The 144179-nt window shown below is 41.1% G+C and overlaps 3 protein-coding genes across 12 annotated transcripts; 1 reads left to right on the top strand and 2 right to left on the bottom strand.

Moving 5' to 3' along the window:
- Window positions 1-7716: 7716 nt before the first annotated feature.
- GFM1 (G elongation factor mitochondrial 1) lies at window positions 7717-78677 on the top strand. Of its 9 annotated transcripts, none has more exons than XR_010116482.1 (19): window positions 7795-8012; window positions 8905-9057; window positions 9437-9569; window positions 10012-10216; window positions 12297-12413; window positions 15766-15916; window positions 16978-17135; window positions 18237-18321; window positions 22587-22724; window positions 24540-24641; window positions 26243-26299; window positions 28929-29066; window positions 29889-29971; window positions 45695-45857; window positions 48235-48379; window positions 53806-53966; window positions 54782-54835; window positions 54978-55287; window positions 78221-78677. XR_010116482.1 is itself a non-coding variant. In XM_063620334.1 (19 exons), the coding sequence occupies exons 1-19, from the start codon at window positions 7932-7934 to the stop codon at window positions 55107-55109; spliced, it is 2313 nt and encodes a 770-aa protein (XP_063476404.1). In that variant the 5' UTR covers window positions 7795-7931; the 3' UTR covers window positions 55110-56207. The 9 variants fall into 9 exon arrangements, 8 of the variants coding, with proteins under 8 accessions (XP_063476405.1, XP_063476404.1, XP_063476408.1 ...); XM_063620334.1 differs by lacking the exon at window positions 78221-78677 and adding an exon at window positions 13697-13753 and having other exon boundaries at window positions 54978-56207; XM_063620335.1 differs by lacking the exon at window positions 78221-78677 and having other exon boundaries at window positions 7717-8012; window positions 54978-56207.
- Window positions 29989-36251, bottom strand: LXN (latexin). The gene is made up of 6 exons (XM_063620344.1): window positions 35887-36251; window positions 34493-34555; window positions 32965-33142; window positions 32529-32665; window positions 30595-30657; window positions 29989-30332 (listed from the first exon to the last, which is right to left on the bottom strand). Exons 1-6 carry the CDS (start codon window positions 36013-36015, stop codon window positions 30234-30236), a joined length of 669 nt encoding a protein of 222 aa, XP_063476414.1. The 5' UTR covers window positions 36016-36251; the 3' UTR covers window positions 29989-30233.
- Window positions 60957-96273, bottom strand: RARRES1 (retinoic acid receptor responder 1). Of its 2 annotated transcripts, none has more exons than XM_063620342.1 (6): window positions 95932-96248; window positions 77697-77759; window positions 74652-74847; window positions 68837-68973; window positions 61972-62034; window positions 60957-61891 (listed from the first exon to the last, which is right to left on the bottom strand). In XM_063620342.1, exons 1-6 carry the CDS (start codon window positions 96205-96207, stop codon window positions 61742-61744), a joined length of 885 nt encoding a protein of 294 aa, XP_063476412.1. In that variant the 5' UTR covers window positions 96208-96248; the 3' UTR covers window positions 60957-61741. The 2 variants fall into 2 exon arrangements, with proteins under 2 accessions (XP_063476412.1, XP_063476413.1); XM_063620343.1 differs by having other exon boundaries at window positions 61175-61891; window positions 74652-74835; window positions 95932-96273.
- Window positions 96274-144179: the final 47906 nt, after the last annotated feature.

Consider the following 144179-nt stretch of genomic DNA (forward strand, 5'->3'; position numbering starts at 1 on the left):
TTGGCTGTGTTATCTTAGGTAAAATGCAGATTCCCCACATTTTTCCTCTCCCCCTTTTGTTTATGTGAAAACTGTGTGTTTCTCCATATCCTGCCCTTTCCCCTTTAAATTTGAAACCCTCAAAATCATCTTCAAAGAAAGGCATAGATCTGTCTCTTGGGTGCGTTGTTAACTTTGGCAAATAAATCTCCTAAAATGATTGAGACTCGTCATTTTCCTTGATTGATAATGTCGAAGAAAAGACTCAAACTCTGTAAAATATTTGGAGAGATTTATTCTCAGCCAAATATGAGTGACCGTGGCCCATGACACAGCCCTCAGGAGGTCCTGAGAACATGTTCCCAAGGTGGTCGGGGCGCAGCTTGGTTTTATACATTTTAGAGAGGCATGAGACATCAATCAAATACATTTATGAAATACATTGGTGTGGTCCAGAAAGGTGGGACAACTCAAAGCGGGTTGGAGGGGGGGCGCTTCCAGGCTGTAGGTGAATTTAAACATTTTCTGGTTGACAATTGGTTGAGTTTGTCTGAAGACCTTGGATTGATAGAAAGGGAATGTTCAGGTTAAAATAAAGATTGTGGAGACCAAAGTTCTTTTGAAGTCTTATAGTGGCTGCCCTTAGAGAAAATAGATGACAAGTGTTTCTTATTCAGATATTAGTTAATATCTTAAGGATTGGGAGGGTCTGGAAGAAAAAGATCTAGCTATTTAATACAGATTCTTTACAGATGCACATTTTCCCCCACAAAGAACAGCTTTGCAGGGCTATTTCAAAATATGGCAAATAAACATGTTGTGGGGTAAAATATTTTTATTTTCTTCCTTGTCTCGTAATGTTATGGCAGGGTCAGGTTGGAAAATAAGTCATGATATACAGGGTTAAATAAAACTCATCTGATGAGAATTTATGGTTTGTAGGGCATAGGGTATTACGCCCCAGACCCCTTAGATAAGAATTTGGGCAAGATAAAAATAATCAGAGTTTAGTCCTCAACAGTTTCAAGAGTCCAGAAGCTGAAGAACTTGGAGTCCTATGTTTGAAGGCAGGAAGCATCCAGGATGAGAGAAAGATGGAGGCCAGAAGACTTAGCCAGTCTAGTCCTCCCATGTTCTTCTGCCTGCTTTTATTCTAGCCACGGTGGCAGCTGATTAGATTGTGCCCACCCAGATTGACGGTGGGTCTGCCTCTCCAAGTCCACTGATTCAAATGTTAATCTCCTTTGGCAGCACCCTCACAGACACACCCAGGAACAATACTTTGCATCCTTCAATCCAATCAAGTTGACACTCAATACTAACCATCACAGAGGCCAATGTGGCTGGAGCAAAAGGGGCAGGGAAGTAGGAATTCCTTGCGATAAGAGCAACAATAAATTCACTGGATAGCGTGTCTTTAGCAGACAAAGGACCTGGTCTGACTTAAAAGGATCCCTTTAGTTACTGTGTTGTGAATTTGAGGCAGGATAAATAAGGTTAGGAGGCCATGCTAAGCAGTTGTACAGGATACCAGCCCACTGTCCGATGGTTACAAGTTCCTGACACCCAATACAGCTGGGAAAGAGAACAAAAGCCTTTATTCATATTGTGGCTTCCCCAATTTCCAGCCAATTAGCATCAAAACCCAAAAAGCTATTAGCTACAAATTCCGGCCTTGAGTGAGTGGCAGGGGGAGGGGGACTGGGTGGCTAGAAACTTTTTCAGGTTCCTGCATGTGTAGCTAGGCTCAAAGTTTAGCTTATAATAGTTTTTTCCTTATTTTAATAGTAAAAATCACACTGCCAGGAAGAGATTTTATATGCAAATGATACATGCAATGCCTGTTAGAGCAGTGGTCACCAACCTTTTTGGCACGAAGGACTGGTTTCTTGGAAGACAATTTTTCCACTGTTAGAGGGTGGGGGGATGGTTTCAAGATGATTCAAGCACATTTGTTGTGCGCTTTATTTCTACAATTTTATCATTTTCATTATATATTACATTGTGATATATAATAAAATAATTATACAACTCACCATAACATAGAATCAGTGGGAGCCCTGAGCTTGTCTTCCTGCAACTAGACATCCCATCTAGGGGTGATAGGAGACGGTGACACTCAAAGTGTGTTGCTTATGTCCAGTCTACTCCATAATCTCATTTTGGTTGCTGTCACCGCAGAAAATGCTACTTCACAAAGATAGGATGTTGGAAATGAAAGCAGGCTTTTCAGTGCTTTTTAGGCAATCTCAGGATATTCTGCCTTGACTTTAATCCAGAATGTATGGAGACTTGAAGTTGTCTCAAACATACTTTTAAGGCCACTGTTATTTGTGATCTCAAAGCTTTGATCCTCTTCTAACAAGGACAAAGTTGATTCACAAATAATTTATTCACAAACGCATCAGGGGAACCAGCCCCCAATATTTCAATGTAGGTTCTTTCTATTTTCCCTAAGTGTTGGCCAGTCTGAGAAATAAAAAGAAAGAGCATAAAGAGAGAAATTTTACAGCTGGGCCTCTGGGGGTGTCATCACATATTGGTAGTACCATGATGGCGACCTCGAGCCACAAAACCAGCAAGTTTTTGTTAGGGATTTTAAAAGGGAAGGGGGTGTACGAACAGGGAGTAGGTCACAGGGATCACATGCTTCAAAGGGCCATAAAGATCACAAGGCAAGGCAAAATTAGAATAACTGATGAGGTTCTATTTCCCGCTGTGCATACATTGTCTTGATAAACATCTTAACAGAAAACAGGGTTGGAGAGCAGACAACCGGTCTGACTAGAATTTACCAGGCTGGAATTTCCCAATCCTAGTAAGCCTAAGGGTACTGCAGGAGACCAGGGTGTATTTCAGTCCTTATCTCAACCGCATAAGACAGATACTCCCAGAGAAGCCATCTATAGACCTACCCCCAGGAATGCATTCCTTTCCTAGGGTTTCAATTATTAATATTCCTTGCTGGGAAAAGAATTCAGTGATATTTCTCCTACTCACACGTCTGTCTATAGGCTGTCTGCAAGAAGAAAAATATGGCTCTGTTCTGCCAGACCCCGCAGGCAGTCAGACCTTATTGTTATCTTTCCTTGTTCCCTGAAAATCGCTGTTATTCTCTTCTTTTCAGGGTGCACTGATTTCATATTGTTCAAATCCATGTTTTAGAAATAATTCGTACAGTTAAAGCAATCATCACAGGGTCCTGAGGTGACATACATCCTCAGCTTAAGAAGATGATGGGATTAAAAGATTAAAGTAAGACAGACGTAAGAAATTATAAAAGTATTAATTTTAGGAACTGATAAATGTCCATGAAATCTTCACAATTTATGTTCAGAGATTTCAGTAAAGATAAGCTCAAGAAATTATACAAGTATTAATTTTGGAAACTGATAAATGTCCATGAAATCTTCACAATTTATGTTCTTCTGCCTCGGCTCCAGCTGGTCCCTCTGTTTGGGGGGACCGTAACACAAATGGGTCACAGATCCATTACTTCCCAGTTCACGGGTCTTTTGTGGTTGGGAAGTAATGCTCAAACTCTTTTGAAAGCTAAGATAGGTGATCATGCACTAGCTGGGAGAGAGAAGGCCCTGGCCTAGTCTCTTTCAAAATCTCTGCTAATGTTCAAAACATGTTAAAAATCCCAGTGTTAACTCATCACCCCCATAATTCCAGTTTGGTTTTGAATGCAGCCACTTTATCTGCCAACTTGAACGCAGTTGTCATTCTCCCCTGACGTGACAGATGAGTTAGTTCATTGAGCAGGTTAAATATGTCACATGACTGCACAAGTTTTGTGACCCATTCTGTGTCACTGAAATGTGCTGCCAGTGGTGACTGTTTTTCTAAAAGAAATCTGTGGAATGACTCTCATAACTCAGAAACTGGCCAGTGATCCACCTTCAAAAAGCCATCTCATTTCTGTGTATAAGAAGGTGTGTGTGTTCTGTGTGCATCTCCTCACAGAGCTGCATGAACAGACATGAGTTAAGGGCATGTGCTTTAATGTGGTTGATAATTTTAATCACATCCTGCAAAATGTTAAGTTCATTTGATACTTTTTGGCTAGCTGGCATTTCTCTATGGACGACTCAGTGTGTAGACTCACATTCAGAAACAACCTCTTTGACCCAAGTAGTGAAACCAGAAAGCCATCCAGTCATGGCAGCTGCTCTGTCCGTGCATATACTGACACAAAATAACCAATTCAGTTTTGCTGTGTAATCATTCAAAGACTTGACTAGTTCTGCCGCTGTGGTGTTGGTCGGCAACAAAAGTGCACATAACATATCCTCATGCACATCCTCCTGAAAAATCACTCAAAAGCAAGCATTGTTGCCTTGTTGTCAACCTCGGTAAATTTGTCAACCTGGATTTTGTACCAGAGTGACCCATTAATCCTTTCTTTTCTTTTCTTTTTATTTTTCTTTTCTTTTCTTTTTTTTGAGATGGAGTCTTGCTCTGTCTTCCAGGCTGGAATGCAGTGGCATGATCTCCGCTCACTGCAACCTCCACCTCCCGGGTTCAAGTGATTCTCCTGCCTCAGCCTCCTGAGTAGCTGGGATTACAGATACATGCCACCATGCCTGGCAAATTTTTGTATTTTTAGTAGAGATGGGGTTTTACCATGTTGGTCAGGCTGGTCTTGAACTCCTGACCTTGTGATGCACCCGCCTTGGCTTCCCAAAGTGCTAGGATTATAGGCATGAGCCACTGCGTCCAGCCCCATTAATCCTTTCTAACAATTGTGCCTCAATATCCTCTGCTATTTCATCATTTCCTCTAATTATGGTGCTAGCCCAAAGAGGCACACGTGCCACCTTTTGAACTGCAGCATCTCCTAAAAGTTCATGACAAATGTCCTTAGCAGCAGGCAGATTCAATTCTTCTCCAATAGTAAAGGGCTTCTTAGCTTTAGCAATGCTGTTAGCCACTAAGAATGATGCTGTCAATGCAGACACATTTGATGCAAGTGGCGGCCTTCAATAATTGCTTCTGTTCTTCATGTTCATGTTTTTTCTTTTGAAAAACTCCAAAGGCTTCTCTTTCAATGTAAGGTGCTTGGTCTCCACGTGGTGAAGCAGTTTTGAAGGTTTTCATGGGTTTGTTGGATAGCTGCTTGCCACATATTATACAAAGCAGGCTTGGAGAATGTGAATCACCTGTTGCAGTCAACCTGCAATTTAAGTAGGACTCTAGGTATGTTCTTTCACATGCAGCTTTCCTTTTATTGGCAGTCTTAGAGTTTTCCATTGTCTCATCATTGGGTCTTTCCCCATTTTCAAAGAAGCTCTCCAGTGACATTTATTTTTTACTCATTTTGGCTAGAGCTAGCTTGTGGGCTTACCAAAACTGTGACTGAGACAAGTGCTCAGTGTGGGAAGGAAGCGCGGACAGAAGTGGTAAATAAAATAATGGGCGGGCCATGCAAGACTTTAAAGCCTGCCATCAGATGCAGCGGTACAATTGAAATACATCAACCCACTTGCCACTATAAAGCTTGCCACCAGTGCAGCTTTTGTCACTTGGCTACTCACTGATAGGGTTTTGATATGAATCTGCAAGCAATTGATTTATTATGGTCTCTGTGCAGTCACACCTCTTTGCTAATGTTAATCTGTATTTGCAGCTGTTCCCCAGCACCAGCAGCCCCACCTTAGCTCCACCTCAGGTCATCAGGCATTAGATTCTCATAAGGAGTGAGTAACCCAGATCCCTTGAATGGATAGTTCACAAGAGGGTTCACACTCCCATGAGAATCTAATGCCACTGCTAATCTGACAGGAGGCAGAGCTCAGGTGGTAATACAAGTGATAAGGAGAGGGTGTAAATACAGATGAAGCTTCACTCGTTCACCCACTGCTTACCTCCTACTGTGTGGCCTGGTTCCTAACAGGCCATGGACTCGTACTGAACATGTAGATGCTGAGTACATGTGCCAACCACAGGTCCACCTTTGCATACTTGACCTTACCAGTATTTTATGAATATATATGTACAGCTCCCATGTTACCAGTGAAGGGTCTTGAATATAAGTCATACAGGTTCTTGGCGTTTGAACAAAGAATTGAACAAAACACACAAGCAAAGCAATGAAAGAATGGAGCAATGAAGGCACAGATGTATTGAAACAAGAGTACACTCCACAGCTCAAGAGCACCTGCTACAGAATTTTCTGGGATTTAAATATCCTCTAGAGCGTTGCCATAGGTTACTTGGTTACACCCTATGTAAATGAAGGAGTGGCCCACAACCAGCCTGCTTGGTTGCAGGAGGTGGCCAATCAGAGGCTGAAGTGAAGTTACAAAGTTACACATGAGGACTTGACCTGCTACCCCTCTGATTATTTGCCAGAGGGGACCAGTCAGAGGTACTTTCCATTTTTTCATCTGCAATGCAGTGCATTGGGAGTAGCCTCTGATCCTTTTGTTACTTGGGCGTGTAGAGGTGGGGTTTTCCTTTTGATTCAGCTCTAGGAAGTCAGCAGGACCTTCGGTTCCCTGCCTCCAGACCCTGTTCTCCTGCCTCATCCATAAAGGGAACTCCCTAGAGACACTAAAGGCTGTCTGTCTCTCTGTCTCTGAGCAGCCCACTCTGCCTCTCAGAGTGTACTTTTGGTTTACAATAAACTTTTTCGCCTACTCTTACTTTGTACTTGCTTTCAAATTATTTTGTGTGGTGAAGTCAAGCACCTGAACAGGCCCACTGACAACAGCAAGGATAGAAGCAGTGCGATCGGTTACAAGGCTATTACGATAGTTCCCTCCAGAAATGGCAGTACTGAGAGGTGGGGAGAAGTAAGTTCTGGATTTTTTTTTTTTTTTTTTGAGACAGAGTGTCGCTCTGTCGCCCAGGCTGGAGTGCAGTGGCCCAATCTCGGCTCACTGCAAGCTCCACCTCCCGGGTTCACGCCATTCTCCTGCCTCAGCCTCCCGAGTAACTGGGACTACAGGCGCCCGCCACCACGCTCGGCTAATTTTTTGTATTTTTAGTAGAGACGGGGTTTCACCGTGTTAGCCAGGATGGTCTCGATCTCCTGACCTCGTGATCCGCCCACTTTGGCCTCCCAAAGTGCTGGGATTACAGATGTGAGCCACCGCGCCTGACCCTAGATTTTTTTTTGAAAGTAGAGCTTACAGGATATGCTGACTATTTAGACTGGAGATGTCACAGCATGGTGTCAAAGTGACTAATATATTTGGCTAGAGTCACTAAAGTTTACATTTATGAGATGCAGAAGACTGTAGAAGGTTTGGGGAAGAAGATCCGAAGCTCAGTTTTGGACCTGTTAAGTTTAGCATGCCTCTTAACACATCCAAGCAGAACGGTCAAGGATGCAGTCTTCCATATGGACTGGACATGAAATGTCTGACATCAAACAGTAACAAAGAACATTTTGAAATGAGGAAAAGTATTTGTAATTGTAATTGATAGCTCATGCACTATAATTTGTCCACGTTCTTTTTCAGGCCATGTCATATATATACATATATATATAAATATTTATAATAGACAATTTTGCTTTTTTTCTACTTAGATTCTGTTATATACATTTCTCCACATTGCTTTATAGGCCTAACAACCATGTTTAAAGGCTGTATCTTCATACAGAGGTAATATTTAAAAAAGAAGACGAAGACCAAAGAAGGACTCCCTTCCCTCACCTATACACCTGTGTCGTCTTACTGGGCGCAAACACTTTTTTAGCTCCGCAAAGCGATTGCACTTTCTCTTCCAAGTCGGCAGACGGCGCGCGAGCAGCGTAGGCATTGCTCCGCCTCCAGTCCAGTTGCTCTTCTTTCTTTTCCTCTCTTTTTCCTCGCGTCCTTTGCCCCGGAAGTGCTCTTACAACATTGGCTGCCGGCGTGACTTTGACCGCTTCCCGGTGCGTTACCGGCAGCTGAACCCACTCGGAGCCGCGGGACTTTGACGCGTGCTCTGCGCTTGCCATGAGACTCCTGGGAGCCGCAGCCGTCGCGGCTCTGGGGCGCGGAAGGGCCCACGCCTCTCTAGGTTGGCAGAGGAAGCAGGTACCGGAGCACAGAGAGGCCGAATCGGGACCATTCCCGGAACCTTGTGATCCCTTCTGGGCAATGGAAGGCAGTGACACCCCTGGGTCCTCCTGACTGACAGCTCCGAATACTGGTGGTCGCGCGTCAGTGCTGAAAAGCACCTCGGTGCCTGCACATTAGCTAGTTAACTCGTTTGTTTTGCTCTCTGGTACCCTGGGATTTAATCAACTAAAAGTGCCTGTCACTTAGATACTTTGATATTTTATCCACCTTTTCTAAGGTGTTTTTTTTTTTTTGGCCTCTCTTTTCCCATGAATAATTGTGTATTTTGGATGTGCAGTCCTATGGGGAAAGGTTTATATTGTATCTTAATTCCATCTAATAGGGATCCCCATCCCCTGCCACCAGAGTAAAGTTAAAACAAACTTCATGAATTGTTTTTGTTTCGAGGGAATTGGAAATCTTTGGGGGCTGTCTTGGAGCTATTAGCATCACTGCATAGAGCATATACGTTCTCAAACATATTTGTCATCTGTGAACTACAATAAAGGAGAAAGAGGAAAAAATTAAGTTAAATTTAAGCTAAAATTTATATTTTCTGTTAGTTTTTGGAGCTGTCTTTGTGATTTTATCTGCCCCGGTGTGTATTTTCAAATCTGTGTAAAAAGTACCTCCCATTTAAATTAAATTTATTCATTAATTAAAAAAATACGTCTTTTCTGTCTTGTTTTGTAGTCTGTCCTCTGATTACAAGAGTTCCAGGCTTAAACGTTTCCCCTGGTGCCTAACTCCAGCTATCTCGTATCCAGTGAGATTTCTTGGAGGAATAATGTCCACCACACTCGTTTTAATTGTCTGTTGTTCTCTCTTATAAAAGGTGCATAGAATTGAGCTCTCGTATTTTTTTCAGGTTAATTGGAAGGCCTGCCGATGGTCTTCATCAGGGGTGATTCCTAATGAAAAAATAAGAAATATTGGAATCTCAGCTCACATTGATTCTGGGAAAACTACATTAACAGAACGAGTCCTTTACTACACTGGCAGAATTGCAAAGATGCATGAGGTGTGTATTCATGGTTGATTCTGGATTAATTAGAACGTGATTTTAACTGTTTTGTTGCTATTATTTAATAAAGCTTATAAACCTGAAAGATTAAAACAGTGGTAACAGCAGACTTTTGACAGTTAGGCTTATCTGAAAGTAGCTTAAGTATCTGTGTTCTGGTTTTCTTTTTTATTTTTTATAGATGACGTCTCACTTTGTTGCTCAGGCTGGTCTCAAACTCCTGGGCTCAAATTATCCCCCTGCCTCAGTCTCCCACAGTGCTGGGGTTATAGGCATGAGCCACTGCACTTGGCAACTGTGTCCATTTCAGTTAAGATTTCTTTCCTTCTTGGAATGCAGGGACAGCGAAAGTCTGAATTGCTGTGCTTGTGTTTAGGTGAAAGGTAAAGATGGAGTTGGTGCTGTCATGGATTCCATGGAACTAGAGAGACAAAGAGGAATCACTATTCAGTCAGCAGCCACTTACACCATGTGGAAAGATGTCAATATTAACATTATAGATACTCCTGGTGAGTTGGATTCTTGGTTTTATTGCAGCTTCTTTTGGCAAAAGCACATTTGGTTCTTTTACTATGACCCAATTAGTTTTTGAGTGTCAAATACTCAAAAGTATAACACTGAATTCCTATTAGAGAAGACTAACTTAGGACCTAGAGCACTTCATCCTTATGTAGTTTTCTTGAAAATTTGTGCAAGTAAATTGTGAGTAGGCAGATTCTTGCCTTTCACATATTCTAGCTGATTCTAAAGCTGCCTGTGCCCTAGTATTTTCTTGAAGTGATCTTGCCAGGCCCTGCACCTAAGGGTTGGTGAATAGTATTGGTGTGCTCAGTGATCTACATTCTAATTAGAAGACTTATGTGATGAGCAGAGATACAAAAACTTCTAATAGTGCATATATTAAAAATTCAGATTGCTCTTTAAGACCCTCTCATACTTCATCTTATTCAGGGCATGTGGACTTCACAATAGAAGTTGAAAGGGCCCTGAGAGTGTTGGATGGTGCAGTCCTTGTTCTCTGTGCTGTTGGAGGGGTACAGTGCCAGACCATGACTGTCAATCGTCAGATGAAGCGCTACAACGTTCCGTTTCTAACTTTTATTAACAAATTGGACCGAATGGGCTCCAACCCAGCCAGGGCTCTGCAGCAAATGAGGTAATGAGCCTTAGAATGAACAAAGAGGATGTGATGATCTCGACAGCAAACCTTATATCCAGAAGGATGATTAATTCACTGTCATTAAACTTTATTCTTAAGTTTAGTTTTTTAAATGTATTTATGTGAGTTACTTAGTAAGTGAAACACTGATTTTAGTAAATTGGCCTGTGGTATGATCTCATCAACTACCTTCTCTGTAAAATGGGGACAATATTACTTAAATTCTAGGGAGGTTGCAGATGAATTCAGAAAACAGTCTGACCGTTTATACTGTTTTGCTGTTCTTAGAGAAGTTATAATCTAGATTCTAAAAATACCTTGTGTTTTATTTAGACAAAAGATCATCTTTGGTTTTAATTTTTCCTTGAAGCATTTTAATTAATGCCCTTAAGTAGTTTGCCATAGAGATGAGATTTTCTTGTTTTCGGACGGAAACATATTTTCTAGGACGACAGTAACACTTCCTTTCTGTACCAGATAGAACCAGTAGTATTTATAGCATTTTAAATTTTACATAATACTATATATTTCACAAAGCCTTTAAAAAGAGTCAGAATTTCACTTTTCACCTTTTGTAGATGTGCACGTGTAGCTCTAGAGCTCATACTTCTGTTTCACATTGCATAGTTGATGGATATGTAGGTGTAAAGTTTATGGTAGTGGACAGGCTGAGAATGGTGTGTCTGATGACAAAAAATCTGATGGAAGTGATATATTTGATGTGAAAGTAAACATTTTCTTAGTTGGGTGTTTGTATCTTTTTTTTGGTAAAATGTTTTTAGTTTTTGTCCTTGTTTTACTTGTGCTTGGCAATAGATGGACTTTTTTCCCCAAATCTTCTTCTGAATTCCAAGGAAACACTGTTTTAGCATTTATTTGATTACTTTGGTTCATTGTTTTCTCCACTGCCATTTATTTGTTTTCCATTTTGTAACTTCTATAAAGCAGATGAAAATCCGAAACTTCTAGATCTGACCTTCATGTCTTATCTTTTCTGTGGTACTTATTCTTTCTGTCTCCTCTCATTTTGGATTGGGCTTATGAGAGAATTCTTGGAGTTGATCTTCCAGCTCACTAATTTGGTATTCATTTGTGTCTCTTCAGTTATTTAGCTTGCCTTAAAACTTTTTTTTTCAGCAATTATGTACTTAATTTTCATAAACTTTCATTGCAGCATTTTTATCAGTAGAGGTAATCGTTTCTCAAATGTTTACATTTTATTTTCTTTTCTCTAGTAACTCTTCTTGGAGGTAAGTGCTATTAAGTTCACATTTCTCTTTCAAGCTTTTGGTTTCCTTCAAATATTTGGTGATTCTTAGATCTTTAACCATAGTTATAGATGGGAGTCTAGAGTCTAGACTAAACAGTGGTAGCTAGAGCATATTCTTTTCCAGTGAGGATTCTTGCCAGTGAATGCAGTTTCTATTCAGTTTTGAGCCTGGGCCGGGCGTAGTGGCTCATGCCTGTAATCCCAGCACTTTTGGAGGCCGAGGCCGGTGGATCACCAGGTCAGGAGTTCAAGACCTGGCCAACATAGTGAAACCCCGTCTCTATTGAAAATACAAAAAATTAGCCAGGCATGGTGGCGGGCGCCTGTAATCCCAGCTACTCAGGAGGCTGAGGCAGGAGAATCGCTTGAACCCAGGAGGCGGAGGTTGCAGTGAGCGGAAATCGCGCCATCACACTTCAGCCTTGGCGACAGAGCGAGACTCTGTCTCAAAAAAAAAAAAAAAAAAAGAGGTGGGCTCAGCTATCCTACTATTTAATTTCCTGGCTAGCTCCCCATTATCTGTTCTTCCCCTTTCTGCTTTTGATCCAGTGTATCTGGGGATCTGATGGTAAAACAGTTATTTTGGAGTTCTTTTTGTTGCCTAAATGGGGTTGTGGCTTCCTGAGCTCCTTGAGTTATGTTGTCAGTCTGTTCCCAACTGCTTTATATTTTCTGTTCTGACCTGATGGTAACACCCTTCTCAGTTATCCAGTGTCTGCCACTGATTTTTTAAAATATTCATTTTTGTCATTTCAAAGGGATTAGGGGAGAAGAAAAAAGGTAAACAAGTGTATTTTTATTTTTCAGGTCTAAACTAAATCATAATGCAGCGTTTATGCAGATACCCATTGGTTTGGAGGGTAATTTTAAAGGTATTATAGATCTTATTGAGGAACGAGCCATCTATTTTGATGGAGACTTTGGGTAAGTGCTAAAAATACATTATTAAAATTTTAAATTTTAAAAAGCATTAAAAAGAAGGGATAAGTTCGTCAAACTCAGAGTAACTATCTTTTTGAAATGCGACTGGAAGAATACTCTGAGATGGTTTTGTTTTAATACGTGTAATCCTAGTTGCTCCCCATTTTATTTAGTATTTATTCTGCGAGAGACTGTGTTACTTTTTGGGTAGTATACTCATATCACATTATGGCATGCATGGTGTGGTGGAAGGAGCCTTCAGTTTGGGTTAGTAAATTTGGGTTAGTAAATGTATTATATCTTTTTGCACTTCTTCATTTATTCATTCATTCTGTGGACTTTTATAGAGCAACTGCCAGGTCTGGGGTATTGAGATAAAAATTAGGAAGAAAATAGGGATCATAAATATTTGCTCTTCCTGCTTTATAATTACATGGACAAAAAAGATTAATTAAAACAGTTAAAGTTGTACAAATGTGGTTTGGGAAATGCAAGAAATAAATTGGTTAACTTTTTGATGTGGTATTTGGTCCATCAGCTTTTGAGTGACCTTTACCTACAAAGTACTGTAATTGCCTGGTGGTTATCAAACCTTAGCATTCATAACAATCCCCTGGAGACTTTTTTTTTTTTTTTCCTTCCTTTTTTTTTTTTTTTATTATACTTTAGGGTTTTAGGGTACATGTGCACAATGTGCAGGTTTGTTACATATGTATCCATGTGCCATGTTGATTTCCTGCACCCATTAACTCGTCATTTAGCATTAGATGTATCTCCTAATGCTGTCCCTCCCCCCTCCCCCCACCCCCCAACAGTCCCTGGAGCGTGATGTTCCCCTTCCTGTGTCCATGAGTTCTCATTGTTCAATTCCCACCTATGAGTGAGAACATGCGGTGTTTGGTTTTTTGTCCCAAATGTCCAACAACGATAGACTGGATTAAGAAAATGTGGCACATATACACCATGGAATACTATGCAGCCATAAAAAATGATGAGTTCGTGTCCTTTGTAGGGACATGGATGAAACTGGAAAACATCATTCTCAGTAAACTATCGCAAGGAGACTTTTTGTTAAAAGACATAGTCCTGGCTCTACCTCCAGAGATTCTGATCAGTAGATTGGGGTGGGGGCCCGTAGTTTGTGTTTCTGGAAGGTTTCCAGTTGATGCTGCTCTTACAGGTCTGCAGACCACACTTTGAGTGACACTGATCTAGACAATGTGAGGAGTCATAAATGATCCTTTGTTCTGAGGAGTGACTTCTGTAGCCTGGTAGTTTGTCCACAGGCACTTCCTGAGGGGTTTCCTTCCTCTGCTATGGAATTGGGATTGCACGTCTGGCAGGTGGGCGATTGGCATTGTGATCAGTGAACTATAGAATTTATCTTCATCAGCCATCTTGTAAGCAGGAAAAGGATGGAGTCTGTCTGGTGGATAAGGTGTTTCTCTCACTTTTTATGTGACAACTGAGTAATGACAACAAAGTTTACCTACTACTCCTTAGGATATAAGGCCCAATAAGGCAGAGTTTTTATTTTTTCCTACTTTATTCACTGCTATGTCCCAGCCCCTAGGACAACTAGTTACAACTAGTTAGTTTTAACTGCCTAGTACATAATAGGGACTCAAAAATATTTGTAAATGAATGAATAAATCCACTTTCCCAGAATTACCAAGGCACATATTTCTGTTGTCAGAAGTAGAGACTCTTAAACTTTGTTGTACATCAGAACCACAGATGCAGCTTCTTAATGTACATGTATCCTTCTCCAGCCCTAGTTTACTGTATGTTTATTTGGAAAGGAATCCACAGATGATTCTGACACGTGAAAGGCTAAGAAGCAGGGAGCTTGCCAGGAAGGTTGAAATTAAGATCTGAAAGCTGTGGAGTCTTAGAATATTAAGTGTTACTTTTTGTTTCCTTGGAAATGGCTTCTTTTGTCTTTATTAAAGTTAGGAATATGTTTTCTGAAAAGCTTATTTTTTGATATTAATTTCTATTTTTAAAGAAATACCTTGAGGCCGGGTGCGGTAGCTCACGCCTGTAATCCCAGCACTTTGGGAGGCCGAGGTGGGCGGATCATGAGGTCAGGAGATCGAGACTTCCTGGCTAACACAGTGAAACCCTGTCTCTACTAAAAATACAAAAAATTAGCCGAGCATGGTGGCAGGCGCCTGTAGTCCCAGCTACTCGGGAGGCTGAGGCAGGAGAATCACTTGAACCTGGGAGGCAGAGCTTGCAGTGAGCTGAGATGGCGCCACTGCACTCCAGCCTGGGCGACAGAGTGAGACTCTGTCTCAAAAAAAAAAAAAAACAAAAAACACCTTGAAAAATTTTCAGACTGCTTTTAAATATCATATCAAGTATGTCCATTTTAGCTTTGAACATTTTATTTTACCCATTCAACCTCTGGAGGAATGGAGAACTGATGTCACAGATTGAAGAGTCTGTCATATTTAGTCACCCTTTTTTTAAACTACAAATTGGGATATTCTTTGTTAAAAAGTGTATGATCAGGTCTGTTATTAATGGAAAGGAATAGAGTAAGGTCTTCCTAGTACTGCTTACTAGAGATTGTTATGTTGTGATTAATAAGAATATGATTAATAGCATTTTCAAGAACTCAGATGGGCCCCAGACAGGTTGGCTTTGAATCTTACCTCTTCTGTTTACTAGTAGGACAGCCTTCGGCAAATTACTTTGCCTGTGTAAGTTAGTTTCCTGATCTGAAAATGCAGATAATAGAAGCTACTTCATATGTGAAGATCAAATAAATAACTTGTCAGATATTTAGTTTAGCGCTTACTGCATTGTAAGTATTCAGTAAATGGATGCTGTTATTACTTTGCATGCTTGCCAGTTTTAAAATAATTAGAATACAGTAAAGACTACACTGAAGAGTTTAAACTTTGATTTAGGTGATACTTTGTCAAGTCATTGTTTTGAACTTGTATTTTACTGTATATTGAGTAAGGATAAACCAGGTTGCATTAAATTGGGAAGATTTTGTATTATATATTTTATCATTATCTTCTGTAAAACTTGATATGCAGAAAAGTAGAATGTGATGTCTATTATAAAACCAGAGACTTTTTTTTCTCATTATAGTGGATTGTTTTAGCTCTTCCAGTTACTGGTAGTACAACCTTGACCTTAAACTTGCCTGTTTCAGTATATTTATCTACTATTCTGTGTACATTTTAAACGTATACATTAGTCTTGCCATTTGAATGCAAATGTATCAGAGCTCTTTCTTACCTAAAAAAATGTTTTAACCATTAATCATATATTTTTCATTAGTCCTTCATATATCAAGTTGAATATCCTTAAAGCACCAAAATATTTGTTTTCTTAGTCAGATTGTTCGATATGGTGAGATTCCAGCTGAATTAAGGGCGGCGGCCGCTGACCACCGGCAGGAGCTAATTGAATGTGTTGCCAATTCAGATGAGCAGCTTGGTGAGATGTTTCTGGAAGAAAAAATCCCCTCGATTTCTGATTTAAAGGCAAGTGCTTTCAAAATAAGTCTTATATTAACAACAAAAAGAAGTTTTTTGTTTTTTGTAGGGAGGGGACATGATGCTTTTATGTATGGGCTTTATTAATGAAATCTCAGTACATTTATTTAACATAATTGGCTTCCTCAAAAAATACTTCACATGGTATATTTTTTTTAAGTGAGGTATGTAATAACTTCAAATGAGAAAAGTTATTGAGGACCCTTAAATTATTGGGGACCTGATTTTAGTCTCTATTAGAGCCAGCACTCCAAAGAGTGTCAGTTCATTTTATTCATTTGTTGGTTGTGGCCACAGCATTATTGTTGGCCTCTTCCAGCTGCTAGAGCTAAAGCTCCACTATGTATTCTGTAAGGCCTGCTCAGCCAGCAGGACACATTGATGGTGTTTGCACTAAGGGTTGGGGCAGGACCTGGAGCTGCTACTGTCATGACCTATAATTTATGAGAGATTTGTACCGTTTGGTTTCCTGTGTATATGTTCTTTACAAAAAGAAAAAGATAAGTTAAATGTTTCTTAATAGAGCATATGTTCATATGGTTTAAATATTTAAAAGGTATACAGAGGTAAACAGTAAACACCCTTTTATTTTTTTCTCCATCTGCCCAGTTCTCTTCCCTGTCCCTGAAACAGGTTAGCAGTTAATAGCTTCTGGTGTACCTTTCCATAGGCTTTTGGTTTTGCATATATATTACTTTTTCCTCTATTTTATACAATTGTAGTGTACTGTTTGCAGTGTTTTATTAGTGTGTCTATTTTCTATGTGTATATGTATTTTTTTTTAGCAAATTGAAAATTAGTGAGAATTAGTGATTACAAGAGTGTCGAAAGCAGTTGTATAGTAAATCACTTCCTAGCCCTGAAGAAGAAAGTGATTTTTTTCTTTGTATTTTGACCTTGAGTTCATTGGAGACCTGATTTTAGTCTCTAATAGAGTCAGCACTCCAAAGAGTAGAGTATCAGTTCATTTTATTCGTTTGTTTGTAATTGACTTGAAGCACAACATGTAATTTTAACATTAACTGCCATTAAATTGTTTTCTTTTGTAGCTAGCAATTCGAAGAGCTACTCTGAAAAGATCATTTACTCCTGTATTTTTGGGAAGCGCCTTGAAGAACAAAGGAGTTCAGCCTCTTTTAGATGCTGTTTTAGAATACCTCCCAAATCCGTCTGAAGTCCAGAACTATGCTATTCTCAATAAGGAGGAGTAAGTCTTGAAAATTGAATCTTAGTTTATGCAGAAATACTTTCGTATTTATGCACTGTGAAGGAATTTAAGGATAGTCCTTCTAGTTATGTCTGTGATTTTTTTTTCATAATTTACAAACAATCACGGTTTTTATTTGGGTAACATTTTTGACATATAGAAAAATATTTATTTTACCAGTTCCTATATCATATTCTGTTTTGACTTAAAAGTATGATTTGTTTTACTATCTCTCAAGGTTTACATCATTAGAAAATTTTCTCATTTGGGACTAGCTGTTTTCAGACATACTGTTAAAAAAAAAAAAAAAAAGGTTTAAGAAACAAACTTCTGCCAGGTGCAGTGGCTCACGCTTGTAATCCCAGCACTTTGGGAGGCCAAGGCGGGTGGATCACCTGAGGTTGGGAGTTTGAGACAAGCCTGACCAACATGGAGAAACCCCGTCTCTACTAAATATACAAAAATTAGCTGGGTGTGGTGGTGTGCGCCTGTAATCCCAGCTACTCAGGAGGCTGAGGCAGGAGAATCACTGGAACCCGGGGGGCAGAGGCTGCAGTGAGCCGAGATTGTGCCACTTCACTCCAGCCTGCCTAGGCGACAGAATAAGACTCCAAAAAAAAGAAACAAACTTCAAAAAAAAGCTCATTGGTTATTTCTTTTCTTTCCCTATGAGACCATTTCTGTGTTTTTTAGTGTACTCTTGTCCTATCACTATGTAGTAACTAAGCTAAGCTCTAAAGACCGTTTTTTTTTTTTTTGTTTGTTTTTTTTTTTTTTTTTTTTTTTTTTGAGACAAAGTCTTGCTCGGTTGTCTAGGCTGGAGTGCAGTGGTGCAATAAAAGCTCACCACAGCCTCGAACTCCTGAGCTCAAGTGATCCTCTCACTTCAGTTTCCCAAAGTGTGGGGATTATAGGCATGAGCCGCTATGCCCAGCTGAGAACTTACTTCTATTGATCTCTTTCAGTGAAATTTTACTTATGTGTGACACCAGTAATATCCCACACACGTGCTTTTTCTCAGATAATACTTCATGATGAAATAAATTGATATAAAAAAATCAAATATTACATCTCATAGATTTATATTTCTTTTATTTTAAGTGACTCAAAAGAGAAAACCAAAATCCTGATGAACTCCAATAGAGACAATTCCCACCCATTTGTTGGCCTGGCTTTTAAACTGGAGGTAAGTTGCTTTCTAATGTATTTAACTGCTATCTGTAGAATGTTTTTACTTCTAGGCTTTTTTCCTATTACAGAATGACTCTGACCTTTATGAAAGATTTGGAAAATAGGGAAAGTAGAAAGAGCAGGTAGAGAATTTCCAAAGCTCTGACATGACAGTTCTTTTGTTATTAGGTGCATTTCTTTCTAGCTCTTCTCTTTGCCTGAAGAGTGTAAATTCTTACCTAAATCATACTACCTGTATAGTTTTGTTTTGCTTTTTTTTATTTAATGTCACAGTAGGTAATGGTCCATGTTTCTATAAATAGTTTAAGCATTTTAAGTAGTAGCATGACAGTGCATCAAGTAGATACACCAAAATTTGCTTAAAATTTCCTAATTGTTAGATGTTTATATTGTTTCCAGGTTTCCACTGTTATCAATAACATTGGGTCCATTTCTAGAAATATGTCCTAAGGAACTAATGAAGGGTAGTGAGTTAATGTTAGCTTCAGCTCACCTTATAAAACCAAAATCTCACAAACAATTGAAAATGCCCAGCCAGTCGCGGTGGTTCACACCTGTAATCCCAGCACTTTGGGAGGCCGAGGTGGGCAGATCAGAAGGTCAGGAGTGGGAGGCCGAGGTGGGCGGATCACAAGATCAGGAGTTCGAGACCAGCCTAGCCAACATGGTAAAACCCTGTCTATAATAAAAATACAAAAATTAGCCAAGTGTGGTGGTGGACACCTGTAATCCCAGCTACTCAGGAGGCTGAGGCAGGAGAATTGCTTGAACCTGGGAGGCGGAGGTTGCAGTGAGCCCAGATCGCACCACTGCACTCCAGCCTGGCCGACAGAGTAAGACTCCATCTTGGAAAAAAAAAAAAAGAAAATGCCCAGTAATTACAATTTGATAAATAAACTGAGGTACATTCTTATAGTACAACATTATTCAGACTTTAAAAATTATATTGAAATGCCTATTTTTGACACGAAAAGATGTTTGTGATTTAAAAAGAAACAAACTTACTTATTTTAGAATATTTTAAAGAAAAGTTATGAAGATAGTCCAGAGAATTCCTGTATATCCTGCACCCAGTTTCCTCTATTATTAATACAAACTGTCACAACTAATGGGCCAATACTGATATATTATTATTAACTAAAATCTGCACTCCATTTGCATTTCTTTAGTTTTTGTCTAGGTCCTTTTTCCGTCTCACTAGACAGAAGGACCACAGAAGGCCCATCCAGAGGACCACGTTATATTTGATTGTCATGTCTCCTTACGCTCTGCTAGGCTGTAATAGTTTCTTAGACTTTCCTTGTTTCTCACGAGATTGACATTTTTGAGAAGTATTGGTCAGCTCTTTTGTAGTGTCCCTCAATTTGGGTTTGATGCTTTTCACATGATTAGATTGGAGTCATGTGTTTTTAGGAGGACTACCATCGAGGTGAAGTGTTATTATTGTCACATCATATCCAAGGTACAGACTTGCAGCATGATTTATCATTGTTTTTGTTTTTATTTATTTTTTTTTGAGATGGAATTTCGCTCTTGTTGCCCAGGCTGGAGTGCAATGGCGCAATCTTGGCTCACTGCAACCTCTGCCTCCCAGGTTCAAGCGAGTCTTCTGCCTCAGCCTCCCGAGTAGCTGGGATTACAGGCATGCGCCACCACGCCTGGCTAATTTTGTATTTTTAGTAGAGACGTGGTTTCTCCCTGTTGGTCATGCCGGTCTCAAACTCCCGACCTCAGGTGATCCGCGCATCTCGGCCTCCCAAAGTGCTGGGATTACAGGCGTGAGCCACTGTGCCCAGCTGATTTATCGTTGTTAATGCTAACCTCAATCACCACACCTGGCTGAGATAGTGTTTGACAGGTTTCTCTGCTATAAAGTTACTGTACTCTTTTTATTCCCCTTTTCATAGTGTACTTTTTAAAAGGAAGTCACTTGGCTCAGCCAACACTTAAGGGGTGGGGAATTATGTTCCACCCTCTTGAGGGGGCACTGTCTACATAAGTTATTTGGAATTCTTCTGAAAGGGAGATTTGTCTTTCTTCCCTGCTTGTTTATTTATTTGGACAATCATTTAATATCAGTATAGACTCATGTATATGTATTTTGAACTTTGAGTTATAATCATGACTATGACTTTGAGTATGTCATTTGTTGTTCAGATTGGCTGGGTTTGGCGATTGGCAACTCTCAGTTGGCTCCTGTGTTCCTTTAACAACTTCCAGTGTTTTGCCTTTTTGAATACTTCCTTACTTGCCGGCACTACAAGACGCCCCAGGCTTATCTTGTGTATTCCATGCCCTAACCCTAGAATCAGCCGTCCTCCAAGGAGCACTGGTTCCTTTTTAAGTAAAATGGTATTAGAAACCAAGATTTGGGGACTGGATGGGCTTTTTGTTGAAATGCTGTTGCTTCTGTACATAATATTTTAAGTGGGGAAAAATGGTAGATAAGTTGGAAGTGTTAAGAGTGGTTATTTCTGGGATGGGATTATATTTTGGGGGCTTTTTCTTTAAAAATATTTTACAGTATATTTATTACCTCCAAAATGAGGGGAAAATTTTTTAAATTAAAAAGTAGAAATAACATTACAGTAAAAATTTTCACACATAAAGCTTTTAAAAATACATATATAAGAATATTTTCTTAAGATTCCCAGAATAGTGATTATTGAGTTAAAGGCATAGAATGTTTTCATAGTTAATGGTTTATATTGCCAGATTGCATTCATACTCTCCAAATGAATGTATTGGATTATTTCAATGAATATCATCGAGTATTATTTAAAAATCATTACTGATTTAACAAATGAAAAATTTTATTGTAATCTTTCATCTTGATGAAATAAATTTTGATTTTTAAAAGCAATCAGTGCTTTGAAGTTTGTATAGTCAAATATGTCAGTCTTTCTGTTTAGTCATTCTTTAATTTTTAACCTTAGCAACCTTTTATTTGTATATATTTTGTTAATATTTACTTTTGTACCTTCTACTTTTTTATGTTGTTTTTCTTTCCCCATCATTAATTCAACTGGAATTTGTTTTGGTGGGTAGGACCTAAATGTATCTCCTCTGTCTCCAAATAGAGTATCAATTGTCCAGTTAGTACTTTATGCACAATCCTTTCTTCCTTTTCCGTTGATTTGTCATGTTTCTTTATCATCTATTGACAAGTATATTTTATACTTTAGATTTTTGTACTGTACTCTGTGGGGTGTTTAGTCTAATTTGTGCTGGTTCTGAATTTTCTGAGGTTCAAGCATTTTAATATGTTTTTATATCTGTCAGGGTTAGTTTTATCTTACCATAGTTTTTGAAAAATTTCTGTTTTTACCTATCTATTCCTCTGAATGAATTTTAAAATCACTAATCACATGTTTAAAATTTCCTGTTGGGATTTCGATTGCTATTTTGTTAAGCCTATAATTAACATGGTAAGAACTGGGAACTTTTAAATATATGTTAATTGGTCACTGCTAGTATATTCAATCACTTCACAGAACTTTTTTTTTTTTTTTTTTTTTTTTGAGACAGAGTCTCACCTACTCTGTTGCCCAGGTTGGAGTGCAGTGGTGCGATCTGGGCTCACTGCAACCTCTGCCTCCCGGTTTTAAGCAATTTTCCTGCCTCCGCTTCCCGAGTAGCTGGGATTATAGGTGCGCCACCACGCCTGGCTGATTTTTGTATTTTTAGTAGAGGTGGGGTTTTGCCATGTTGGCCAGGCTGGTCTTGAACTCCTGACCTCAGGTGATCTACCCGTCTCGACTTCCCAGAGTGCTGGGATTACAGGCCTGAGCGACCAGCCCAGCCACAGAACTCTTACTCGCATAATTTTCCATGTGATTATCAGAGATTGTGTTTTAGATGTATAGCACACACCTACTATTTCTAATGGTATCTTTGTTGTTTTTCCAATGATACCTTCTTTTTGTTTTATATCTTATTGTATTAAACTTATGAAATAATGTTAGAAAGCAAAAGATACTTCCTTATTATGTAAACAATTTAAAAATTTTGTTCTAATACTAATAGCTTATTTCAAAGGAAACAGAAATGTCTTAGATTGTGATATCAAAAAGATTGATGAATAACAGCCATTTATCTTATCTGTGTTCAAAGCTAGTATTAGTTTATGACAATAAACTGAAATATGTAAGATAGATTACTAAAATTGGTAGAGAATACTTGGAGGGAGTTATGAAACTTTCCTCAATACTTTGTTTATTATGTTTCTTTTTATTCTTCTTGTCCTTACCCAATCTTCAGGTAGGTCGATTTGGACAGTTAACTTACGTTCGCAGTTATCAGGGAGAGCTAAAGAAGGGTGACACCATCTATAACACAAGGACAAGAAAGAAAGTACGGTTGCAACGGCTGGCTCGCATGCATGCCGACATGATGGAGGCAAGTACAGAGTCATTGTGAGATTAGAAATTCCTCTAATATGGGTGAAATAGACCCTTCTTGGTATCCTGAGCCCCACTAGAAAATTAATTCTGGTTAAATGTATGTTTCTAGTTTCTTCCGTTTTACTTAAATGTGTTGCAGCTCTGATCTAGCACTTTGCTGTAAGATAAATTAGCAGATGTTAACTCATTTTTTTAATACCTCTAGTTGTGAATTAGCTATATTTTCTCAAGGGCCAAGGTTAAGGAAAAGAGACAGTTCCCTAACACTCAGAATACAAGATTCAGCACTTTCCTCAAGAACTATCATTACAAAGAATGTAATAAGCATTTAAGACCGTGGAACTGTGATTTTTAAAGATAAGAGAATAATAAATTTACACAGTTTTCCACATTGTTTTGTTTACCTTCTGAAATACGGCAGGCACAAAAGCCGTGTTTAACCCTAGAGCTTTTATTCCTGTTGTAGAACCCACTGCAGAACCATATTGGGGCCAGAATCCGCCTGAAGATTTAAAAGCTTCAAGGGCTGATCTGGGAGATAAACTTTGACTTATGCCTTGAATTCTTGAGTTGGCTCGGAATCTGCTATAGCCTTCTGTAGTCCTTATGGTTAGGCCTTGGAAGGAATACTGAGTGCATGAGTTTGTCCCCTACCCCCACCCTCTCCCAATCCAGCTATACATTCCTGGAGAAATTTATCAGTTTAAGCAAAATCTTAACGAATTTTTTGGTAGCCATAACTTTTGTTTCTTCTAGAAGAGTAATTGTCAGTCTCAAAACTCGACAGCATTGCTGTTTTGTGAGATAGGCAGCAGGGGGCAGGCTAAGTGATTGTCATAGCTGTTTCATGGACCAGAAGCTGGAAGATTTCTACAGCTGTGTCACCATTAAAGAAAGACATGCTTACTCACAGCCACAGCTGTTGTGAATGAACTGTCAATGTAAAAGGACAAAAACTAGGAAGCTTGGAGGCACCAATGCTTTGTTCTTAGATTTCCTGTGTTTTCTTGACTGCTTGCATCTGTGAGAAATTAAAATTATTTTTAGTACAGTGGGCTCCATTCTCCTACCTTTGTTTTCAAAACTTCCTTTACAGGTTTCCTGTAAAGGAAGAGTATGTATGACAGAGTAGATCTTTGCCATACACAATCTCATTGTCTAACTGCGGCAACATATATAGTACATGCCTTTTTTTTTTTTTTTTGAGACGGAGTTTTGCTGTTGTCTCCCAGGCTGGAGTGCAGTGGCGCGATCTCAGCTTACTGCAACCTCTGCCTCCTGGGTTCAAGCGATTCTCCTGCCTCAGCCTCCCTTGTAGCTGGGATTACAGGTGCCCGCCACCATGCCTGGCTAATTTTTTGTATTTTCAGTAGAGACAGGGTTTCACCGTGTTGGGCAGGTTGGTCTTGAACTCCTGACCTCAGGTGATCCACTCGCCTCGGCTTCCCAAAGTGCTGGGATTACAGGCGTGAGCCACCATGCCCTGCCAGTACATGCCTTTTAATTCCATAAAAATAACTTTAGAACTTTGAGGCACTGTGTTAGTACTGCACATCCTTCAAGTAATGAGTTTTCTGTTTAAAGTAAAATCTTGTCTATTGATATATGGTTTAAATGAAGGCCTTTTAAAAATACGTCTTAGCATGGTTGATTATTGTATTGGTTCTAGCTAATTCACTATAGAATTCAAGCTGAGAGATTCTGCCATGCTTATTTATATACAACGTGTGTACTGTACAGTTACTTTTTAGTTACCACATCTTTATTTGTATTACTTGCAAATATCATTTTGTGTTATTTGTTTTTTTAGGATGTTGAGGAAGTATATGCTGGAGACATCTGTGCGTTGTTTGGCATTGACTGTGCTAGTGGAGACACATTCACAGACAAAGCCAACAGTGGCCTTTCTATGGTAAGCCATTTAATTTCAAAGGTACTTATCACTAGAATTTTAAAAGTCTGTGTTTTTATGTAGTGCATTTAATACTTCAGAAAAACAACCACAGAAGTTTTCGTTGAGTACCACAGTCATCAAGTTAGTTGTGGCTCTTTGAATGTTGGTTATAGCTCTTTGAATGTCAGTTAGACAAGTGCTCTGTAAGCTAACTTACCTGGTTTTTCATAGTAAAAAGGAAAACTTAGAGGATCTACAATCCTCTGAAGTTTAGCAAGAAGGAAATATCTCCACCAGATGGTACTTGGACAGTGTGGCTCTGATTCCTCCACCCTGAGACCTGCTTCCACACTTGGGGTGCATTTCTAATTGTTACCACTAACATCAAGCTAGTTTCAGTGCTGTTCCCTCAATCCCTTGTGAGACCAGACTGTAACATTTAGACTAGACTTGGGATAACAGAACATAACCAGGCTCAGAAGGCAATATGCAACTACACAGTCTGACTTATATAAACAGCCTGCCCTTTGGAACTCAGAAGTCCATTTTTATCATTGAGGGATTCTGAGGGAAGAGCATGCACAGGTAGTTCCTGCCCTTGAATTCTCTTCACTCACTCACCTTTTTTGCCTCTGTAGGAGAGCAAACTCTCTTACATTATAACCATTTGTTTATGAGAGTGATCTCTTTCATGAATTCTGTAAAGAAAGCGTATGATGAGTACATAGGGTGACAGGTAATTTGCAGTGGGTCATTTACATAAGTACTGACCCAACTCTAACAGAGTAGCACTGTAATATTTCCTGCTATCTAATGATGAATTCATGATTTTATAGTTTAGTTTTTTTGTCTATAATATCCTGTAATCTGTATAGTATTACCTGTTGATTTAAGACACTACAAAAAAAAATAAATCTATACAATTTTTGTTTGACATCTAGATAAAAGGAATGTTTTCTAAGTATTATTGATAAGGCCTTCTCTAAGTACTTGTCATTAGCAACATGAAGTGATTGGTAGTTGTGGGAAGTGCTTACCAAGGCTTTGAAACAAATAGGCCTTGGTTAGAGTCTCACCTTTGCCCTGTACTACCTACTGGCCCTTAGCCAATTTGTTTTACCTTATTTCCAAGCCTTTGGTGACTGTATTCGTAAAATGGGGATAATACCTGCTTCTCAGAGTTGTAATTCATTAAATGAGGTGTCATGGGTATGAAGAATTTGGTGCCCTTTCTCTGTTTGCCTTATCAGTAATTGTATTATATTTTGATTAAATAAAATAACTTAGAAGATTGCAACAGCCACCAAGCAATAAGAATTTCACATCTCAGTATTTGGATTAATTGTGATTATGTTAAACAGATAAATAAATACATTCATTAATTTTATTTTGGGAAGGAGGAACTTATATAAGTAGATAGCTTTATTTATTTATTAATATGTTGTATTAATGTACTTATTTAATGCAAAACAGATCAAGATATATATTGTCTAGCCTAAAGACATTGGCTACTATTTATCCTTTGTTCTGTTGTAAAGTGACACATTAAAATTAATCTATCCCTGACCCATATGGGTCTGTTTTTGAATTCTTCTGTTTTCTTTTAAAAAATATTTTAGGAGTCAATTCATGTTCCTGATCCTGTCATTTCAATAGCAATGAAGCCTTCTAACAAGGTAGGAGTTTGATTTAAAGCTCAGTATATCACAGTTAAAACTTGAGCTCTTTTTCATCTATCTCTGCAATGCACTTGATATCTTGTAATAACCAGCAGTCTTATGGTCTCTATTTCCTCTGTTGGTATTGAGATCTTCTTTTGAAATTTACCAGTCTGTTCCTAATGATAACTCCTCAGTATATTTGAAGAAATGGATGGTATTAAAATATTCACCTGACTGTATTTTATAACTCTTTATTGTTGTCTTCAGAGTGTTAAGTGTAACTTCCCAGATTCAGATCATACACAATTGGAAAAGGGGAATCGGGGCATTTCTCCTAAGTTGTAGTAAAACCCCACTATAAAGTACTTTAGAATGTTGAACTGATTAATTGACTCATGGGTTATAATATAGCTCTAGGTTTTCTGGTAGTTATGAGGTAAATGTCTGAGTATTGCATGGAAAGCCTGTAAATAAGACTTTTTTCCACTTTGAAATATTTTTTAAGATAATTTTATACTTTATAGTTTTATAATTGGGTTTGATGTAATTTAGCTTTTAATAAATCCAAAATTGCATGATTAGGTTTTGCATTTTCATTCTTTGCCATGGGAATTAGTCTGATCTCAAACCATAATTTTTTAGTTCTTAAGTTGCCTTGGCATTCATAACAATCATGTTAATGTGGTATATTGAAATTCACTTATACATTGAGTGAACATTTTATGATTTGTTATACAGAACTTATTACAAAACATACTCTGATGAATTGCCATGTGTGATAATATCACTAACAGCTGCTACTACTACATCTATTTTGAGGAACCTTGAGATTTTCCAGACCTTTTCTCAATATAGAAAAGAGAAAATCGAGGTGGCAGGAAATATTAAATTATTCCATTTTCTCAGGAATTTGAGGAAAGGTGAACCTTACATCTTAACCTCAGTAGGATGCCATAGTTTATTCCAAGTACATTGTTAAAATTGCTTGCTTTTCTCTTTGGAAGTATGCAAGGTTAGAACTTACGTATTATGCTTCTTCATTCCTAAATTCAGAGTTTGTTTAAGACATTTAGCTGTTGATAATTTACAATAAGGAGGGAAATCAATGCTTCAATATCCAGAAGGCTTTTTGGTGTTTTGGGGTTGTGTATGCATTAAAAAGTTTAAAGATGGCTGCTTGCTGGAGTAAGTTAAATCAAATAATGAAGTCTCTGTGAGTCTCAATAGTGGGGGCAGGCATGATGTTTCTAATTTGAGAGTATCTGGCTTGTGCAGGAAAAAGGCAAAAGACCTAGAAAGACTAAACTGGGATTCAGTCCCAGCTTTGCCATGCAATAGCTGTGTGGGCTTGAACAAGTCACTTAACCTCTCTGTACCTCATTTCCTCACCTGTAAAATGTGGATAATTCTGCCTTGCAGCATTGTAGTTGGGATTTGAGAAAACATAGGCAAAACACATACCATAGCTCCAGGTATGTGGTAAATGATAGCTGTTAATGTTGGTTGTACTGGGCGTGTTAGTTTTCTATTGCTGACATAAGAAGTTACCACAAACGTAGTGGCTTAAAACAACACAAATATATACTTTTATAGTTCTGTGGATCATAGGCTGATAACTGTTCTCAAAGGCTAAATTAATCAAGATATTGGCAATGCTCTTTTCCTTTCTGGAGGCTCTATGGGAGAATTTCTCTCCTTCTTACTCAGGTTATTGGCAGTATTCAATTCCTTGTGGTTGTAGGATGGGGGTCCCCATTTCTTTTATGACTGTACCTGAGGGCTGTTCCTAGCTTCTAGAGGCTACCCACCTTCCTTGGCTTGTGGCCCCCTGCCTCCATCTTCAGTGCCTGCAACAGCTGGTTAAGTCCCTTTCTTGCTACAGATATCTCCTGCCACTTCTTCCTTTATGGAATCCCTCTGAACCACCCTTCTGGCTTCTTCCTCCATGTTTTAAAGGCACACATGATTATGTTGTATTCACCTAGATAATTGATAACAATCTCCCCATCTCTAGGTTTGTAACCTTAGTTACATTTGCAAAATCCCCTTTACTATGTAAGGCAGCATATTGTCAGATTTGGGAGGATTAGGTATCTTTGGAGGGCCATTACTCTGCTTACCACGCGGAATTACGTGGCATCTAGGGAGAAAAAAGGTGCATCATACCATATCCAAGCAGATTGTTTTGAAAGGGACAAGTCTCATCGTGGTATTTGCCTATTTGTTGGCCTTAAGTATCCTGCTTGGATCTACAGTAGTGTCTTGGTAAACATGCTGATTCCTTTGATTATGTATAGGATTTCTAAAATGTAATACAGATTCCAATTTCTGCTTTGTGGGCAATTTTCACAAACGGACAGTGTGTCAATGTAAGAGGAAAGGCATAGAGTTAAGTCTTGGACTCTTGTTTTCTATCTTGGTATGGAAAGAAAATTCTGTTCAGTGAGCTATTCCCTGCTCTCTTGGCTGTGCGGTATCCAAGCTCACATTGTTTTTAAAAATGGTGTGAAGTAGAACTAGATATGTATTATTTTTATTTCTTAACCGCTGATATATTTTATTTCATTCAGTAAAGTTTTTTTCTAAAATCCCATTGCTTATCATGCGCAGTAAAACATATAGTGACTTTCTTCTTCTTTTAAAGAACGATCTGGAAAAATTTTCAAAAGGCATTGGCAGGTTTACAAGAGAAGATCCCACATTTAAAGTACACTTTGACACTGAGAACAAAGAGACAGTTATATCTGGAATGGGAGAATTACACCTGGAAATCTATGCTCAGGTAATGAATAATAAGGAAGTTAAGTTGAAATCAATTTATTACTGTTTCATTAAAAGTCAATAATTCTCAATCTAATGTCTGTAACTATCTCTGGTTCCTCATGCTTCACTCTGGTTTGTATCCAGATGTGGTCTACTGCTTCCTCTACTATGTGTTACAAAATAATTATTTTTGATCTCTAAATCTTTTTAGTTGTAAAACGTTCTGGACTCCTAGAATCAAGGCTCAGGGGATTTGCAACAAGAATATCTGTCCATCCCCAGGTCTTGGGTAACTGGGTCAAGTAAATCCTGGTTCAAGCCTTAGGGAGACAACCTGTGGTTGTACCAACTCTTCAGGCCATTTCTTCTCAAGTCAATACTTGAAGATCATTATAATATAGATAAAAGAAAGGGAAGATGGGGCCTATACCTTCTCAGGAAAGGTCTTGTATGTATTGATATATAAGTAAAAACCAAAGATAATGTGATTAGAAATTTTGGTGAGATTGTATCTTTGAAGTTGAGATAGAAAATCCTGACAACAGATTTATATATTATTCCAGTGAATATGTAATAATATGCAACAATGGTGACGTTTTAGTGGGTAGATTAATTGGAGGTAAATATAAATTAACCAATGTAACTTAGAATTCATTTATATAAAATCTGTAAAAGCAGTTTGTATTAAGTATCACATACCTAATCCTTATAAGATACTAAAATGATTTAAGATTTGTTTATTATATTTAAATGAATGCTACTAAGATATATAAGATGCTTAGGAGGTTTTCTTTCAGTTTATTTTTTTAAATTTAAATAATATTTTCTCCACTCTTTTTAGAGGCTGGAAAGAGAGTATGGCTGTCCTTGTATCACAGGAAAGCCAAAAGTTGCCTTTCGAGAGACCATTACTGCCCCTGTCCCGTAAGTATGCAACGTAATTAAACATTATGAGGCTGAAATTGAAGCTTTTTATTTTGGATATACATACCACTATTACTGTTGTAAAGACATTTTTATATAGTGATACTTTGTATTATGGACTCTATAAAGTTCTATACTGTAATCAAGACATTTATATAAAGTGACACTTTGGGATTATTTGGCCTCATAAGCTAGATGCCAGTGAAATTGGCATACACATCATTAATAGACATGTTTACACTTCCAGTGTTAGGGTTTTTGTTTATTCCAGTTGTACTTCCTTTGGCAGACGGCTATTATGTTTTACTTTAGTGCCATATTGTGGATGCCAGAGAACTTGCATTTGCCAGGGAATAATCTCCTGCAAGTGAAGAAAATTAATGCCATGATAAAATTCAGAAAACATTTAGGAAAACGTAGTTGGGTTTATATTTTGTTAGAGATAAAACAGTCTTCACAAAGAATAGTACTTTTGTTAAATTGCTACAATTACACTTAAATCTGGTGCCTATCTGGATTTACATGAATTCTGATGTAGAGTCAAAATTAATAAAGCATACTGTGGCTATACAAGGAGTCTCAGTTTTCAGAATGGCATTAAATAAAGGTAAATTATACTTTACCTGAGACGCTATATTATGAAGTAGAATGGTGTAGTCTAATTCAATAAAGTCATCATTTCTTTGCTATGACAAAAAATAAAAACGTGTTGTTTAAAACTTAATATCTTTGGCAAAAATTACATTTAATTTTGAAAATCATCTTTGATTAGTAGATGAATATAATATTTCCATTTAGGTAAAAATAAAAATTGAACGTTATAATTTCAATTTAATGTGACAAAATCTATTCTCTTATACTAAATAAAGTGTTCTTTCAAGATGCATTTTAAAATCATGATCTTATATTTGTTCCCCAAAAAATGTTTACCTGTTTTTAGTTTCCAAGTTGTGGTGGCTACTTAAGAGAATTACCAAGTGTAGCTTGTTATTTAAGAACTCTTCGTGTTTCCATCGTACAGAAAAGCATAATTTATGGGATAAGCTATAGCAATGGGTGTTTACATTGAAAGAATCCAATTTTATAACAGAAATTCTCTCTTTGAAAACTGAAAATAAGGCCGAGCACAGTGGCTCACACCTATAATCCCAGCACTTTGGGAGGCTGAGGTAGGCAACTTGCCTGAGCCTAGGAGTTCAAAACCAGTCTGGACAACACAGTGAAACCATGTCTCTATGAGAATAAACAAAAAATTAGCCAGGCATGGCTGGGTGCGCCTGTACTCCCAGCCACCTGGGAGGCTGAGGTGGGAGGACCGCCTGAGCCTGGGAGGTTGAGGCTGCAGCGAGCCATGATCACACTAATGCACTCCAGCCTGGGCGACAGAGTGAAACCCTGTCTCAAAAACAGGCAAACAAACAAACCAGAAAACCTGAGAATAGTAAAATGTAGTGAGTGTAGTTGTGTGATTGTGTAATTAAAGCTTTTTTCTGTACTGTACAGTAGAGGGAAAAAACAGATAGTTTCAGTATGGCATGACTATAGTAATTTGAACACAAAACTTAGATTGCTAAGGGAAATAATCTGTACTAAGCTGAGCACAAAAGCTAAATGTTGGATTATAACTCAAGACTTCACTCTTCTGAAAGCACAGCTTTGCTTGTGACTGCCATAAAACGTGGCCCTGAGGATCTCTATAGAGCAGATTAAAGGTGAGGAGAGTCATTACAATTGTCCCTTAGTATCCATGGAGGATTGGTTCCAAGATTCCCCTCAGATACCAAAATCCACGGATGCTCAAGTCTCTGACATAAAACAGTGTAGTATTTGCATATAACCTGTGCATACCCTCTCATATACTTTAAATCATCTCTAGATTACTTATAATACCGAATACAATCTAAATGTAAGTAGTTGTTATATTACTTAGGGAATCATGACATTTTTCCCCAAATATTTTTGATTCTCGGCTGTTTGTATCCATGGATGCAGAACCCATGGAGAGGCCTGACTGTATATTGTACACCTGGGATTCTGTTTTGCTGCTACTAATAAAACTCTCTCAACCTTTTTGTTCTAGAAGAGGGTTTGAGTAAAGTATCATAGTTAAATCTGACTTGACTAACCTGAAAGATTAAGAGCTACGATTACCATGATGCTTTTTGAAAGTGCAGTCTAGATACTGTGTATTAACAGAAAGTGTTTCATTGAAATCCTTGGCTTTGCCTTGCTTTTATTATGCTTCCTAGTCTGTATGTTCCCAGAGAATGCAACTAACGAAGCACAGTTATTAGGCCAAGTTTGAGGCAAAGGAGGCCTGTGGTTTGCATCTCTCAGCCAAATCAAACAACTTTTTAGACCAGTTACTGTTGCTTTGGACTCTTGCTACAATTCTTCACCTTCTCTAATCTTGATTGTACGTGACCTCTCCTTTGAAATCCCAGGTTTGCTATTAAATACAAAATGACTATAGGGATACTGTTTATCCAATTATGAATTACAATACTTTTGATAAATATTAACCCCATTAATAGTGTATTTTATAGAAACTACTTACCACTTGCTTGACAGTTTGAATTTTTACCATTTTATACCATGTGTCTTCAGTAGAATTTTGCCATATTATATAACCACAGGCAACCCAGGCTAAATGTAGAACGAGTGTCATTTCTGGAGATACATTTCCAAAATTGTCTGGTAGGAGAAACATTTATATGATAATTATATATATAGTATTAACCTTTTAAAACAAAATCTAAATTCTAAATCATGTCTTAGTTTCCTTCAAATGTGTGCAGAAAATAATTTAATTAAGCTATGGATCTATAAAATTTCTGAGGCCTCTTTTTTGTTGGATTAGATGAGAAATTAGTATTTTTGCAAAAGCCTGTATGTTTCTAACATACTTAGCAACTAACAATTTTAAGCATAGATAATTGAGATTGATTTTAAGTTTGAAACAAACAAATGGTTTTCATGCCGTATTTATATACCTGGAATATTTTGTGCTTCTAGCGGTTCCTTCATGGACTTGAGTCTTTGATAAAATGTGTTGTCTTCTTCATCTGGATTCTTTCCAGTTTCTCCTTCAAATGTGAAGTTGACTTCTGGTGCAGTTTCTTGTCCCGTTGAAGGGTAAACTACTTCAGCTGTGCAGTTCACCTTAACTTGCTGTTTGAAATTTAGCAAAATACCCGTATATACAGAAGGCTATTCATTATTAATTATCATCTTTGAGATATGATTTAAAGCATAGGCCCCTAATGGTGTTGTTTTAGACTAGACTTCAGAGTGCTTGTTTTCAGAGGTATCTAATTGGGCCTGGCCTGTTAATATTCTAGACTTATCATGTGAATACCCTAAAATAGATAACTTTATAAATGATACGGTGTCATAATCTTATAAATTCTAGTCTTAAAACTTTCAGTATATTTCAGTATTAACGGGGTGTCCATTTGCAAGGCCAGATTTTAATCTGACTTTATATACCAACTCAAGACTCTGGTTACTTTTAAAGGTTTTCCATTACCCTTACTCTTTGCTCCTGAAATAACAGAAAGTTTTTGAAATGCAGAGGCAGCAATCTGTGTCTGGATATAAAATTAGAAGATTATGGCATTGGGTTATGCTTTGTAAAGATGGCTGTCTAGCAGCTCAGATGCCTTTTAATGAATCTCTTTATGAATTATGCTCAACAGAAAGGCAAGCTTTTTAAAATTTCAAGATGGCTGTGGTACAGATTGCAGTTCCTTTAAGTTTGTCTCATTAATAATTTGACAGTTGTGTATAATCTTTAAAATTTCCCTTCCCCATTACTGAAAGATCTTCATCTGAATGGTGGTATCAGCTGGCATTCTATTGCTTGTGAATATCTAAGAGCACGTTCTTTGTCTAAAAACCCAATGAAAAATAGAATGAGAAAAGCAGACGTAAGAAGATGATTGATTGGGGAATAAATTACTTCACTCATTTATATTAGGCATAAATTCAGACTGCCCTAAGAGTATGTAACTTCTTAAGGAAATTCATTGGAACTGAAGTGTATAGTCTTTTTCTGTGTAGTTTGGTAGAAATAATTCACATACCTAGTAATACCCAAAGATAGTAAAGAACTGATCCTTGTAAACTTTGCCCATATGGTCAGGGATTTTTTTTAGAGGCAGGGATTTCACAACAACTTTTTAAAAAGAGGTAAAACTAATCAGTCTTACGGATTTGATCAGCAAACATGATCTGGAATATTTAGAATTAAATTTGTTTAATAAGAACATTTTGGCTGGGCATGGTAGCTCATGCTTGTAATCCTAGCACTTTGGGAGGCAGAGGCAGGAGGATCGCAAAAATTAGCCAGGTGTAGTGGCATGCACCTGTGGTCCCAGCTACTTGGGGAGGCTGAGGTGGGAGGATGGCCTGAGCCCGGGAAGTTGAGGCTGCAGTGAGCCATGTTCCGCCACTGCACTTCAGCCTGGGTGATAGAGTGAGACCCTGTCTCAGAGAAAAAAAAAAAAAAATTTAACTTACTTTTTGTATAATTTCTTCAACAGCAAATTTAAGGCGATACTTATGTCCTCTTCCTGGAATATCCTAAAATTAAGAAAATGTAATGGAGACAAGAAAATATAACAACATTATACTTGCATTGTTAGAAGCATCCATCTCATTTGGTTGGAGGGGCTGGCTGAAGGGGAATGGTGAAAGCCTTAGGTCTTGAAAAAGGCATGTCGCCATGAATGTAACATCTAATTTAGCAAGTCCCCTATCAAGTTTATTTTGGATGAAAACAAAAGAGTAGGATAAAAGCATACAAATTGGGCACAACTCACTTTCAACCATCAGAAGACTTTATTTAACCTCTGGATCTGTGATCTTAAAGTCTCTACATAAGAGAGTTTGAAACTGTTTAATTCTAAAGATGACAAATAATATCACCTTTGAAAAGATTTTTTCGTAAAGTTCAGTGTACCCTCCAAATAATGTTCAATGAATGTGAATTTCATTTTGAGGCAGATTACTGCAAAGCAATTGGAGACTTAATACAATTAAGTATTGTTTTTACTTGTATATTAGTGGAAATGCAAAATGATTAACACATTTTATAAGACTAAGAAATTGTAATTCACTTTTAAATCAAGATACAGATTGAAAATTTATACCTAATTATGTTATGTGGTACAGTTTCAAAATAAGATCTACTGTCTGTCACCTCTGAAAGACTGTTAGCAGTTAAAATTCTGTCAGATAAATAAGGGATAATCTCAAAGCCAGTAGATTTTAGTAAAATGAAAACAAACCTCGTTAGTGATTGCTGAGGCCTTAAACATTTAGTTCAAGCCTTTAGCAGAGGGTGCACATCATTTAAGGCAGTCATGTGGTAGCAGTGTTTAGGTGGCTAAAGGCCAGCGTCAGCCCACAGTGCTTTTATTCTTTGACTTTGATTGTCAGTTTCTCTTGCTGTTTGTTTCCCCCTTCATTTTGGTCAAAGGATCTGATAAGGATTTGTCTTAAAATGTAGGCAGCAGAGTCGTTTGGAAGATGGGAGCTTCTGTTGGTCCAGATCAGAGTAGCAGATGAGAAACGTGGCAGCCTTAGTAGTCTTTTGAATGGTTCCTACAGGTTACACTTAAGGAAAGTGCTGCCCCTTACTTAGAGCGTGTTCCCATTTTCTTGTAACTGTGTGCGTAAAAACTGTCTCTGCCTTAAGGTGAAAACAGTCCCGGGCTGTCTCCAGAGACTGGAGTATAGACATTCCCCCAGAAACCTTAATATCTCAAGACCAGATACCAGCAGTGTGTCCTAAAACAGAAGGTGGGTAGGGGGTGGCACGGAGTGTCTGCACCCAAAGACTGAGACCGCGGGTGAGTGGAGGGAGCGCAATCCTGAAGCCTCCGCTGCCCACCACCCCCTGCTAAACTCACCTCCATGCTGGCTTGTTTGACCTTCTGCACCTCAAACACCCTGTGGGGGGTCCCCTGCTGGTAGTTGATGTAGTTCTGTGCCACCAAGGCCGCCCTGGAGGCTGGGTAGTTGGTCGGCGGGATTTCCATTCTGGATGAGCAGTGACTTCAGGGCTTGGGCTACTCAGGCTTAACGGGGCCAGTAGCAGAGCGCCGCCCGTCCTGCTTGCTGCTGGGTCCGGTTGCCGGGAAAAGTCGCAAGCTCCTTCAGTCTGTTTTCTTCCTCAGCTCCTTCCGACTCCGGAAGCTGCTGTTTGGGCCCAGGCTCCCTGCGTCCCAGCGCCCTGGGCTGACTGCTTCTGAGGCCCCGCCCCGCTACTGCTTGCAGCCGGCTTCCTTACTCCGCCTGCCGGTTCCTACTGGAGAAGAGGCCAGCATGCTGTCAGGCACCAGCAGGTGGGGGTGTGGGGAGGGCGTCAGTGGGCTAGGTTCGCTGGGATTGCATCTTTCGTTTCATTAACCTTTATAGAAGTGCAGGGTGGGGCTTTCTCGCCTTCACTTATATAGGACATCTGTGAAATCTCCAGTTTCCTGTCCATGGGAAAAAAGTCTGGTTGCTTCACTTACATACTGGAGCGAAGCAACCAGTATACACCGCACGCAGCGTCCCTGGCAGGGCAAGGTACACAGTACTCCAGGTAGTGATTCGATTCCTTCATTTCCCTTCCCCTTATGAGAGTCCAGAAGAGGCTTGCTCATCCTCAGCTTTTTGTGGGTTTGGACCAGTTCTGCCCAAATCAAAGTATGAGAATCTGCAAACTATAGTATTAAATTGGGAGATTATGTAATTTGGATCAGGAGAAATAAAAAAAATGCACCTGTACCCCTTTCCTTTACTAATCTTAAAATGATAAGTTTTGATGTAACGCCATGCTTCCAACTTGAGTCATTTTGAATATTTTACTTCAAGGTTTAAAAACTGAACTTATACAAAGCACTATCTCTGGTATGTGGTCTACCTCATTGAAATGGGCCTCTAAACCTGACTTTGTAGAAGTACAGGTTTGTCCTTGGTGGTCTTAGGTTAATTGGGCTAGGATAACTTGGAGATTCTACCAAAGTTTGGCCAAGGTCTTCGCTGCCTGGATTGAGACCTTTTTTTCTTTTCTTTTCTTTTTTTTTTTTTTTTTTTGAGACGGAGTTTCACTCTTGTTGCCTAGGCTGGAGTACAGTGGTGCAATCTCGGCTCACTGCAACATCCGCCTCCTGGGTTCAAGCAGTTCTCCTGCCTCAGCCTCCAGAGTAGCTGGGATTACAGGTGCCCACCACAATGCCCGGCTAGTTTTTTGTATTTTTAGTAGAGACGGGTTTAGGCTAGGGTGGTCTCGAACTCCTAACCTCGGGTAATCCACCCACTTTAGCCTCCCAAAGTGCTGGGATTACAGGCATGAGCCACCGTGCCTGGCCAGGACCTTTAACTTGGTAGTAATGCACACACCCAAGACTCTTGAGGTGTCTCTCTTTCTGATTATGTAGATTCTGCAGTAAATCTGGATTCTGGACTTTGGCCCCAGTTTCATGCTTATTATTGTCTCCTGGGATTTGGGGGTTCTGATTGACTTTGCCTTTAAATACCATCTGTCTGCATGCCTATCATGTTATATCAAATGTCAGTGAAACTTTTCTCAGTCTTGTCTGTGTATGAGAAATTTGCTTTGGGAGACACTATCTTTCACACATGACCTTTTTTTCTTTTTTTTTGAAGACGGAGTTTTGCTCTGTTGCCTAGGCTGGAGTGTAGTGGCGCAATCTTGGCTCACTGCAACCTCCGCCTCCCAGGTTCAAGCATTTCTTCTGCCTCCACCTCCCTAGTATCTGGGACTACAGGTGCACTCCATCACGCCTGGCTAATTTTTTTGTATTTTAGTAGCGATGGGGTTTCACCGTGTTGAGTTCGGGCAATCCTCCCTCCTCTGCCTCCCAAAGTGTTAGGATTATAGACATGAGCCACCATGCCCAGCCTCTCCGCGTTTCTTAGTTCAGCATTCGTTAAACCCTGACCCACCCATAGCAATATTTTTGCAAAGACAGAATATCAGCCAATTTTTGATGGGGTTGTCAGATACGAACTTACATTGTCTCCTGGCATAAATTTACCAAGAATTGGTGAAATTTGGGGAACTTTGACATGAAGAAGACTATTCATTTGAGAGACACTTTAGAAGAACACCAGAAATAAAAAAATAAGACTTTTGGAGAACAGTATTTGTCTTATTTGTCTAAGATCATTTTAAGTAGAAGACTGTCCATATTTTATTTCCATACTTCAAGGTTTTTTATTAATAACGTGGCTTATCGTTAAGCTTTTTCCTCTCTCCTTGAAAAGGAAAGATAATTATCATTTTACAGTGATAATTTCATATTTGTCTAAAACTGGCTTTAGCTCACCTTTTCCTGTTTCTCATTTTCTTCCATTAAAAATTTGAAAGATGATTCATGAGACTAAGTCATTCTGTAATTATATGTGCAGTCCAGGAATATCTAGTCCAAATAAACAGCTAAAAATGTCTAAGAAAAAAATCATTGTGCTTTAAAAAATGTGTAAAAATAAATGGGGTCAAATGAACTTAAATAGCCTTTATTATTATGTTTATAAGGAGCAAGTTTATGGCTGGGCGCGGTGGCTCACGCCTGTAATCCCTGCACTTTGGGAGGCCAAGGCAAGTGGGTCACGAGGTCAAGAGTTCAAGATCAGCCTGGCCAATATGGCGAAACCCCGTCTCTACTAAAAATACAAAAATTAGCCGGGCATGGCGGCGGGCGCCTGTAATCCCAGCTACTCGGGAGGCTGAGGCAGGGAACTGCTTAAACCCGGGAGGCGGAGGTTGCAGTGAGCCGAGATCACGCCACTACACTCCAGCCTGGGTGACAGAGTGAGACTCCATTTCAAAAAAAAAAAAAAAAAGCAAGTTTTCAAGATAAAAGAGGAGCTCTTAAATATGATTTAATGATTTTTGAATATAAAGTTTATAAATTATATTTTTAAAAATGTATAAAATATTTCTGATTAATAGATGAATTTGGGTGAGTGTAACAAAATAATATTTATTTAAAGTTGATTATATGTCATCCAGGTTTTATTACATAAAATTAATGCTGATAAAATATTCCAAGTTTATATAAAACTGAATTTGATCTTTTCATGATCTAAACTTTCTAAATTTTATATATTGATCAAATGGGCCAAGTAAGTTACTGATTCGATCAGTTGTATAAGATTACAAAATATAAAATGGTGTTTAAATAAAATTGTAATACAGATGTCTTTTAAAGGAGTTTTGATCTTATAAAATTATGCTTCTATTATAAAGACCAAATGTGTTAACTAAAATTATAATTTTTCAGATCTTCAGTTAACTTTCAGGCCCTTACATAATGTCAAATTAGTCCTGGGATAATTGGACAATTTCTGACTAATACATGATACAGAGCTTTGGTTACTAAAGAGAGTTTCCATTTACCTTTATTCTTATACATTATAAAATGACTATGAATTAACACAATGTGCACATACTTTGGCTGTTATATATGTGTTGTTTTGCCACCTTAAAATTATAGAAGTAATCTAAAATTTGTATTTATAAAAATTTAGCTAACCAGGTGCAGTGGCTCACACCTGTAATCCTAGCACTTTGTGAGGCTGAGGTGGGAAGATCTCTTGGGCCCAGGAGGTTGGGACTAGTCTGAGCAACATGGCGAAGCCCCGTCTGTAAACTACACAAATTAGCCAGATGTGATGGCATGTGCCTGTAGTTCCAGCTACTCGGGAGGCTGAGGTGGGTGGATCACTTGAGCTCAGGGAGGAGGTTGCAATGAGCCGGGATTGCGCCAGTGCACTCTAGCTTGGGTGAAAGAACCAGACCCTGTCTCAAAAAAAAATTTTAGCTTGACATTTCTTGGTTTTCTGTCTTCTGGTTTTCTCTTTGGGAAAGCAAAAGTTGATTACTTTGGTTAAAAGTGGTGATTAATAAGAATAGGAATATACTTGGTATAATAACTACAGACAAACATGAAAATAAATATATATTTCTATATATACACACAAGATATGAATTTTATTAGTTTGTTAGAATGGTAATTTCAATGTGATATATATGCTGTTTTATTTAATATACTGATAAAGTGAGTTGTCAGAATATTACATTAAATATAAAATTTAAAATAAAAAACCCTAATTATATTTTCCATTTACATAATTATATATTATGTATTTTTAAACAGACATACCTCATTTTATTCAACTTTATTGTGTTTCACCGATAGTATGTTTTTTAACAATTGAGGGTTTGTGATAACCCCATGTGGAACAAGTCTATCAGCTCCATATTTTTCTTTCTTTCTTTTTTTTTTTTTTTTTTGAGACAGAGTCTCACTCTTGTCACCCAGGCTGGAGTGCAGTGGCACAATCTCAGCTAACTGCAACCTCTGCCTCCTGGGTTCAAGCGATTCTCCTGCCTCAGCCTCCCAGGTAGCTAGGATTACAGGTGCCCGCCACCATGCCTGGCTAATTTTTGTATTTTTAGTAGAGACAGGGTTTCACCATATTGGCCAGGCTGGTCTCGAACTCCTGACCTCAAGTGAATCACCCGCCTTGGCTTCCCAAAGTGCTGGGATTACAGGCATGAGCTGCCACGCCCGGCCTCACCTCCATTTTTCTAATAGCATATTCTAACTTCACATCTCTGTGTCACATTTTGGTAATCCTTGTAATATTTCAAACTTTTTCATTATTATTATATCTGTTATGGTGATCTGTGATTGGTGATTTCTGATGTTATTGTAATTTATTTTGAGGTGCCATGAAACCTGCCCATATAAGATAGCAGACTTCAACCATACAATTGTATGTGTTCTGACTGCTCTACCTACCAGTTGTGCTTGCACATTCTCTCTCTCTCTGTCAAAGCTTAATCCAGAGCAAGGCTCTAACTCTGTTCAATTTTATGAAGGCCTAGAGAGGTGAGAAAGTTGCGGAAGAAAAGTTTGAAGCTAGCAGATGTTGGTTCATGAGGTTTAAGGAAAGAAGCCATCTCTAACGTAAAAGTGAAAGGTGAAGCAGCAAGTGCTGATGTGGAAGCTGCAGCAATGATCAGTGGTCTCCTAAGATTGTTGATGACGTTGGCTACAGGAAACAACAGATTTTCTTTTTTTTTTTTTTTGAGACAGAGTCTTGCTCTGTCGCCCAGGCTGGAGTGCAGTGGCGCAATCTTGGCCCACTGCAAGCTCCACCTCCTGGTGGAGGACGCCATTCTCCTGCCTCAGCCTCTGAGGGACTACAGGCGCCCGCCACCATGCCCAGCTAATTTTTTTTGTATTTTTAGTAGAGACGGGGTTTCACCGTGGTCTCGATCTCCTGACCTCGTGATCCGCCCGCCTCGGCCTCCCAAAGTGCTGGGATTACAAGCGTGAGCCACCGCGTCCGGCCATGCTTGACTAAGTTTTGTATTTTTAGTAGAAACAGAGTTTCACATGTTGGTCAGGCTGGTCTCAAACTCCTGACCTCGTGATCCACCTGCCTTGGCCTCCCAAAGTGCTGGGATTACAGGCATGAGCCACCACGCCCGGCCAAACAACAGAGATTTTCAATGTAGATGAAACATCCTTCTTTTGGAAGAAGATGCCATCTGTGACTTTCATAGCTGGGAAGAAGTCAGTGCCTGGCTTCAAATCTTCAAAGTACAGGCTGTGACTCTCTTGTTAGGGGCTAATGCAGCTGGTGACTAAGTTTGAAGACAGTGCCCCTTTCTCATTGTCAAAATCCTAGGGCCCATAATAATTATGCTAAATCTACTCTGCCTGTATTCTGCAAATGGAATAACAAAGCCTGGATGACAGCACGTCTGTTTATAGCATGGCTTACTGAATGTTTAAAATCCATTGCTTAGAAAAAAATGATTCTTTCAAAAGATTACTGCTCATTGACAATTCACCTGTCACACAAGAGCTCTGATGGAGATGTACAAAGAGATTGTTGTTTCCATGCCCGCCAGTACAACATTCATTCTGCAATCCCTGGATCAAAGAGTAATTTCGACTTTCAAGTCTTATTATTTAAGAAATACATTTTGTAAGGCAATCGCTGCCACAGGTTGATTCCTCTGATGGATCTGGGCAAAGTAAATTGAAAACCTTCTAGAAAGGGTTCACCATTCTAGATGCCATTAAGAACATTTGTGATTCCTGGGAGGAGGTCAGAATAACATTACCAGGAGTTTGGAAGAAGTTGATTCCGACCCTCATGGATGACTTTGAGGGGTTTAAGACTTCAGTGGATGAAGTAACAGTGAATGTACTGGAAATAGCCGGAGAACTAGAATTAGAAGTGGAGCCTGAAGATGTGACTGAAATCCTACAATTTCATGTTCAAACTTGAACAGATGAGGAGTTCCTTCTTCTATGGATGAGCAAAGAAAGTAGTTTCTTGAGGTGGGATTTACTCCTGTTGAAGACACTGCAAACATTGTTAAAATTACAACAAAGGGTAAACCTGGTTGATAAAGCAGTGGCAAGGTTTGAGAGGATTGACTCCAGTTTTGAAAGAAGTTCTACTGTGGATATAATGCTATCAAACAGCATCACATGCAACAGAGAAGTCTTGTGAAAGGGAAAGTCAATCGATGTGGCCAACTTCATTATTGTCTTGTCTTAAGAAATTGTCATGTGACTGAGTGAAGTGGTTCACACCTTTAATTCCAGCTACTTGGGAGGCCGAGGCAGGAAGATCACCTGAGGCCAGGATTTTGAGACCAGCCCTGGGCAACATAGTGAGACCTATCTCTAAAAAACATTTTAAAGAAATTGCCACAGCCACCTCAACCTTCAGCAGCCACCACCTTGATCAGTCAGTAGCCATCAGCATCAAGCCAAGACCCTCTAGGCTCCTAGACCTTCAGTCTCTGCTTCTAATTCTGATGCTGATGTTTCGGCTGATTGTTAGCATGTTTTAGCAGTAAAGTATTTTTTAATTAAGGTATGTATGGTGGGATTTTTGTTTAGACATAATGCTATTGCATACTTAATAGACTACAGTATCGTGTAAACATACACCTTTTATAAGCACTAGGAAAACAATTTGTGTGACTTGCTTTATTGCGACATTAGCTTCATTGCGGTGGTCTGGTACTGAACCCACAGTGCCTCCAAGATATGCCTGTGTGTTGTGATGCTTTGAAAAAGAAAATGAACAAAAATGTATTTGTAATGTACTATCTTCCTCATAAACTGTTTTAATTTATTTATAAATACAGTGTTTCTTTGGACTAAGTAGCTTTTAAAAAAAATAATAGCAATACAGCATTTCTCATCTTTTCTAGTTATATTAGCCAGCAACTATAAAGTAACTAAAGGATGAAATGGTTAGTTCTCTTAAGGCTTTTTCTAAGAAGTTGGAGGAATTTTTTTCTCTTAATTTTTTTTTTCCTTTTGATGAGTCATTTATCTGTGGGTCAGCCTCTTAGGTTGTCGTTGTGTGTGTGAGTTTTTTGAATAAGTCCTCCGTTGATAGTGTCCAGGAAAGTGGCTGAGTACATTCTGATAACTCAGAGCTTTTTGCTGATAATGAAATTTTAAGTTTCACAAGTTGCTAGTTAATATCTCCTGTGTTACCACCAGTAGTGAGAAATACGATATGTGAGCTTCCTCAAGTCACCATTTTGAAGCCTTATGAATGCAGTCACCATCTCTGTATATCAAAGCTAGTAATATAGGTTATGAGATAATAGGCATTTAAAAGTACACATACCAATTTAGGCTGTCTTAAAAACATAATTAGTAGAAATGCCCATTGCTTGCAACTTTGTTATGACTCTAAAGTCAAAACAAATCTGCAAATTTGAGGTAAACAACAGAGCCAACACAGTTCTTACATATCTATATATATATTTTTTCGTTGTTGAAAACATTGTGGCCCTGACATAATTTTTCTTTTTCAATTAAAAAAAATAGATTTAGTGGGTACAGGTGTAGTTTTGTTACATGGATATATTGGATGGTGGTGAAGTCTGGGCTTTTAGTGTAACCATCTGCCAAATAGTATTCATTGTACCCAGTAGGTAATTTCTCATCCCTCAACCCCTCCCCACCCAACAATTCTAATGAACGTTCATTTTAATGTGACAGATGTTTTGCCAAAATGAAATTGTCTTTCATAATGTGACATTTCTTTCACCTTCAGCATTTCTATTTAGCTGCCTGTCAAGCTGTCTTAGTTCTTCTACCTTTTCTTTTTCTAAACCACTGCAAAATCTGTCTTCTTGTAGCACCTTCTGTTAGCTTTTGAAGTGAATAAACTAACCCCAGCATTTGTAAGTTAGTTTATATCTTTTTTTGTATTAGCCTTCTAGAAGAGTGTTTAAGATCCTTGGTTTTAGAGCAAATCCTGACTGCCACTTAATGCTCTGTCACATTGGGCAAGTTATTTAGTCTCTCTGTCCCTCAGGTTTCTCGTCTGTAAAATGGTGATAAAAGTAATACCTGCTTCATGGGTTTGTGGTAAAGAACAAGTAAGACAATCCATATAAGGTGCTTAACATAAGCCTGGCGCATAAGTATTCTGTTGTTTGGCACTCTCTCGATTATAAATTCAGATATGGTTCCTGAAACTGTGGAATTACTCATTTGTGATTTGGTCCTTTAGAGCAGTGCTGCCCAATAGAACTTGGTGCAGTGATGGAAATCTTTTAATTTAAATGTAAACAGCCATGGTTAGTTATTACCATATAGACATCACAGATCTGGAGTACGTTTGTATAGATGTTATATTGTTGGCAAATCGAAAACACGATTTAAAATGTCTCATAGAGAACTTTGTGTATACTTGAGAATATGTCAGCGTTCCACAGTTTTGGAAATTTGCCTGTTGTAAGCTGGCATCTCCTACCAGCTTACAACAGGCAAATATTGATATTTGCTTTTTCCAAACCACTCTCAGATTTGTATGCAGGAATGTGCACTCATTAATGTCTATTTTCTTATGTGCTAATAATTTTGAAAGCAGCTGGCCTCTTCCATCTTGTGGTCTTGAGGAAGATTTCAATTTAAAGGAAGAAATCCTTGCAAACAGTAGATACTCAAATGATTTTTCCAGTGAAACAGTAGCCTGTGTTTACATATCTTTAGTATATATGTAAAGTGCTTATTCTATCATATTAATGTTGCCATTAGTGGTTTGAAGTAAACACTGAACTGTGTTTACATATCTTTCTGTGTCTTTTGAATGACTTACTTATGTTAGTCTCTACTGTTTTGCCACTGATCATTTTCAGATATTAATTATTTCACTTGGAAATCCCTTTTCTTGTATTGCCTGAGTCTATAATGCCCAAGGAATAAAATCAAATAGGAACTATCTGAATAAATTAACTGTAGCCATCAAAGGTCCTATTTTCAAGTAGCTGTCTTTGGTTACAGAGATGTAAGGAAAGAACACTGTGTTCCAGGGAAATGGGCAGGGTTTTCAGAATATAGATTATTAGAACAAGAACCGTAGACTGACCTTTTTCTTTTAATTACTCGACTTTTACTTTTTTATTTGTGAAATTTATCTGTGTATTACCTCGGGTAGTATATCCCACCCTCACTTCAAGTAAGAACAGAAAACAGAGGGTTCTTTTTAAAATAAATTCTACAATAAACTTTTATAGCAAGACCATCATATACAAATGAAAAAGTAAAAATAATCAAATGTGTTCTTTTAAATTAATAGGAGTTATTTTATTTTGTAATTACATAATGCTCCTTTTTTTTTTTTTTTTTCCTAAATCACTTTCAGGTTTGACTTTACACATAAAAAACAATCAGGTGGTGCAGGCCAGTATGGAAAAGTAATAGGTGTCCTGGAGCCTCTGGACCCAGAGGACTACACTAAATTGGAGTTTTCAGATGAAACATTCGGATCAAATATTCCAAAGCCATTTGTGCCTGCTGTAGAAAAGGTAAATTTCTAAAAAGTGTTTTTGCATTTTTACTTACTAAAAACAGTTTATCAGGTATTAAATCATACTTTATCTTCCATCATGTTGTCTATCACAGTTTGTTTTAGTTGCAGTCCTGTTTCTCTGATTGTTAAGCTTTCCATCTGATTTAGAATCTCTAATTCATTAAGTAGAAGAGCTGTAAATCCATGCTGTGACAATGATGGGAAATTATTATGTTTCTGAATCATAGTTACATTTTTCTTAATAAATTGAAACTACTATATTGATTGTAATCAGCAATTTGTAGTAGTTCTTAGGGATTTATAAGAGTTTTATGTATACTACTGTAGCAGAATGATCATTCTTTAGATTCCCACAACACCTGGGTGCTACTGTCTCATTTCTACTACTGATTAATATGCTTTGTTAAATCAGTATTCAGAACAGTTTCTTCATTTGTAAACTGAGAGAAAATACTTAAACCTGCACCCCTCACAAAACTGAGGATCAGATAAGACTATGTGATATTTCCTTGGAGAAGTGCTTTGCATATATGAGGGGTTAGTGCTTTGTTCGCTTTCCAGTCATTTGCTTTATGACTGTTGTAGGCCAGGCACGATGGTTCACGCCTGTAATCCTAACATTTTGGGAGGCTGAGGCGGGCAGATCACTTGAGCCCAGGAGTTTGAGACCAGCCTGGGCAACATGCTGAAACCCTGTCTGCACAGAAAAATAAAAATAGAAAAAAAATTAGCCCGGTGTAGTGGCACACACCTGTAGTCCCAGCTGCTCTGGAGGCTGAGATGGGAGGATTGCTTGAGCCCAGAAGATGGAGACTGTGGTGAGCTGTGCACCACTGCCCTCCAGCCTAGGCGACAGTTAAGACCCTGTCTCCAAAATGGAAAAAAAAAAAAACAAAAAAAAAAACAAACTGTTGTAAACCCTTAATTAATTCATATAGACTGTGGTTTTTGTTTTTAATGTTTTAACTTAGAAGATCTTAACAGGTTATAATTTTGGTTTCAGTGGTGGAGCATTTTTCATTAATGTATTCTATTTCAAGACAATATTTTGTCATTCACACACTTTAAATTCTTATATCCACTAATATTAATGTAGATGAAGGAGAATTTAGACATTTTACAGCATATATAACTTACAGTTTTGAAATGTCAAGAAATATTTTGTGCTATCTGTGCAGCCATGTTATTGTGTTGCCAAGAAAAACTAACTAAAGTGGTAGGAGCTCTACAAGTATTTGTTAAATGACTGAATTAATAAAAATTGCAAGCTCATCAAATGGTACTCTTTAAATATGTACAGTTTATTGTATATCAGTTATACTTCAACGAAGCTATTCCTTTTAAAATAATTAGATTTGAAAAAATGGTGAATTACTCTTTAATTCTAGTTCTTACTGACATTTTGTAACACCAGAGCTATAATGTAGTGATCTGCCAACGAGGCAAAGCAGTTAGAGGTATGCAGTAGGGGCTCAAGACACAGCTAGTGAATAAACACCAATTTTGGTGGGGATTTTCTTTTAAGGAGTTTCTTAGTTTTGCCTTTCCACTGTTTCCTCATTGTAAAATTAAGATCATGCTGTCTCTATGATGGGTTATGAGTAATTGAGTTGAGTAATTCTGAAGATGAGGTTATGAGAAAGTGATTGTTAGCACTCTAAGCATTGCTTTCAAACCAGCTTACGCCCTTAACTAATATGCTTTTCCAAGGAATTGTTCATCTAAATGCCACGATAATAACATTTAAATAGTAAAGTTGTACTATTTACAATAGCAAAGATACTGAATCAACCTAAATGCTCATCAATGATAGACTGGATAAAGAAAATGTGGTACATACACACCAATACTATGCAGCCATAAAAAAGAACAATATCATGTCCTTTGTGTGTGTGGGGGGCATGGATGGAGCTAGAGGCCGTTAGTTATCTTTAGCAAACTAACACAGAAATAAAAAACCAAATACCACGTGTTCTCACTTATAAATGAGAGCTAAATTGTGAGAACATAGGGACACATAGAGGGGAACAACACACACTGGGGCCTATTAGAGGGTGAAGGATGAGAAGGAGAGGATCAGGAAAAAATAACTAATGGGTACCAGGCTTAATACCTGAGAGGTGAAATAATCTATACAACACACCCCCACAACATAAGTTTACCTATGTAACAAAACTATACATGTACCCCTGAACTTAAAAGTTAAAAAAAAATAGTAAAGTTGTTAAACAGTTTTAAAAAGTTCTTTCTGAGCGGTGAAATACAACACACATAAAAACGTACACTTCTGAACAGAAATATTTTGGGGTTCTTGATAATGTATCTGCAAGTAAAATCCAGTCACTCCAGAAGTTGTGTTCATTCATTAACAGGGGTTTTTAGATGCCTGCGAGAAGGGCCCTCTTTCTGGTCACAAGCTCTCTGGGCTCCGGTTTGTCCTGCAAGATGGAGCGCACCACATGGTTGATTCTAATGAAATCTCTTTCATCCGAGCAGGAGAAGGTGCTCTTAAACAAGGTATGCTGGGCCCGGGCACCTTAGCGTGTCTATTTTCCTGATAGATCATCATAGCCTCAGAAGGCAACACTGTTTTCAGTCTTCTTCACCCAGAATGCTAGGCACCACAGGGAATATTGTAGGTAGTGGGCAAATCTTTATGGACTTGAGATCAAGGTAGATTATTCTCTTTCTTGCAAAACTAAAAGACTACTGTATTCTCCTACATTCTCTGGGGTTTTCTTTCATGTATTTGAATTCATAGATAATTTATCAGTTCTGTTTTTAATAGGGAGGACTGAAATGTTCAGAATTCTAAGAAATTTTTAAAAGGTATCTTAACTACAGTCTTGTTATTTCTAGTTACTTATTCAAATGTCAAGAAATCCATAAATTTGTAAGTAATCTCTTCATTATGACATTGTATGCTTTTAGGCATTTTGAGGATGGCAAAGTATTTTGAAAGAATTTGGTAAACCTTATTCACAATGCAGATTTCTTGCAAAACTGCGAAAATTGTCAACATTTCTCACAGAATAATATTTGTATTTAAATGCTGATGAACTAGAACCTTATGCAGTTGCAAACGTATCTGATTCTTTGCTTTTAAGAGAAAAAAAGCTAGTGACAATGTAGCAGTTTCACATCAGGATTATTCAAGAAAGGAACTTCAAAGCCATTTCCTGAAGTCAGAAAATTCCATTCTCTTTGTCATCTTTTCCATGTCCTTTATGTGAAAATACATTAGTAATGTCCACTGGTGTCTTTACACAGTAGAATTATGATTCACAAAACATTTCAGAAATCTCTTTATCAAAGAGGATTAAAATGGACAGTAGAAACTTTAATCCTAATATTTCCTAAACATTCTGTAGATCAGGATTTATTGATTCTGTATGAATTTGAGCTTTGTGGTGTTTTTGGTCACACTTTGCATCTGTGATCAGGTGTGGGGCAGTGGTTGGAGAGGGTTGCTGATTCTTTATTTTACTTATGTTTCAGTTTCTCAGTTATGAAAGGGAGATTTCCTTATATCAGCTGTCTATTAAAAATGCAGTTGAAATTTATGATGTAGAAATCTTGTCACAGTCTGAATATTGTGTAAATAGGAAACAGGTAAATAAAATGACAAAGAAAATGAGACTTTATTAGGCATCACTCACATTAAAATACTTGTCTTTTTACCTCTGTGTGTTTATCACTCTAGTATGTCTTAAACTGAAAAGTTAGTTATAATCACTTTATATACTTTTTAGAAGTACAGTTAAAACAAATTAGAAAGTACTGATTGTTCTATGCTGGTTCTTTACTGGAAATTGGTAGCTTTCCTGGAAATAGAGGTTACATAAAGCCAGATAATTGATATGGTTATCAATTAACAAGGAGCTTCATCCTTTTTGACTGCTCCTACATTTAAATATAAGTAAATACAGATCTATGTGGCCATATATATACATAGATAAATAAAGTGGCCACATACATTTTCCCACAGGATATATATATAATATGTTATATATTATATATGCATATATATTATATATGTGTATTATATAATATATAAGATACATAAAGTATAAAATATATGTAAACTATATATAAAGTATATATATAAATGTATAATATGTATAATATACTGTGGGAAAAATATATATATAAATATATTCTGTGGAAAAAATGTATATGGCCACTTTATATATAAAAATAAAATATGTATATATATAATATATCTTTTAGGACTTCGATGCAATGTGCCATCCAAAAATGGCAGGGTGAGTTAGGTTTGGAGCTTTGTCTCATGGTCTAGGGTTAGAGGAAGGCATGTGTAAGGGTAAGATTCATTTGGAGCTAATATATATTTCCTGTGGAAAAAATGTATATGAATATTAACTAAACAGTTGAATATGTACCATTTAGTTTTTTATTATTTAGGTATAGTATATATATTATTAAGTATGATTAATTGCCTATTAGATATACGGGGAAAAACACTAGATTATAATTGAATTGAGGTTTTTTTGGGTTTTTTTTGTTTGTTTTGAGACAGAGTCTGACTCTGTTACCCAGGCTGGAGCTGGAGTGCGGTGGTGCGATCTTGGCTTATTGCAACCACCACCTCACGGTTTCAAGCAATTCTTATGCCTCAGCCTCCCAAGTAGCTGAGATTATAGGCATGCACCACCATGCCCAGCTAATTTTTGTATTTTTAGTAGAGACAGGGTTTCACCATGTTGGCCAGAGTGGTCTTGAATTCCTGACCTCAAGTAATCCGCCCACCTTGGCCTTCCAAAGTGCTGGGATAACTTTTCTATTTTTGAGACAGGGTCTTGCTCTGTCACCGAGGCTGGAGTGCAGTGTTAGGATCTTGACTTACTGCAACCTCGAACTTCTGGGCTCAAGTGATTCTCCATTTCAGCCTCCTGAGTAGCTGGGAGTACAGGGGCATGCCACCATGCCTGGCTAATTTTTTATTATTATTATTTTTTGTAGAGATGGGGTATTGCTTTGTTGCCCAGGCTGGTCTCAAACTCCTGGGCTCAAGTGATCCTCCTGCCTCAGCTTCCCAAAGTGTTGGGATTATAGGTGTGAGCCATCATGGCTGGTTGAGTAGTTTTATTTTTTACAAAATGTACTGTGCAAACAAGCAGGATGCTAGCGTGAGAAATAAGTTATGTTGCTGTTTCTTCATCTGATTTTTATTTCTCCATGATTGAAAGACAGAAATCTTCAAAACATCACACTGTATCCCCCAAATATATACAATTATTATTATTATTATTATTATTTGAGACGGAGTCTCACTCTGTTGCCCAGGCTGGAGTGCAGTTGTGCAATCTCAGCTCACTGCAACCTCCACCTCCTGGGTTCAAGTGATTCTCCTGCCTCAGCCTCCCAAGTAGCTGAGATTACAGGTGCGTACCACCACACCCAGCTAATTTTTGTATTTTTAGTAGAGACAGGGTCTTACCATGTTGACCAAGCTGGTCTTGAACTCCTGACCTCAAATGATCCACCTGCCTCCGCCTCCCAAAGTGCTGGGATTACAGGCGTGAGCCACCACTGCGCCTGGCCTATATAATTATTATTTGTCAATTAAAAATTAAAACTTTTTAAAAAATATTAGATTTGAAGTAAAAATAAAAATTAGCTTTTTCTATGCTGATTAAAAAAAAGACAAAAATATAAAAGTCAGGTGAAAGGAAGTTCTTGCCACACTCAGCAAGAAAATCAACTTTCTTTTTTTTACATACATGTCTGTTGAATGCCACATTAGAGTTTTACAGTGAAAATGTTGGTAAATGAGCTTAGTATAAGAATAGCTTATAACTGTAAGATATTATAGTTATTATAATAGTGTACTATTATTATATATCATCAAAATTGGAAGAACAATAATTCAAATTCTCCCATATTCTTGATTTAAAAAATGAACACTAGAATTCATTTGAGCCTAATTTTAAATGTTGTTCATGATACTGATCAGTGAGGTAACCTAAAACTGAAAGGTGAAATTGATTACAGATCTGCTGGAGGAAAAATTTCTTTTAGGACTTGGATGCAATGTGGCTATTGAAAAATGACAGGCGAGTTGTCTTTGGAATCTTATCTCATGGTATAGGATTAGAGGAAGGCATATGTAAGGGTAAGATTCATTTGGAACTAAATCAGGGAGTAGATTTAGAGAGTTACAAGGAAGAGAGCAGGGTAAGGGGATGTGAAACAGAACCAGAAAGGCTGTCCTCAATAATTGAGTGATGGACACCATATACTTGCCTCTTTCCTTCCCTTTACCCTTTCACAATCTGGATGTTTTACATTACTATCCTATTGAGAACATTAGATAATGTGTAACTAAACCTAGCTATATCTGCTCACATCTCTCCTTCTGGGTACTTTTTTTCATATTAATTACATTTCTTTAGAGAGCCAAGGAAGCTCTCCTGTTGTAAAGAAGTTATGCAAGGAATAGAACTGTTTCTACACTCTAAAATTGTTAGTTTGATTTAGATGTCCATGTAGGTTTCTGCAGGGCTTAGCCAGTGAAGCATAGGAGTCTGCAGTATCTCTTTGAGTTCAGTTATTTCTCTTTCAGAACAAAATTCACTCATTAGAATTAATTAGTCGAGGGTAGGTGTGAGCTAGGATATGATTTAAATTTAAAAATATTTCCAATTACATTCCTGTTGTCATAATTATTGCACTTAAACTATACTGTCTCTAGAAGAAGCACTGAATGACTATATAAGAAAAATTGTTAGTTTTGGTTTATTATAAACAAATTGATGCTTCTGGAAAACCTGCAATTATATTTAAACAAAATATTACCCTTGTCATCATTGCTGTGTTTTGCTGAGAGCCTTTATTTGGAGATAATTTAACAAACCTGAGGCTAAAGTATTTATCACTATCACAACTTCCAAATTAAGTGTGTTTGAAGTTTTATTATATTCTTGCCATATTGTTACATTTAAACATTAGCACTTTAACAGAAAAAAGTGTTTTGGTTTTGTATTAAATGGGATAAAAATAAATACAAACACACTGAGTTTTAGTATTTAAATGGCCCAATTTAGTCCAGAATCCTTATTTTGTAGATGAAAAAATTTGAGACCTGGACAAATTGTATTTTTCCAGAAGGCATATAAGGCTTCTTTGAGGTAGAGCAAAAACTAGAAACTTGATCTTCTCATTCTCAATCAGGTGTTGAAATTGTTCAGACTAGAAAAGGAAAGACAAATCGTAGGCTTGGCTTGATTCTTGTTTCTGAGTATAGGAAGGGTACCCTCCACGTCCCCTCCTGCCCTGTGACAAAAGTTATTTTCTTATAATTAAAAATAACTGTCTGTCAGGGACCACGAGAAAGCCTGGCCAACATGTCAAAAGCCTGTGTCTACTAAAAATACAAAAATTAGTGGTAGCAGACGCTTGTAATCCCAGCTACTTGGAGGCTGAGGCAGGAGAATTGCTTGAACCTGGGAGACGGAGGTTGCAGTGAGCTGAGATTGCCCCATTGCACTCTAGCTTGGGTGACAAAAAAAAAAAAAAAAGGAAGAATGGGTTTACCTTGGTCAAATTTGGAACAGTTATTATCTTTACCCCTGACGATTTTCAGAGAGAATAAATAACTCAGCTGGATAACTTAGATGGTAAAGGACCTGATCAGATGTTGTTTTAAGACCCTTTTGTATTATTCTCTGCTATTTAATGAGTTTTAAGGATAAAAATATGATAATGGAAATACCAATATTAAAATTAAATGTTGGAATTTCCATTTAGAAGAGTGACTGTTATTACTACAGGAAAAATGAGTCTAGGTCAAATATTTTAACCTTGCCATTTGTGTTTGTACCTTTGGGAAAGCATCATCTTTCTCCCTTTTTTATATCTGGACAGAAGACTTGTAGTTTGTATGAAGACTAATGAACTTTTTTTTTTTTTTTTTAACCCAGCCTTGGCAAATGCAACATTATGTATTCTTGAACCTATTATGGCTGTAGAAGTTGTAGCTCCAAATGAATTTCAGGGACAAGTAATTGCAGGAATTAACCGACGCCATGGGGTAATCACTGGGCAAGATGGAGTTGAGGACTATTTTACACTGTATGCAGATGTAAGTACTGTTGGTCACTGACAGTCCTGCTTTTATTAACCATAGAAGGAAATCCAGATTAGCTTTTGTTTTTGCAAATGGACACATTTCCTTGCTGAATTTGTGGCTTTATACATGTGGCATTTTCTGTAATTTGCTATTAGAGCAACTCTTAAGTGCAGAAGTTAAAAATAAGATTTATTTTATCTTGACCTTTTGTGAATGTGTCATTTTCTTAGATGTATATTATCTCTCTTTCTTGGATAAGCACAGACAGACAAATTAAAAAGAAAAGGAAAAATAAAATAAGATGTATATTATATCTCTCATTTTAGCTTTATTTGCATAGTTACTTTATTGTTCTCTTTGATTTATCCCTTTTAATTACCTTGCCTATACCTTTCTTGACTTAAATCTCAAGGGAGAAGGTGTTTATTACATTTCATAAGGCCTCCTGGAAAACACTACTCTCAGCATATCATTAAGGTGTCCAAAGGAAAGTCATATTCACATTTTCTCGGAAGAAACACTTCTGAGTGCTTGAGCTGGGGCTACAGAGCAGAGTGGGGATGAGGAGGGAAGGCTGTCAATGGTGTTCACTCCATGAAATGGAAAGATTTGGTTTCTGGTTGCGACTGTCAAATGAAATAATTTTCAAATAGGATTTCCACTTGGAATAAAACAAAAATGTTTCTCTTTGGCTTTTAATTATTTTAAACTAAGAGTAGTGAGTAGAAATCTTAATCTAAAGGAATTAAATGGCTAAAATGCATCTGTATTTTTCTCAAATATTTTCCAATAAGCAATGCTAAAATATCTACTGTGTTTGTTTTCAGGTCCCTCTAAATGATATGTTTGGTTATTCCACTGAACTTAGGTCATGCACGGAGGTAGGCAAGTTTAAACTTTACTGTCATACCCTTCAAAAGACCACCCTGCAGAATGATCATACAAAATCTTGACCTTGCATGACTTTTACTTGATAGTTTAAAAAAACAAAAACAAAAACCTCTCTTTTTTTTAAATCTCTAGGGAAAGGGAGAATACACAATGGAGTACTGCAGGTATCAGCCATGTTTACCATCCACACAAGAAGACATCATTAATAAGTATTTGGAAGCTACAGGTCAACTTCCTGTTAAAAAAGGAAAAGCCAAGAACTAACTTTGCTTACTGTGATTTGACTGACTTTAATTGAATCTGCGTGGTTTCGATACTTTGATGGATTCCAGTGGAATAAACTCAGGCTGCTGAAACAAATTCTGAGCCCAGGAAGCGGGCTCTTCTTTCTTCAAAAGAAGCCCTTCTTGTTCATATTCAGGAGCTTCTGTTATAGTCAAAGGTAATTCTATGTCTATCTCAACTCTATTGATTGGTTTTATAGTTTATTGAAAATCCTCAAATAAAATATAATTATTACTGAAATATGTTTAATATTTAAGGGGAGAAGAGACTAATTTCGGTTATACTTTTAAGCTTAGAATATATGTTCATTTCCAAATTTTGTATCATAAGAGTTTTCAACATAGAGAAAAGCTGAAAAAATGCAAAGAACCACATACTTTCCATCTACCTTCCTTTGTCAACAGGTTGTTTATCATATAATAATTTGTTTTGTCATATTTGTTTTCACTGTCTATTATCTGTTTAAGTCTCATAACTCTGTATTTTTAGTTTGCTGAAGACTTGAAAGTGAATCGCATACATCATGACACTTCTTGGAGTGTTGTTAATGGGCAGGCTTTTCTGTTGAAGAGTGGATTCCGTATGATCTTCATAGAGAGTGTTTTTCAGATTCTTCATTGGGATATTAAAATATTAGCCAAATTTCTCTCTGTTTTATATATGTCTGATTATTTCAGTTTGTGGTTTCTGCAAATTTGTAACTGCCTCTGTTTTAGGAGTATAAGTATTACTTCCTTGTGGTCTATTGTGAATTAAAAAGTAGATCCTTGCATATACTATTCTTGTTTGTGTTCATCTTAATGTTTTTGTACAGCTAAATCAAATGTAATTTAGAGTTAGTTTCATCAACCTAATGAATGCTAGTTAAATTTGAATTCCTTGGAATTTATCGTATATTGTATTCACTGAGATTGTGAAGGGACAAATGTTAATCTTTTGTTTCCAGAAAAAGTTGGGCTTTCCCAAGCAGTTCTATTACCCAGTTCAGAATTGCTTCATCCAAAAACATCTGATGGTGTAGATGGATCCTAGTCCTTTCCATTACCTGATGGTAGAAATAAAATAATTGATTTTAAATTCCTTTGCTTTTCTTGACTTATAGACGTGGCTTTATACTTTAAGGTTTCTTGGGAAAAAAGATCTTTAAAAAGTATTGAGCACATGTTTTCAAGGCATTTGCTAAATACTTTTTTTTTTAAAATTTTTATTTTTTTGTGGCAGGGTCTCACTCTATCCCCCAGGCTGGAATGCAGAGGGACTATCTCTGCTTACTGCAACCTCTGCTTCCTGGGTCAAGCAGTTATCCCATCTCAGCTGCCCAAGTAGCTGGGACTACAGGTGTGCGCCACCACTCCCTACTAATTTTTGCATTTTTTGAAGAGATGGGGTTTTGCCATGTTGCCCAGGCTGGTCTCAAACTCCTGGGCTCAAGCTCTCTGCCTGCCCCAGCCTCCCAAAGTACTGGGATTATGGGCGTGACCCACCATGCCTCGCTGCTAAATACTTTAAATGCATTGTATAATTTCATTCTCACAACCCTGAGAGTAAGTACTATTATTATGTCCATTTTGTAATAGAGGAAGCACAGATAAGGTAAATAACTTTAATGAGACCACAAAACCTAAGTTTTTAAATTGATACTTTAATTACAATTATTCACCAAGTGCATTTCCCCCATGAATGTCTGTTGCTACAGTAGCATCAGGTCTGAAAAAATGTGGTTGCTTTGGCATTGCATCAGCATCTTGTGCCATTCACAGTAACTTTGCATATTGTTCCTAATGAGGAAATACATTCTGTGTACTTCATGGAATTTAGCGTGATTCCTATGGCTATTGAGAATAGTCACAACTACTGGAACTAACCTGGATAAATAAGTAAAAAATTTACTTATTTTTAATTTGTAAAACATCCTGATTATAATGTTACAGTGTTAGAAAAGGTCCTAGATATTTAATCCAACACCAGCATTTCATAGGTGATGATTCAGGCCTAGCTGGTGGGAGTAATTAGAATAGGTTCACAAATGGACAGATTAGGACTAGAACCCACATCTCTTTCTAAATCATTAGTTATAATTGGCAAAGATCACATACTGACCAAAGTCTGTAGCATGGAAAAAAATTAATGAGAATATTCATAGGTGAGGGTTGTTCATACTACTATCAAGAAGGATAATTGTTGGCTAATTCAAATATTACATACTTGTATTGGACAACAGTAGCAGCACTAGGTAGTATTGTACTGATTCCCAACCCTCACTGTACTTCAGAAATCACTGGGGGAGCCTTAAAAAGAAATACCTAGGCCTACACCCAGATATTTAGATTATTTGGCTGGATCAAGATAAAAACTTTTTTGGGTGATTCTAATATGCAGACAAAGATAAAGACTGCTGAAATATCGCCTGCACTGCGCTTAAGCCCAAGACATGAAATGAAAAATTTGTGAAATTCAGAAGTGTCATATTGTATTCTTTTGTGTGATATTAGAGTTTGGTTTTTTTGTTTAACAAATTTTTTTTTTAAGAGATGGGGTCTTCTAAGACAAAAACCATCTGACTCAGCAATACCATTACTGTATACCCAAAGGAACATAAATCATTCTGTTATAAAGACACATGCATGCACACATTCATTGCAGAACTGTTCATAATGGCAAAGATACGGAATCAACCTACATGCCTATCACTGATAGACTGGATAAAGAAAATGTGGTACATACACATTGTGGAATACTATGCAGCCATAAAAAAGAATGAGATCAAGTCCTTTCCAGGGACATAGATGGAGCTGGAAGCCATTATCCACATCAAACTAACATAGGAAAAGAAAACCAAATACTGCATGTTCTCACTTATAAGTGGGAGCTAAATAATGAGAACACACAGACACACAGAGGGGAACAACACACTCTGGGGCCTATTGGAGGGTGGAGGGTGGGTGGAGGGAGAGGATCAGGAAAAATAACTAATGGGTACTAGGCTTAATACCTCGATGATGAAATAATCTGTACAACAAACCCCCACGACACAAGTTTAGCTATGTAACAAGCCTGCACATCAACCCCTGAACTTAAAGAGATGGGGTCTCGCTATGTTGCCCAAGCTGCTCACAAATTCATGAGCTCAGGCAATCCTCTGGCCTCAGTCTCTGGAGTAGCTGGGACAACAGGCACACCACCATGCCTGGCTTGATAACTTTACCTTAAAAAAAAAAAGTGTTCTTGTTTTTTGTTATTTCTTTCCTCTGCTCACTCTTAGATTGTGTAGTTGTAAAATCACTAAAAGTTAATCAACTCCAAAGTTTAGGATTTTTCATATTTTAATGTTTTTGAAATCTGGGTGAGTCTCAAAATTGATAGCCAACCCAGCAGGAGTAAATCATGATATGTTGGAATGTATCCTTTTGCACGTGATAGCTATTTGCATTGCTAAAACTGTAAATTGTTGAACTGGAGCTCTAATTGCCACTGAAAGTGTCTTCAAATAACATTGTAGTGCATCATTGAAATAAGTTAATTGTATTCAAGGAAAATTTATTGTGAGCATTCATTCATTTATCCATTCCAGTAAGTCTTAGGCAGCATGTTAGGTGACTATAGTACTTTGAAAACTAGGAAAGATCACAGAACAGGTCAGAATTTTCTAATTTGAGAGAAATTGATGTAATAAACTAAGATGTCATGAATGACTAACATTCAAGTGCAAATATGTAAGCTTCCAACTGACTTTCAAAAGAACTTGTTTCACTTCTAAAAATTCGTAATTCAGGTAGGAAGAAAATGAAACTATGAATAAAATAAAATGGAATGTAGACAAAATCCCTGGTATTATTTTATGTCTTAAAGTTCTAAAGGGATTAGGAAAATGAATGTCATGCTGTATGTAATTGTAATTAGCTAAGAGTGATTCAGAATAATTTAGACTCTTAATGAAAAGAGGACATAGGGAATAGTTTTTCATTTTATGCCAAGTGATTTTTCTGTTGTTTATTAGCTAGTGAAACCAATGTTGGTAAAATTAAGTTAACAATTTTAGAGTTTGTGCTAGAAAAGATGTTCTGAGGCCGGGCGTGGTGGCTCACGCCTGTAATTCCAGCACTTTGGGAGGCTGAGGTGGGTGGATCACCTGAGGTCAGGAGTTCGAGACCACCCTGGCCAACATGGTGAAACTCCATCTCTGTTATAAATACAAAAATCATCTGGGCGGCGTGGCTCATGCCTGTAGCCCCAGCTGCTCAGGGATGAGGCAGGAGGGTTGCTTGAACCCGGAAGGCGGAGGCTGTAGTGAGCTGAGATGGCACTACTGCACTCCAGTACTCCAGCCTAGGCAACAGAGTGAAACTGTGTCTCAAAAAAAAGAAAAAAAAGAAAAGATGTTCTGATGGTGATACTGATAAATTTTTAGTTGGTTTAACTTTTTGGGTTTTGTAAATAAATTAGGTAATTGTGTTTGTATATTATTTGTATGTATAGAATTCCCCTTCATAATCTGTTGTACTGTAATAAATCTGCTAAAGGGTTACCTTAGAATCATTACCTGGTTGGATTATGGATGCGTTTGTGAGCCTAATCTCAGTAATGAGAAATGCCTTTAGTGGCTCATGCCTGTAATTCCAACACTTTGGGAGGCCGAGGTGGGAGGATCCCTTGAGCCTAGGAGTTTGAGACCAGCCTGGGCAACATAACCAGCTGGTGTGGACATCCTGGGATAGATAACCATTTCCTTCCAAAGTCAAGATAGCTACCCAATGAAGATCAAACAAAAAAAAAAAAAAAGGAAAAAAGAAAAATACATTTATGGGGATGAGGACTTTGAGAAAGCTCTGACTCTAGAAAGCTGAAATACCAAGTAAATGCCCTTTTCTAGTCCTTAATGTGACACTAAAAGATTGATTAAATATCATAGGACATTGAATATACTGTTGTAATGCTCTTAGGACTTTTTTTGAAGATCATTTGGGGAACTTCAGTTACAGAAACTTATCACTTGATTTTGGCATAATTTAATCATTGTGGATTATTTCTGATAATTTAGAAAAAGTATCTCTTCATTATCACATAGGTGGGAGAGCTGATGTGTCTTTTAAATGATTGTTTGCAGTACTTCCAAATACTTACAACTCTTTATTTTTTGTATATATATGTATTTTTTAAAATTAAGACTGGATTTCACTGTGCTGCCCAGGCTGATCTTGAACTCCTGGGCTTAAGTGATCCTCCTGCCTTTGGCCTCCCAAAATGCAGGAATGAGCCACCACACCCAGCCACAAATCTTTAAGTCATTAAACTTTTTTAAAGAGATGGAGTCTCACTATGTTGTCCAGGCTAGTTATGAATTCCTGGGCTCAAGTGATCCTCCTACCTCAGCCTTCCAGAGAGCTGAGATTATAGGCGTGAGCCATAAATGTAATTTTTAATTAAAAAAATTTTTTTTTAATTGTAAATCAACTGGATTTTGAGAAGATAAATGCAAAGCATAGAGTTTTAAGTAGACAAATATATAAACTAGATCAGCTTATTTTGTATGAGTTCATGCCTTCTTTAGTGTAAACTTTTCTTATTGTCTAACAGTGCACACTTAGAAGTAATATTTTGGTATATTTTAAGGCTATTTCCTAATCAGTTACTGACTACAGAACCTGGCTCAAGGTTTTTACACACCAACATGAACATTTCGTTAAGTGATACTAATTTTGAGAGGCAAATGATGACAACATTTCCTGGATCAATGTCTCCTGCCTTAAGGAGATACTCCACTGAATTTGATTATGGTACATACTGTGTTTGCTTTTATAAATTACTTAGGCCAACACTCGGTCCAAGTTGTCCTTGTAAATGAAAACTGTAAATATTTAATATACTTTCAGTTACATCAGTGTTTCTTTTGATGCATGTTTGCAGACAGCTTTATCTGGTGACACGTTCTATTATTTGTAAAATTTAAGTTAAGCAATATTACCATTTCATTTAATTCCAGTTTAGCACAAGTTTTTCCTTTGTATACAAATCTCCATGAGAACATTCAACACATTTCATTGTTTAGAAATGTAAACATTTATTTAAAAGTAGGTAGCAAGTTAAAAAGGAATACTTGCCTGAAATCATAAAACATAATCAAGTTCCTTTTAAAACAGTTAATTTTTTTCCTATAATTTACTTTCATCGAAAGTATATTATCTTTGTTTAACGTGCTAGATAGAAGCAATTTAGCAACATAAAATATATTAGCTATAGTATCTTCAAAAGAATGAGAAATGTAAATTCAGAGATGAGACCATCATTTTTTGCAGTTTAAAAAAAATGCTGATTCCGGTGCAACATACACTGATTATCCAGGTTTTACATTTTAGGGCTGAAACCCTGAGGAGCCTGCTGGTGACTGTTTAGCACTGAGCAGAGTTCAGTGTGCATGCACTTCCAGAGTTAAAAGCTAAAGCAGACTAACTGAGAAACAAACAACCAACATCTTTGCATTTCTGAGTTTTTACTTGTAATCATAGGTTTTCCCAAGTTATTAGAATGTCTATACCTTAGCTATTTTACTAGAAAAATGATTTATGCTAGTATAGTCACTTGTTTAGAAGTCGGAAAAAAATCATTTTTTATTTTTAGAAATTACTAAGCTCTGTTGGTACTACAGCTGATCCTTCTTCAGTTCCAGAGGCTTCTTCTGGTGTCTGTAGCTCTTGACAGTGGTACTTCACTTTAAGTGGTTTGCCAGGGTACCAGACCAAGTGAATGCGACAGGGTATTATTTCCTAGGAAATAGAGTTATAAAATATTATAATCGGCAAAAACTTATGGTAAAAGCAATTCTACATACAATGTTATGTTTTACCTGTGTTGATAATTCATGAAGTAGAACAGTATAATCAAAATCAATTGTATCATCATTAGTTTTCTAGAGGGAGAAAAAAGAGTTAGTGTAATAAATGTGGTATTTAGTGTAATAACTATACAATACATTCTTGTTTTGAATGGGTGCCTTGTGTCTCCTACTGCCTTTTAGATTTCAGCCTCACAGTTTTTGGTGGTATTTTGCTTCAAGATATGGAAGTCATGAATCCTCATTTTTGTCTTGTCACTGAGTTATATGAAAGTCTGGTTGAATGTCTGTCACATTTTCTGATGGAGACTGAAGTCTGTGGGAATAGGGAGATTCTTTTAACAACCTTAAGGATCTAGATACTGTATATATACCTCAAGCTGATATATTAGCCCTGATATGACTGGCAATAAGACAAGGGGAGGGGCAACCAGTAATTCTAGAAGGCCTACCATGGGCTGGGTTCTGTGCTAGGCACCTTCTACATGTTCTCATCTAATTCTCCTTTACGATCTATGTATTATGAGCCTGGTTTTACAGGAGAGGTAATTTGAGATTACAGCTAGGAAGTGACAAATGGGAATTCCAACCCAGATCTACTGACTCCAACACCCACATTCTTCATATATACCACATGAAGCTATACACGCTGTTTCTAAAACCAGCACATTGGATATTTTTCAGTAGGCAGGCAGTTGTCTTCATCTCTTTTATTCACATCGTTTCTATACATTTTACTAGTGACTAAACCAACTCCGTATTTTCCTTCTGACATTTCCTTTTTTTTTGCAAGAGTGCTTGTCTGTTCACAAGTAAAAATGGAAGAAAGAACATTTTTTTAAAATACCTTAATTTTGGTTATAATTTGAGTCTTTTCCTACTATCACTGACTACTCCATTTTTCTAAGAGAAAGAGAATGAGTTACTTAAAAAACAATTTTTTTCTTTTCTCTTTCCGCCTTTTCCCCTGTTCTCTACTTCCTGCTTAGCTCTTTAGAAATGGAATCATAACCTTTACCTTCCCTTTTACCAGACACTCCCTGCATGGCAAGCTTATGTATGTGCTCACTTCAATGCTTGAGAGCTGGAACTCTCTCCCACCAGGAGAAGGCCTTAAGAGACAACAGTCAATTTACAACCTCAGTTAGGCCCATGAGGGAACTCTGTCCAAGTGTCTTGAAACAATGGCCATTTTACAATCTAGCTCTGCCCACAATGGCGCCAGCTTGACCACCCGGTAGAGAAGGCACCCAAGAAGGCACATAGACCCTGCACCTGCTTGCTCCCTCTTCCGCATGCCATTTATGCCAAGTCCCCCTGTAAAAGCCCTTGTTTTTTGTCCCAAAAGGGAAACAGTACCTTAAAGGCAGGAGCCTATACTTAATTCCCCTAAGCTAGCTTTGGAATAAAGTCACTTTCTTCATACCAGACCTCACTCTTGTGAACTGGATTCTGCAAGCAGCAAGGGACTAAACTTGCATTTTGGTTATATTCCCAGGTTTCTATTAAGACTACTAAAGAACACAAAAAAAGCAACGCCCCCCACCCCCACCACCAAAAAAGTTTAGACTCCCCTTTGCCTACATTGATGGAGATTTTTACAAGCCGTGAAATGGCCAGTAGGTGAGGAAGTCTGGAGGGAAGATACAGGCTGGAATCCTAACATTTGTTTTAAGCTCTGCCTCTTCTTTGCCTCGCTGGAGACTGCGATGATTTCCTTCAGAAATGCCTGAAGGATAGGAGGCAGTTCCTTCCCCAGAGGGCCTGGATAAATCAGAAATCAACTGCATTTTCTATGATTCTTCTTGGCAATACTCGGTAGGTTTCCCTCCTGTCTCACAGTGTACCCACGAATGTTCAAAGCAAACATCTGAGGCACAAGCTGGAAAGTCAGAGAATTCATGAGAGAAAATTCAGTGTCTCTTTCTTAAGGGAACAGTTACTGGAGGTTCCAGTAATCAGTCTGGCATTGTCGCTTTGAGGGTGTGTTTAGCCTTGTTAGACCTTCATTTGGTGGCTGTCTTGACCTTGGAAGGACATGATTATCTATCCCAAGATGTCCCACACCAGCTGGATATTTGTCTCAGACTTTTATGCTGTCTGCACAGTCTTGACTGTTTACCATGTATTTTTATAATTTAAAAATTGGTTTTAGGCTGGACATGGTGGCTCACGCCTGTCATCCCAGCGCTTTGGGAGGCCAAAGTGGGAGGATCACTTGAGCCCAGGAGTTCGAGACCAGCATGGGCAATATCATTATTTTTTAATAGAGACCACCTCGTCTTTATTTAAAAAAATACTAATAAATAACTACATATAAATATATATATATATATAAATTGGTTTTACTTATACACTTAAAATGTTTTTTTGAGAACAATGCCTTATTCTGCTTTTGAAAACGGCATTTCTGAAGGAAATCCTGGCAGTCTTCATTGAGGCAAAAAAGAGGCAGAGCTTAAAACAAATGTTAGGATTCCAGCCCCATTTGACAGACTATTTTGGTAAAAGCACGAAGAGTGTTACCCATTTTTAAATACAAAAATGTGAGTCGTGATAATGCTGGTAAAACCCTATATCATTTGATTGAGAACTTCCTCAATAAAGTTATCAAAACATCCCCTTACATTTTTGTTTTTATAGATTCCTCCTCCTTTAGGAGGAATCACCTTTAAACCAAACCAAAAAGCACAGCTTATTAAAAAAACTGCAGAAGAGGACATTACACATCCCAGTCTGGCAAAGGATGCCAAGATCGGACTGCCCTCCCCATGTCAAGCTCTGCCAAGAAGTCGTTTTTAATATTATTCAGAAATTATCTTTTTGGCTTCAATTCAGATCATCACAAGTGCCAAATCTTGTAGCCCAAATGGATGATGATTTGTTGTTACATTTCCTGGTAACTCAGCACTTAATCTTGTTGCAGACAGACTGGAAGTGTTTTGTTTGTTCCCTTTCACTTGGTCATAACCCAACCCACCCCATGCCCCTCCACCCTGCTTCCCCCAAAAGGGAGCAAAGGATCTCTAACAGAACCAGGGTGGTTTTAGTAGAGAAGAATTAGGCTTAAGTTAGTAATAGAAGTTATCAAAAGTCTATTTCAGCATAACAGATAAGGTAGATAGGATGGTTTCTATATGTAGCTTTGGCTAATGGAGACTTCTACTTAATGTGAAGATGAGCTGACTGATAGTGATGTGCTGCCGGTTAGATAGTTTGGGGTGCTTACAAATCTGGTACTGATTGATAAGAGTTAGAACAATACTCAGCTTGACTTTTCTCAATTCATATTAAAGGCAAAAGGTAATGGGCTTATCCATTTTTTTCCCTAGCCAGCATATATCCCTTGTTCTTGGCACTGTCCTCATAGTATTGGGAATGACATCTATTCTTCAGTTCTAAGGAAAGAGTTGTGCCAGTAAGATGGGTCTTACTTTATATTTGCATTTCAGTCTTTTTTTTTTTTTTTTTTTTTGCACACTCTTCCCTCAGGCCTTGTTCATTTGGGGCTGTGAGTTTATAAGCTTGTACTTCCTTACACAGTTGCATTAAAAGGTGAAATTAGCCCTGAGTATCAAGATAGTAATTCCCAGGAAGTTTTTGGAAAAATTATAATCTTTATACTTTTTTGAGTTACCTTGGGCCAAGAACACCTCCAGTCACTTCCTGCCTCCGTGCCGTACTGGCTTTCTCAGCCCCTAGTGTCCTGTTGCTAGTCTCTCAGAACAGTATTTAGACCTTCTGCTCATAATGTCTTTTAAAAAATCATTGCTTGTTGCTTGTGTTGCTTCTTTTGATGAAGGGTCGGTCACAGGAGACCTTAGTGGCCACTGAATAGCAGAATTTGAAAATCTTTGTGGATATGTGCATACTTTTCTTTAAGAGAACTCTAAGCTGAAATGCATATTAACCTTGAAACCAAATATCCTAATTGCTCCAGGGATTTAAATTTGTATTAGTTTCGCTTCAATCCATTTGTGAGTCCTCATTTAATAGACCCTAAGAGATTAAATGATTTGCCTTGGGTGACCCAGCAAGTCAGCTGCATATTCAACTATTATTTATCTAACACCCAGACATCACAGGGGGAAAAAAAAATGTAAAACTCTTAGTCAATGACCATTCTCCCTCTGCATTTGTTTTTGTTTGTTTTGTTTTTTTGGGACAGAGTCTTGCTTTGTCACCCAGGCTGGAGTGCACTGGCACGATCTCAGCTCACTGCAACCTCCGCCTCCCGGGTTCAAGTGATTCTCCTACCTCAGCCTCCCAAGTAGCTGGGACTACAGGCGCGTGCCACCATGCCCGGCTAATTTTTTGTATTTTTGGTGGAGATGGGGTTTCACCATGTTAGCCAGGATGGTCGCCATCTCCTGACCTCATCATCCGCCTGCCTCAGCCTCCCAAAGTGCTGGGATTACAGGCGTGAGCCACTGCGCCCAGCCTGCATTTCTGCTTTTTAACTGTCTAGTTACTCGTATGTCCTTGCTTTCCTATGTGCAGTTTGGTTGAGGGATATTAGTGGACAGATGATGGACATGAAAGACTGGTTAGAATGGGAGAGAAATACACCTGCTATTTTTTGTACCCTAGTATGTCCTAGTGGTAAAAATGTGTCATATGCAACTGCGAAAGAAAGGGAAACATGTTAAAAGTCCTAGTTTTTTCTGTTATCTCAATGTGTTGCTCTATTCCTATTAAGTTTTCCTCTCACATTTACTACAATTAGTTCTATATTATCTTGACCCCATTTTCTATGCTTAAAACAACCTCTTCCCTATAACTTTAAAATCAGGTACAGTAAAAGCCTCTTGTTGAGGATGTGGTTACCTTGGTAGATGAGAGTGTATCAGAAACAGATAGAAACTTATCTAGCAAAAGAACTAGTAGTGTATCTTGACTTGTTATATGGCAACAATCAATTAGATGGTAATTTCTATTTAAAAGCACTCTATATGGGGAAAGACATGTTCATTTTGATAAGTAAAGACAAAATCTAGGTTTCTAGTCGATGTGTGTTGTACATGTGGTCTTTGGAAAGCAAACCAAACTATTTATTATTGACATTAAAATGGAGACTTAATGCTGGGTAAATCCTGTGCTCAGAAGATACTCACTGATGATCCATCCATGGGTGAACCTATGAACAAAACGCATTTTTTAAATTGGTGCTTATGATTAGTTCAGCTTGCCTCTCTAATACTCCCAACACCTTTGCTGTCATCCTGCTCTCAGCTGATTACTTTGCCTCCTTTTTCACTGAGAAGACAGAAGCAGTTAGAATAGAGCTTCCACAGGCTCCCACTTTGATATCTGCCGTCCTAGCACTGGGCCACTGTTTCCTGCTTTCCCTCTAGGTGAACTCTCTGTGTTTCTAATATCATCTGGATTAATCACATCATCTCTTGCCTACTCGAAGATAGTAACTCTAACAACTTTTCCCTCTCTTTCATGCAAGTCTTACTTTGCCTCTGTATGCCGGACTTTTCCTCGTCAACATATATACATGCTGTTATGTCTCCCAACCAAAAAAATGCAAAGAAAAAACCTTTCAGCCCTATGCTCACCCATCATCCAGCTGTAGTCCTCTTCCTTCCTTTTACTCTCCTTTATTATAGCTAAATTTCTTGAAAGGATGGAATGTCCACTTCCTCTCCACCCATCCTTTCCTGAACCTACCCCAATTAGGCTTTTGTCCCCACTGTGCCAGTGAGAGGGCTCTTGATAAGCTCTCCATTCATTGACTCGAGTTGCTCAATGAAATGGACAGTTCTCAGTCCTCATCTTACTTGACTTTCCAGCAGCATTTAGTACTACCAGCCAGTCCTCATCCTTGAAATACTTTCTTTTTCCATATCTCCAACTGCTTAAGTCAGAAGTGTTCCATGATCCAATCCTTACATAACTTACCCTCTTTGCCTACACTCATTACCTGTGATCTCATCCAGTCTTGTGGCTTTAAATACTATATGGTGACAACTACAGCCAAGATCTCTCCCCTGAACTTCAGACTCTTCTGTCCAGAAGATTATACAAATTCTCTGTTTGGTTATAGAATTTAGAATGCCCCAAATCAAGATAATTCTCCCTCAATTCTGTTCCTCCTATAAGTGTCCCCAATCGGTAAATGAAAACTGTGTCCTTCTAGTTAATCATGCCAGAATCCTAAAAATCATCCTTAACTCCTCTCATCTCTGATATCCATATCCAACCCATGAGCAAATACTGTCAGTCTGCCAGAATCCAAACATCTCTCCAGCCCCATTGCCACCACTCTGGTCCAAGCCACCACCAGGCCTTGCCTAGAATATCGCAATACCTTTTTTTTTTTTTTGAGACAGAGACGGCATCTCACTCTGTTGCCCAGGATAGAGTACAGTAGCTCAATCATAGCTTATTGCAACCTCCAACTCCTGGATCAAGCAATCCTCCCAACTCTGTGTCCCAAGTAGCTGGGACTACAGGCATGTGCCGCTACATCTGGCTAATTTTTAATTTTTTTGTAGAGATAGGGCCTTGCTATGCTACCCAGGCTGGTCTCAAACTCCTGACCTCAAATGATCCTTCCACCTTGGCTACTTAATTTTTTTCGTAGCATTTACCATCATATGATACATATTTATTTATTAGCTCACTGTCTCTTTTTATCTTCTCTCACTAGAATTAATCTCAATGAGGGCAGCAACATTGTGTCTTTGTTCACGCCTGTATCCCCAGCCCCTGAAACAATACTTGGCCCATTGCAGGAACTCAAATATTTATTGAAATAAATGTGATTAAAACTCTTGATATGAAATTAGAAGTTCACATGAATTCAGTCTAAGGAGACCGCATTGATTGTAACTCTTGTGGCACATGTTAATTTTCAGGTTTTTCTTACCCACTGCCTCACATTAGTGAGCTGTGCCAAGTAGTAGTGTGACACCTGTGTTGTCATTTCCCACATCACATAAGAGCTTCCAAGGAAAGCCAAATCCCAGATGGGTCTCAGAGAGGGATCAATATGTCCATGATTATCTGAGAGAGACAAAAAAAGCACATTTGTATTAATGCATTTTTGAGACAAAATCTCAGAAGCTGCAGAAATGAAATAGGGTTTAAACTTAGTCATACCAGTCATCTCTCTCACAGCAAGACCTTGAGCCAGATATGTGATTTGTTTGTATCTGTTTCTATGTTAGTATGTAGATTTATATTCTTCAACTTGCCAAACTGAGTAAATCTATTATAAATCAATGGTCATTTGCTGTACTGTGTACATGCAAAGTAAGAGCCGTGAAGCCTACGTTCTATCAAGCCTATGTCCACAAAGTATCTTAGACCCATCTTGTCTTCTCCAAACCCACTGCCACCACCCTTCAGGCCTGGGCTGCTTCTCCCTGAGACCACGGCCACAGTCTGCTACAAATCTCTCAGATTTCAGTCTCCTCCTTCCAGCTGTCTCGCACCTAGGAGCTAAAGTGACTTTTCCATACTCATTACTGAATACTCAAAGATGACATTCAATTTAACTTAGTCTTGTTAGTTAAGAAGCTTTTTTTAGGAGACAGGGTCTTGCTCTGTTGCCCAGGCTAGAATGCAGTTCCACAATTGTACTTCACAGTAGCCTTGAATGCCTGGGCTCAAGCGATCCTCCTGCCATGGCCTCCCAAAGTTCTGAGATTACAGGTGAGGGCCACTCTGCTGGCCAAGAAACATTTTTAATTAGGTTGAAAAGTCTATCACTGATAATCTCCACCTTACCTTCTGGTTTAGGTCTACAGTCAACGTGATGGTGGTCTTTGCTTCCAGTCTGCCAAAATATCTTTGTGCTTCTCTGATCATTGGCTTTAAAGCTAATCAATATGTTGGCAGCATCTCTCACTCTTGTTTAACACGTGAAGAAATCAAGTGGATTTTTTCTGTGGCATTGTTTTCGGACCTAAAATCTTTTAAATTTGGCAAACATCTTTCTTAAAACTTGCACAATATTAGACACTGTGAGAGGTTAGGGATACAGTGACTAATAAATTACTATTTGTGACTTTTAGGAGCTCAAATTTTATGAGATGACTGTTCATGAACCATCATTTTATGCAGTTTTGCAGAGATACTATATTAAGCCCTAATAATAGCACAATACATGAGGAATACTAACAAGCTTATTAGGAAACTAATCCTTCTGGGTGAAGTAATCCTTAGCATAAATTCTATTCTGTACTGGTAGAACTTGGCTAGTTTATACTCAGAGGTAATTCAGACAGCATTCACTGATTTCTTGGGATCTGTGTAGGATACCAAGATGGGGCCCCACCCTTCACATGTTGACATGGTGGGGTTATAGTTGATACATTCCTTAAGAGAGGGAGGATCAGAAAGCTGAGGGACAGCAGGGAAGGACCAGGTTTCTTTGGGCTGGAGAGGGTTGGGGGAAACTTCACAGAGGTGAGATTTTGGCTGGGCCTTGAATTGCTGTCACGTCTGTGGGGGTCTGAGTGAGAAAGCGAGCATGTGAAGGTAGGAAGGCACCAGGCAGGGGCAGCCTCAGTGACTGGTCTTGGTAGAGTATACAGTATACTGGCAGCAGATTTTGAAAGGCCTTGTTTGCAGAGCTGCCAGAGTGGATATGAACTGCAATTGAGTAGTAAGTGTAGAAGATGACTTTGACTGCTGGATGCAGTGGTCTCAGGGAGAAGAAGCCCAGGCATGAAGGATGGTGACAGTGGATTTGGAGATGACAAGATTAGTCCAAAATACTTTGTGAATGCAGGCTTGATAGGAAATGGCAAGTTATTAAATGTCAGGAGATTAGTTGATAATGACCAAAGTTTCTAGCCAACTCTAGGAGAATAGTAATACCATTAAATGTAGGACAGAAAGTGGGAACGTTTTGGGTGAAAACAAGTTGAGTTTGTTATTAGGTGTATTAAATACAGTGTCAAGAAAGTCATGAAGGTGGATGATGTAAAGTGCTACAGATAGGCCGGGCATGGTGGCTCATGCCTGTAATCCCAGCACTTTGGGAGGCCGAGGTGGGTGGATCACCTGAGGTCAGGAGTTGAAGACCAGCCTGGACAACATGGTGAAACCCCACCTCTATTAAAAATATAAAAATTAGCTGGGTGTGGTGGCACACTCCTGTAATCTCAGATACTGGGGAGGCTGAAGCAGGAGAATGGCTTGAACCCAGGAGACAGACGTTGCAGTGAACCAAGATTGCACCACCGCACACTGGACAGAGGGAGACTCTGTCTCAAAAAAAAAAAAAATGTGCTACAGATAAGAAGGATAAGAAGCAATGTCTGGTTAGGGTTTTTGGTGATCTGGGTGGTCTCTTTATGTACATAGAGTAGAAGCCAAATAGGAAGAGTTTGAGTTTGAGGCAATGTGTATAAAATCTACTTTTGAAAAGTAGACAGAATAAGGAAAAAGAGGGGGTGATGGGTCTATGAAGAAATTGGTCAACACAACTCTGATCTTGACGATCTTTATAGGACAAGAGAAGGAACTGGTTGCTGAAGATTCTCAAGGTGGGAAGGATACTGATGGGGCAAAATTATGAAAGAACCAGATAAACTAGAACCAAGGGTATAAATAAAAGGAGTCTTAGAATTAAAGAAAAGGTTGGGGAAGACGTAGCGACTTTGTGAGGTGGGAAGAAATGACAGAATCAAATGTCTCAATCTCAGTAAAGCAGGAGGCAAGACTGTCTCCTGAAAGTGCATGAAGCCGGGGTGTAGCCCTTGAAAAAATGGAAAAGCTTCAACACAGCTGTCATGTGGAGTGTAGTAAGATGTTAGAAATAAACAGCGAGCAGCATCGAGGGCTCAGCACTTGGAGAAATCTTTTAGAAGAAAATACCTGTTGAGAATAAAGCAAAAGCTATTTGTTGCCTTTCATTGTCATCATATCACCCTTACGTGACATATGTAAGTTTTTTGGTTCCATAATGCTTTCCTGTTAATATCGAAGTGCCTTCAAACTTGGAACTGAGGACTTTCAGTACTCTTCACTGGCTTTTCTTTGTAGTTTCTTTAACCTGGTAATGTCATTTTTTTCCTGTCACCATATGATAAGTAATCAATAGGGAGCTGTGACTATTTTTACAGATGTTATTGTAGAAAATGTGTTTTAGACTTCTACTTCCTGACAAGAATATCAGCATTTCATGAATGAATTTGTTTTTCCTCATTGCTATGAGCCGCTGAAAACTTCCTTGATCCAGCTCATCATCACGTGTTCTATCTTATGGTGCTGCTGTGAGTTCAGATTTGTGAGATCAAAACCCATCACCCTAGAAGATAAATCAGTTATACTAAATACTGTGAATAATGAGGACATTTGAAGGGGTAAGTGCTGGCAACACTGCTGTAGAATCACTTGGGCAGACACAACTTTAGCTGGTTATTCCCAGGTCTTCAGTCTTGCCCTCTGTATGTAGTATACTTAGATTCATTGCTAGGAAGTTTGCAAATTCATTAGAAGTGAAACTTTCATTCGTAAGAAACAGACAACTTAAGGGGAAAAAAACAATGTGGAGCAAGGATATTCCAAAATGGATTAGATCTTCTCACTTCTCCATTGTACTACAACAGTCCAATGCCTTGGATCCATTAAATACTGAATAGGAATCTGCTGAGATTTTTTTTTTTTTTTTTGAGATGGAGTTTCACTCTGTTGCCCAGGCTGGAGTGCAGCGGTGCAATCTTGGCTCACTGCAACCTCCACCTCCCTGGTTCAAGCGACTCTTCTGCCTCAGCCTCTCAAGTAGCTGGGACTACAGGCACATGCCACCATGCCTGGCTAATTTTTTGTAATTTTAGTAGAGATGGGGTTTCACTGTGTTAGCCAGGGTGGTCTCGATCTCCTGACCTTGTGATCTGCCCACCTTGGCCTCCCAAAGTGCTGGGATTACAGGTGTGAGCCACCACGCCTGGCCCCCCTGAGATTTGAACTGGGTAAAATTTATCTAAATCCAAACCTTTTTGGTTTTAAGTAGATAATTTTACATACACAGACAAGCTATAGATAGCACCATTAAATGTCTCTGCTGAATTTACTATGACAGCAAAACTTGTAAGTTTTTTGATGAAAAATTGCCCTCTATTAAAAAGTTTTTTGAAGTTTCACAGTAGCTACATTAAGTTAGATTATTAAAGAATGGCCCCTATGGATATACAGGACTTATTAACTAAACATAATTCAGTTAACCTGCGCTATTAAAGAGTGTCTAAAATCTCATGATCCTGTGGCAAATATTCAAAGAAAAGATCCAATACAGTTTCTAAAATTTGTGTTTTAAGGAGTATAGATAAGCCCTATTTTCCCAACTAAAGGAAAACAATACCTAAATAAGTGTAGATTTATAAGTATCAGTCATCAGCTCATTTATTTCAAGCAATACTAAATATAAACAAATTCTGCTACAACATAAGATTTTAATTGCTCCCCTTGATTCCTTGGCATAGGATTTGATCCGAGTTGTCAGAGAACTATCATGTGAGAATCATTCAGGGTTCAGAATTTTAGAAATGGAAGAAGCAGTATGCCACTTCGAGGTTTTTAAGGACATTTAGTCTCAGTAAATCCATGGGGAGCAGAGACATTCAGGAATGGAGACTACAGAGCCTCCATTGTTGACATGGGTTTGCCACAGAATCTGGGCAAATGAGTGAACTGTGGGAAAGGGTGGGACGATGAGTGCTGTAGCGGTCAGACATCAAGCTTAATACCCAAGAGATGACTTTCGTGGTTTTGAAAATTGGATTTGCCAGTAAATGTGCCGAGTCTCAACTGCTGCCCACACGTTCTGGTGAGTGCAGGAACAAATGAGCTCTGCTTCACTTCAGCTGAGTCACTTCAGAGGGCAGGGCTCCTTCGTTAGAGACAGCACTACTGCCCATTAACCACTGACCTGAAATGAGATAAACATGACTCCCCTGCAGCATCCCAGAGAGGGCTCATCTGGCCTTGGAGCATAAGGCTGTGATGAGTAGAGTAGAGGCTCTGGAGGCTGTCGTCTAAAGTTTCCAAAGCCGCTGCCAAAAATAGAGATGTCACCTCAGCTCCTGGACTCAACCCTGAAAACAGCACCCCTATATGCATATCCTGTTTCAAAATCCTGTACCTCTTACCTGGGAGTTCAATTCTTACTGTGCCCCTCATTCTGGGATGGAAAATGAGGAGTTTTTTTTTTTTTTTTGGAGATGGAGTTTCGCTCTTGTTGTCCAGGCTGGAGCGCAGTGGCACAGTCTCAGCTCACCGCAACCTCCGCTTCCTGGGTTCAAGGGATTCTCCTGCCTAGCCTCCTGAGTAGCTGGGATTACAGCCGTGCGCCACCACGCCTGGCTAACTTTTGTGTTTTTAGTAGAGTCGGGGTTTCACCATGTTGGCCAAGCTGGTCTCGAACTCCTGACCTTGTGATCCACCCGCCTCGGCCTCCCAAAGTGCTGGGATTACAGATGTGAGCCACCGTGCCCGGCTGGACAATGAGGAGATTAAAGGGATACATACTGTTGGTGGAGTTACTGCATTGGACTAGAAATGAAGAACAGAAAGATGATACCTCTGAGTTTTGTTTAAATTAAGGGGGATATCACAATCTTTAGTTGAATGAAAGTGCCACTTGAGGGATAAAAACTTAAATGATCTTTCTTTTAAAGATTTAGTTATCACATACATTCCTGAATATAGAAATTCCAAATGCTGATTCATACCAGGTATGCCGACTATCTCCAAGGGGTTTTTCAGTTGCTTCATTTGCTTGTAAAGCAGGTAATCCTCTTGTTGTCTTTTCTCTTTCTCGATGAGCCGTGTACAAGTTACATTGATGGCTGGTCTGGGTTTCTGATTCTTGAAAAACACTCGAGCAGAACATTTCCCCAAACGTCCCTCACCTTCCTGAAGTAAAGACTGTGGAGTTAAACAGGATACTTTCTTATCACCTCCCACTCACCCCAATGCACACAAGCACACATAAGATTGAGAAGAGTTCATTGTACAAGGCAGGCAGGCTCTGGCATCAATAGATGTAGTGGGTTTTGCTTTATAGAAAGTGGTTTTTGTGCTCACAGCTGAATACAACAGTCCTTCTCTCTTTGCTATCATTTAAACTCTCGTCTTCTGATTGTGACTTTATAAAATGATGTTGGGCATATTTCCAAAGAAATATCATTGACATCCATTGAGCACTGCTTGGCTCAAACCCCTAGAGTAGTGGCCACTTTACTCTCTAATGTGGACCAACATAATGCTTAGGTGGACGTCAAAGTTACTAACTTGAACTAAAAGATGAAGCTGGCTCCTATTTACAAAAATAACAACATCTTCATGCTGCCTTGTGAATTAGGTCCTCTGATTCCAGTTTGAAAGATTAAGATACTGAAGTTTAAGGAGGAACCTACTCCATGTCTCACAGCTAATAAGCCAGGGCTTGACCTCACTTCTAACACTGAAGCCCAGGCTGTCTGTACTAACTTTATCTCTCTATGCCAAGATCTAATCCAGAAGAAATGGGAGCACTGATCATCCACATGGGATTCATTCAACTGCCTGAGTGATGTTTATTTGCATTCATCTTTTTTTTTTTTTGAGACGGAGTCCTGCCTGGGTGGGAGTGCAATGGCATGATCTCGGCTTACTGCAACCTCTGCCTCCTGGGTTCATGCGATTCTCCTGCCTCAGCCTCTGAGTAGCTGGGATTATAGGCGCCCACCACCATGCCTGGCTAATTGTGTGTATTTTTAGTAGAGATGGGGTTTCACTATGTTGGCCAGACTGGTCTCGACCTCCTGACCTCGTGATCTGCCTGCCTTGGCCTCCCAAATTGCTGGGATTACAGGCATGAGCCACCACCCCTAGCCTTGCATTCATGTTTAAATGTAGATGTTTTGGATATTCTTGGATCTCCCTCACTTATTTTATAATCCAGAAACATCTGGAGCTTCAACTAGACATCAGATATATGACTCATTTCTAGCATAGTGGTTCTTCCCCCTTTTAAGGAATTCCCCAGATTCCTTAACCAGATAAGAAAAGCCAGGGAACCTATTCCCTGAAAAATGCACATATCAGCACTGGGCCTAGAATTTGAGGAAGTTCATGGGCCACTAGTCTTGGCCCTACCCAAATCCAACTCTTGTTGGCTGGTTGCGCTGTTGAGGTGATAATCTTCTTTTTACTTCTGTGGTTGTTTAAACTGGGTGAAGTCCCAGTGAAAACAACCACCAAAAATAAAAAAAAAGTCCATTGAGGAAACAAATTGTAATCAAAATTCTCTCTCTGCTTGAGCCCAGGAAGTCAAGGTTGCAGTGAGCTGTGATCATCCCACTTCCCTCCAGCCAGGAGAGCAAGACCCTGTCTCAAAAAGAAGAAATAAATAAAAATTAAAAAAATTGGATCTGCTTAATAAGCCTGTTTCTAAAACTACCTCAAAAAACTGAGAAACACTTTCCAGTGGGCAACTTTTCCTCCTGTGAGTGCCGGTTTTGCGTGAGAGGGGATTTCAGTACTGCTTTAAGATGTTAATTATTGGTGCAACATAGAAAAACAGTGAAGGAAGCATTCAGGAAGAGGCTTATGAAAGGGCAGAAGGAACCTAGTACATGGCCTCCTCTGTTGTCAAAGCCATTTCCAGAGAAGAGAAAAAGAACCAGGTACTGCCCCCTTTCATTTTCCTTTCCATTTCCCCCTCAAAACATCTCCATGGAATCAAAGCCGTTGCCTGAGGTTAAAAGAACTGCCCTTCACCCCCTGAAATGGAAAGTTTCAATTAGCTGGCTCTGCTCTTAATGCATCTGCAGGATCAAATCCAGGGAAGCATATTGTTGGTGAAAATAATCTAGTAATTGTATTCCCTCTAGCTTTAATACTTTCAGTTTGCAACACTAACAATCAAAGTCATCTTTCGTATGCTTTAAGGAAATTTTAATTCATAGGTTAATAAACAGAGTCAGAGCATACTGCTGTCATGTTGGAACTTGTTGGAACTTGAGTGTGAGCATTCTTCCAGAAGCATGGGGTTGGGGGAGTCATGCCTTCAACTCCTGAAACTCTGTCACCCTAGAACACTTTAATCCTGGATGCTGCCTGCTTCAGGCTGCTTCTCAGCACAAGACAAAGAGCATTTGGGCTGGTCTTCTCTCTGTCCATGCTCTGATTGCTGCCTTTCAGCTTGGCCTAGCACAAGGAAGTTCATCTGGCTCTAATTTCTATACGAGTTTTCTCTTTACTCTCTTCTTGAAAACAGGGAAAAGGAAACTTGGCAAAACATGGTCTGCTTGGTCAAAGCTGTAGTGAGGCTGATAACGGCTGGAGCACGTGCTGGTGTTTTACAGAGTGCCTCTGTGTACGTTAGCTCATGGGGTTGGTCTCACGCTATGCTGGCCTGCTAACCAGAAATATCACCATCTGACAGGAAGAGAATAAGTTGGCATTTGAGAGTGAGTCATTCTGAGGACTGAGGAGCTAGGAGGGATACCAGAGGGAGCTGTGAAATTCCCTCCCAGGGGTCCCAAGGAAGAGGAAGGTGATTGCTTATATGGATTGTTTTAAATGCAACCCTGCGTAAGACCATGAAGTTGAAGTAGTTAAATATTGAGCTCTTGCCTAGTTCTGTTTAGTTCTTGATAACAAATAGGAAATAAATCAGGAAAAAACAAAAGCAAACCTCCAGATCACTATATATTAAGATTCTCACTTTTTTACAAAGCCATATTTATAGCAGTTGCTAATAGGATACTTTGCCAATTGTGGCAGCTTACCTCTGGGTTGTAGCGCTCTGTGCTGAAGACCACGTCAACTTTACATCCCTCTTTTGGATTAATCTGGAACACAGAAACTGAATCTTAGTATAGTAGAAGCTCCCTTAAACATCTTCATATCCAGGAATCACACTCTTAGGATAACATGGCACACAAATGGTGGCTGTAGCATTTATACCTGAATAAAATTGGTGATTGCTTGGAAGAAAGATCTCAAATTTTGTTCTGATTGTGCCATTCTGCTTGCTAGTTTGACACCTACTCACAAAGAGGGAGGCTGAGAAAGGGAAATGGTTGCGTTCTGACTGAAGTGACTTTGTGAGAGCAGCTAAAGGAGAAATGAACAAGTGTGTGCAGGGAGCTGGAGGGAATTTCTTCATCCCCAACTCCTCAGTGCCTGCTCCACGCCCTGTCCTGGGGCCACATCAGTGAGCAGGACTGACAAGGACTTGCCCTCCTGCCACCCATAGCCCAATGGGGGATGCTGGCAACAAACTCACAACAAGTAATAATTATGCTTTCAGGGGCTGATGAATGAAGAAAGACAGCGGTGGTGTAGGAAGGTGCTTGGCACGAGGCGATCTCAAAGATGAGACCGGCAGGACAGGAAGGAAGCAGCCATCCCAGATCTAGGTGGGGGATGCCTGGTACAGGCAGAGGGGACCCACAAGTGCAGGCGTGAGGTGGAACTTCAGTCTGCAACAGGATGAATCAGCAACACTGAAGAAGTCTTCCAATGCTATCCTCTTTCTTTCGTTTGCAGTTTTTACAGGCAAGCATACTTTTAAACTTCAGAAATGTTAATGTTTAGCCTTTTAAAACTGTTGAATTGATTCCAATGCATATTTTGGAATATACATGTCTATGTCATTATGGCAATTTAAACTGTTTAGAAGAAGTTCTTATTATTTGCCATCTTTTTTTTAAGAGAGCAAAATGATAAATCAGTAAAAACAAATACTTCCTAGAGAGGAAAGGGAACTTGCTGTCGTATAGAGCTGAAGTTACTTCACATAGCATTGATTAAGGTTGGACTCTGGAAACACCAGTTTCCTTTGCATCTTAGCGTAGCAATGCAATAAACAAACAGCATTATTTTATTTTAAATAGACCGGATAGCATCCATTCCTATTATAGATTCTTAAAAAATGCTGGGAAACTGGAGAAGGGAAGGAAAGGATTCCTTGGCAGTTATTTATGTAGGGAATATTTAACCTTGTACATGTATAGATGTTGCTGGGGAAGGAGAGAGAATTCCCGAGAGCATTGCACACAGAGCAGTTTGCTGAGGGCTCATCGTCAATCTTCAAACGAGTTCTGTTGTAAGCTGAAGCACTGATTTTGGTTTACACAACGCACACACACGTCTGTCTATTCACTCATTCACTGTTTATCACCTACTATGCCAGGCCTTGGGGAGATATGAAGAAATATGACATCCAGCCCGGCCTTTCCAGAGATCTACTTCTATCTTGGAAACAGTTTTGTAGTGTAGCTGATCAATGTGGTAGAGCGCAGCCTGCGGGAGGCTTTCTAGAGTGGGTGAGGCCTAAACTAACTCTTTGAGGAGCCAGTGTTAGACAAAGGTGTGGGAGTGGGATGTAGGGTTTGTAATTCCAGGGGGACAGTGAAGCTGGAGAAAAGGTGTCTGGGGAGGTGGGTGCAAGGGCATGGAAAGCCTCACTTTTTTTGAAGATGACTTGGAATTTGATCCCAAAGTCTGCAAGAGTAACATTAAACATATCCACAGTACACAGGGTGTTGTGAACAGTAGGATACAGCATAAACAGGGTTTAGGACAGTGCCTGGGTCAGCGCAAACTTCAATGTCTGTTTACTATTTTTATTATTACTAAAATCTATAGGCATAAGAGAGCAGAAGAACTGGGCTAAACACGAGACTGACCCAAGTTCAAGGATAGGGGACGTTATATAACATGGGCTCCCATCAGGGTTGCTCCTGAAACACCCAATGAGTAGTGAAAGGATATAAATGAGACATTCCTGACAGTGGCTGGACAAGGCTCCCATGATCTCTATCTCAAAGATTCCTGAAGTTCAGCATCCTTAGTACCTGCCAGTGTGGGAGGAACACAGGGCTGTGGCTTGCTGCCTCTCACACTCCCAGCCACATGGGCACCCACAAACAACTAACACTCAGAAGGCGACACTTCTGCTTGCCAGTGGGTTCTAAGCCTTGAATGGGTCGCTGCACCAGCCCCGCCCCTGCTCTGTGCACCGCAGCACCTGGGAGTCTGCCTGTCCTGTTGAGTAGGGGCTTCCTAGGTACAGCCTCTTGCAGAGGAGTCAGCAACACCCTCAGGTTTCTAGCTGTGAGGTGGGCAGGGGTGGGCGCGGAGGCCATTCATGAGATGAGGAAGAAGCCGAGTTGGGAGGGTTCAATCTCTGGCACGTGGGGAAATTTGAGATGTCTCGGAAAATGCTGAGGGTTATAGAAGTAGGATCAGCAGAGGTAGTGGTGAAAGCCATAGAATTTGATGCAATCCCCCAGGGAAGATGTGTAGAATAAGAGAATAAGAATCCTGAGGAACATCAGCCTTCACGTCGATATGTTGGGGCATGGTTATATGCTATGCAAAAAGATTCACTAAAGTCTTCCTTATTCTTGATATAATTGTGCATATTTTGAATACAGGACTTAGGATTTGACGCAACAGTGTTCTGGAAACACATGGAGGCAAAGTGAGAAGGGCTTTGAGCTGGTGTGGAGTCTGTCCTTTTTTTAAAGAGTTATTTTCTTTGCTGATTTGATTTATTTTGTTTTAAGGAAAGCACTCTTTTTTTTTTTTTTTTTTTTTTTTTTTTGGAGGCAGAGTCTTGCTCTGTCACCCAGGCTGGAGTGCAGTGGCACGATCTCGGCTCACTGCAACCTCCGCCTCCTGAGTTCAAGCAATTCTCCTGCCTCAGCCTGCTGCGTAGCTGGGACTACAGGTGCACGCTGCCACACCTGGCTAATTTTTTGTATTTTAGTAGAGACAGGTTTTCACCGTGTTGCCCAGGCTGGTTTCGAACTCCTCAGGTCAGGCAATCCGCCTGCCTCGGCCTCCCAAAGTGCTAGGATTATAGGCGTGACTCACTGCGCCCGGTTAACAAGGCACTCTTAAAAGTGTCCACATTTCATCCAAAATAAAATGTTTATATTTTTGGTTGTACTTTATCCTGTATCAAGACACAGTGCTTTTATCTCTCACAAAGGCCTATCCCTTCTCCCTTCCTCTGAGTCACAAGTGCCCCGTGCTGTTTTGCTCTGGTGAGATGAGCCACACAGCCACAGGCCTGTGTGTGGGGTGGGCAGGAGCCAGGGCCACCTTCCTCTGGACACAGTGTCTCGCACTTGCTCTCCAGTGGTTTTAGGATTGTGTTGAACTTTGGCTGTCCTTGATTTAAAATGTTCTGTGATAAAGGGGTCCTTGATATTCAACAACATCACTCCATGATTTCAGCTTCTACCTTATTCCAAGTACTGTGCTGGGTGCAGGAAAGACAGAGCAAAACAGCAGCGGCCGCTCTCAGGGCAGCCTAGCGGGAGAGGGCCTTAAATAGAGCATTGTAGGATTGATTATTTGATTGTGGCTGACTTAAGAGCTATGAGAGGATAGCTGGAGAATTGGTCTAGTCTAGGGATCAGGGAAGCGACATTTGAGCTGAACTCTGAAGGTGAAGAAGGACTTGGTCTTGGTTGGGGGAGGAGAGCTGGCAAGGGCCTGAGGAGCAGCCATGGGGCCCCAGGGCAGAAAGACTGGAGCTGGAGCTGGGACACTGTAAGAGGCTGACTGGGTGGCAAGGGCCACACCTGCAGGCCACAGAGAGGATTTTGTTCTGAGAGAAACGGAAAGCCAGGGACCAGAAGGAGGGATTTTGAAAAGATCCCTTCAGCTGGAGTGTGGAGAATGATGCTGGAGTGAGGGCTTGTGCAGAGTGAATGTAGAGAGAGCAGGAGGCTGGCTGAGGGGGCGGGGGAGAGGGAGCAGGGCTTGGAGCCAAGGGGACGACAGTGGAAATGGAGAGAAGCATATGGTGGACCAAGTATGCCAGGTTGCCCCCCAGCCAGGCTGCAGCAGGCCACCCTCCCACCAGCCACGTGAGAGCAGTCAAACCACCAAACCCCAAGTCCTATCAGAAAGTAAAAAAGAAGCAGGTAATTCAAGATCAGAAATCATCACTAGAATACACTTTATATTAAGACAACTTTTTTTTTTTTTTTTGAGACAAGAGTCTTGCTCTGTCGCCCAGGCTGGAGCACAGTTGCATGATCTCAGCTCACTGCAACCTCTCCCTCCTGGGTTCAAGAGACTCTCCTGCCTCAGTCTCCCGAGTAGCTGGGACTACAGGCACATGCCACCATGCCCAGCTAGTTTTTTGTATTTTTAGTAGAGACGGAGTTTCACCATGTTAGCCAGGATGGTCTTGATCTCCTGACCTCATGATCTGCTCGCTTCGGCCTCCCAAAGTGCTGGGATTACAGGCGTGAGCCACTGCGCCTGGCCTTAAAACAACATTTTTAACATTGTGTCATTTAAAATATGCTTGTGTGTACACAATAATGCAAGTAGCCCAATAATTTGGCCAATTGCCTGGTACCGTTCTAAGCACCCTACATGTATTAAGTATGCTAACAAAGCTCTGAAGGCCTGCTCAAACTCATTAGTAATTACAGAAATATAAAAATGCAAATTAAATAAGCAATGAGTTAGTACAGTACCACTAGTAGACTGGCAATCAGAAAGTGGACAGGGCCCATTGCTGGGCGGGGTTTGGGGCTTTACGACTGCAGTCTGGCATATGCAATCTGGCATACATGGTCAAATCAAGCTTATGTGTGAATGCCCTGTGACCTAGAAATACCACTCTGGGCATGTATCCTAGAGAAATTATGATGGAGGTCTGTGAAGAAACTGACTCATATAAGGATGTTCCCTGAGGCACCGTGTGGGGAGGTGGGGCTTTGGAGGCACTCACCTTATAAAGACCTCTGGTCTTGCCCAGGGATGCTTCCTCTGGGACTTACACAGCAGGTTGCTACAGCCACATGGTGTAAAGCTAATCCATTAAATTCAAAGCCGTGAAAAAAGTAAGTAGACTTTTTTGAGACAGCCAAATCTGACACGAGGAAAGGTGACCAACAATTCTAGCTTTCCTGAGGAAAGAAGGATTCCTGTAATATAGATTACAGTGATTTCATTCCTTTCCCCAACACACTCCCATAACTGCCCATCTGTGAAACAGATCAGGAAACTTGACATCCCTTTCTTTAAACACAGCCAAAGGCAGAGCACATTGTTCCAGTATTTTTCGGAAAAGGGCTATTTAATAAGAAAAAGCAAGCAAATGACCATATGACTGTATAACCTGCAGGAATTAATTAGTAGCTCTTCACTGCAGATTTTTAAAAAATTATGTATAAAAGAAGACTTGTGTACTACAGCCTGGAACTAAATTCTTCATAATCATGGGCCACTAATAACATGGTTTATGCTCTAATTTTTTTTTTTTTTTTTGAGACAGAGTCTCACTCTCTCACCCAGGCTGGAGTGCAATGGTGTAGTCTCAGCTCACTGCACCCTCCACCTCCCAGGTTCAAGTGATTGTCCTCCCTCAGCCTCCCAAGTAGCTGGGATTACAGGCATTTGCCACCACACCCGGCTAATTGTTGTATTTTAAGCAGAGACGGGGTTTTACCATTTTGGCCAGGCTGGTCTTGAACTCCTGACCTCAGGTGATCCACCTCCCTCAGCCTCCCAAAGTGTTGGGATTACAGGCTTGAGCCACTGCACCCGGCCCTTACTTTTTGTGTGTTTATTTTACAGGTGAGTTTTGGCCCCACTGGACAGTGAGAAGAGGCAGTCCCATCCCCCTCCCCATATACCTTCCACCTCCCCTTCCTTGTACGCCATACCACCATGTACTCTTCAGTGACTGATCAGCACTTTGATTTTGGTTTGATTTGCAATCAGTTTGGAGGGAAACAGGCCACTTTCAAAGACCTGTTTGAGAGAATGTACAATGGAATGCTTTCAAAGACCTGAACTCATCACACTAGATTTTATTTATTTATTTTTTGGTAAATGATCCTCAAATCCTTAGCAAATCAATATTAAGCATTCATTCAGTGCTTACATATGAAGCTTCCTGCCACCATCGGAGGGAATCATGATAAAAGTGATTACATGTTGTACTCTTACTATGTGCCTCACCCGACCCAACATGGTACCCATGTACTAACCTATTACATCACTAAAGCCCTTTAGTAGGTATGATTGTTATCACCATTTTAGGGATGAAGAAATGGAAGCACTTGACCAAAGTTAAGGAATTGGCCAAAGTCACAACACAGGAAGCAGGAAAACTGGCCTGCCGAGCCCCGTTCTTACCAAATACCACACAGGACTGCACAGAAAAATAGAGCCCAGCAACCTATCTAAGAAAAGGAAGAATAAAAGCTGTCTGCTGGTGTGTGTGTGTGTGTGTGTGTGAGAGAGAGAGAGAGAGAGAGAGCTGGGATGCTCTTGGACTGTGCTTGTAACCAAGGTCCCTGTGGACAAGAACCACTCCGAACCTTCCTCTGGAAGGGAAACTGCCAGCATGGTGTGTGTGTTAGTGTGCTAGGGCTACTATAACAAAGTACCACAAACTAGGTGGCTTAAAACAACAGATATTTATTCTCATACAGTTCTGGAGGCCAGAAGGCCAATCTCAAGTTGTCAGCAGGGCCATGCTTCCTCTGAGACTCTGGGTAGAATCCCTCCTTGCCTCTTCCTAGTTTTAGGTGGTGGCTGTCAATCTTGGCATTCTTTAGTTTGCAACTGAATCACTCCAATCTCTGCCTCTATTATTGTTTGTTTGTTTTTGAGATGGGTCTTGCTCTTTTTGCCCAGGCTGGAGTGCAGTGGTGCAATCATAGCTCACTGCAGCCTCAAACTCCTGGGCTCAAGGGATCCTCCAGACCGCCTTTATCTTTAAATGGTGGTCTTCGTCTAAGTCTGTTTGCATATCCACATGGCCTTAATATTATATAAGGACAGGAGCCATTGGATTTAGGGCCCATTCTAATCCAGTATGACCTCATCTTAACTTAATTACATCTTCAAAGACTCTGTTTACAACTAAGGTCACATTCCTAGTCACTGAGGGTTAGAACTTTTTGGATATAACATTTCTTTTTAGAAGACACACCTCAACTCATAACAAAAGGTGATCTAAGACTTTAGAAGGAGCCCCTGGATGCAGACCCTTTCAGACAAGGTATAAATGAAAGTATAACCCAGTGCAGGTGGGAACATCTCCAGGAAGGACTAGGATTAGACAAGAGAGAGGGAGAGGGTGCTCTGGAAAGGTAGCGTGTGTGCTAGGGCATGGAAGCGAGCAGCCCAGCCTGGGGCAGTTAGCAGATTAAGTCAGGGTAGACTTGGGGTTGAGGTTACAGTGGTGGGTGGGGGATCCGATTAGAGATGGTCTCTTACAGGGACTTCATTCTAGAGCAGTGAGTCTCAAACCTGAGTGTGCCATGCAATCCCCTACAGGGCTTGCTAAGACCCAGCATGCTGGGTCCACACCCAGAGTTTTGATTCAGGAGGTCTGGGGTGGGGCCTGAGAACTTGCATTTTAACAAGTTCCACATGATGCTGATCCCGTTGGTCCAGGGACCACACTTTGAGAACTCTCTAGCTACTGAGTGGAACCACTGAAGGTCTAAGGGGTGCAGGTAGGAAGTGACATGTAGATCAGATGTTAATCACTAGGATACAGCTGACGGCTAATTAGGAGATTGACACCGGGACCATTAATTCTCTCCAAATGCCTGAGAATATCATCAGGACCAAATGAAATGGAGGAGTGTTCTTTCAAAGTATGGTGACTTCAGGACCCTGGAGTTTCTGGTGAATCAGATTATGATACCTTAGAAAGTGCAGATGACAGGTCTACCCTCTGCTTCAGCAGTTGCAACTGATAAACTCCATGGTGACAAAGTATGTGCTGTTCTTCGAGAAGGAACACTTGGGCTGGGCATGGTGGCCCATGCCTGTAATCCCAGCACTTTGGGAGGCCAAGGTGGGCAGATCACCTGAGGTCCAGTGTTCGAGACCAGCCTGACCAACATGGAGAAAACCTCGTCTCTACTAAAAATATGAAATTAGCTGGGCGTGGTGGTGCACACCTGTAATTCCAGCTACTCGGGAGGCTGAAGTAGACAGGAGGTGGAGTTTGCGGGTGAGCCGAGATGGCGTCATTGCACTGCAGCCTGGGCAACAAAAACGAAACTCAAAAAAAAAAAAAAAAAGAGTATCCAGAAGGAACACTTGAAGAAGGCAGTATGGACTAAAATAATTTTTAAAGAAAATTCCCTCCTTGCTTCCTGTTAGATGGATAACTACTTTGTTTTATAATGACATTTGTATATGCACCAAGAAGTTAAAACTGCTTATTCTAATAGCAACTCTACAATGTCATGTCCTGTTTTCAGTGAAAGCTGTTTATACTAAACCACAAAGCTTTGTTTTCATGTTAATGGATCAAAGATTTTTCTTCCAGTAGGTGTCTGTACTATCTTTAGATGTTACCCACTTTTTCTGAAATATTGCATAAAATCACCAAAATTGCATAAAGTCCATTTGAAATATTAAAATATTTAAATATTTTCCAATATTTGAAAGATTGGGTAAAGTCACTGAAATATTGGGTGTGTTAGAAATGAACCCAAGGAACTTGATGAGGGATAGAGAATAGGTATTTATGTATTCTAAGAGCACATTTAAAACATTGAACATCCTGGCCGGGCACGGTGGCTCATGCCTGTAATCCCAGCACTTTGGGAGGCTGAAGTGGGTGGATTACGAGGTCAGGAGATTGAGAGCATCCTCGCCAACATGGTGAAACCCCATCTCTACTAAAAATACAAAAAGTTAGCTGGGCATGGTGGTGGGCACCTGTAGTCCCAGCTACTTGGGAGGCTGAGGCAGGAGAATGGCCTGAACCCGGGAGGTGGAGGTTGCAGTGAGCCAAGATCACGCCATTGCACTCCAGCCTGGGCGACAGAGCAAGACTCCGTCTCAAAAAAAAAGAAAAAATCTAACATCCCCTTTAAACTCTCTCAAAACACCACAAAAACGTGGAGCAAATGAAAGAGCAGGGATGGTGTCCTGGAGAAACCTCGCTGTGCACCACCCCATGGAGGAGTCTCCAAAGACATGATTCTGCCCAAAGCTCCTCTACAGAAAACACTTCCCATTTTCCCCCTCTCTGCGGTGTCTGTCATTGGTTGCTAAGCGGTGGTCCTTCCTGTTGTGTTAGTGCCGGTTGTGACAACGTTAAATTTCCTGTTCTCAGGCTGGCAGTGGGTGGGTGGGGATGAGCTCACAGGTAATTCCAGTCTCCCTCCACGCATCTTGGGACTCACTGGTCTAACAGACTCAGCTCCTAAATGTCGCCTCCAGCATTCACATTTGATAAGAAAACATAAATGTCAGGCTATTCCAGTAAAAGCAAACTTCTTCATTTTATAAGGTTACTTTTATGAGTCAGGCTTGGTTGGAGACAAGTAAACAACTCATTTGTGCATAGAAATTGCTGTGCTATCCTTATGTTCCAGACGGAGACAGCATCAGTATATTATATTATACCCTGGAATCATCTTATTGCATTTTCCTTCTCTCGGGCAAGGCCAGATAAAGCAAATACAGTTTATGGAACAGAAGTCAGTTACCTTCTGATCAGGCTCAGGCAGTGGGGCCCAAGGAGCCCTTTGCGTGCGAATGCTTTGCTTTCTCAGGCTAAGTAGCAGTGGAGAGGAGAGTCAGAATACTGTGTGTCCTCTCTCTCAGCCAACCCTGCCTGGGTCCCACTTTCTTGATTTGGGGTAGGAAGTGAGTGGAAGTGGCCAGAGGCAGCTGCCCCCTCCACGTCCCCTCTGGCCTCAGGTGGGGATAATCAGAAAAGGCTGGTTGAGAGTGGGACATGAGGCTTCAGGTCTCCTTTTCGCCTGCTGGGAGCAATGGGAATGGGCTGGGTCTTGCCTGTCTCCCTGTTGCAGGTGCCTCAATGATTTCAGCACCCTTCCAGCTACCTTCATTTAATTTAACAAATATCTAATATTTGTCTCTAGCAGGCCGTGTGCTAGTGCAATGAAGGAGATAGAGACATGATATAATACCTTGCACCCTGTAGAAGCTGACCATCTCATTTGGGATAGGCAAGCACATGGGCAGAGTGGAAAGAAAATTGGCTGTTGAAGAGCTTTGACAAAGCAGCCTATGGTCGAGTACTGAGAGAGGAGAGGGCAGGTGGGTTCACATGTGAGGTTACCAAGGCTGCAGAGGTCAGCAAGACAGGAGGTGGGAGCAAGAGCTGCATTTTCTGGGTACCGGCATATGTCAGGCAGAGTGGTAAATATTTGCAGGAGCTCACAGCCAGTCTGGACACTGGGGGTGGTAGGCTGAATAATGCCCCACCACACCTTGCGCCCAAAGATGTCCACTTCCTAATCCCTGGCATCTGTGACTATGTTATTTGACATGGCAAAAAGGATTTTGCCAATGTGATTAAGGATCTTGAGATGGGATTATTCTGGATTATTCCTGTGGGCACAAAGTAATCACAAGGGTCCTATGAGAAGCAGACAGTAGTGTCATAATCAGAAGATGCTATTCTGCTTGCTTTGATGGAGGATCGAGTCATGAGCCAAGGAGCACAGGTGGTCTCTAGAAGCCGGAAATGGATTCTCCCCTAGAGCCTCCAGAAGGAACAAAGCCCTGCAGACACCTTAATTTTAGCCCAGGGAGACCCGTTTCAGGCCTCTACCCTCCAGAACCATAAGTGAGTAAGTTCGTGTTGTTTTAACTCACTAAATCTGAGGTCATTTGTTACAGCAGCAATAGGACACAATACCGATACAGAATTACTGTGATCCTTAATGTCACGTTCTGTGTGGGCATGTGCGCTTGGGATGACCATGGATCACATACATCCCATACACAGCCATGGTACAAGACTCCCTTTCTTTTTTTTTTTTTTTCAGACAGGGTCTCACTCTTAGCCCAGCCTGGAAGGCAGTGGTGCAATCAGGGCTCACTGCAGCCTCAGCTTTCCCAGGGTCAGGTGATTCTCCCACCTCAGCCTTCCAAGTAGCTGGGACTACAAGTATGTGCCACCACATGTGGCTAATTTATTTTTTGTAGAGATGGGGTCTCATCATGTTGCCCAGGCTGGTCTTGAACTCCTGGGCTCAAGCAGTCCTCCAACCTTGGCCTCCCAAAGTGCTGGGATTACAGGCGTGAGCCAAATGCCCGGCCAAGATTTTCCTTTTGTAATCTGACTTTTCTGGCTAGGGACATCCTGAACAACCATAGCAAGTCAGCCAGTGGACTTGTTATGGCTACTGTCCCCAACCACTGTGGGACCATCTCTGTGAAACATTCTTCAACTGAGGCACCATCCAAAAAGGCAAATAAATGCCGAGGTCACATAAGTGTCATACATCTCTGGGGTGATACACTGCTTAACAGCAAGTGAGATCAAGGGTCAGGTTGGATTTGGGTGAGTGTGTGTGTATGTATAACCTTCCATCCCTCACAATGTCAGTCGTTGTGGGCTGATTATTTACATGCAGTCTCCAGAAGAACAACCTAGGTCCTTAAAGGATGAGGCTGCAGCCAAGCCAGACTTCTGGCAGTTAACAATCATGACCCACCACCACCGGTCTTGATGTGGGACATTACTAATGCTCTGTGATTACATGCATCCTTGGCTATGGCTCCACATGTGGAAAGCCAAGTGGAAAATATCGTGGGCTGGTAAATAAAAAATTGTGGTTTAAAAACAATTTATTATAAAATGGTAAAAAAAAATTCCTACTGGCTAGCTCATCCGGGTGCAGTTAGCTTAGGAGATTGAGGCAAAGTGCCAAGGAGGTCAAAGTCAAAGCTTTAACTCCAGGACCTAGTGGCCTTTCCCACCCCATGCTAGACCCAGACTCTGCGATCAGAGTCTGCGGACCAAGTGGGTGCTGTGGTGGGTGGTGGGGTGGAGACCATGGGCACATCTGTGCTATTTCAGCACAAACATTGCCTGGAAGGAGAGATTCCTGCCTGTCTGTTCAGTGCTTTCAGAATTGTTATGTTTCATCCTTAGGGCAGTGTGCGGGCACTGAAGAGATCCTAGTTTATCTCGCAAATATCCCCCTCCCTGCCGTTCTTTCCTAATGCCTATAAAAGCCCTTGGGAGCTTTCCTTACGTGAAAATTAAGACTAGTTCACTTGAGTATTTTATTACTTATCTTCTCCCTCTATGATCATTGCAGCCTTTTTAATTCTCCAGTTTTTGTTTCTATGGACAATTTAATGTTTTGCTTTCCTAGTCTCCTGAATGATCACCTCTGAATTATTGACATTAATGGAGAGAAGACCTCAAGAGCAGTAATTAAATTATGTTGTATTAACGTGCTTTATAGATGTGCTTTATAGATTGAGAAATCACAAAGGAATAAAGTTTTTCATAGTAGAGTAAGTGCTCTCCTAACTGCCTTGTGGCCTAGTGGACAGGGCTCCATGCTTGCTGTCAGACCCACGGTGGCCTGAACCCCAGAGCACGGGCGTGGCCTGTATGGGCCTGGCCTGATGCTTACCCAAAGCCAGCTGCTTTGCTCCCAAACTTGCATATATCAGAGGTACTTAGTACCTAATTACATAAGTAAATATTATGTAAACTGGTGAAGAGCGGGTACAAAGAAAGATGTCATGTCCATGAAATCAAGTTAAATGTTTAGAAATTTAGCTGTTGAATTGGTGTCAATTAGCTGAGATTAGGCAAGAAAAAGTAAAAGCAGAGGATTGTTCAGTGTATTCTTTGAGAGCTCATTCTACCATAAGTAAACAAAAATGGAAACCACAAACGATTCCCCATGGGTGTGTTTTCTTACTAGAAAGACTGTGATATGGTTTGGATGTTTGTCCTCTTCAAATCTCATGTTGAAATGTGCTTTCCAATTTGGAGATGAGAGGGCCCTGGTGGGAGGTGACTGGATTATGGAGGTGGGTCCTTCATTAATGGTTTGGCACCATCCCCTTAGTGATAACGTGAATTCTTGCTCTGAGATCTGCTTGTTTAAGTGGGTGGCAGCTCCCCACTTGCTCTCTTGCTTCCGTTCTTGCCATGTGACATGCTGGCTCCCTGTCGCCCTCCGCCATGATTGTAAGCTCCTTGAGGCCTCACCAGAAGCAGATGCCAGCACCACACTTCTTGGGGAGCCTGCAAAACCATGAGCCAATCAAAGCTCTTTTCTTTATAAATTACCCAGTCTCAAATATTCCTTTGTAACAATGCAAGAAATGACCAATGCAGACTGCAAGGAGCTCCAATTAAATGGCCTTGGCCCTATATCAAAAGATAGATGATAAATGTACACTTAGAGATTTTATTTTAAATTGAAGCAATTAAGGTATGGGCATAGCTCCCCGTATGCTTTGATCAACTGTTTAAAGTATGTTTCCAACCACTGGTCTTGGCCAGGTCAGAGGGTGTTTTGTTTAAGTGGCCAATTCCTAAACAATAGCGGATTCCAGAATGGGTTGACCTTCTTATAGAGTGTGTACACTTGAAGATTTCAGCTAGTCTCTCAAAATGTTAGTAAAAGGCCGGCCTCTCACCAAATGCTCCACGCAGAGCCAGTGGTCCCAGAACTTGCTGAGTGGCAAGAGGAGACTTGTCTCCAAGTAAGGAACAGCCTCGAATAGTCAGGAGCAGGGCAAACATTGTGGGGGTGATCCAGGAAACCCTGGGAAGCATAAGATCGCTCAGCACCATCCAAAATCTCCCACCACTCCAACTGTGGGTCCTGAGCCTATGCCATGTAATATTAGAAAAGTAAAAGCCTCATTGGTTATGGAAAGGTAGTGTAAGGCCAGGTAAGAAAGGCATCAGGTGGGGGCAGTGGGGGAACACAAATCGTGGTCTGTGATCTCGCCTGCAATTAGCAACAAAACAAAACAACACTTCCTCCACTCCACCCAACTCCAGCTAGCACTTAGTTCTTCCTTGAATTTACAGCCACAGCTATTGCTGCATTTCACCACCAGAGGGCAACAGTGTTTTTAAAATGAAAGATAACTTGACGCGCCAACAGCTCACGGAATCAAAGAATTTCAGAGGGAGAAGAGGTCTTAAACATCATTTAGTCTAAAGGCTTTCAAAACTTTTTAAAGCTGCAACCCACAGCAAGAACTGCATTTCTCATTGTGACCTAGGTCACACATATATATCTGAAACACATTTGGAGACACTACTTACCCTTGCTTTTGCAATACACTCTAATCGTTTGTAGTCTATACTATTTCGTTAAAAAAAAAAAAAAAAAACCGGATCCCACACTAAATTGACGTTATAACCCTAGTGAGCCCTTAGTTTGAAAAACCCTGACTTCATCTCAGCCTCTCATCTTACAAAGGAATGCAGTGACCCCTAGAATGGGGAGGGATACCCATGAGCTACACTTCTCTCCCCTACCTGGCTACCTGCTTGCCCCTCAGGGTCAGTTCTGGATGGACGATAGACATTTTGCAGCAGCTGAGCACTCAGTCCAACAATGCACTGGTTGGGTAGAGTGCAAACCTGCGTTTGGAGATCAATCGTGGTTTCTTTTTTTTTTTTTTTTGAGACAGATTCCCGCTCTGTCACCCAGGCTGGAGTACAGTGGCATGATCTTTGCTCACTGCAACCTCTGCCTCCTGGGTTCAAGTGATTCTCATGCCTCAACCTCCTGTGTAGCTAGGATTATAGAAACGCATCACCATACCTGGCTAATTTTTGTACTTTTAGTAGAGATGGGGGTTTCACCATGTTGGCCAGGCTGGTCTCGAACTCCTGACCTCCAGTGATCTGCTTGCCTCAACCTCCCAAAGTACTGGGATTACATGCGGGAGCCACCGCACCTGGCCCATGTTTTACTTCTCCCCAGTGCTATGACTGCTCTTATAATGGAGGCAGGAATTTCTTATGACTACACTGAAAGCACCATGTAGGTGTGTCTGCACTCTTCACTCAGGCAGCGGAGTGCTTCAAAACTGAGGGAATCTCAAAGAGGCCTTCCCTAATGACCCTATGCTAAATGTGAATCAGGCCATACTATCTAGCCCAGTTCCTGGCACAGAGTAAGCATTCAATACATAGCTAATGGATGAACAGACTACCCCTGAACTCACATTTTTATAGTTTCTAATTGGCACTCATATCATCTTATATGACTCCACAGACCACCTGACATTGTTGGCAGAACATGAATTATTTCCATTCCAAACAGGGAAATAGCCAGAAAAGACTTAAATAACCTTCCCCAAAGCCATTGGACTAAATGATGTTTAAGACCTCTTTAAGATTTATATAACTTACATAAAATTCCCAGCCCCTGCGTCCTCATTGGAGCAATGCAGGGGCTGGGAATTTTTACTTTATTCACTCAGGTTTTGAGAGCTAGTTTGATTATTTTATGAAGGATGTCAAGTGTCTTATTTTATTTTCAAGGGGGTGACTAAGTGCATGATAATGCAAGCTATTTTATTATTCCCCCCGTTTTTTTTTTTGAGATGGAGTCTCGCTCTGTCACCCAGGCTGGAGTGCAGTGGCACCATCTTGGCTCACTGCAACCTCCGCCTCCCGGGTTCAAGCCATTCTCTATCTCAGCCTCCCGAGTAGCTGGGATTACAGGTGGCTGCTACCATGCCCGGCTGATTTTTTTTTTGTATTTTTAGTAGAGAAGGGGTTTCACCATCTTGGCCAGGCTGGTCTTGAACTCCTGACCTTGTAATCTGCCCACCTCGGCCTCCCAAAGTGCTGAGATTACAGGCATGAGCCACCACGCCCAGCCTATTATTCCTTTATAAAATGGGTTTGGAAGGGGGAAAAAAATCTCTGGGATTGAAAACTGGTGTACCTTAGAAATCTGAGTGAGCTTGGTTTTCTGTAGGGAATCCTGCCCCTGGTAACCAGGGAGCAAATCCTCAGAGGCCCCTTCTTTAGGCTCTGGGCATTGGCTACTCTCCTACCTTGATAGAAAGTTCTCAAGCTCCATTATCTCACTGCTCTGTTGGACTAGGAAAACTGAACTTTTTTGTATCTCAGACAGCAAGGATTGTTAAGACAGGTGACAAGATGGCCGGGCGCGGTGGCTTATGCCTGTAATCCCAGCACTTTCGGAGACCCAGGCGGGCAGATCACGACGTCAGGAGTTCGAGAACAGCCTGACCAACATGGTGAAACCCCGTCTCTACTAGAAATACAAAACTTAGCCAGGCATGGTGGCACGTGCCTGTAATCCCAGCTACTCAGGAGGCTGAGGCAGGAGAATCACTTGAACCTGGTAGGCGGAGGTTGCAGTGAGCTGAGATCGTGGCGTTGCACTCCAGCCTGGGTGACAGAGCAAGACTCTGTCTCAAAACAAAAAGAAAAAGAAAAACAAACAAACAAACAAAAAGACAGGTGACAAGAATAAGTTGCTCCTTCCTTCCTTCCTCTCTCTCTTTTTCTCTCTCTTTTTTTTTCCCCATAGGGTCTCGCTCTGTTGCCTAGGCTGGAGGGCAGTGGCGCATTCTCTGCTCACTGCAACCTCCAGGTCCTGGGGTCCTGGGCTCAAGCAATCCTCTCATCTCAGCCTCCTGAGTAGCTGGGACCATGGGCCCATGCCACCACATCGGCTAATTTTTTTTTAATTTTTAAATTTTTTTATTTTTGGCAGAGATTGTATTTTGCCATGTTACCCAGTCTGGTCTACAACTCCTGAGCTCAAGCGATTTGCCCACCTCGGCCTCCCAAAGTGCTGGGATTATAGGCGTGAGCCACCATGCCCCACCAGGTTGCCTTTTTCTTTATTATTTTATTTTATTTTATTTATTTTATTTTGAGAGGGAGTTTTGCTCTTGTTACCCAGGCTGGAGTGCAATGGCGCAATCTTGGCTCACCGCAATCTCCGCCTCCCGAGTTCAAGCGATTCTCCTGCCTCAGTCTCCCAAGTAGCTGGGATTACAGGCATGCGCCACCACACCCAGCTAATTTTGTATTTTTAGTAGAGACAGGGTTTCTCCATGTTGGTCAGGCTGGTCTCGAACTCCCGACCTCAGGTGATCCACCCGCCTCGGCCTGGCAAAGTGCTGGGATTACAGGCATGAGCCACCGCGCCCTGCCAGGTTGCCTTTTTCTAGGAACAATTTGATTTAATCATTCAATAAATATAGCCGTGCCGGCTGCAGGAATAAGTTTTGAAGAACCGAGGCTGAGCTTCTTGAAGGACTTTCCAATGGTGTCTGCTACCAGGCGTTGGGTACTGTTAAGTGAAAATCCTGCTGCTACGCTTGAAAATTCCACCTATTTATTAAATACATGCGATACTCAATTCCAGATTCTTTGAGGCCGTGTGTCTGCAGGCTTTGTGGAATATCTGGGGGTTGTAGAAGGAGCAACTTTGCTTTTGGGACAGACTTAGTGTAGTTCTGTAACTTGTGTAATTTATAGGATGAAGAACGCAAAGTAGTTTGACACATACAAGACAATTCCTACCGTCAATGCCTTGAAATCAGCAACCAAACAACGGGTTGCAAAGTTCTCATTCATTCGGTTCATATAGAACACTGAGCCCGGATTCACTGACTTCTATTAGATCAAAGCAGAGGCCAGCATTAGCAGGTTTCTGCCAGGCCTACGTGTAAATTCCAACCACATTACCCCGAAGCCCTAGCGTGGTGGACTACAATTAACAAGAGAGAGTCGTCCGCGGTATGGTATGGCTACTGGCTTAGATTTTGGAAATCCCGCCTAAAACTTTGGCTGCAGCCACCAGTAGGGCGCGCGCACAATAAGCACACCCATAGCAACCAACTCTGGGTACCTCCAGAAAAAATTAAATGTTGCCTTTTCAGCCCGTTCCTCAGTTTCCCAAAGCATCTCTTTCCCAGGTATGGGAGCAGTCAAGAGCGCTGCCCTGTGAAAAACCTATGGCCTCATAAATGCTGGAAGGAACGAGCCAGATTTCTGCAGAGGCTGTGCTCCAAAGGGCCCCTTCCAGGCCCTGGGATACTTCGGGGGCGCCAGGCCCAGCTGGGATCTCCCCGGGCGTCGTGCGCACTGCACCTTCCCTGGCGGATCAGCCGTTGGGCCGGCAAGCGCGCACCCAGGTGTCACCGCCCAGCGCCGTGCGCGGACAGGCAGGCGCGTGCCCCGGCGCGTCGCTCCGCACTCACCCACGCGCGGCCCTTCTGCACCTCGGCCAGCACTCGCAGCGCGCTGGGCGAGCCGGCCCGGAAGTTGAAGAAGTGAAGCGCCGCGCGCGCCGCCTCCTGCAGGAGTCTGCGCGGTATCGCCGCATCCTGAGGCTGCCCAGGGTCGTCGGTGCCCCCGGACCCCGCGGGCGCCACCACCGGGGCCAGCAACAGCAGCAGCGCGAGCAGCGAGGCGGTGGGGCGCGGCCCCCCGGGCCCGGACCAGGGAGCGGGCAGCGGTTGCCGGCGGGGCTCCATGGACGCAAGAAAGTTGGCTCGGCACCCGACAGACCCGGGCTTGGAGCGGGCAGTGCCGGCGCTCGCGGAAATAAGGCCGTGGTGGGCCCCTCCCCTCCGCCCCCGGGGCGAAGGTCTGGAGCGAGCCCGGGTCCCCTTGGGGCCACTCCCTTTCCACGCTTCCCGCAGCCCCTGGGTTCTCTCTGCCCCTCCCCGCTGCCCGGGCTTGGTGCCAGGATGCGGCATCGCCTCTGCGGCGCGGGGCCGGGTGCTTCTGGCCGGGGCCGCAGGGGGAGAGGGACGGGGTTGGGGGGACAGTGGGGACGCCTCCCCCGAGGAATCGCGTCCCGCCCGTGCTACCTCGTACGGCGCCCCTAGCCCAGCTCAGGAACTTGGCGTTTCCCCTGCGGTTTCGCAACCCTGGGGGTTTAGAGGGAAACTGCTTGGATTCTCCAAGCCTTAGGGCTGTGTGATTTCCCAGCAGGTGAAAGGGGACCGGCGGAGAAAGGGGCAGGCTGCAGCGGGCATTGATGGGACTCATCGTGGCACAGCCACTGTGGAGGTGGGAGAAGTCGCCAGAGGGCTGGGGCTGGAGAGGAGGCTGAAGGTGGACGCCGGCAGGGAGCCTGGGACGCCCGAGCCAGCGGCTGGGGACGGGCCTGAGCACCTGCCGGTCCTGCCCAGGAGGAGAGGCAGGAGGAGTGGGCAGCAAGGCAGGGTAAGATAAGGCCTGAGAGTCCCATTTGTCTCAGAAGCAAGTAGGTCATTGATATATTGATAACCCCTGTGCGAGGCAGATTTAAAGGCCGGGGGTGGAAGTCGGATTCCAGCGGGGTGAGGCATGGATGGGGCTTCAGGGAATGGAGGCAGCAAGTGTTGGCAACTCTTTTTTTTTTTTTTTTTTGAGACCAAGTCTTGCTCTGTCGCCCAGGCTGGAGTGCAGTGGCGCAATCTTGGCTCACTGCAACCTCTGCCTCCCAGGTTCAAGCAATTCTCCTACCTCAGCCTCCCGAGTAGCTGGGACTACAGGCACCCGCCACCTTGCCCGGCTAATTTTTGTATTTTTAGTAGAGATGGGGTTTCACCATGTTGGTCAGGCTGGTCTCAAACTCCTGACCTCGTGATACGCCCGCCTGGGCCTCCCAAAGTGCTGGGATTACAGGCGTGAGCCACCGTGCCCGGCGGCAACTCTTTTTAGACAGGTGGCAGTGAAGGGCTGAGATAGCCATTGTTTTTAAACCATAGACAAGAGAAAAAGCCCTGGAGAACCAGGGCTGAGAGAGGAGAACTGGTACTGCTAGGCACTCCCAACATCCATTTCTCCATCCTGCACCAAACCTGGACCCCAGTGCCATTGTGGGGCTAAAGGAAATCCCTTCTTGCCAGTGGGTGGTTGAGAGTGGGCATGTGCCAGTTCTGCATGGTGAGCAAAGCCTGTGGGTTGATGGATATGGTGCCATCTCTGGAAAGATCCTGTCTCACTGCACTTCTTCCTCTGACTGTCATCTGTCCCTTGGCCGTCTTTCCTTCCTTCTGCAGATAATTGTGAAACACCTACTCTGCCAGGCCCTGGGGAAATGAGGGTGAACAATCTTAAACATCTCTGCCTTCCTGGAGCACACCTTCTAGGCAAGTGGGACCCAGACACTCAATGAGGCCAAGGGAATGTGCTCTATGTTGGACGCAGTTACATGCCAGGGAGAAAAATTAAGCCCAAAAAGGAAGTGGGGAGTTAGGAGGTGGTTAATCTTAAAAGGTGTGGTCAGGGCAGGCCTCTCTGGGGAGGTGATATTTGGGTGACGACCTGAAGGAGGCGAGGGAGCCAGGTGGATATGTATGCAAAAGCACTGTAGGCAGAGGGAATGCAAGTGCAGAGGCTGGGGCAGGAGTCTACCTGGCATGTTTGAAGAAAAGCAAGAAAATCCAGCTGGAGGGAGAAGCCAAGGGGGAGAGTGCAGGCCCTCAATAGGCCCCAGTTAGGTCTGGCTGTGCTGCCCAGAAGCATGCCTCTGTCTTGCTGGCTGCCTGAGAATGAAGCCCATTTCAAGAGTGGCAGAGCAGAGAGAGGGGAGGGCCCTGGGTTCCTGATGGCATTGTTGAACACAGGAATCAGCTGATCCCAGAGCTTATTTCTTATTGTTTGATTTCTTTGAAGCTGGAGTTGCTGTTTCTTGCCCTCAGAGGCAAGCCTAGCACAGGTAATCACCTCCCAGAACCCAGTCATCTCCCCATAGTTTGTTGTGTGCTGCGATAATAGAATACCTGAGACTGGGTAATTTATGAAGAACAGATATCTATTTCTCACAGTTCTGGAGGTTGGAAGTCCAAGATCCAGGCACCAACAGGCTTGGTGTCTGGTGGGGCTTAGCTCTGTCTCTGCTTCCAAAATGGGGCTTTGCATGCTTCATCCCATGAAGGGGAGGAACGCTGTGTCCTCACATGCTGGAAGAGTGAGAGAGAACCCACTCTTATGACCTAAACACCTCACTCTAGGCCCCACCTCCCAACACTCTTGCATTGGGAATTTAGTTTCAACATGAATTTTGGAGGGGACAAAAACACCCAAACTAAGCACCCTCCAAGAGGTTATAGTAGCAGGCTTTTTGAGAATTGATCATCTCCAGGTGATTTTACTTCAGTGCTTTGTTCTCTGTGAGTATGTTAGATTGCTTTCAACTGTATGTAATGGAAAACCCGATTAACAGTGTGGACTATTTATTGGTCTGGAGTGGGAGATCTCAGTGAGTTTCTGAAAGACCCAGGCTCTCTCCATCCTTCTGCACAGTCATCCTCAGCTGGTTGGCTTTTTGTCCATACACTTGTAGTTTCTTGGTTATAGAATGGCTGCCACAGCTGCAGACAGCACATCTTCACATGCTGCAGCCAAAGGCAGGTAGCAGGGAATAGGTTGCCAGAGTGAAAAGAGAACTGAACATTATGCACCTGTTTTTTTTTTTGCATCAGGAACAAATATCTTTTCCAGAACCTCCTGTCTGCACCTTTCTTCCCCCCCAGACTGTAGGGAAACGAAAGAGAGATCAGACTGTTACTGTGTCTATGTAGAAAGGGAAGACATAAGAGACTCCATTTTGAAAAAGACCTGTACTTTAAATAATTGCTTTGCTGAGATGTTGTTAATTGGTAGCTTTGCCCCAGCCACTTTGACCTAACCTGGAGCTCACAAAAACATGTGTTGTATGAAATCAAGGTTTAAGGGATCTAGGGCTGTGCAGGACATGCCTTGTTAACAAAATATTTACAAGCAGTATACTTGGTAAAAGTCATCTCCGTTCTCTAGTCTCAATAAACCAGGGGCACAATGCACTGTGGAAAGCCGCAGGGACTTCTGCCCTTGAAAGCGGGGTGTTGTCCAAGGTTTCTCCCCATGTGATAGTCTGAAATATGGCCTTGTGGGATGAGAAAGACCTGACCATCCCCCAGCCTGACACTCGTAAAGGGTCTGTGCTGAGGTGGATTAGTAAAAGAGGAAAGCCTCTTGCAGTTGAGATAGAGGAAGACCACTGTCTCCTGCCTGCCCCTGGGAACTGAATGTCTCGATATAAAACCGGATTATACATTTGTTCAATTCTGAGATAGGAGAAAAACCGCCCTATGGTGGGAGGCGAGACATGTTTGCAGTAATGCTGCCTTGTTATTCTTTATTCTGCTGAGATGTTTGGGTGGAGAGAAACATAAATCTGGCCTACGTGCACATCCTTCCCTTGAACTTAATTATGACATAGATTCTTTTGCTCACATGTTTTTTGCTGACCTTCTCCTTATTATCACCCTGCTCTCCTACTACATTCCTTTTTGCTGAAATAATGAAAATAATAATCAATAAAAACTGAGGGAACTCAGAGGCTGGTGCCAGTGCAGGTCCTCAGTATGCTGAGTGCTGGTCCTCTGGGCCCACTGTTCTTTCTCTATACTTTGTCTCTGTGTCTTATTTCTTTTCTCAGTCTCTTGTCCCACCCGACTAGGAATACCCACAGTTGTGGAGGGGAAGGCCACCCCTTCACAGACCTTCCTTTATACCTCCTCAGCCAGATCTGGGTTACACTGGCAAAGCCTAGCTGCAAGGGAGGCTGGCAAACTGAGTATCTGTCGTTTTTCAGAGTCAATGGTCTGGTCTGTAAACTAGGATTAAATTTAACTGCGTGGAATAAACACCTGAATGACATTGGCTTAAACAGGAGAGGAACTTATTTCTGACATAAAAGAAGTTGTGGGGTAAAGGTGGGGTGGTAGACAATCTGTGATTGGTATTGGCAGATCCATGAGGTTGTTAGAGGTCCAGGCCTTTTCCAGATCTCTGCTCCCACATCCTGAGGGTGAACCCCTTGCCCTCAGGGTCCAAGATGGGCACTAGCCATCAGCAGGGCTCCCTTTATGGATTTCCTAGAAGTCTCACAGGGCACTTGTGCCCTGTATCTTATTGGCAAGAACTTGGTTGCAAAGGAAGCTGGGAAATGTAGTTTATTATTTTTTTTTAATTTTATTATTATACTTTAGGTTTTAGGGTACATGTGCACAATGTGCAGGTTTGTTACATATGTATCCATGTGCCACGTTGGATTGCTGCACCCATTAACTCGTCATTTAGCATTAGGTATATCTCCTAATGCTGTCCCTCCCCCAACCCCACAACAGTCCCCGGAGTGTGATGTTCCCCTTCCTGTGTCCATGAGTTCTCATTGTTCAATTCCCACCTGTGAGTGAGAACATGTGGTGTTTGGTTTTTTGTCCTTGCGATAGTTTACTGAGAATGATGTTTTCCAGTTTCATCCATGTCCCTACAAAGGACATGAACTCATCATTTTTTATGGCTGCATAGTATTCCATGGTATATATGTGCAACATTTTCTTAATCCAGTCTATCGTTGTTGGACATTTGGGTTGGTTCCAAGTCTTTGCTATTGTGAATAGTGCCACAATAAACATACGTGTGCATGTGTCTTTATAGCAGCATGATTTATAGTCCTTTGGATATATACCCAGTAATGGGATGGCTGGGTCAAATGGTATTTCTAGTTCTAGATCCCTGAGGAATCGCCACACTGACTTCCACAATGCTTGAACTAGTATACAGTCCCACCAACAGTGTAAAAGTGTTCCTTTTTCTCCACATCCTCTCCAGCATCTGTTGTTTCCTGATTTTTTAATGATGGCCATTCTAACTGGTATGAGATGGTATCTCATTGTGGTTTTGATTTGCATTTCTCTGATGGCCAGTGATGATGAGCATTTTTTCATGTGTTTTTTGGCTGCATAAATGTCGTCTTTTGAGAAGTGTCTGTTCATGTCCTTCGCCCACTTTTTGATGGGGTTGTTTGTTTTTTTCTTGTAAATTTGAGTTCATTGTAGATTCTGGATATTAGCCCTTTGTCAGATGAGTAGGTTGAAAAAATTTTCTCCCATTCTGTAGGTTGCCTGTTCACTCTGATGGTAGTTTCTTTTGCTTTGCAGAAGCTCTTGAGTTTAATTAGATTCCATTTGTCAATTTTGGCTTTTGTTGCCATTGCTTTTGGTGTTTTGGACATGAAGTCCTTGCCCATGCCTATGTCCTGAATGGTATTGCCTACGTTTTCTTCTAGGGTTTTTATGGTTTTAGGTCTAAGATGTAATTCTTTAATCCATCTTGAATTAAATTTTGTATAAGGTGTAAGGAAGGGATCCAGTTTCAGCTTTCTACATATGGCTAGCCAGTTTTCCCAGCACCATTTATTAAATAGGGAATCCTTTCCCCATTGCCTGTTTTTGTCAGGTTTGTCAAAGATCAGGTAGTTGTAGATATGCGGCATTATTTCTGAGGGCTCTGTTCTGTTCCATTGATCTATGTCTCTGTTGTGGTACCAGTAGCATGCTGTTTTGGTTACTGTAGCCTTGTAGTATAGTTTGAAGTCAGGTAGCGTGATGCCTCCAGCTTTGTTCTTTTGGCTTAGGATTGACTTGGCGATGCAGGCTCTTTTTTGGTTCCATATGAACTTTAAAGTAGTTTTTTTCCAATTCTGTGAAGAAAGTCATTGGTAGCTTGATGGGGATGGCATTGAATCTATAAATTACCTTGGGCAGTATGGCCATTTTCACGATATTGATTCTTCCAACCCATGAGCATGGAATGTTCTTCCATTTGTTTGTATCCTCTTCTATTTCATTGAGCAGTGGTTTGTAGTTCTCCTTGAAGAGGTCCTTCACGTCCCTTGTAAGTTGGATTCCTAGGTATTTTATTCTCTTTGAAGCAATTGTGAATGGGAGTTCACTCATGATTTGGCTCTCTGTTTGTCTGTGATTGGTGTACAAGAATGCTTGTGATTTTTGTACATTGATTTTTTATCCTGAGACTTTGCTGAAGTTGCTTATCAGCTTAAGGAGATTTTGGGCTGACACAATGGGGTTTTCTAGATATACAATCATATCATCTGCAAACAGGGACAATTTGACTTCCTCTTTTCCTAATTGTATGGCCTTTATTTCCTTCTCCTGCCTGATTGCCCTGGCCAGAACTTCCAGCACTATGTTGAATAGGAGTGGTGAGAGAGGGCATCCCTGTCTTGTGCCAGTTTTCAAAGGGAATGCTTCCAGTTTTTGCCCATTCAGTATGATATTGGCTGTGGGTTTGCCATAGATAGCTCTTATTATTTTGAGATACGTCCCATCAATACCTACCTAGCATGAAGGGTTGAATTTTCTCAAAGGCCTTTTCTGCATCTATTGAGATAATCATGTGGTTTTTGTCTTTGGTTCTGTTTATATGCTGGATGACATTTATTGATTTGTGTATGTTGAACCAGCCTTGCATCCCAGAGATGAAGCCCACTTGATCATGGTGTATAAGCTTTTTGATGTGCTGCTGGATTTGGTTTGCCAGTATTTTATTGAGGATTTTTGCATCGATGTTCATCAAGGATATTGGTCTGAAATTCTCTTTTTTGGTTATGTCTCTGCCAGGCTTTGGTATCAGGATGATGCTGGCCTCATAAAATATGTTAGGGTGGATTCTCTCTTTTTCTGTTGATTGGAATAGTTTCAGAAGGAATGGTACCAGTTCCTCCTTGTACCTCTGGTAGAATTTGGCTGTGAATCCATCTGGTCCTGGACTCTTTTTGGTTGGTAAGCTATTGATTATTGCCACAATTTCAGATCCTGTTATTGGTCTATTCAGAGATTCAACTTCTTCCTGGTTTAGTCTTGGAAGAGTGTATTTGTCAGGGAATTTATCCATTTCTTCTAGATTTTCTAGTTTGTTTGCATAGAGGTGTTTGTAGTATTCTCTGATGGTAGATTGTATTTCTGTGGGATCGGTGGTGATATCCCCTTTTTCATTTTTTATTGCATCTATTTGATTCTTCTCTCTTTTCTTCTTTATTAGTCTTGCTAGTGGTCTATCAGTTTTGTTGATCTTTTCAAAAAACCAGCGCCTGGATTCATTAATTTTTTGAAGGGTTTTTTGTGTCTCTATTTCCTTCAGTTCTGCTCTGATTTTAGTTATTTCTAGCCTTCTGCTAGCTTTTGAATGTGTTTGCCCTTGCTTTTCTAGTTCTTTTAATTGTGATGTTAGGGTGTCAATTTTGGATCTTCCTGCTTTCTCTTGTGGGCATTTCGTGCTGTAAATTTCCCTCTACACACTGCTTTGAATGTGTCCGAGAGATTCTGGTATGTTGTGTCTTTGTTCTCGTTGGTTTCAAAGAACATCTTTATTTCTGCCTTCATTTCATTTTGTACCCAGTAGTCATTCAGGAGCAAGTTGTTCAGTTTCCATGTAGTTGAGCGGTTTTGAGTGAGTTTCTTAATCCTGAGTTCTAGTTTGATTGCACTGTGGTCTGAGAGACAGTTTGTTATAATTTCTGTTCTTTTACATTTGCTGAGGAGAGCTTTACTTCCAACTATGTGGTCAATTTTGGAATAGGTGTGGTGTGGTGCTGAAAAAAATGTATATTCTGTTGATTTGGGGTGGAGAGTTCTGTAGATGTCTATTAGGTCCACTTTGTGCAGAGCTGAGTTCAATTCCTGGATATCCTTGTTAACTTTCTGTTTCGTTGATCTGTCTAATGTTGACAGTGGGGTGTTAAAATCTCCCATTGTTATTATGTGGGAGTTTAAGTCCCTTTGTAGGTCACTCAGGACTTGCTTTATGAATCTGGGTGCTCCTGTGTTGGGTGCATATATATTTAGGATAGTTAGCTCTTCTTGTTGAATTGATGCCTTTACCATTATGTAATGGCCTTCTTTGTCTCTTTTGATCTTTGTTGGTTTAAAGTCTATTTTATCAGAGACTAGGATTGCAACCCCTGCCTTTTTTTGTTTTCCAGTTGCTTGATAGATCTTCCTCCATCCCTTTATTTGGAGTCTATGTGTGTCTCTGCACGTGAGATGGGTTTCCTGAATACAGCACATTGATGGGTCTTGACTCCTTATCCAATTTGCCAGTCTGTGTCTTTTTATTTGGAGCATTTAGCCCATTTACATTTAAAGTTAATATTGTTATGTGTGAATATGATCCTGTCATTATGATGTTAGTTGGTTATTTTGCTGGTTAGTTGATGCAGTTTCTTTCTAGCCTCGATGGTCTTTACAATTTGGCATGTTTTTGCAGTGGCTGGTACCGGTTGTTCCTTTCCATGTTTAGTGCTTCCTTCAGGAGCTCTTTTAGGGCAGGCCTGGTGGTGACAAAATCACTCAGCATTTGCTTGTCTGTAAAGTATTTTATTTCTCCTTCACTTATGAAGCTTAGTTTGGGTGGATATGAAATTCTGGGTTGAAAATTCTTTTCTTTAAGAATGTTGAATATCGGCCCCCACTCTCTTCTGGCTTGTAGGGTTTCTGCCGAGAGATCAGCTGTTAGTCTGATGGGCTTCCCTTTGTGGGTAACCCGACCTTTCTCTCTGGCTGCCCTTAACATTTTTTCCTTCATTTCAACTTTGGTGAATCTGACAATTATGTGTCTTGGAGTTGCTCTTCTCGAGGAGTATCTTTGTGGCGTTCTCTGTATTTCCTGGATCTGAATGTTGGCCTGCCTTGCTAGATTGGGGAAGTTCTCCTGGATAATATCTTGCAGAGTGTTTTCCAATTTGGTTCCATTCTCCCCATCATTTTCAGGTACACGAATCAGACGTAGATTTGGTCATTTCACATAGTCCCAAATTTCTTGGAGGCTTTGTTCGTTTATTTTTATTCTTTTTTCTCTAAACTTCCCTTCTCGCTTCATTTCATTCATTTCTTGTTCCATCACTGATACCCTTTCTTCCAGTTGATTGCATCGGCTACCGATGCTTCTGCAATCTTCACATAGTTATCGAAACTTGGCTTTCAGCTCCATCAGCTCCTTTAAGCCTTTCTCTTCATTGGTTATTCTAGTTATCTATTCGTCTAATTTTTTTTCAAAGTTTTTAACTTCTTTGCTGTTGTTTTGAATTTCCTCCCGTAGCTCGGAGTAGTTTGATCGTCTGAAGCCTTCTTCTCTCAACTCGTCAAAGTCATTCTCCGTCCAGCTTTGTTCCGTTGCTGGTGAGGAACTGCATTCCTTTGGAGGAGGAGAGGTGCTCTGCTTTTTGAGTTTCCAGTTTTTCTGCTCTGTTTTTTCCACATCTTTGTGGTTTTATCTACTTTTGGTCTTTGATGATGGTGATGTACAGATTGGTTTTTGGTGTGGATGTCCTTTCTGTTTGTTAGTTTTCCTTCTACCAGACAGGACCCTCAGCTGCTGGTCTGCTGGAGTTTGCTAGAGGTCCACTCCAGACCCTGTTTGCCTGGGTGTCAGCAGCGGTGGCTGCAGCACAGCGGATTTTCGTGAGACCACAAATTCAGCTGTCTGATAGTTCCTCTGGAAGTTTTGTCTCAGAGGAGTACCTGGCCAACTGAGGTGTCAGTCTGTCCCTACTGGGGGGTGCCTCCCAGTTAGGCTCCTTGGGGGTCAGGCACCCACTTTAGGAGGCAGTCTGTCCGTTCTCAGATCTCCAGCTGCATGCTGGGAGAACCACTACTCTCTTCAAAGCTGTCAGACAGGGACATTTAAGTCTGCAGAGGTTCCTGCTGAATTTTTGTCTGTGCCCTGCCCCCAGAGGTGGAGCCTACAGAGGCAGGCAGGCCTCCTTGAGCTGTGGTGGGCTCCACCCAGTTCGAGCTTCCTGGCTGCTTTGTTTACCTAAGCAAGCCTGGGCAATGGTGGGCGCCCCTCCCCCAGCCTGGCTGCCGCCTTGCAGTTTGATCTCAGACTGCTGTGCTAGCAATCAGCGAGACTCTGTGGGCATAGGACCCTCTGAGCCAGGTGTGGGACACAATCTCCTGGTGTGCCGTTTTCCAAGCCCGTTGGAAAAGTGCAGTATTAGGGTGGGACTGACCCGATTTTCCAGGTGCTGTCTGTTACCCCTTTCTTTGACTAGGAAAGGGAACTCCCTGACCCCTTGTGCTTCCCGAGTGAGGCAATGCCTCGCCCTGCTTCGGCTCACACACAGTGGACTGGACCGACTGTCCTGCACCCACTGTTTGGCACTCCCTAGTGAGATGAACCCGGTACCTCAAACGGAAATGCAGAAATCACCCATCTTCTGTGTCACTCATGCTGGGAGCTGTAGACCGGAGCTGTTCCTGTTCGGCCATCTTGGCTCCACCCCCGGAAATGTAGTTTTTATTCACGGTGGCCATATGCCAAAATAAAACTCAATATTTTGTTACTGAGGAAGAAGATCGTGTCTTTCGCTGAGTTTCCTAGAAGCAGACCTGGAAACAAAGATTGTTCCCAGAAGAAATGCTCCGAGAAGAATTCAGCAAGGAGCTAGAAGAAGGATAGCCATGCAAGGATCTCAGACAGTTATATGACAAGTGGGTTCAGCCTGACCTGAAGGGGAGCTCTCAACTGCTCTCAACGATGCCTCTGAGATGTCCCTGCCCCAGGCAGGGTATCTGGGCTTCCATTCTTCCATGCCTGTCAGCCACTGGCTAACAGCCATCCTCGTTGATAACCCAGGTACTTCAGTCTTTCTATAGGTGGGCACAAAAGGGTAGTAGCACAAGAACAGCCCTCCCAGAAGAGGTGCAGGAGCCTTAGGTCAGAAGCAAAACCATGCCAAGTGGGAGGGGCAGACTCAGAGAAAGGGATCCGGGAATCTCTGCAGAGCCCCAGTGGGGTCCCTGCAGGGATAATGCCTAATGGGAAGGAAGTAGCCACCTCTGTCACTGAGGCGAGGAGGGGAAGGGTGGGAATGGCTGATAGTGGCCAACAGGCAGCCTGTGCAGCGTGTGTGCAGTTCCTGCCTATGAGATGGTGAGAATCATGGAAAGTCATAAGCAAGAGGGAAGACAGAAAAGACCAGGAGACCAAGGGCTGCTGTGTGAGCTCAGGGCACTCTTCCGAGGTTAGCTGTTTTAAATAGTGGTAACAGTTACAATGGGGGCAAGTTGATACTGATCAGGAACACATGTAGACATTTAATTATAGTATTTATTTTATAAACAGGGATTTTCTGGAACACAGAGTATTTCCTTTGCAAGAACTGTCCATATTTTTTGTCCACTTACTGTGGGGTTGTTGGATTTCTGGTTGATTTGTAGAAGCTCTTTCAATACGAGGGAAATCAGGCCTTGGTCTGTCATGGGTATCCCTATGTTTTTTCTCAGTTCATAGACAGATTTTGTGTGTACACAGATTGTTTTTCCTTGCCACATACTGTGTGGGGGAGTGACATTGCTAACTGTCCACCACGTTCTCCAAAAGACCTGTCATCATATCCCACCCCTGGCCCAGGGCTGCTGGAAGACTGTGCCACATGGGAGGCGAGGAAAGTATCAGCCAGCAAGTTCTGCCCCGCCTCTGCACAGAAGCAGATGTGTCCCCACAAGGGTGTCCTGATATGCCATGTTCCCTAGCTCCTTAGTCATTGCTCAGGTTATCATGAGCATTTTAGAGAATTTACTTTGTGTTTAAGAAACCTAATGGTATATAAAGCTATAATGACTTTGAATCATGTGAAAAGATAGTACAGACGGTGAGAGGGGAAATTGACATGACCTGTTTGGTGGACAATTTGCAATATCTATTGAAATTAGTAATGCACATGGCTTTGACTCAGCAATTCCACCTTGAGAGTTTATAATAACAATATATTCACACATGTACATAAAGAAGTATGTGCAAGGATGTTCATTTCCACATATGGATTGTAAACTCCTCCATGGCAGTGACACTGAATGTCTCATTTTCTACTCTGTATTCCCTAGAACAGTGACTGGCACACAATAGGCACCAATACAGATTTCTTTTTTTAAATAATGAAGAGTTAAAGGTCGGGAAAACACCTGTGTTTCATGGTTGACTAATTATGGTACCTCCATAGAACGGAATATTGTACAGTCATGAAGAAGAGGTATATTGAGCTGTGTGTGATACTGAACCCTCTCTAAAGTATAATGTTGTTAACGGCAAGGTGTAGAGTGGGGCAAGTAGTATGCTGCTATTTGTTTAAAAAGAAAAAAAAATACATAAATGTGGAAATATGCAAAAAACTGTCTCTGCAAAGGTTTACAAGGATTGCCAATATAGGATGAGAGAGAAACTCTTCACCATTGGCTCCCTTTTGTGGTGGTTGCTTTTTTCATGTGTGTATAATGTATGTTAGCTATTCTAAATAAGTAAATAAATGAGGTGCTGTTTCCGAATGCACTTCAATCAGTTTCTCCTCTGGTAGGGAAGACCGCCGCAGGAGCTTTACAATTCCATGGTTCCGTGTAGCCAGAGCAAGCCTGCCTTGCTTGCTTGTTGTGTAGTTCCAGCTTGTCTCCCTTTCTCTGAGTCTTGCCTCGCCACACTCTTTCTTGCCTCGGACCTAGTCATGTTTCCTCACGTTGAAACTTCCAGGGAAGGAGCCGCTGAGCAGATTCATACTGTAGTGTCAGGGGCTGCCGTGGCTCACTGCATTGCTCATCTCGGAAGTATTGTTATTTAAATAGGGACCAGGTCTTGAGCCAAGAGACCTAATTTCTGACTGAGCAGATTGCAGCATTGGCTTCTGTGCCCTATGCTAGGTAGAGGTATCCAGCAGCCCCTGAACAGCTGTACTTGCCCCCCTCGTATCCTCTTGACTACACAAAGAGGCCGGAGAGCAGAGAGAGAGGGCTCTGAGAGGCATTGGCTGTTTATTTTCCTTGTCTTAACCAACTTGGGCTGCCATAACAAAATACCACAGACTGGGTGGCTTAAACAACAGAAATGTGTTTTCATATGGATCGGAAGCTGGGAAGTCCAAGATCAAGATGCTGGCTGATTCAGTTCTTGCTGAGGCCCCTCTTCCTGACGTGGCCTGGAACTGTGTGCTCACACAGCAGAGAGGGAAGCAGCAAGCCTCTGTGTCTCTTCTTATAAGGACACTAATCCCATCATGGCATTAGTAATTATGGTTAGACTTCATCTAACTGTAATCTCCTCCCAAAGGCCCCACCTCCAAATATCATCACATTGGAGGTTAGGGCTTTAACACATGAACTGGGGGGGACACAATTCGGTCTATAGCAAACCCCTCCCAGAGGGCCTGGGATGTGTCTTCCCAGCAGATGAGAGGCCTGGGCATAAGGAGACCGGGTGGTTGGCTGTGGAGAAAGAAGGGCATGGTGACACTGCCATCCCGGTTACCTTTGGCCACCCCAGCTTGTGGAATGTAAGAAGGCCCAGGAGCCAGTTCCCATGCTTCTCAGTCCCCAGGTTCTCTTAGCCAAGCCCTGAGAATACATCAAGAACAGGTGAGGGCATGTGGACGCAGGTGTGGGGGGCCTCCCAGCAGCTGTCCCCTCTTCCTGCTAACGCTGCTCTGATTTTCACTTTTGCTCGCCTCCCTCCAGTGCTACTGAACACACCTCATTCTGGCGATCTGACTGGAGAGAGACAGTGTCACTGTGGTGGGTTCAGGGATAGGCTCAGGACCCTATTTGGGCAAGTAAGTCAGGAGAAGCGGTTGGTGGAGTCTTGGAGGGAAGTTGTCTTGCTCTTCTGAGAGTGTGTGCTCTCCCTTCCTCTGCTGTGCATGTGAGAGGAAGCCTGTGCCTCAGAAGCTGGTGGTGCCATCTTGCCTCCCTCAGGAAAGAGGCTCAGGATGGCGTCGACTCAGTGGAAGGCAGAGATGAAGCCCGGAAAGAAACCAGGCCCTTGGGGGTGTTACTAACCCACTGGATCGTGACCCATCTGAAGCCTACCCTGTCTCTAGACTTTTTATTATCAGAACCAGTAAGTCCATTTCATGGTTAAAGCCAGCCTGAGTGTGGTTTTGTAACGTTGGTTGACAATTCCTAATGGATTGCTGAGGCAGTTAGTATTCGCAGGAAACACAGAGATCTAAGGCTGCCTCGTACTGGGGATGGGAGGTGGGAGGCAGTGGGGAGATTGTGTCGGGCGTGGTGGGAGCCAAACAATCTGGGAACAACACAGCTGCATTGGGACTACCATATCTTCAGAGTCCACCAATTTTGGGATGACCCAGCTGGAGAAGGGACATTTCTCTTCAGGGGAAGTGAAGGTCAGAAGTGACTGCCCCTAGGCTGGACAACTGTCTGTTCCCATTTGAGCATCATCTCAGCTCCACAAGCCCTGCTGCCCTCTCTAAGGCTGTGAGGGAGAGCAGGGTTGGGGGGAGAGAGGTAAAAAGACCCTGGGGAAGGAGAAGGAATCCCTAAGATAGATGCTTTAACCTACATCATGGCTGAGAGTCACATCAGAGAAGACAGCAGAATCACTGGGGTGGATGGAGTATTTTGCAAAGGTACCCTTCGCTGAGACTATTTTCTCCTCTCTCCTTGCCCCTGCACTCACCAGTGTAAGCACCCACATAGGGGCTTGGAAAGCAAAGTTGATATCAGTTATTAGAAAAGATAAAAACATCTCCTATTTGTGCATGAGTGTGACTGCCCAAGGTGATATCAGAAGCTTCTTCTTTCTAAATGTGCATTTAGAAAGATGTGCACACAGACCGTCTCTGGGAGGACAAATCAGAAATGACTAACAATGGTTAGGGGAACAGAGAGGATGCTTGGGGTCCGAGGGGCTTTCTCTAACTGTTAAGTCTTTGGGTTCTTTTCTGTTACCGTTTGTAGGTTGCACAGTGGCTCAGAGAGTAGACTTGGAGCCAGGCTGCCCGGTTTGTAGCCCTGCTTGACCTGTGTGATCCGAGGTGAGTTATTTCACCTCTCTATGCTTTTGTGGTACCTCTTTCCTCATTGAGTTGTGAGGTGCAAACAACTCACTGTGCATATGTGAAGCATTTAGGACAATGCCTGGCACGAAGTAATGGCTATGTAAGTGACTGCTATTATTATTATTATTGCTATTAACTTAAAAATTAGATACAATCTTGAAAAAAAAGGCAGTCACCTGTGGATTTCTTTTCACAAGAGATGAGAAGGGATGGCAGGGACTGAAACCTGCTGGACCACTAAATAAAATTTCAGCTGTTACTTGTAGCCCCTGTAATCTAATCTTTCATTAGAACTATTTGCAGTTAAGAAAATATGAATCTGTAATCATTTTTGGTATTCCCCCTTGGCATAGGTGAGGGTGGGTGAGGTTGGCAAGAAGAATATGGATAATCCAGGCTTGACTATTGAAATCTGATTAACCAAAGCTAGGGTGTGACCGAGATGATTGTTATCTCAGAGCTTTGGAACCAGAATGCTGGTGGAGAAAAGGCAGCTCTCCTGGTTCCTTAGGCCTGCATCTTGCATGCTTTTAGGGGAACTCAGCTTTTGTTTAGGTGAAGCCCTGTAAACCTACACATGTACCATGCTGTGTTCCTGGGCCCATAATGCCTGTCCTGAAGCCCTTGTAGGAAGGTGCTTAGCTGTCCACAGAAAGAACAGAGCACCTAATCAATGGAGTGAGCTGTGTTCCCAGAGCATTTGGCTTGCTGGTCTCTCCTGTGAAGGTGCTTGGGACTCATCAGGGGAACTCACAGTGTCCTAAATATTGTGCTATAAGCTACCTGAGGCTTATGTGGCTGTGTTGAGTCCTCAGCGATGGTATTTTGCCTTAGGAGCAAGAGCCAGGGCTTGGAGCCTTCAGCATTATGCCCACAGCCCACCAGCCTCTCAGCAGGAAGGCAAAGGTTGCAGGGCAGGGGACCCTAGAATCTGGATCTGGGCTGCAATGGAACAGCTAACTAGAGTTTTCTGAATCCATGAGGTTAAAGAAGAATCCAGCTTGAATCTAGTGAGACTGACTTATTTGGGGATGCAGAACTGGAGATGAGGTTCTTTCTAAAAGAGGTGCTACAGAAAACAGGGTGGTTGCATTTATTCCTGTCACCAAGGAAAGATTTCACATGACATAGTTTAGGTAGAAAGTGATATGGATGTGTTTGGAAGTGTCAACACCCAACAGGATAAGGTAATCAGCCCTGTCCAAGAGAGCTTTCTGATGACAATGATCCATATCTGCACTAGCTACATGTGGCTACCAAGTGCTTGAATTATGGCCGGTGCAGTCTAAGAACAGAATTTTTAATTGTATTTAATTTAAATTGATTTAAATATACATAGCCACATATATTTACATGGTGTCTGATGATAACTGTATCATACAGCACAGTTATAGACAACTGACTTTTCTCTATAGTACTTCGTTTGGGAAGAGAAAGAGCAAGTAATATTTTGTGGAGCTGTGTTTCAGACATGATGCTATATGCTTTCTCTTACAGAATAATCTTGTTTAATCTCCACAAGTTTGAGGACTAAACTGGGTGCCAGAGAGAATTAAGTAACTTGTCGAGGTTGCATCAGTAACAAGGGAGCAGACAAGAGATTCAAGCTCAGGTATGTCCCACCCAAGTACTGCTTGTACATTCCACAAATGGGGAGACTGTAATTTACTTAAGGGTTTCGATTACAGTGGCAAACTGAATTAAGGGCCAGGAAATGTGGCTTTGTGGTTAGGGAAGTTGAGATTATTTCACTTCAAGAGAAGAATACTGAAGAAGTCACTCGGTCTTTAGAACTACATTCAAAGATCATTTCCATTTTTTTTTTTTTTTCTTGAGATGGGGTCTCACACTTTTGCCCGGGCTGGAGTGCAGTGGAATGATCTTGGCTCACCTGCCGGGTTCAAGCGATTCTCCTGCCTCAGCCTCCTGAGATTCTGGGATTCCAGGCACCCACCAACCACACCCAGCTAATTTTTTGTATTTTCACTAGAGATGGGGTTTCACTATGTTGGCCAGGCTGGTCTCGAACTCCTGACCTCAGGTAATCCGACTGCCTCGGCCTCCCAAAGCGCTGGCATTACAGGCTTGAGCCATCATGCCTGGCCTCAAAGATCATTTCTTAGAGAAGAACAGCTGGCTTTCTCTGTCACCATTAATGAAAGCTTCATTTTATTCTGGTTTACGTGGGGGCTATGGAAGAATGTGATAAAGCCTTGTTTCTTTTTATTTATTTATTTATTTTTATTATTATTATTATACTTTAAGTTCTAGGGTACATGTGCACAATGTGCAGGTTTGTTACATATGTATACATGTGCCATGTTGGTGTGCTGCATCCATTAACTTGTCATTTAGCATTAGGTATATCTCCTAATGCTGTCCCTCCCCCCCCCCCCGCCCACCCCACAACAGTCCCTGGAGTGTGATGTTCCCCTTCCTGTGTCCATGTGTTCTCATTGTTCAATTCCCACCTATGAGTGAGAACATGCGGTGTTTGGTTTTTTGTCCTTGCGATAGTTTACTGAGAATGATGGTTTCCAGTTTCATCCATGTGCCTACAAAGGACATGAACTCATCATTTTTTATGGCTGCATAGTATTCCATGTTGTATATGTGCCACATTTTCTTAATCCAGTCTATCATTGTTGGACATTTGGGTTGGTTCCAAGTCTTTGCTATTGTGAATAGTGCCGCAGTAAACATACGTGTGCAAGTGTCTTTATAGCAGCATGATTTATAGTCCTTTGGATATATACCCAGTAATGGGATGGCTGGGTCAAATGGTATTTCTAGTTATAGATCCCTGAGGAATCGCCACACCGACTTCCACAATGGTTGAACTACTTTACAGTCCCACCAACAGTGTAAAAGTGTTCCTATTTCTCCACATCCTCTCCAGCACCTGTTGTTTCCTGACTTTGTAATGATGGTCATTCTAACTGGTGTGAGATGGTATCTCATTGTGGTTTTGATTTGCATTTCTCTGATGGCCAGTGATGATGAGCATTTTTTTGCTGTGTTTTTTGGCTGCATAAATGTCGTCTTTTGAGAAGTGTCTGTTCATGTCCTTCGCCCACTTTTTGATGGGGTTGTTTGTTTTTTTCTTGTAAATTTGTTTGAGTTCATTGTAGATTCTGGATATTAGCCCTTTGTCAGATGAGTAGGTTGTGAAAATTTTCTCCCATTTTGTAGGTTGCCTGTTCACTCTGATGGTAGTTTCTTTTGCTGTGCAGAAGCTCTTGAGTTTAATTAGATCCCATTTGTCAATTTTGGCTTTTGTTGCCATTGCTTTTGGTGTTTTAGACATGAAGTCCTTGCCCACGCCTATGTCCTGAATGGTATTGCCTAGGTTTTCTTGTAGGATTTTAATGGTTTTAGGTCTAACATATAAGTCTTTAATCCATCTTGAATTAATTTTTGTATAAGGTGTAAGGAAGGGATCCAGTTGCAGCTTTCTACATATGGCTAGCCAGTTTTCCCAGCACCATTTATTAAATAGGGAATCCTTTCCCCATTGCTTGTTTTTGTCAGGTTTGTCAAAGATCAGATAGTTGTAGCTATGCGGCATCATTTCTGAGGGCTCTGTTCTGTTCCATTGATCTATGTCTCTGTTGTGGTACCAGTACCATGCTGTTTTGGTTACTGTAGCCTTGTAGTATAGTTTAAAGTCAGGTAGCGTGATGCCTCCAGCTTTGTTCTTTTGGCTTAGGATTGACTTGGCAATGTGGGCTCTTTTTTGGTTCCATATGAACTTTAAAGTAGTTTTTTCCAATTCTGTGAAGAAAGTCATTGGTAGCTTGATGGGGATGGCATTGAATCTATAAATTACCTTGGGCAGTATGGCCATTTTCACAATATTGATTCTTCCAACCCATGAGCATGTAATGTTCTTCCATTTGTTTGTATCCTCTTTTATTTCATTGAGCAGTGGTTTGTAACACATTTTATGAGGCCAGTATCATCCTGATACCAAAGCCCAGCAGAGACACAACCAAAAAAGAGAATTTCAGACCAATATCCTTGATGAACATTGATGCAAAAATCCTCAATAAAATACTGGCAAACTGAATCCAACAGCACATCAAAAAGCTTATCCACCATGATCAAGTGGGCTTCATCCCTGGGATGCAAGGCTGGTTCAACATAATCAAATCAATAAATGTCATCCAGCATATAAACAGAACTGCAAAGACAAAAACCACATGATTATCTCAATAGATGCAGAAAAGGCCTTTGACAAAATTCAACAACCCTTCATGCTAAAAACTCTCAATAAATTAGGTATTGTTGGGACGTATCTCAAAATAATAAGAGCTATCTATGACAAACCCACAGCCAATATCATACTGAATGGGCAAAAACTGGAAGCATTCCCTTTGAAAACTGGCACAAGACAGGGATGCCCTCTCTCACCACTCCTATTCAACATAGTGCTGGAAGTTCTGGCCAGGGCAATCAGGCAGGAGAAGGAAATAAAGGCCATACAATTAGGAAAAGAGGAAGTCAAATTGTCCCTGTTTGCAGATGATATGATTGTATATCTAGAAAACCCCATTGTGTCAGCCCAAAATCTCCTTAAGCTGATAAGCAACTTCAGCAAAGTCTCAGGATAAAAAATCAATGTACAAAAATCACAAGCATTCTTGTACACCAATCACAGACAAACAGAGAGCCAAATCATGAGTGAACTCCCATTCACAATTGCTTCAAAGAGAATAAAATACCTAGGAATCCAACTTACAAGGGATGTGAAGGACCTCTTCAAGGAGAACTAAAGCCTTGTTTCTGACATGGGCATTTCTCTTCACATCTCAGGGAGCCTGGTTGGACTTCAGGCCCCTGTGAGGCTGACTCTGTAGTCCTGGAGAAACTCAACAGCCAGGAACTTAGGACCATTTGTGTGTGGCATTTGGGCTAACCAGATTGGTGGCTTCTAAAGAAGATGGAAAGCATCACGTTCCCTATATTTAAATTATTTGGTGATCTCAATACTGGTTGTTAGCCAAAGTACACAATGGAGACAGCCTATTTGCTCTACTACTTTTGATGTAGAAATCAGCTTGAGCTGATTAATAGAACTCTTACACATTTCTGTGCTCCCCTTACCGGTGGCATGAAACAATTCTTTTAAAACCTGCCATGTATTCACATTTAAAACTAAAAGTAATTTAAATTACATGGATTTGAGAAGCCCGTGTTGACACATAATTGCCAACAGATGGGCTTTCAAATGTAATGAAGTGAAAATGGTCAGTACCCCATGTGTTGGATTTTGCAATTTTCCAAAGTAAGCCCTCATGTTTGGCATGTCATGCTAGTTAAGACCACAATGTATTTATAGCTCAATTATACATTTTCTGATGAATTTCGCATGGCATTTTGTTTTTCCATCAGTCACTTAAGACAGGACATTTGCCATTCCAAGAATGAATTAACACTCTTCTAAGTGATCTATAAACTGAGATGTAAAATAAATTACAAATTGGGACTGTTTTAGTTTTTCAAGCAAAGGGTACTTAAATAAAGCTTGAAATCATAAACCTTATTTCCTGTTTGAGAAGATGCTGTATTCATTACAGAGTGAAATAAAGAATTTTAACTTTTTTTTTTTCCGGCAATAATAGTTAGAATCTTATGTTCTTCAAAGAAAATTCATAAGACTTGTGAATATTTGTATGCCATGAGCTTTCTGGAGTGACTGATTTATGCAATTCTGTTTATGACACTGGCGTTCAGCAGTCAAATTTGCATAGAGTAGGTTATCAAGGCAAACCAAAACCAACTCTTCATACCACAGAGGAAGGCATCTTCCCACATATGGCAGCCTAGATAACAAGACAGTGTATTAGAAAGCCCTCATTCTATTTTCCTCTCTTCACCATTATTTCTACAGGGTGCATAGCAGGGCGTATGTATAATAGTGAGAGCAAACAGAAGTACTGACAAATCACCTGACTAATAAACAGACAACACAATCACCTAGACAACTTAGAATACATGAATACATACAGACAGAGGTTGGTTGATTCCTTGGAATGTTCTTATGACAGTGCTGATTTGTGTGTGTGGTTAGTTGTTAAAATTTGGTGCTCCTACAGGGAGGATGATTGGTGCAGGCTTCTATTCAGCTATCCTGCCCCTCGTTCCTTGGAATGTAATGTGCGGTGGGTGGATCTTCAAGTCCAGAAGAAGAAAAGCTGGATTTGTGGGCGTTCAGAAGAGTCAGCAAGTTGTGAGAACAGCAAGGGGCAGACTGGTCTAGGCAGAAGGCGTGGGCTGAGTGAATGAATTGTAGGGAAGACCAAACAGAACAGCAGTGAAGCTGGCTGGAATCATGCCAGCGGCTACTTGGCAGTAAAGGGAAAAGGTGGAAAACCTTGAAGCCCAGCAATGGGCATTTGCTCTTAGAGGCTTCTCTAAAGTCCCTGCACACCTAGCCTTGAAAAGAGCCTACTGTGCACAGGGTGAGTTGGGTTGGATTATTTTTTTTGAAACAAATTCTAGTGTAAACATGTTTTTCTCTTCACTGGTAAATATCAGAACTATGATGAGGCTTTAGGATAAGGAGATACTATTGTTGGCTAAAATGAAATGCTATCTTTTGATTCTTAAAGAACTAAGAAGGATGGTACAGGGCAAAGAGCTCTGGTCTGAGAGTCAGAAGGCATGGGGTCTAGTCCCAGCTCAGCCACTCAAACTGGCTCAGTCTCTTCTGTGTAAAGTGCTGGGGTGTGAGATAATTACATGGTAATCAGAGGGAACTGCTGGTTTGAAACACTGTAGTTTTATTCTCTTTTACCTGTGTCTACCCGGTGCAGAGAACCTGCTAAGTTGTCCTTTCTTTGGACTAATCGCAGTAGCATCTTCCCACCTTCTGAAAGAAGACTTGTGCCCTCTTACCGTCATGCAGGTATCATGCATGGCCTTATTACCAGATATTTTAAGTTTAAAAAAAATCCAAACCACCAAAGATCAGAGTTTAATTGATATGCTTATTGTTCTGAACTAAATGAAACAAATGAATGTCTGGAATTTGGTAAGTGAGATGACTCCTATTCTGAATTGTAAGTAAACTGATATGACAGTCAGGGTAGTCTAGGATATGCTGCAATAACAAACAATGTCTACGTCTCAGGACCTAAGATAGAAAAGATTTGTTTGTTGCTCTCATCACAAGTCCATCATGGCTTGGCTGGGGGTTTTACCCTAGCATTGTCAGTGTTCTTATTCCATAGGGCAGGTTGGTGGAGCAGCTGCTTCTGGAGCATTTCTTGTTGATACAACTGAGGAAAAAGGGAACAGGGTGAATTATGCTTAGGCTCTTAGAGTTTCTGTTCAGGAGTGATACATATTACCTCTGCTCACCTTTTATTGACAAAAGCCTGTCGTAGGTGGTGCTTAACTTCTTCAGGGGGTGGGAAAGTACAATATCATCATGTTCTCCAGGAGGCGGACAGCTGGAAGTATGTGGAACAGCACAAATGCTTACCACAACAGTGACTGCTGGGCGAGACCCAACCTCATCATGAGCAGAGTCTTTCGTATATTGTATTAGTTTGCTGAGCTGCCATAACTGAATACCACAGACTGGGCAGATCAGACAGCATTTATTTTCTCCCAATTCTGGAGGCTAGAAGTCCAGTGTCATGGTGTAGGCAGGGCTGGTTTCTTCTGAGACCTCTCCCCTTGGCTTCCCCTTCTCTGTGTGTCTTCACATGATCTTCCCTCTGTGTGCCTGTGTCCTTGTCTCCTTATGAGGACACCAGTTCTGTTGGACTACAGCCCACTCCAATGATCTTACTTTAACGAATTACCTCATTAAAGAGTCTGTTTCCAAATGCTGTAATATTCTGAGGTGCTGGGGGTTAGGGCTTCAACATATGTATGAATTTTGGAGGGAACAATAGAGCCCATAACAGATATCATGTTAACACTAGAACCGGGGCTGTAACAATGGTAATTGTTAATAGCAATTAGTAATTAGCAAAACTTTTTGATACATATTATCCCTATCCCTATACTTGATACCAAAAAACTCAAGATTTTTTTTTTTTTTTGATAGGGTCTTGCTCTGTCACCCAGGCTGGAGTGCAATGGTGTAATCTTGGCTCACTGCACCCTCCACCTCCTGGGCTCAGGTGATCCTCCCCATCAGCCTCCTGAGTAGCTGGGACTACAGGCATGTGCCACCATGCCTGGCTAATTTTTGTGTTTTTAGTAGAGATGGGGTTTTGCCATGTTGCCCAGGCTGATCTTCAACTCCTGGCTCAAGCAATCCACCTGCCTTAGCGTCCCAAAGTGCTGGGATTCCACGCATGAGCCAGCATGCCAGGCCACAAGATCTATTTGTGCAAATAAATTATTTCTTGCTATAACATTCATGACAGCTCTAAGATGCTGTGATTAGAGTTTAAAAATTGTAGATTTAATTGCAGACCTATAGAAAGTTTTCCTAATACACCTCATACCTTAAACTCTCTTTAAACACATTAGATACTACAGAATCCAGAAGACTGGCTTGACTTTTTACTGGTTTTAATATTTCTCCTGTGATATGTGTTAGAAAACCATAGACTTGTTACTTTTACTGAGTATTTCCCTGCTATTAGACATGATTGGCTGGGCACAGTGGTTCATGCCTATAATCCCAGCACTTTGGGAGGCTGAGGCAGGCGAATCACCTGAGGTCAGGAGTTTGAGACCAGCCTGGCCAACATGGTGAAACCCCATCTCTACTAAAAATACAAAAGTTAGCCAGGCATGGTGGCACACGCCTGTAATCCCAGCTACTTGGGAGGTTGAGGCAGGAGAATCACTTGAACCTGGGAGGTGGAGTTTGCAGTGAGCCGAGATCGTGCCAGTGCACTCCAGCCTGGGTGACAGAGCAAGATTCTATTTCAAAGTAAAAAAAAAAAAAAAAAAAAAAAAAAAGATATGATCTAGGCTGGTGGTTCTGAGACTTGAGCATGAATCAGCATCCCCAGGAGGGTTTGTTGAAACAGACGACTAAGCCTCTACCCGAGATTCTCATTCCGTAGGTCTGGGATGGACCTAAGATTCTGCATTTCTGACGTGTACCCAGGTGGTGCTGATGCTGCCAGTCAGACCAGACTGCAAGAAGCACTGGTTTAGGAAGTTGAAGGTGAGGTGATGGAAAAACCATCTTTCTGTATTTCCTCATCTCTGGGGCTTGAGGTCCTGGAAGGCAGCCAGGCTAATGTGGGTACATCACTAATACCTTCCAGTCACAGGGAGACAGGGAGTCAGAATTATTAGAATAGTGAATGAGGCACTGTGTAACCAGGACCAGCTCTTTTGTATTTCTTAATCCTTACACAAACCATGTAGTATTACCCACTCTGTGTAAGGCCTGCTTCCCCTTAAACAATTCTTCCGTCATTTTGTTTCCGTTTTTAGAACAGGGGGGCTGGTACAACATTCTTTTTAACAGGCCAATTGCACCAAAGTCTTGAGAATAAAACACTTACCCAGTCATTTTCTGCTTCCAACTGTGCTGCTTTTCATACACACAAATATCTGGGGCCCAGTGCTAACTGTGACCACTTTTGCTTTGGGAGTCCCAGAGCTCCTTGTCAAGGCTCAGCCCGTGGCCCGCACTCACCTCTCTTCCTGATGGCCTTAGCCTCCTGTTTGAGACTGCACACTCAGACCATGCTGTTAGGACTGATGGATTTTTAGTCCCCCAAGTACCAGTGAGAGCTGGAGAAGTGACAAGTGGATGTGTCCAGAGAAGGAGGCTGAGGCAGACCATGCTCTCTGCTTCCACAGTATCCCTTCTCCATTTCTTCCTTACTATGATGGTCTGAGTTTTGTGTTTCCCCCAAATTAATATGTTTCAGTCCTAACACTCAAGGTGATGGATTAGGAGGCAGGGCCTTTGAGAGGTGATTAGTGGGCGTATGAAAGAGACCCAAGAGTGGCATCTCATCTTTTCCATCACGTGAGGACACAGCAAAAAGGCACTGTGAACCATGAAGTGGGTCCTCACCAGAACCTGAATCTGCTGGCACCTTGATCTTGGACTTCCAGCCACCAGAACAGTGAGTGATAAATTTCTGTTGTATAAGCCACCCAAGTCTGTGGTATTCTGTTATAGCAGCCCAGATGGACCAAGACACTGACCAGACCCAAGGGTCGTGTAGGGTGGTGATGTGCCCAGCTAAATACTGTGCCAGTGCCATTGTAGCTAGGAGCAGCTGTGTGACCTGCTACTGGCTCGTGCATGCAAGAGGTCTGTGTGGGGCTTCTGAGAAAACCTTTAAAAGGAGGTCTGGCTCAGCTGGGGTGCTCTTATTGTCCTCTGCCCTTCACCTTTCCCCTTCTTCCTTCCTGGAATGCAGATGCTAGGCTTGGAGGTGCAGCAGCCATGGTGCTACAATGCAGGCTCCACACTGAGCAAGTTGGAGCAGGAGGAGAGCAGGAACCTGTCTCTCCAGTGGCAACTCCGGCAGCTGCTGAACTCCAGACTTCTCTCATGTGAGAAAAAAACCCCTACTAGACTCTGCCTGTTTGTTAGATTTTCAGTTACTTGCAACGGCTCTGCCTCCATCAGCATGGAGTCTGAGAAAGAAAAGTGACTGGGAAGTGACATGTGAGTGTCCCACCACTGACAACAGTGATGAGAATCAGCAGACTAGCAGCCACGCGAACAAACATTTCCTGAGCACTGACTCCAGATCAGGCACGATGCCAGGCCCTTGACGTGGCATTTTACAGATGAGGAATCTAAGGTTCAGAGGGTTTTAGTAACATGCCCAAGTCACACAGCCAGGAGGGGTAGAGCTAGGATTCACACCCAGGCCTGTCCAACCTCCCTGGCCCTCATCAGGACTCTTGACCTCTCTAGCTGTGGTCCCCAGGCCTCTGTCTTTGGTGTCTAGAGTCAGGCCTTAGGCACCTGTCCACTTTCAAGGCCTTGGCTCTCATGGCTTGTATCCCCACCAGCCTCCCCGATCCTTTCCCTGCAAACACAGCTGCTTCTCTAGGACTGGGCTGGGGTTGGAGGCCCCTCTTCCCCTGCTGTGCCCACCCTCTCCTGTCTGGTGACTCCTGCAGGATGGGGCTCCTCTGCCTTCTATTCCCTGTGTTCTCCTCCTTTGCCTTCCTTATCAGAATGAGAACAGGCATGGTGCCTCTTCTTAGAGTTTTGATTTTTCAGAGTTGCAAATACGTCTGCTCTTCACATTGTATCTTTATCATTGTGATTGATGTCAGTTTCTAGAACATCTCAGCACTGGAAACAAGTACCAGAGGAAAACAACATACATCATAAAGAAAAATATGTATAGTATTGGTAAATGATAGAATCTCAGAGTTGAAAGGAATCCTGGGGCACCATTCAGCCTCACCCTTTCCCCTGAGGCTGAAAACTCAAAAGGTGAGCTGGGTGGGTAGCAAGGTCAGAGTGCTTGCAAGGAAACTGAGGCCTGAGCATTTTGTACAGAAAGAATAAATCCCACATCTCCCACACCACACGTTCAAGCACTTTCAAATGTATCAAGACACTGTTGTGATAGATAGAATATGGATTCCTTTAAAAGCATCCCTGAACGTAGAGGTTTTGACCATGATGCATTTTCTGGTGTATGTGTGTGTTTAAGGCATCTTCATACTCAGGGAGTCACGAGCTCCTTCTCAGGCAGACCTGGTGCGTGCTGCTCACTCATCCACGAAAGCTCCTTGGGAGCCTCAGAGCCAGCCTGATCTTGCATCCAGCTCTGCCTCTGGGTCACTTCTACAGTTTCCCTGGTCCTGTGTAGTGTGACTGAGAATAAGCCCCTCCAACCTTTAGAAATCAGAGTCTATGTCCTGGTCCAAATGTGTCCTGGCACCTCTTACTCTTTCTCATCTTGACCTATGGTGATCAGCTTCTCCTGGTCTGCCAGGGAGTATCCTGGATTTAAAACTAAAAGTTGTGGGTCTGGAAACTCCCTCAGTCTCAGGAAAACTGGAATGGTTGGTCACCACTGTCTACCCTCTTTCAGGCTGAACAATGCTATTTCCTAAAATGTTTATAGTAGACAAGGTGTCTACATCCCACCATCCTGGTACCCCTCTGGGCTCATGCTCCAGTTCGACAGCGTCACTCTGAACATGCTGCATCTTGAGCTGAAGGAGATCCTCCATATTGAGGTTGTGGGTCTGTCGATCAAGATATTCAACTTTTAACTAACTGCTCCATAACACTGGCTTATAATGCATGTGTGACCAGTTAAAACCGCAGGACATCTCCATTAACTTCTGTCAGGTCAGGTTTCCCACCTCCACCCTGTACTTGGCAGTTGGTCTTTTGACCTAATGGCAGTTTATTTTACATTTAGTTTAATTTGTTGGCTTGGGCCTAGTCAATGTCCCTTTTCAGGTGATGTGAAATGTGAGCCCCTGGCCCATCTTGGTCGTCTCGCCCAGGTTTGTGGCTTCTGCTCATTTGGTAAACACACATTCTGTGTCCCCATCCAAAGTGTCAGTACAAATGTTTGGCATAGATCCCTGGGGCACATCACCTGAGACATCCATTGAGATTCACATCAAGCTGTCAGTTGATAATCTCTATTTTCTTGTTCAGCTACCAGGGAGAATAGATCTAATTGTATTTTGGTCCTTAGGGGTAACCCCAGAGGCTTTGGGCACATGCTGATGAAAAATCAAAATCTCTTAGGAGCTGAAGCATATTCTAGAAAGGCTAGGATGCCACCAGGTCAACACCACTCTGAATAAGCACAGGTAATTGAGGCACTGACCCTATAATTATGTGGGTGGTTTACTCCCAGCAAAGGCCTAATCCTCAATTGGCTCCTCTTTGCCACTCACAGGTCTCTGAGTCACTTCCTTTCACCAGCCATTTTTAGTAAACTCCTGGGGAGTTCGGATCAATTTGCTTAATATTTCAAGATTTTATTCCATCACATAAAGAAATAGAGTAGTGGGATATACCTTCAAGTATAATCTCTTAGAATTTGTGTATTGACTTTTTTGTCCCTGTACCTGTGACCATTTTAAAAAATTGAGTTAATACCTACAGAGAAATGCCCAGATCTTAAATATGCAGTTCCATGAGTTTAAGCAATTGTATAATCCATGCCATCAGCACCCCAGTCAGGATACAGATCCCACCCATCACCCCAGAAATGCTTCAGTGCCTCCTTCCAGTCGGTTTCCCCCTCACTCTTCATGTGGCCTAAGACTGTACCACTCTAACAGGCCTTAGACACCATGCAAATATAACTAAAGGTGATTAGAAAGAAATATCCTATAAAAATAAAATGAGAACGATATACATGTTCTGAAAATAACTGCAGTTTAGCATTTTCCATCTCTGTCTATGGCACAGGGAACCAAGTGTTTACTACATCGTTTTCTCACACTTTCTATTGCGTAATTTTCTTTGAATAGTTCAGTGTCATGCCAATTAAAATGTTTACTCTGTGTTGCAACTTGCAGTATCTTAAAAAACGTGTATGTAAAATTGAACTTAAAAGGAGGGACACTCTGCTGGAACATGAGGTCATTAGGTGTATAACAACCAATGTCATCATTCCTGGCTGGTAGAATTGTCTCATGAGGCCTGCAGCCAGCAGAGGTGCTCACAGGTGCAGGAGTGGATACTGGCTGGCCTTCACCTGGTGGTTTGTGTTGGCTGCTGTTTGTGGAGACCTGCATTTGTAAGAGCATCCCTGACCACTGTGGCTGACACACCTGCAAGTATCTGTGGAATGTAATTAGTGCAGCCCAGCCTTGCAAAAAAGAAAGTCTTCTCTTGTTGCAAGAGATGGACTGGACCGACCCATTCATCATTGGTGGGTAGAAGATATCCACCTGTATTTTTGTACTTTGCGAAGAGTGTTCAACATTCACTAATATGATGGTGACCTTAAGAAAATTCTGGGAAGTTCTTTAAGTCTAATAGCAAATTATGTTTTTGCTGTCCTGTCTTAAGTTCAGCTTTGGTGTTTGTGATGGTTAATTTTATGTGTCAACTTGATAGAGCTAAGGGATGCCCAGCTCACTGGTAAAATAGTACTTCTGGGTGTGCCTGTGAGGGTGTTTCTGAAAGAGGTTAGCATTTGAGTTGGTGGGCTGACTGGAGAAGAGTGCCCTCAACAATGCGAGTGGGGGTCATCCAATCTGTTGGGGACCCAAATAAAACAGAAAGACAGAGGAAGGGCAAATTTGCTCTCTGTCTGAGCTGGGACATCCCCCTTCTGCCATCAAACACCAGCTCTCCTGGTTCTTGGGGAACTTGGACTGGAAGAAACCACACTGGGTTTCCTGGATCTCCAGCTTGCAGATGGCAGATCTGGAGACTTCTCAGCCTCTGTAATCCATAAGCCAATCCCTCATAATAAATCTCTTTCTATATCTCTCTATATATCTTCTTGGCCTGTTTCTCTGGAGAATCCTAACTAATATGACATTTTGCCTAACTATGGTAAGGTGCTACTCAGACCCCTGCAAAGCAATGAAGAAACAGTACTAGTAACAGCAATAATAAAAACCACCATGGCAATAATAGCAACCGTTTGCTATTGCTCACCATGCTGGCAGCTGTGCTGAGGAGCTTGTATAGATCATCACAATTAATTCCCACAGCAGTACCATTTATAGATCAAGTAATTGAAGTAAAACAGGTGAAGTAACTTTCCTAAAGGGGTAAACAACATTAAAAGTAGAATTTGTACCAGGTGTACTTGTCAGTGTCCCAGGAGAAAATGGTTGGTATATTTAAATTGAGCGATTGGAGGCAAGTATGATAAATAAATAATGGAGTTTTCACATGTATAAGGAACTGCACCTAGATGTGTTCCTTGTTCTGTCTGTCTTTCTGGATCATTCCGTGCTATGATGTCCTTCTAATATCTCTAGCTTTCATAATAAGTTATATTATCTGGAAGGGTCAGTCTCTGGCTCTCCCTGCTCCTCCTCCTCTTCCTCCTCTTTCTTCTTCAATTTTTTTCTTAGCTGTTCTTTTCTGTTTATTCCTTGCATTAATTTGAGGATGTACTTGAAAAGTTTCATGAAAAAAACACCTGGATGGGGTGCATTGGCTCACACCTGTAATCCCAGCACTTTGGGAGGCTGAGGCTGTCAGATCACTTGAGGCCAGGACTTTGAGAACAGCTTAGGCACCATAAATGCCATCCTATCTCTACAAAAAAGAAAAAGAAAATTAGCTGGGCATGGTGGCTTGTGCCTGTAGTCCCAGCTACTTGGAAGGCTGAGGTGGGAGGATCACTTAAACCCGGGGCGTTGAGTCTGCAGTGAGCTGTGATTGCACCACTGCACTCCAGCTTCGGGGTCTACAGGGCTTCACTCTGTCACACAGGCTGGAGTGCAGTAACATGATCACAGCTCACTGTAGCCTTGACCTCCCAGGTTCAAGCAATCCTCCCACCTCAGCCTCCCAAGTAGTTGTGACTATGGGCATGAGCCACCACACCCAGTTAATTTTTTATTTTTTGTAGAGATGGAGGTCTCACTATATTGCTCAGGCTGACCTCAAACTCCTGGGGTAAGGCAGTCCTCCCACTTTGGCTTTCCAAAGTGCTGGGATTACAGGCATGAGCCACTGCACCTGGTCAAACTATCATCTTACTTATAATAGTTTTTAAAACTCTCTTGGATTTTCTATACTAAGGTAGTCAAAATTCTAAGAGGGCCCCCAAGATTTTCACTTCTTGATGTACATACCCCATATAATTCCCTTTCCTTGAGTGTCAGTAGAACCTGTTAATATGATGGGATAGTCACTCCTATTATTATGCTGTACCATTTAAGACAGTTCTAGGTGACCGAAGGGAGAGAGTCTCTTGGTGGCTTTGAATAAGTAAGCTGTCACAGTGTAGGCCTCTTCTCCTGGTGGCTTTGAATAAGTAAGCTGTCACAGTGTAGGCCAAGTGGCAAGGGACTGCAGGCGGCTTCTGGGGGCCGAGAGCAGGCCCCAGGCAACAACCATCAGAAAATGGAAGCCTCAGTCCTATCATCCCAGGGAACTGAATTCTGCCAACCACATGAGTTTGGAAGAGGATCATGAGCTCCAGCTGAGAGCAGAAGTAGGGCCCCGCCTTGATTTCAGCCCCACCTTGATTTCAGCTTGCTGACACCCTGTATAGAGATACTGACTTCTGACCTACGAAACTGTGATGTAATAAATGTGGGTTTTTAAAACTGCTAAATTTGTGGTTATTTGTTACCCAACAACAGAAAGCATTGTAAACATTCATGGTGTTTGCAATTAATGGCAAGATTGTTTCTTCCTTTCCAAACCTTATACATTTTATATTTATTCCTGGCCTTATCTTCCTGGCTAAAACCTTGAGTTAAATAGAAGGGACGATATTGAAAATCCTTAAATTTTTCTTGATTGTAAGGTAATTATTTTTTATTTTTATTTTTATTTTTTTATTTTTTGAGATGGAGTTTCACTCTTGTTGCCCAGGCTGGAGTGCAATGGCTCGATCTCGGCTCACGGGAACCTCCGCCTCCCGGGTTCAAGCGATTTTCCTGCCTCAGCCTCCTGAATAGCTGGGATTACAGGCATGAGCCACCATGCCTGGCTAATTTTGTATTTTTAGTAGAGACAGGATTTCTCTATGTTGGTCAGGCTGGTCTCGAACTCCTGACCTCAGGTGATCTGCCCGCCTTGGCCTCCCAAAGTGCTAGGATTACAGGCGTGAGCCACTGCACCCGGCTGATTGTAAGGTAATTCTTCTAATATGTCATCATTAAATGTTTTTGTAATCTTTTAGGGAACATCTTTGATGAAATCATGAGCTTTAACTTCTCTTCCTACTTTGCTAAGAGTTTATTTTCCAATTACGAATGGGCTTTAAAGGTGTTACGTGTATTTTCGACAGCTATTGAAATAATTATATATTTTTTAGTTTTTAACTGTTAAGCTAGTTTCTACGTTGATAGATTTTCTGAAGTTAAGCCATTATTTCATTATGGGAATAAATCCTAAATTAAAAAATGTAGTACATTGCCAGTTTTAGATTGCTAATGTTTTATTTAAGATCTTTGCTATCTTTCTTCAAAGGATTAGTAAAACAATTGTAAAGCCTTCAAAGATTGTTGATCTTTTTTTTCCCTCTTAAATAGACTTTATTTTTTAGATCAGTTTTAGGTTCATAGCAAAACTGAGCAGAAGGTACAGAAAGTTCTCATATTTCCTCAGCCTCTCCCACTATCAACATCCTGCACCAGAGTGGAACACTTATTACAACTGATGAGCCCACACTGGCACATCATTATCAACCAAAGTACATAGTTTACATTAGAGTTCACCCTTGGTGTTGTATATTTTATGGGTTTGGACAAATGTGTAATGACATATATTCACCATTGTAGTATCACACATAATAGTTACCCTGTCCCAAAAAGTCTTTGTGCTGTTGAAAATGATTTATTCTTTAACATCTTTCATCCCTTCCTACCAATCCCTGGCAGCCATTGATCTTTTACTGCCTCCATAATTATGCCTTTTCCAGAATGTTGCATAGTTGGAATGATATAGTATGTAGACTTTTAAGAGTGGCTTCTTTCACTGAGTAATATGAATTTGTTTTCTCCATGTCTTTTCATGGCTTGGTAGCTCATTTCTTTTTAGCACTGAATAACATTTCATCGTCTGTATGTGCCACAATTTCTTTATTCATTGACCTACTGAAGGTCACGTTGGTTGCTTCCAAGTTTTGGCAATTATGATAAATAAAGCTGCTATGAACATTCATGTATGGGTTTTTGTGTGGCCATAAGTTTTCAACTCATTTGGGTGAATACCAAGAAGCACAATTGCTGAATCATATGGTAAGAGTATTTTTAGTTTTGTAAGAAGCTGCCAACTGTCTTCTAAAGTGGGTATATCATTTTGAAAGATTGTTGTTTTTGTTGTTGATTTTTTTTGTACCTTTTATTCAGCTGAATAGAGTAGACTATTTTCATTATGGAACCATGTATTTTAGTCATTTATAATAATTATTGTGTGGATTTAATATACTAATAATGTGGGTTAACATTTGGCAGTGCAAGCCCATCGTTCATCCCAATATATGCATTATATTCTTCTTCAAAATTTGTGATGCTGAAGTGTTATCCTATAAACCCCTCTCACCCCTTTGTCCCCCAGTTATTGATTTTTTAAAAATTGATTAAGTTTTTAAATTATTGATTGTCTCTAAATGCTTAACAGATCTTTTCAGGTTTTTTATTCTTCTTGAGTTTTTAAAATATTTCTCTAGAAAACTGTGTACTTCATCTACATTTTTATTATAATATTGTTGTTCATAGTATTCTTTCATGAGGTTCTAAAACTTCCTATACCAGTATTTATATTGAATTTTTATTTTTTATTATTGTTGTTGATATGTGCCTTTTCTTATTTATTATTTGCCAGGTTTGTGAAGGTTTTATTTATTTTATAAGTCTTTGTCAAGGGCCAGCATTTGGTTTTGTTAACTCTATTTAGTTATCTTTGTTTTTTTCTTTCATTCATTTCTGTTCCTGCATTTATTAGCTCTTTCCTTCTACTTTGTTTTGTTTATTAGTTATATAGCTTCCTTTTTCTTTTTTTTTTTTTTTTTTTTTATTATACTTTAGGGTTTTAGGGTACATGTGCACAATGTGCAGGTTTGTTACATATGTATCCATGTGCCATGTTGATTTCCTGCACCCATTAACTCATCATTTAGCATTAGGTGTATCTCCTAATGCTGTCCCTCCCCCCTCCCCCCACCCCACAACAGTCTCCAGAGCGTGATGTTCCCCTTCCTGTGTCCATGAGTTCTCATTGTTCAATTCCCACCTATGAGTGAGAACATGCGGTGTTTGGTTTTTTGTCCTTGCGATAGTTTACTGAGAATGATGTTTTCCAGTTTCATCCATGTCCCTACAAAGGACACGAACTCATCATTTTTTATGGCTGCATAGTATTCCATGGTGTATATGTGCCACATTTTCTTAATCCAGTCTATCGTTGTTGGACATTTGGGTTGGTTCCAACTCTTTGCTGTTGTGAATAGTGCCGCAATAAACATACGTGTGCATGTGTCTTTATAGCAGCATGATTTATAGTCCTTTGGGTATATACCCAGTAATGGGATGGCTGGGTCAAATGGTATTTCTAGTTCTAGATCCCTGAGGAGTCGCCACACTGACTTCCACAATGGTTGAACTAGTTTACAGTCCCACCAACAGTGTAAAAGTGTTCCTATTTCTCCACATCCTCTCCAGCACCTGTTGTTTCCTGATTTTTTAATGATGACCATTCTAACTGGTGTGAGATGGTATCTCACTGTGGTTTTGATTTGCATTTCTCTGATGGCCAGTGATGAGGAGCATTTCTTCATGTGTTTTTTGGCTGCATAAATGTCTTCTTTTGAGAAGTGTCTGTTCATGTCCTCTGCCCACTTTTTGATGGGGTTGTTTGTTTTTTTCTTGTAAATTTGTTTGAGTTCATTGTAGATTCTGGATATTAGCCCTTTGTCAGATGAGTAGGTTGCAAAAATTTTCTCCCATTGTGTAGGTTGCCTGTTCACTCTGATGATAGTTTCTTTTGCTGTGCAGAAGCTCTTTAGTTTAATGAGATCCCATTTGTCGATTTTGGCTTTTGTTGCCATTGCTTTTGGTGTTTTAGACATGAAGTCCTTGCCCACGCCTATGTCCTGAATTTTTTTTTTTTTTTGGAGACTGTGTCTCACTCTGTCGCTCAGGCTGGAGTACAGTGGCGTGATCATGGCTCACTGCAGCCTTGACCTCTCAGGCTCAAGCAATCCTCCAACCTCTCAGCCTTCTGACTAGCTGGGGCCACAGGCGCATTGCCACCATGCCCAGCTAACTTTTATATTTTTGGTAAAGATGGGGTTTTGCCATGTTGCCCAAACAGGTCTCAAATGATCCTCCTGCCTTTGCCTCCCAAAGTGCTGGGATTACAGGCATGAACTACTGTGTCTGTCCATTAAATCTATTTAATTATCTTTGTTTTTATTTCATTCATTTCAGTTCTTACATTTATTCTTTCCATTTTATTTATTATATGACTTCTTGAACTGACTGTGAAATCATTAGTTTTTAAATTTTTCTTCGTTTTTGAATATATCTGAATTTTTCCCTCTGGGTTCTGCATTATCTGCATTCCACATGATATGTAGCGCTTTCTTTGGTATCCATTTCTAAATACAGTATTTTGTTATTTTTTAAATGATTTATTCTTTAACTCATGAAATAGACATGTATTTCTTATTTTCCAAATATGTTGGTTCATTTTTTATTTGTTTTGGATTTTTAATTGTATTTTATTATGGTTTGGGAACTTGATCTGAATGATATTGAGTTTTTACTTACTGAGATTCCTTTTGATGTTCATTCAGTGCTCAAGTTTTGTGAATGTTCAATTTTTTCAAAAATACTTCGAATGTGACAAAAATATGTCTGTAATGTCGGGTGCATGATTCCATTCTCTCACATTTTTGAGGTCTCTCTTTATGGCGTTCTTACAAGGTTGGTTGTCTTTCATTAGATCACAGGGCTTTCTGAGTCCCTGCCTAGCTCTCAGTTTAATTTTCTGAGTAAGGATTCCTGGGGAAAATGTAAACATGAATACCATTCCCTTAAGTGGAATAGGTTTGGGGGTTTGATTTTATGTGAAAAACTTACTCTTTTTTATCCATAGAAGCAGGCAGATTACAAACTCCCTTGACACCCATGGTGTTGAGGGAAAATGTATATTTATGTGTATAATTTTTCTAGCCTCCTTTTCATAGAGGGGCTTCACAGGGAGTTCCAAAACTTGTGTTGCATTTATTAGAAATTTGAGAGGCTAATCCCTACACGAACACTTGGATGGATGATAGAGATGTACCAATTATAATTACATATACATACAACTATATGTGTATATTTCTTATATATGCAAACAGATATATATGCAACACTATAACTTAGATTTTCACTGTAATGTATGCACTAGCACCTATTTCAAACACTGCTTTCGAACTTGATAGAAAGACATTGGTTATATATATTTTTAAGTTTAAAAAACTCTATCAAATTGTCTGCAGTCATTAATTAGGTTATTCAGAGCTGTCTCAGCAAACTTCTTCTGTATTTGAGAAAACGGGAACTGAATGGACTTGTTTATCATCAATTTGTGCCATTGTCTACAGAAACTGAGATCAGCTTTGACTAGCTTTTTCCTTCTGCTTTTTTTTCAAAGAAGAAGATTTTTGTAATATGTGGGACAGGGACTGTTAATTTTCTCCACTACAACATTACCACACTCTACTGAGCTGATTGCAATTTTATTTAATCTTCCATCTTTACAGATGGAGGGCCTCCAAAGGCTTTTGTAGGCCCCAATTTGGGAATATAATCACTCTGAATGAAGAAACCAAAGTAAGTAAACTGTGTGGTATTGGGGGGAATTAGGATTGGAGTGAAGTCTTTTCTTTAAATATACTAAAAACAAGATCTCCCTTGACTTTTGATAAAGGCAAGTTATCCTAAATGCTTAAACCATTTGACTTAATTCTTGGTAAGCATGTCCATTAAATTTGCTTTCATCCACTATAGTTCTGAGCTCAGTTGCTTTTTTCTCATTTATTTTTCTTAGGCCCTGAGAGAGGATGGGTAGGAGCTCTCCACGAAGGAGGCCCAAGGTGGTCCATTCCTCCATGCTGGCGCTCTCCTCACTAGGCCAGCTCATCTTCCTCTAACTCAAAACAACACATTGTTTCTCTCAAGAAAAGTGGTTTTTGAAACCATTATTTTTGCTATTTGACAGGCAGGATTGTTTGTTTATACTAACTCCAACTCCAGTCATAATACTGTACACGTGGTGCTCAAGAAGCTGGGTGGTTCAGAAAGTAATGCTTCCAATGATGGTGGGCATTTTCCAAGTATTTGATCTGTGCCAGATGCTGGGCTAAGAGCTATTGGGCTCTTATTTGATCTACAGGCCAATTCTGCAAGGAAGGAGCAGGTCATTTATTCTGACATTCAGAGCTTGTCAGGGTTTGGATCCTCATTTACTGTTGCTCTGCTGGTATACACTGCCGAGATGATATCCATTGTTATTATCCTCTACTCCTCATCCTGATCTTGACCTTGAAATGTGAGCCAATGTGACTGCCTGAGAGAATAATTCTTTAATGCATGAAAATAATTTATAAAAGTGCTTTTTCTTGAAAACATTCCTTGAATGCCATTCTAGGAACATTTTCTTCTCATCATTGCCAGTGTGGGCTGGGCACGGTGGCTCATGCCTATAATCCCAACACTTTGGGAGGCAGAGACAGGAGGATTGCTTGAGTCCAGAAGTTTGAGACCAGCCTGGCCAACATAGTGAGACCCTGTCTCTATTCACATATTTAAAAATTAAAAGAAATTTAGCAGCATGTTCAGGAAGGACAGGACCCACTTCGATCATCTTATGACCATGAGACAGGATGGAGAAGGGAAGAAGGTGAGTCGTAAGCTATAAAGAAAGATTGATTTATGGGATAAATTAATGAATGACCAGAACTGTAGCTTCTGTTTCACAAAATGGTTTGTAATAGAGAGGACATGAGCTTTGTGATTAGACCAGGTTTGAAATAGCATCCCACTGCTTGCTGATGGCATCCTGGACATGTCATACAGGCTGTCTCAGCCTCAGTTTCCCTGAGTAAAGAAAGAGCAGGAAAAAAATGTTATGGTCAATGAAATCTCATCCTATCAGAAAAGTAGGTTACAACAACACCGTCTGTTAAATGAGAGCATTATTGAGAATGCAAGTCCTCAAAGACACACCTTCACTCTAGTACCACTAACGATACAGGAGAGTAGTAGGAGTGCTTGGCCATTGCTCACTCTCTTGTGCCCCCACCCGACCGCCGCTCAGAATTTGGTCTCTACAAGGAGCCAGGGCCCCTTGCAGGGAAGCTGATTTCCTGTCTTAGAGAAAAGCTCAGGATTGATCTGGAGCAAAATAATGATTTCAAGTGGTTTAGGAGCCGTGATGAAAGGACATAGGCATTGACCTAGAGAGCTCCCGCTTGCCTTTGGAAATGTGAACGTGGCCCTGAAAATGATAATTATAGTTCATGGAAAGAGTTGAATTTGTAAAAAGTTCATAATATTTACAACAGAAAAACTAAAAGTTCAATAAAAAAGGAAGTCATAATAAGAGTGTGGATGCACTGCTATGTTTAATTTTGTGTTGATTGTGATAAGATGAGATGAGTAATCCATGTGGGGTTTCTCCTTCTGTTGGGCTATGTCTACTTGCCAATGTTGGGTGTGGATGCGCACGTGTTTCTGTCTATGTGGAGAGAAGGAAAGCACGGCTGTGTTTGGCTCTGGCCATGTCAGATGGGCTCTGTGTGTTGGTAGGAAGGTAGGCTTCGAGCTTCCTGCAAGGCAGTGGTGGCACTGGCTAGTCCCTTTGCCTTGTTTCACACTCCTGCTTTAGGTCTCAGCTTAACAGTCTGTTTCTCAGTAAGCTTCCCACCCTGACTAGTTTACCTCTCTCAGAACCTTGCCCTTGAGAATTTATCACAATAGGCAGTTGTGCAGTTGTGTGTATGATTATTTGATTAAAGTCTTCCTCTCCCACTGAGCTGTGATCTCCATAAGGGCAAGGCCCATGTCTGTTTTGCTCACTATGTTATTTCCTAATACCTGGCACACGTACATCACAGGCTCTCAATAAACGCTTGACACATGAATCAACGGCGTAGTGCTGTACCATCCTTTATAAATGGAACATTTGGCTTCATTCCCCACCAGTACAGGGTATCATTAACATGCAAATTTCTACCCCTAACACAGTAAAGGTTTACTCTTGAATTTTATTCTCTATAACTTAACAGTAGTTTGATTACTTTAACTTTTGCATCTCTGTTCTCCAGAAAAACAAAATAATCATAGACTCATGGCACTAAAGGGGACCCTGTTATCTCATCTGGACAATTTAAACATTAGACTAACACTAAGCAATCCAGTCAAGATAAATGAGCTTCCTAAAGTTTCGGGAAGGCAAGGAGGTGGGGAAGGGAGAGCGCCCCGGGTTGGGGGACAGCATGTGCAGACCTCTGTGGTGGGAAGGTGCCCATCTGGAATGCTTGAGGAGCTCATAGAAGGCCAGAGTGGCAGGAGCAGGATGGGGAAGGTGAAGTGGGCAAGTGGGCAGAAGTCAGATACCCCTCTGATGGGAATGTTCCCCTGCCCCCAGTCATATTTTGAAACCTAATCCAAATGCAATGAGTATTAAGAGAAGCTCACATGAATGGAATTAGTGCCTATAAAAGGCACCCAGGGAACTCATTTTTCTCTTCTGCCACGTGAGCTTACAGTGAAAAGACTCCTGCATATGAGGAAATGGCCCTCACCAGACACCAAATCTGCCAGTGCCTTGATCTTGGACTTCTCAGCTTCCAGAACTGTGACCAATAATTTTTTTTTTTTGTAGTTACGCAGTCTAAGATATTTTGTTACTGCAGCTCAAATGCACTAAGACAGATACCAAGTTCCAAAGACCATATTAGGTATTCGGCCTTTGTTCTAGGAGTGATGTGGGGCCATTCAAATGTTCAGGTAGAGGTGTGATGTGTTCAGACTGTGTCTTCAGAGGCTCACTGACTGCCCTGCTGTCAACTGTGGACACGCAGAGTGGAAGCACAGTACCCTCAGTGAGGAGGGTATGACTGCAACACTTAGCACTCAGTCAGGATGGAGCTCCTCCTCCCCCATGCTGTCCACCACTTCAGAGCACATCAGGTTACATGATATTTGTAAAAATGACCTTTCTCAGCAACCCAGTGCACTGGACCCATGGTGGGGCTTTGAGGGACTTCTAAGGTTTCAAAAGTACCCCAGGAGTGTTCAGTATTCTAATTATTACTGACTCAAGGGGGGTGAGGCCTCCTAAATCGCAACAACCACATCCTGCTACACCCCTCATATCCTTTTTGAGTTCTCTTCAACCCTAACTCTACTTTTCCTCAGAACATGATCCTCCAGAGCCCAAGGGAGTATGGCCTTAGGCCGTATCTTGAGCAATCTTAATACTTCATAAAATTCAATTCTATTTCCTCCTACTGACCTGCAGAACTTTTACTTACATCATTTGAGGATTAATTATGAAATTTAGGAAGATGTCCAGGTAAACAGATATGCTGTCTTTCAAAATCTCACTAGTGGCAAGTGAAGTAATTTTTCTCTGGTGGAATTATTAGTGGAGCTATTTTTTTTTGTAGTGTTAATTTTTCATCACAAATAGTAGGGCACCAACCTTCTGGAAATTCAAGCTAGTTTTAAGGAATTGGAGTAAGATTTAGGACTACGTGTATCACTACATCTTAGATTCAGCAATTAAAACAGTTTATTTTGGGATACATTGTATAAGATAGTACTTTGTTCTTCTCTAATGAAAGAGAGATTCTTATTCTATCAAAAGATATCAAATTCATTCTTTTTACCCTCTTGGAGCCTGGAGAGGCCCATGAGAACAGGGCTTCTGAAACAGCAAACATGTCTGCAGGGCTGTGCCCTGAGGCCACTTTTGCTAGAAGTGACATTTCTGGAACCAGAGGGAGCACACAACTGTTCTTGAAATTGAAGTTCTGGCCAGGGCAATTAGGCAGGAGAAGGAAATAAAGGGTATTTAATTAGGAAAAGAGGAAGTCAACTTGTCCCTGTTTGCAGATGACATGATTGTATATCTAGAAAACCCCATTGTCTCAGCCCAAAATCTCCTTAAGCTGGTAAGCAACTTCAGCAAAGTCTCAGGATACAAAATCAATGTACAAAAATCACAAGCATTCTTATACAGCAATAACAGACAAACAGCCAAATCATGAGTGAACTCCCATTCACAATTGCTTCAAAGAGAATAAAATACCTAGGAATTAAACTTACAAGGGACGTGAAGGACCTCTTCAAGGAGAACTACAAACCACTGCTCAATGAAATAAAAGAGGACACAAATGGAAGAACATTCCATGCTCATGGGCTGGAAGAATGAATATCGTGAAAATGGCCATACTGCCCAAGGTAATTTATAGATTCAGTGCCATCCCCATCAAGCTACCAATGACTTTCTTCACAGAATTGGAAAAAACTAAAGTTCATATGGAACCAAAAAAGAGCCCGCATCGCCAAGTGAATCCTAAGCCAAAAGAACAAAGCTGGAGGCATCATGCTATGTGACTTCAAACTATACTACAAGGCTACAGTAACCAAAACAGCATGGTACTGGTACCAAAACAGAGATACAGATCAATGGAACAGAACAGAGCCCTCAGAAGTAATGCCACATATCTACAACCATCTGATTTTTGACAAACCTGACAAAAACAAGAAATGGGGAAAGCATTCCCTATTTAATAAATGGTGCTGGGAAAACTGGCTAGCCATATGTAGAAAGCTGAAACTGGATCCCTTCCTTACACCTTATACAAAAATTAATTGAAGATGGATTAAAGACTTACATGTTAGACCTAAAACCATAAAAACCCTAGAAGAAAACCTAGGCAATACCATTCAGGACATAGGCATGGGCAAGGACTTCATGTCTAAAACACCAAAAGCAATGGCAACAAAAGCCAAAATTGACAAATGGGATCTAATTAAACTAAAGAGCTTCTGCACAGCAAAAGAAACTACCATCAGAGTGAACAGGTAACCTACAAAATGGGAGAAAATTTTCACAACCTACTCATCTGACAAAGGGCTAATATCCAGAATCTACAATGAACCCAAACAAATTTACAAGAAAAAAACAACCCCATCAAAAAGTGGGCAAAGGACATGAACAGACACTTCTCAAAAGAAGACATTTATGCAGCCAAAAAATACATGAAAAAATGCTCATCATCACTGGCCATCAGAGAAATGCAAATCAAAACCACAATGAGATACCATCTCACACCAGTTAGAATGGCGATCATTAAAAAGTCAGGAAACAACAGGTGCTGGAGAGGATGTGGAGAAATAGGAACACTTTTACACTGTTGGTGGGACTGTAAACTAGTTCAACCATTGTGGAAGTCAGTGTGGCGATTCCTCAGGGATCTAGAACTAGAAATACCATTTGACCCAGCCATCCCATTACTGGGTATATACCCAAAGGACTGTAAATCATGCTGCTATAAAGACACATGCACACGTATGTTTATTGTGGCACTATTCACAATAGCAAAGACTTAGAACCAAATCAAGTGTCCGAAAACGATAGACTGGATTAGGAAAATGTGGCACATATACACCATGGAATACTATGCAGCCATAAAAAATGATGAGTTTGTGTCCTTTGTAGGGACATGGATGAAACTGGAAATCATCATTCTCAGTAAACTATCGCAAGGACAAAAAAACCAAACACTGCATGTTCTCACTCACAGGTGGGAATTGAACAATGAGAACACATGGACACAGGAAGGGGAACATCACACTCCGGGGACTGTTGTGGGGTGGGGGGAGGGGGGAGGGACAGCATTAGGAGATATACCTAATGCTAAATGATGAGTTAATGGGTGCAGCACACCAACATGGCACATGTATACATATGTAACAAACTGCACGTTGTGCACATGTACCCTAAAACTTAAAGTATAATAATAAAAAAAAAAAATTTGAAGGTGTTCATGCCCGAGATGAAACTGAATTTTATTTGGGAAAGAGATGTGCTTATGTGTATAAAGAACAACACAGTGGCCCTGGCAGCAAATCAAACAAAACCAGAGTCATCTGGGGAAAGGTAACTTGTGCCCAAGGAAAGAACAGCGTGGTTTGTGCCAAGTTCCAAAGCCACCCTCCTGCTACGGCCATTGGGCACAGAATCCATGTGATGCTATACCGCTGGAGGATTCAAATTCATTGAAAGTAAATAAATAAAATTTTAGCTTTGTTCATTTGAAAAAACATGCGGGTATCTAATTTCTGTGCGTTGGCAGGGCCAAACAGTGAAACACGGAGTTTCAAGGCAAAGGCAGCTTGTTAGGGTCCCTCCTTCTGACCTGCCCTTGGCAGCACATAGGCAGCCTGTCTACAAGGTCGTTCCACCCCCTGCTCCACTGTCCCAGGGGGTCATTGATGGGTGTCTTATTTTTTATTTTATTTTTATTTTAGACAAGGTCTCACTCTGTAGCCCAGGTTGGAGTGCAGCGGCACGATCAGAGTTAGTATGGGATGAACTGTTGGGGAGAGGGCTGGACAATAGGACTGGACTAAGGGATCTTAGCCCTTACTAAGGAATATAGGCTGCAGTGGGCATCTCTTGTGTACCTCAACAAGAAGCAAGGACCAACTCTTAGTTCTCTGAGGTGAATTTTCAGGAGTGATGGGGGAGATGTTTTGAGGACATCCTGAAACCACACCGTAGGTGCCTCTGTAACCAAGTGGAGAGAGGCCCTTGGTTATGGAGTTGGGAGAACCTGGATGCCTCTGGTACACAAAAAACCCTGCAGTGGGGGCTTAACTTCCATCCTTAGGAAGGTCCCCACTTGGCCTTCCCGGTCTTGAGGGATTCTCAGATGGTGGCCTGCCTACAAGTGGCTCCTCCATTGTGTTCTGTTAGGAGGGAGGGAACAAATAAAAAGAAAAAATAAAAGCCTCTTCCTGCCACCAAACTTACAAACTGACTAGCTCCACCCCATTCTCCTCTTTTTGTTGTGATGGAAGGAGAGGCCCTCCTCCTCTCCAGGGTGAATCCCTGCACCCGCACTCTGTGCTCTTTCTCCTCTAGCTTCTCGCTTTTTATAATCTTCTCTTTCTCTATTTCTCCTGCCCTGTTCTTTCATTTCATCATTTTAAGCATGCTTAAGTGTTGCCCATCTTCAACCAGCAAACTAAGCAACCAACCAACCAACCACTTCTTACATGGAAAAACAGGCATTCTTATTCCTGGTTAGTAGCATGTAAATTGGTGCAACTTTTTGGAAAGCAAATTGGCAACACCCTAATGAAATTTAAATGTCCATGCCCTTTGATGGACCTATCTGTGATGTTGGAAACGTTCTATAATATCTGTGCTGCCAAATATGGTAGTCACTAGTCACATGTGGCTATTGAGCATGAGAAAGGTGGCGAATATGACTGAGGAAGTGTTTTAAGTTAAATTTAAATTCATTTAAATTTAAGGAAGCACATGCAGCTGGAGGCTGCCATATTGGGCAGTGCAGCTCTAGACCCTTGAACAGAATTAGCATGGTCTTGGTTAAGCTCTAGCCTTGGAATGTTAAACTGATCTTCTTGAAATGTGCTCTGATTCTTCAGCTGGGGAGCTAGTATTAACTATCTGTATTACCTTTAAACCAACCAATTAATCCATCAACTAACCAGTTTACACCCCCTGCCCACCCACTGACTTTGATGGCTTTCACAGGCATCTCTATGCTGATGCCTTCCAAATCCCAGATTCTCTGCTGAGCTCCAGACCCAAATGCACAACCATGTGATGGACATCTATGTACACTTCAATGTCCTACAGGTGACTCCGATTCAACCAGTCCAAACAAAATCATTGTCTTCCCACTTTCTCCAAACCTGTTTTTCTTCTACATGCTCTAGCTCAGGAATGGCGCCTCCATTCTCCCACTTGCTTGTACTGGAAACCTGCAGCTTGATCTTGACTTCCCCCCCTCTCTCATCCATCTCATTCATTCAGTTTCCATGATCTATAAATTCTGCCTCCTAAATGATTCTTAAATTCTGCTGCTTCTCATCATCTCCACTGCCATTCCCCTGGTTCAAATCACTATTTGATATTTCTGAAATGCAAATCTGATCATGTCCCTTCCCTGCTTAAATTACTTCAGTGACTCCCGATTTCTCCCAGGATAAAGATAAACCTTCTAATACGATCCCTATGTGATCTTCCCCTGGCATCTCTTACCTCCCCTTATCTTTGGCTACTTCTTCCCCTTGCATTCTCTGTTCTAGGTTTACCCCAAATAAATCACAGCATCTCTCACCTACGGGCCTTGACACCTGCTGCTTCCTTGCTGAGAACCCTCTCCTTGCCCACCTGCTTTGGCTTAATGATTGCTACTTATCTTTTAGGTGTCAGCATTTAGAGGTTATTTTCTCTGTGGCCATCTGGGCCACATGTTCCTCTCTGTGCCCCCATACAACCCTGCAATTTCCAGCTCCTCCATGTGACTATAGGTTCCTTGACAGCAGAGCTTTGTCTGTCTTATTTACCACTGACACATAGTTGGTGTTAAGCCTCCATAACAGAATCCTTAAATGGAGCATGTTTTGGGCAGGGCTTATGGGGATCTTCTTCCTGTGACTTCTTCAGCTGCTTTCTGCACTCATGGAGATTTTCCTACACGCCAAATCCATGCTAGAGGACCTGCGTGGTTCGAGGAAAATGGCAGCTGGAGCCCTGTCCTGGTGCTGATCTCAAGAAGTAGTTTGTTTGGAAAGAGCAAGAAGAGAGGCCTTTCTCCCTACACCTGAACATAGAGCCGCTAGGTTAGTCAGCGTAAGTTCTCAGGGCAGCCTCAAACAAATTGGTGGAGTCAATGTAAGTTCACAGGATGGACAAATGCATGTGAACAGAACACAAAATAGAAATTGCCAACAGTCTCTCATATTGTGGTATGATAAGCTTACAGCCATCAGGTGCAAGGGTTTGTTTGTTTGTTTATTTATTTATTTATTTATTTATTTTGAGACAGAGCCTTGCCGTCGCCCAGGCTGGAGTGCAGTGGCATGATCTCTGCTCACTGCAACCTCTGCCTCCCGGGTTCAAGCGATTCTTCTGCCTCAGCCTCCCAAGTAGCTGGGACTACAGGTGCACGCCACCATACCCAGCTCATTTTTGTATTTTTAGTAATATCAGATAGAAGTGCTGGAGCCAAACAGTGTTTCACCATGTTGGCCAGGCCGGTCTTGAACTCCTGACCTCGTGATCTACCCGCCTTCGCCTCCCAAAGTGTTGGAATTACAGGCATAAGCCACCGCATCTGGCCTTATTTTTTATTGTTTTAAAAATATTTTTTGAGGGTCTCCTGTGTGCATCTGTTCTAGATGCATGTAGTTAGAGCTGAGCACTCCAAAATGCACACAAGCAGCCAAGTCTCCGGAATTAACCATCCCACAGAGTGCAAGAGCCTTTTAAAGACTGTGCTTCTCTTACAGTCATCTTATTTCCTAAAGTCAGAGAGGTTGAAATGCAAAGAGTATGCATTTTGCTAAAAAGGAATATTTATAAAACTGAAAGGGTGTTGCACCTCCTGATATATTTATGAGTAAATAAAAGCAAAGTAGCCAGAGCTAAAGAAATGCCTTTAGTGAAGACTACTCTACACTTGGAAGTCTGAGCAATTGCAGAGTGAGACCAAGAGTTCTTTTCCATTAGGATACTCCTCCTATAACTAGGAAGGGGCTGCTCTGATATTGACTAATGGGGCTGACATTGGACCTGGTGGTTTCCTGAGGACACAGGAGAGGAGACACAGAATTCCAGCACTAGAAGACACCAAAAACAGGGGTCCAGATCAGGGAACGGTTTCTCAGTTACTGATGGACAATGTTTTAATCATTGTTCCAATGGGAAGAAGTACCCAAGGTTGGTGGTGGGGGCGGGAGTGGGGGAAGTAGGGAATCAATTGACTTCTGCAGTCACTGTGAGTGAGCGGGACAGGCAGCTGGCCAGTGCCCGTCCCACTTCCCTGCTGGCAGAGAAGGAAAGAGAATGGCTATTTATCTGCCTTAGAGTTAAAGCACCGAGGGAAACATGAGAATGCTTGTGGGAAGCCAACCATATTTGCTCTTTGTTGACTTTTGTTAACAAGTGTCACTTGGTGTGACACTCTCTTCCCATATTCCCATCCTCAGCATGAACACATAGGTGGGAAATACTCTAGGATTTGCAGCCAGTGTTGGGAAAGCCTGTCCACTCCACGCCAGGCCCACATTCTGGGGGTGGGTTCCAGGCCCACAATAGCTCCTTCCTCTGCACCCACAACTCGGCTGTCTATGGTCACTGGTTTAAATTTTCCTTTATTCACATTTTGCCTCCCCAAATGGATTGTAATGCCTTTGAAGATGGGGAGTATCCCTGGCACATCAGTGGTGCCCACTTCATATATAACAATACACACAGAGGTCATTAAAACTCTGAGTGAATCAGATAGAAGTGCTGGAGCCAAACAGTGTAGTCCCTAATGTGTGTTAGGCACTCACAGTGCATGAAGAATAATGGGCTTGTCTATTGTTCGTTCGTTCACTCTTTCCTTCATTCGAACGTGTGGGAAATGCCCAGTCCATTGGGTCAGTAGAGAAGCCACTCGCAGTTCTTCATGTTGGTAAGAAAGGCTCAAGGGATAGACCCTCTGCACTAATACCCCCACATATCTGCATCTACTCTGTCTCCTTTCTATTTGTTATGACATTTTTGGCTTAAAAAAGAGAAGATGAAACAGAGTTCAAATGAAGTTCATTATGTGTTTCCTTACAGCTTACACTTGGCAATCCTCTAGGGAGGAGTTTGGCTGAACCCAGTGAACCAGGAGGAAAAGAATCACAAACGTCTGGAGTTTGTTGACTAGAAAAATTCCCTGTGGTCTGACAGATTACCATTTCCCACCCAACCATTCTCATCAGAGAAACGAGTCTCATTTTCAACTGGCGTGGCTAGTTGAAAGTTCTGCATGTTTCCCCAGGTATCTAAATTATACGCTTCTGTGTTGATTTTTCAGATTAGGCAGAAACTTTGACTTCCTCCTATGAAAGATGAAGATTGAGCACTTTTGTTCCCCATTCTTCCAATGTAATTATATTGTATTTTTTAAATTAAGTAACTACTCAAAGTTA

The sequence above is a fragment of the Symphalangus syndactylus genome, chromosome 17 (genome assembly GCF_028878055.3).
Source record: "Symphalangus syndactylus isolate Jambi chromosome 17, NHGRI_mSymSyn1-v2.1_pri, whole genome shotgun sequence".
NCBI classification, from domain to species: Eukaryota; Metazoa; Chordata; class Mammalia; order Primates; family Hylobatidae; genus Symphalangus; species Symphalangus syndactylus.

Excerpts from the sequence above, each read along its gene's own strand:
- GFM1 (XM_063620334.1), top strand. The coding sequence starts at position 7,932 with ATGAGACTCCTGGGAGCCGCAGCCGTCGCGGCTCTGGGGCGCGGAAGG. Across the intron at positions 9,570-10,011 it reads TAACATTATAGATACTCCTG|GGCATGTGGACTTCACAATA; the intron begins GTGAGTTGGATT and ends CATCTTATTCAG. Across the intron at positions 12,414-13,696 it reads TATTTTGATGGAGACTTTGG|GCACTTCCTGAGGGGTTTCC; the intron begins GTAAGTGCTAAA and ends GTTTGTCCACAG.
- RARRES1 (XM_063620342.1), bottom strand. The coding sequence starts at position 96,207 with ATGGAGCCCCGCCGGCAACCGCTGCCCGCTCCCTGGTCCGGGCCCGGG. Across the intron at positions 77,760-95,931 it reads TGCAGAAGGGCCGCGCGTGG|ATTAATCCAAAAGAGGGATG; the intron begins GTGAGTGCGGAG and ends TCTGTGTTCCAG. Across the intron at positions 68,974-74,651 it reads GGAGATAGTCGGCATACCTG|ATAATCATGGACATATTGAT; the intron begins GTATGAATCAGC and ends TGTCTCTCTCAG.
- LXN (XM_063620344.1), bottom strand. The coding sequence starts at position 36,015 with ATGGAAATCCCGCCGACCAACTACCCAGCCTCCAGGGCGGCCTTGGTG. Across the intron at positions 33,143-34,492 it reads TTGAAGAAATTATACAAAAA|CAAGTTAAGGTGAACTGCAC; the intron begins GTAAGTTAAATT and ends AATTTCAAACAG. Across the intron at positions 30,333-30,594 it reads TTCATAATATAGCGTCTCAG|GAGATTATTCCCTGGCAAAT; the intron begins GTAAAGTATAAT and ends CTTCACTTGCAG.